Consider the following 144,179-nt stretch of genomic DNA (forward strand, 5'->3'; position numbering starts at 1 on the left):
ATCTTTTCTGCTGACCTAAGTTGTTCTACTTCATCTTTTTGGGTGTTCTGATGCTCTAAATTTGTTGAGAGTAATTTAAAGGAATTTGGAGCAGTTTGGGGAAAAGGTTGGGCAAGTTCCTGCCTTTTCTCCACCATCTTGGCTCCGACTCCCCGAATTCATGGTTTCAAGGGACATTTGATGTCACCTGCTCTGACTCCCTCATTTTACAATGGAGGATATTGGGCCCCAAAGAAATTAAGCGATTAGTCCAAAGTCACATGGGCAGAAAGAAGCAGCTCCAAGTTTGAACACAAATAGGTATTTTGCCTCTTCATCCAAAACCCTTCCCACCACATTAGTCTGGGGCTCAGTTGGTATTACCTGGATTAATGAATGAATGATTCTTCCCCTCTATTCCTTTCATGACTGTTTAGTAGAGAGTGTGATGGGGTGAAAAGCAACTTGAATTTAGCATCAGGATACCTGGGTTTGCATCTTGGCCCTTATCACTCACCGGCTTTGTGATGTTGCTTATGTATTTTTATTTCTGAACCTAATTTTCTCTCTATATGAAATGATGATAATAAAATGTGCATTCCCTCTTCTCCACTCTTCCTGTTCTCCAACCCAATTGAGATAATGAGTGGGTACATAGAATTCCCAATCCCTCTACTTTTGCCCGCCTGCATTTTTGATTTCCTTCACAGGCTAATTGTACACTATTTCAAAGTCCTATTCTTCTTGTGCAGCAAAATAACTATATGGACATGTATACATATATTGTATTTAACTTATACTTTAACATATTTTACCTGCCATTGGTCAACCTGCCACGTGGGGGAGGGGATGGGGGAAAGGAGGGAAAAAACTGGAACAAAAGGTTTTACAATTATCAATGCTGAATAATTACCCATGCATATATCTTGTAAATAAAAAGCTATAATAAAAAAAAAGGAAAAAAGAGATAATGACTGGGAAGTGCTTTGTGAATAAATGCCAGCTATTGTCTTAAGAGATTTTGATCAAATAGATTTTTCAATCATTCTTACCGAGTCTGGAATCACACAAAATAATACAGCACAATGCAATGCATTTCAAAGCATGAGAGCTAGGGGTCCTCAAACTTTTTAAATAGAGGGCCAGTGCACTGTCCCTCAGACTGTTGAAAGGCCCGACTATCGTAAAAAGAAAAAACTTTGTTTTGTGGGCCTTCAAATAAAGAAACTTCATAGCCCTGGGTGAGGGGGATAATCATCCTCAGCTGCTGCATCTGGCCCACAGGCCATAGTTTGAGGACCCCTGCAACAAACATTAATTAAGCACCTGTTGTTACAAACTTTGGAGCCAATGTCTGGCAGAGATGAACAATTAGACTTGGTCTCTGCCTTCACAGAGCTTACAGTCTAACAGGGGCTCCATACTCCATACTCCAACATAACTCCAACAAAGGGTGTTATGATTCACAATGATAATTATGGTAGAGAATTATAAGGTCAAAACTGTGTGAGATTTGAAAAAGAAAAATCCTCACTACTGAGGGAATCAGGGAAGATTTTTCAGAGAAAAGAGCATTTGAGTAGGACTTTAAAAAATGTTAGGATATAGCCTTTCCCAAACGAAAGGGTTATCTAGTTAAAACTTTTATCTGATATGTGAATTTATTTTCTCTGTGAAATTTCCCCTAGGAAGCCATGTGGCCTTTGCTTAAATACCTCCAGTCTGACAGGGAGTTTACTACATGTCAAGTTAGCTCATTCTATTGCTGGAAGTACTTCCTTATGTTGAGATGAAGTCTGACTTGCAATAAATTCTCTTTATTACTCACAATTTCATTTCCTACTTCATTTGAGTACCAACTATGTGCCCTGTGAGTGCACCAACTGTTCCAGAGCAAGGTACTGAGCTTAGAATCAGGATCTTCAATTCAGAAGCAGACATGGATATGACAGAAATCTTTCTATCGTGTAACTTTACAACCTAGTTGGAGAGGAGAGAGGAAGTCACTTCTTTTTGGAATACAGTTTTCTTCTCTGTAAAAATAAATAGACTGGGGCTACTGGCCAGTGAGTTTGACATTGGTTCTTGTAAAATTCTATAATGTATTATTAAAGGGTTGGTGAGTAAACAATCTGCAGAGAAAGCCATGATTACAAAAGGCCTGCCTGGCTTCATTGAGAGCAATTCATGCCAAGTGGATCTCATTTCCTTTTTTTCAACAGGGTCATTAGGTCAATCATTAGACTGATAATCAATCAGGGGATTCCTGCCATTAGAATGTAGAGCAAAGCATATGGCCAAATCTCTTAGGCTATTCTTCTCGGAGGTGGGGGAAGGCTGTGGAAGATGGATGCTAGAATAATGAGGTGGTCTGAGAACTAGTTAATGAGATGGGATTAAAGAGCAGTCATTACTGGGGCAATATCATTTGGGAAGGAGGTCTCTGATGGAGTGCCCCAGGGCTCTATGCTGGCCTAGTCTGTACTATTTATCATATTCTTGGATGAAGATATAGATGGCAGGGTTGTTAAATCGTGCATGATGTAATTTTGGGAGGGATAGATAGTATATTCAAGGATAATCAAGATCCAAAGAGATCTTGACACACTTGAGCATTGTGCTGAATTTGATAAAATGAAATTTAATGTAGACAAAGGCTTCAAAGAATCAACTTTATTGGTAGTCAGTAGATCAATAAACACTTACTAAGCACCTACTATGTGCCAGACATTGTGCTTATTGCTAGGAATAAGAGAGGCAAAAAAGAGTCCCTGATTTCAAGGAGCTCAGTCTGAGGGCAAAATCACCAAAAGGAAGGAGAGTGGAATGTTGAAAGGTCATATGCGGATAATTGTACAAACTGCTGAGAAAACTTAGGAAGATGTGTTGTTGTTGTTTGTCCTTTGTTCTCGAAAAGGACCGTGACATCAGGGAAGGAGATACATGACAGGCAAGTGAATTAGATTTAAGAGAGGGAGGGCTGTGCAAGGTCACCTGCCTCACTTTCCCTTCAAAGCCACTGGTCCAGTGGCCAGAGAGAGATCAGGATGACTGATTGGAGAGCCTGGTCTTTAAGTGAGGTTCTTTAATAGGTCTCAGTTTGACTGAGACAACATCCATTCAGTGACTTGAGCTTAGGTAAGAAGTGAGGCAGAGAATGGTCTCTTTTACCTAGTCAATACACACACACACACACACACACACACACACACACACACACACGCACACACACACAAACTCTCTCTCTCTCATAGATATACCCACATACACATCTATACATATATTCACATCTATCCCTCTTTCTGTCTCTCTCTCTCTCTCTCTCTGTCTCTGTCTCTCTCTGTCTCTCTGTCAGTCTGTCTCTCTCTTTGTCTCTCTGTCTCTCTGTCTCTCAGTCTCTCTCTCTGTCTGTTTCTCTCTTTGTTTCTGTCTCTGTCTCTGTCTCTCTCTCTCTTTCTGTCTGTCTCTGTCTCTTTGTCTGTCTTTCTCTCTCTCTCTCTCTCTGTGTCTCTGTGTCTCTCTGTCTGTCTGTCTCTCTCTTTGTCTCTTTCTTTCTCTCTGTCTCTCTGTCTGTCTGTCTCTGTCTCTCTGTCTGTCTGTCTCTGTCTCTCTGTCTGTCTCTCTCTTTCTCTCTCTCTCTGTGTGTCTCTCTGTCTCTCTGTCTGTCTCTCTCTCTCTTTGTTTCTCTCTCTGTCTCTGTCTCTCTGTCTCTCTCTCTTTCTGTCTGTCTCTGTCTGTCTGTCTGTCTGTCTCTCTCTTTGTCTCTTTCTCTCTCTCTGTCTCTGTCTCTCTCTTTGTTTCTCTCTCTGTCTCTGTCTCTCTGTCTCTCTCTCTTTCTCTCTCCAGTCTAACAGGTAACATTTAAGATATTTTGGGAGGTTTCATCAATCCAAAAAAAAATTACTTTCCTTTGGGCAGAGCATCTGCAGATAAGGATATAATATTCTATGTGGACAGAAGGAAAGGACATTCTTTTTCATGTAGTAGTTGGTTTAAATGCCCTCAAAGATGTCTTCCCATTCTTCTACAATTTTAATATCTGATCTTCCTTCTGGTTTGTGATCCTAGGATTCTATAATCTGTAGAATGGGTACAATTATAGTCTGTGTTTCTTATCTTGTCAGGTTGGTGTGACAAAATACTTTGCCAACTTTAATTCACTAAGACAATGGCCCCTATCATTAGTAGACATTTTGTAGGAAACCTCACATCCTGCCCCCAGTATGTAACTGAATCAGTTTTGAAATCTCTCCAGGGATGAATACCCCAGATTTTCCTTTGTGAACAACTGTGGCTCTTAGTCTCTCCTTAGAACATGTTAAATTTGGTTTTTTCTATTGAGCTGTTCATGAAGGTGTCCTGATGTGCCTTCAAAAACAGTAGGTTTATTCTTGAATGTCTATGATCTAAGAATTCTCTCTCTTCTAACCTTTTTTTGCCTTCCAACCTGGAATAATCTTCTCCTCTCTCTTCTGGGTAGTTTCTAATTTCTGGCCATGCATAGGGACCATTCCCCAGGTCAGGAATGTGCGTGTTAATTCTTCTCCATATGGATCTCTCATGATGATGATGGCTAAGAAATCAGGAAGGAAGAATACACCAGGGAATCATCATAGTCAGTATGTGTTGTTGTTTTTTCCAGGATTGCTAATATCTCCCCTCATATAGCATGTGGTGCTCACACATATATCTATGCATGTACAATACACATAATGCACATATCTGTTTTTTCTTAAATTTTTTGTTTTCAAAACATATGTATGGATGATTTTTCAGCATTCACTCTTGCAAAACCTTGTGTTCCAAATTTTCCTCTCTTTCCCCCCATCTGCCTCCCCTCGATGGCAAGTAATTCGATATATGTTAAATATGTTAAAATATATATTAAATCCAATATATTTATACAATTATCTTGCTGCACAAAAAAAGATCAAAAAGGGGAAAAATGAGGAAGAAAACAAAATGCAAGCAAACAACAACAAAAAGAGTAAAAATACTATGTTGTGATGCACACTCAGTTCCCACAATCCTCTCTCTGGATATAGAAAGCTCTCTCTCTCTATCACAAGAACATTGGAACTGACCTGAATCATCTCATTGTTGAAGAGATTCCACGTCCATCAGAATTGATCATATTGTTGTTAAAGCATATAATGATCTCCTGGTTCTGCTCATTTCACTCAGCATCAGTTCATGTAAGTCTCTCCAGGCCTCTCTGAAATCCTCCTGCTGGTCACTTCTTACAGAGCAATAATATTCCGTAACATTCATATACCATAACTTATTCAGCCATTCTCCAACTGATGGACATCCACTCCGTTTTCAGTTTCTTAATGCAGACATCTGTATATGTAATGAAAGAAGGGAAGGAGTCCATTTTCAATGATTGATGGTCCATAGTTAGTGGCCCTTACTTGTCACCTCAAGAAAAATCTCATCTGAATCTAAAGTTACTCAAGGTGGGGATGGCTAAGTAGTAAAAGCAATGGCTTTGGAATCAGAAGCTGTAGGTTAGAATCATGATCCTACCATTTTTTCGCTGTGTGACAAGGTAACTTGTCCAAGGTCACATGAATCCTATGGATCTCTGTTTCTCTCTCTATAAAATAGGTTAGCTGCCTCTAAGGAACCTTTCACTTTTAAATTTTTGATCCTGTGACTTGGGAGATGTCAATTCTCCTAGGAATTAGCTCTTCTGTAAAAATAGAGGATTGGATTTATTGACTTTTAAAATTGTAGCTCCAAATCCTATGAATCTGCAAATCTTTTAAAAAAAAACCAGTGCTCTTCCTGCACCCCCAGATTGAGTATTTTGGAGTTGTCTGTCCAAAGCTGGTGTCAGACTGAACCTTTCATTCCCTGGGAGCACCTTTAGAAAAACTCCAGTTACCCCTTTTGCTTTGCAACTTTCTCCTCTGGGGTTTCAGTTTATTGTAGGTTGACATAAGAAAATAAATGGGAATTTTGGAGGAATTTCATGGAGGCTGCAGAAGATGCGGAAGATCAGCAGACAAAGAAAAAGTTTAGAAGTTCAGAAATGCATAAAATATATGCATAGTATTGCATAATATCACATATTTTATCTTTTAGTACCATAATTCAGACTTCTCTATTATGAAGGAGGGGCCAAAATTTTTTATGTGAATTTTCCAGAATGTACTCCCAACCCCTATGATGTGGAAGGGATAATTATACAGTCATCCTTATCTGAGCAGACATTGCACCAAACCATTAGTGGCCTCCAAATAAAGAAATTAGTGCAATGGATAGGGAATGAAAAGGTCCAGATTCAAATCCTGACTTTGCTATTTCCTTGCTATTACCTTTGAGTAAGTACCATTTTATCTCTGAGCGTCAGTTTTTCCTCTTCTTTTAAATGTGGGAGGGAGGGAGTGGACTAGATGGCCTCTAGGTTCAGTTCTAAATCCTTGGGTCCTCTAGCTTTGGGTCAGTCCAAACGGAGAATGTTGGATTTAACCACAAAACAGCAGGGGACTAGCCCAGATGGTCTTGAAAGTCCCTCCCAGCTGTAAATTCTGTGACTAAGCTTTGTAATCTCAGAGAGAGATAGAGAATGCATCACCAGGGGAAAAAAGGAAGCAAACAGGGTGGGGGAGAGAGAATGAAGAAGGGGGTGGGAGAAAAAAGGAGACTGCCCTGTGAGTCTACAGCTGAATCCCGCATGAGGCTCAGAAAAGAAAGGAGAAAGATAACTGATGGGTAGTATTTTAAGGCATATTAACCCAATTACAAGTATATTTTTACAATCGCGGCTCCAACATTTATCACACGGCGTTTATTAGACCTCGGAGCTAGGTTATGTCAAATGAAACAGTACAGAACCAGAGCATTTCATTAAAGTGTTCCTGCTAGAGCCCAGTATTCAATCCTTCTGCTCTTAAAGCACATGATTTTATCAAAATCTTCGGAAATTGAAGCAATCACTAAAAGGTGTCGGGAAATTAAAATGTTCTGTCTCGGGGAAAGAGATACACTTCTTGTAACATATATCAGTGCCTTCTTCTCCTTTTTCCTTTTTTTTTTAAAGACACATTACTATGCAGGGAGAAGGCATTGATGCCCGCACGGTGGCGGGTTCCAGAACAACCCAGCCGCTGCCATTTTTCATGCTTAAAAATTGTCCTTTAAGGGATGGGGAGCTTAAGCTGCTCCTTCTCTCTGGTTTTCTTAATTTATTTATTTGGGCTTGGTATGTGGATATGATGGAAGGGTTGCTCGGATGGAAAGAGCTCCAAAGCCACCTAGATCTACATCGGGTGATAGGAATTGGGTCCCACAGTGGGTCAAATAATTAACCAACCCATTCATTCATTCATTGTTCATTCATTCATCCAAACATTTGTTGTGATGGAGTGGGAAGGTATTTGAATCGGAAGGCATGGGATTGTAGAATTTAGAGCTTGAAGGGACTCATGTAGTTCAACTACCTCCTTGACAAATGAAAGAAATTGAGGCTCAGAAAGGGGAAAAATTTGTTCAAGATCATGCAAGTAATATGGGGCAGAGCTGACTGTTTTTGGGGTCTAAGGACTCAGTTTAAATCCCAGTTCTTTACCTGACTTTCTGTGTGACCTTGGTTAAATCATATGACCTCTAAAAGTTGAATTTTCCTTTCCCTAAAATGATAAGGTTGGGCTAGATAACATGCAAGGTCCCTTTCAACTCTAATACCCTATGAAATACATAAGTGAGAAACCAGGTATCATGAAAAAACAAATCTCTGTACTGACCAGGAGCAGATTATTAAGTGCAATAAAGTTTATGCCCCTTTTTTGCCTCAGTTTACCCTTATGTAAAATTTGAGATTTGGACTCAAAGAGATTCAAGATTGCCTACAACTCTAGCACTCTTTGATGCTAGGTTTTAGAAACTGGGCAGAGACGAACCACTTTGAACCTCTCAGTGACTTTGTCCTTTTAAGTTGAAGAAAGAAAGAAAAGAGGCAGATCCATTCTCACCAAACTCATGCAGTGCATTTCAACCTGTGACTTATAATTCAAATAAAATAATGACAAGTGGAAGTTTCTAGGACATGGGCTATGCTATGGCTCTGACCTGTGAGGTACTTGCCGAGCACTCCCTGTATTTTAAACAGAGGTCAGTGAGCTCAGGGTAATTATCAAATTATTGATTTCCTGGGTTTTTACAATTGCTTTAGAGGGTTCATGGGGCCATTTTTCTTCCATATCTCCACTTGATTTTATCCCCTGATGGCCCTGAATAAAATCGTGCTGGATGAGAGGCCCTGTGCTCTTGAGTGCCTATAAAATCCAGAGCAACATTTTAGTAAATAAATAAATAGAAATTGTACCAAATGAATTATCTTCCGGGTCTCCTGTTACCCTAAATATTGATTAAGAAGGACTTCATGGGGTCAGCTGTTATCCTCTGACTCCTTTGGGCAAATAAGAGCCAAAGATGAATGACTCACCAAGTGAAAATTTTCGTTATTTCTTTTTTTTTAAGTTAAAGATGATCTTAGGATTTAAACCTAGAAGGGGCTTTGAGATCATGTCCTATAATGCTCTTGTTTAAGGAGTAGGGTCCTGAGACCAGACAATAAATACACAGAGGAAGCCAGCTACATTGTCAGTGTTTAAACTCAAGTTCTCAGATTTCTTAGGCAACCCTCCTTCTATCGCATCATCTTTGGATACTTCTTGGCCAGTATGGCTTTGGACAGCCTGTCCTTCTTTGTAAAATAGGTATAAAAATATATTCTCTGAGCAGGCACTGATCAACACTGGCAGGAGCAATTCCTGGCAAAGAACTATACTTTCACCTAAACTGGAAAAATCATAAATCTTGTCCTAGAAAAAAATTAAAACCCTCAAACTTTATATTACTTCTCATTTTTTTCACATTTTATTTTTATTCCAGACTTAGCCAGAACCAAATAGAATGGACATTTGCATATACATAGTAGATTAGGGAGGAAAAGGACTAATAATAGCTGCCATCTACATACTACAAGCCTGATACTGTGCTAAATGCTACATGATATTATCTCAGTTGTTCCTCACAGAACTCTAGAAGGTAGGGACTATTATTATCTCTATTTTGTAGATGAAGAAAACAGATTAAGTGACTTGTTCTAGGTCTACACAGCTAGAAAATGGTATATTCTGGCATACATACACACATATACATTTTTAGTGTTGTATATTATTTATGTTGTGTATATATATATATGTTTGCATATATATGTTTGTGTATTATATATATTTATATGTGTGTATATACATATACATGCATGCACATATCTCAACCTATAACTTTCAATACTTTTCTGTTTCTCTGGGCATTTTTTCTAGTCTTCCATCTCGTTCCTTTTCTCTAGGAAAAATTTAGAGTTATAAAAAAACCTCTTTTCCAGTCTTTTCCCTCTTGATCCCCTCCCTTCACTCCAGTTTCTTGCAGCACTGATCTCCTTGCTGTTCCTTAGACAAGAGACGTCATTTCATGATTCTATTTTCCTTGGCTATCCTTCAGATCTAGAATGCCTCCGGGCTTCCTTCAGGATTCAGCTCAAGTCCCACTTCTGAGAGATACATTTCCTGATCTTCCTTACTGTTAGTGCCTTCCTTCTGCAATTTACCCTGGATCTATTTTAATATGTACAGAGCTAGTCTCATTAGATTGTAGACTCCATGAAGGCAGGAATCATGTTCTTGCTCACCACAGTTTCTGAAACATAAAAATGCTGGCAGAATACTTGTTGGCCTCTTGCTGAGTTCTATGGAAAGAGGAATTGTTATGGTTATAAAAAGGGATTGTTTCTAATGGCTTCCTCTGTCTTCTGGAGTTATGTTGGTGTAGAACTGAGAAAGTTCAGTCCATATTCGGTCAAGTCAGTCACTTGTATGTTTCATGTGTATGTGCATGTGTGTTGATCTATCCAAACCAGTTGTTATAATTTCTGATAAGCCACTTAATGATCAATAATAATAATTGACAGAATAATAGTATTTACATGGAACTTTAAGGTTTATAAGGCATTTTGCATTTATTAACTTTTTTGATCCTCATGGCATTCCTATGAAGGAGGTGCTTTTGTTAGCACCATTTTACAGATAAGGAAACTGAGGCAGAAAGAAGTTAAGTGACTTGTCAAGTGTCTGAAACACCAGTCAAACTCATCTTTTCCTGATTCCAAGTCCCACACTATCCACGGTGCTACTTTGCTGCTTTATCAATTGAGAAATTATATGTAAAGTTCTTTGTAAACCTCAAAGAATTATATAAATATAAGCTATTATTATTATAGATTTGTAAAGTATCAAACCTGAAAGGGATCTTCATCATAGAAGAAAGCATGTCAGAGATAGGAGGGACCTTAGAACAAGGAATGTAGGACTGGGAGGAATTTAGAATGTAGAATACAGAATGCCTAAGCAGAGAGAGACTTTAGAATATGCACTATCAAGCCCAGAAAGAACTTTGCATATAGAATGCAGGACAATCCAGGTTGGGAGCAACTTGAGAGACACTTAGTCTCATCCTCTCTTTTTTAATGTTCTTCTTGTTCATTTATTTCAATTGTGCCCTTGTCTTTGTGATCCCATTTGGGGTTTTCTTAGCGGAAACCCTGGAGTATTTTGCCATTTCCTTCTCCAGTTTATTTTACAGATTATGAAACTGAGCCAACCAGGGTTAAGTGACTTGCCCTTCTGAATCCAAGTCTATCCACTATGCCACCTGGTTGCCCCAATTCTCTCATTTTACAAATGGGTAAAACTTGTTTACTCAAAGTCACAAAGGTCCAGGGGGAGACAGAAATCAGTGTCTTAACCCCATTCCTACATTTCTGTGTTCTTCTCATTAGATGACCCTATCTCAGTTAATTAAATTAATTTTCCCACCTTCAGTTGTTTGGGGGAGCTGTTATTTCTCAGTCCCATCAAAAATAATCTCTTATTAAGAAAAAGAGGGTTTTAATATGTGGAATTAGCCTGATTTAATGTCTCTAATTTTAAAAGACCTGCCCGTGGTTTACTTTAGCATCTCAGAGATGGCAGAAACCTCCAATGACCTCTCCAGTCTTTGCTTGAATAAAGGTCTCCAGATATAGGGAACTCCATCTAAGTTGCCTTATGAGGAGAAAATTTCCAGAGTTTTCTTACTCTATTATAGTACAGTGGATAGTGCAATGGTGTTGAAGTTAAAAGAACTGGGTTTGAATCTTACTTCTGACACTACCTATGTGCAGTAAGCATGAGTGTATAAAAGGTAAAATGAAGCAATTCTTGCCCTTAAATAGCAACTCCCATTTCTATGGTATGTTCAGATGTAGCCAGAAAATACAGCTCTGGGGCCCAGAGCTAGTAATATCCAGTTCAAACCCACCCTTAGACCCTTACTAGCTGTGTGACCCTAGGCAAGTCACCTAAGTATGTCTCTGTCTGCCTCAGTTTCTTCATCTGTAAAGTGAGGGTGAATAATATCACCCACCTTCCAAGGTGTTATTGTGAGGATAGAATGAGAAAAAAATTATAACTGTTTAGCACAGTATATGCTATCTGGCATGTAGTGGACACTATATCAATGTTAAGCTATTATTATTCAAACCCACTTTCAGATATTTAATGTGTGAATTTGGGTGAGTTACTCTGCTTCAATATCCTCATCTGTAAAATGGATAATAAGTAATGGTAGCTATATTTCAGGGTACTTGGGAGGATCAGATGAAAGTTTGTAAAGTACTTATCCCAATTTTGTTATATAGTAGGTGGTTAGTCTAAATTTGTATTTATTTTGTATCTCTTCAATGTATACTTATGCATGTACTTGTAATCTCCTTAATGGGAAGTCTTTGAGGGCAACTATTTCTTTTTTGTCTTAAACATCTTCAGGGCCTGGCATACAGCCAACAGTCAATAAACACTAATTGATTAATGCATTGATTTAGATTTACAAGGATTTTTCTCCTTAATCAATCCTGAGAGGTAAGTAGTACAAACATTATTATTATTATTTTAATTTTTAAAATTTTTCTTCTGAATTTAAGAAAAGAAGTAAGCATTTTTACATAGATACATTTCCCTCCCATCTCAGAATGGGAGGGAAGGGAAAAAAGGGGGAGGGGAAGGAAAGTTATATGATAATTTTATTATAAAGATTATTTCTCTTTTTTTAGAAGAGGAGACTGATCTTCAGAGAGGATCAGTGAAATCCACAGGATTCAAACTTAGGTCTTCCTCATTTATTTTACTGCTCTTGTAATTATATTACAAATACAGAGGGTATCCAAAGTGACCTTGGGCTAGTCATTTTCACATTAATTCCTTCATTCCTTTTAAATGGAGCTTCTGCCATAATTGAGCTACTGAAACCTCTTTCTCAAGGTTTACTAATGAACTAATCACTAAATTCAATGGACTTTTAAAAAAATTCTTCCAAATGATATTTGAGACCCTGTTGATTTCAATGTGTTTTCTTTAGTTCTTCCAATCCCTGAACTTCCCAATGGTATTTGAAACTCTGTTGACCACCTCCTCTACCTGAATTTTCTCTCCTTTTATAGTTTCAGAGATACCCACCATTCTCTCTAGTCCATATCCCACCATCTTGTCTATCTGTTCCTTCTCTGTCTCTGCCAGTGAGGTGAAATTCTGGAGGTGAAAGGATCCCTAGAGAACTGTCCTTGGTGCTCTTCTCTTCATCCTCCCCCTTGTTAATTGGATTCACTGAGTCCCAGTGACCACGGGAGCAAGAATTAGAGCTAGCTCATCAAGCCCAATCCTCTCATTTTTACAAATGGGGAAACTGAGATTCAGAGAGATGAACTTGCCTGGGGCCACATAGCTAGAAACTGTGAGGCAGGATCCAAATCCAGTTCTTTCTGTTTCCAGATCCAATATTCATCTTTCTCCTTTGGATGGAAAATAGCCTTAGACCTGACCTTGTTTTGAGATCCAGATCTGTATCTCCATTGACTTGGGGGGGGGATCCCTCCACCTTGATGCTTGCTATCAGCTTACCATTTTAATGTGATTTCATGGTCCCTTCCAATGCTGAATCTTATGATTCTATGAGATTAGTTTATTTCCCTTGAAATCTGCTCTTTTTTTTCTGACTTCCCTATTTCTATTCATTTGAAACCTTGGGGCTCTCTTTGACTATCCCAAGGATTTTTGAAATAATTAGTGCTTTTCTTAGAATAACCCTTCCTGAAAGAGGAGAGGAATTTGATTACTATTATTTCCTCAGAGGAAACTGAGGTCCAGAGAGGTGTTGACTTGCCCCAAACTCACAAGTTAGTTAATGACAGATTTTAGATTTGAACCCAGGCCTTCTGTTGTTAATTCTAGAATACAAATCAGGAAAGAACAATCATTATTAGCTATGTCTTTATTAGGTCACATTCATTTTGTCCGATCAGGTCAGGATATTTTAAATATCTACTGATTTTGAAAAACACTTAAGAGTCTTCCTTTCCCAATACCCTCCCCTTCCCTGCTCCTGCTTCCTCCCCAACCTGAAGCTTAGCACGACCATTCTTTGTTTCAATCATCTGCCATCACCAAAACACTCTTTTGTGAGCTGAGTGTTTCTAATTCCTATTAGTCGCTGGCGAGGGATCATTTCTGTATTCTTGTGCCTGGTGACAGAAGAGGGGCTATAGTCTGGCCCGGTCTCATTGATTTAATTACCACAGCCGGAATGAATGTAGTCCAACCTAGAACAGCTACTTAAAATGTAAATCAATTCAGTGATGCATAGAAACAGGGCACTGATAACGGCGAGAGGGGAAGAGGAGGAGGAGGGAGGAGAGAGAGAGAGAGAGAGAGAGAGAGAGAGAGAGAGAGAGAGAGAGAGAGAGAGAGAGAGACAGAGAGAGAGAGAGACAGAGAGAGACAGAGAGAGACAGAAAGAGACAGAGAGAGACACAGAGACAGAGACAGAGACAGGCAGACAGAGACAGAGACAGACACAGAGAGAAAGAGAGACAGAAAGACAGACACAGAGACAGAGACAGAGATAGACAGACAGAGACACAGAGAGAGAGAAGACACACAGCGAGAGACAAAGACAGAGACACAGAGACAGACACAGAGAAATGGAGAAAGATAGAGACAAAAAACAGAGACAGAGACAGACAAACAAACAGATGGAGAGGACAGAAAAAGACAGAGAGACACAGAGACAGACAGAGACACAGAGAGACACAGAGACAGACACACAGAGAGATGGAGAAAGACACACACAGAGAGACAGAGAGAATAGGGAGATTTAGAGAGACAAGACAGAAATGCAGAACAAGAGTGATGGACAGAAAGAGAGGGAGGAGAAAGATATAGACAGAGAAAAAGAGAGAGAGAGAGAGAAGATAGGTGAGAGAAACAGAGAGAGACAGAGATATGTAGAGAGAGACAGAGAGACAGAGTCAGAGAGAGACAGAGACAGAGACAGAGACACAGAGACAAAGACAGAAATGGACAGAGACAGAGAGAGACACAGAGAGAGAGACAAAGACAGAAACACAGAGACAGACACAGAGAAATGGAGATAGAGACAAAAAAACAGAGACAGAGACAAAGACAGACAAATAGATGGAGAGGACAGAAAGAGACAAAGAGACACAGAGACAGACAGAGACACAAAGAGAGACACAGAGACAGACACACAGAGAGATGGAGAAAGACACACACACACACACACAGAGAGAGAGAGAGAGAGAGAGAGAGAGAGAGAGAGAGAGAGAGAGAGAGAGAATAGAGAGATTTAGAGAGACAGAGACAGAAAGGCAGAACAAGAGTGATGGACAGAAAGAGAGGGAGGAGAAAGATACAGAGAAAAAGAGAGAGAGAGAAGATAGGGGAGAGAGACAGAGAGAGACAGAGATAGAGAGAGAAACAGAGAGAGACAGAGAGACAGACAGAGAGAGAGAAACAGACAGACAAACAGAGTCAGAGACAGAGAGAGAAGAGACATAGAGAGACACACAGAGAGAGACAAAGACAGAAACACAGAGACAGACACAGAGAAATGGAGAAAGATAGAGACAAAAAACAGAGACAGAGACAAAGACAGACAAACAGATGGAGAGGACAGAAAGAGACAAAGAGACACAGAGACAGACAGAGACACAAAAAGAGACACAGAGACAGGCACACAGAGAGAGAGACAGAGAGAATAGAGAGATTTAGAGAGACAGAGACAGAAAGGCAGAACAAGAGTGATGGACAGAAAGAGAGGGAGGAGAGAGACACAGGCAGAGAAAGAGAGAGAGAGAGAAAGAGAGAAAAAAAGAGAGAGAGAGAGAGAGAGAGAGAGAGAGAGAGAGAGAGAGAGAGAGAGATCTGAGGTTGGGAAAGGGGGGAAGGAGAGTGAAGTTTCATGTAATACCCATAACATTGCCTAGAAGAATGAGTCCCATAAGATTTTTTTAAGTGAAATCTTTCATAAAGGGTACTTGAACATATCCCTTCTTAAGCCACTTTTGTGGAAAGAATGGCCAAAGAACACCCACATCTTGGAAGGTGGAAGTCATTAGAAGTGGATTTTACGTAAGTTAATATGATTTAATTCAATGAGTTTTTATGAAGCATCCACTCTGTGCACCAGGGACTGTACATCCAAGTACTGTATATTTCCATGATGCTAAAATCTTTGCAAAGAGCTTTACATCTGTTATCTTATTTGATCTTCACAACAATTCTATAAGGCAGGTATTATTATCACATCCATTTTACAGATGATGAAATGAAAGCCAAGAAAGATTAAGAACTTGCTTAAGAGACATACAAGAAGTGTCTGAAGCTGATTTTGAAGTCAGATCTTCCTGTCTCGAAGTCTTCTGTCCTACTCACTTCACCATCTGTCACTACAAAGAAAAAATGAAATAGCCCCTGCTTTCAGGGAGTTTCATATTTTACCAGAAGATAACAACTTGCACACAGATTAATGAATATTTTGAGATAGATTGTGCTAATTAGGTAATTAGGTAAAGCAGATAAAAAGTGGAGCCTGAGCTGAGTTTAGAAGAAAGCTACAAGGCAGATTGCAGAAAAACCTGTAAAGACTTACAGAAACAGATGCAAAGTGAAGTAAGTAGAATCAGGAGAACATTATACATAGTAGCAGTATGATTATACACTGATCAACTGTGAATAAGTTGGCTATTCTGAGTGATACAATAATTCAGGACAAATCCAAATGACTCAAGATGGAAAAAGAACTGAGGGATTCTGAATGCAAATCAAAGTGTACTTTTTGCACTTTATTTTTTCTTCCTTTTTACTGTTTCTTCTTTAGCAACATGATCAAGATGGAAATAAGTTTTATATGACTGCACATCTATCACCTTTATCACATTGCTAACTGTCTTAGAGAGGAGAGTGGTAAAAAAGGAAGGGATAAAATTGAGAACTTAAAATAAAAAAAAATTAAATTTTATCTTTACATGTAATTGGAAAATTATTATGGGATACTATAGGAATACTGTGAGAATAGTAGTATAGTATCATTATCTTCATATTACAGATGTGGAAACTGTTTCCGAAATGAATTGATCTGTCTAGGGTCACACAACTTGTAAGCCTCAGAGTCATGTCTCCTAATTCCAACATGGTACAGTGTAAAGTATTTTGGATTTGTAGTCAGAGGACATGAGTTGAACCCTATCTCTATTGGGTACAACCCTGAGACCCTGTGCAACTTATTTAACTTCATCTGTAACATCAAATAATTGGATTAGTTGTCTTTTGTGGTCTCACTTATCTAGCTATAAATCTATGATTATATAACCCTATGATTTCTCATGGGCATGGTGAACTTAAAAAAGATTTGAGTTTTTCTCTACTTAATTAATTTTTTAAGTGAAAAAAAGTTTGTTAAATGAAATGAAAAATTTCAATGAATTTAAATATTAAATGAAAAATTCACTAAATCAAATAAGCAAAACTATTAATTAAGATTACAATTCACTATAGTTTATAAAGGTACTGCATAGTCAGAATAAGATTTCAAGAAGGTAAATATGGAGGGAAAGTGAGCTGCCTTTTCACTGAAGCTTCATTGTTACTGATTAATTCTTAATGTAAACCTGTCTTTCTTGACCTAATGTCAATAGAGTGCACTTTTCAATTCATCCTGAATCTATACTTTGATTTAAAAGACCTTGGCATAGTATTGTGGAAATTTGTGGATTTGCTACTCTCTTGCCAGAATGATTTGGGTATGTCTCTGTCTTCTTGGATTTCAGTTTTTTCATTTGGTTGGGCCAGTTCAGGGGTTTAAGTTTTTTGTGTCTTGGACCTATAGATATATGTATGTATATATATGTGTATATATAAATACATATGGAAATACATATTTATGGAAATATTTTTAAAAATTCCTGGAGCCTAGATCAAGGATCCATGGTTTTGATGATCTCCAAAGTCTCTTCAACTGCTAAATCCTAATGTCTCTTCAGTGCTTCTCAAGGACTAATAACTAGCAATTGGAGACCCTCGTTAGAGGGAGAGTCCACATTCTAGTTCTCTACCTATACTTTCCCCTGTTTCTCCTTCCAAAAATGGAAGGGGAGAAAAATCACAATTTCTCAGTCTGCCTTCTCTCCATCATGGTGTATCTCTATGCTTGCTTTTTTCCCAATTAGTAGAAGAATACTTTCCAAATTCTCTGCTCTCACCCAGGATTACTAATCTCATGGTGTCACTCATCTAGTTACAAATTCAAGTTCCATGCAAAACAATATAATGTAAAGGTGTAATAATGATGAAAACAATGATAGCAGATGTCGACATAATGTTTTAAGAATTTTCACTTTTCCATCAAACAATTAATCAATTTTTATTGTGTTTTTTTCAAATAGTCTTTTATTTGGTCCTCACAATGGGATAAGTTAAATACAACAACCAGTATTTTCCCCATTATATAGATAAAAAATTGAGGTTCAGAAATTTGTCTGGGGATGCAGAACTAGTTAGTCCCTTCGAGAAGTGAAATTCCAAACCAAATCTCTTTGAGTCCAAATCCAGTAAGTTCATTACCCCCATTCTTTCTCTTAAAAATACATTTAACATACCTTAAGCAGCATATTGCTTTATGAAGTCTTATACCGAGAAAATGAGTCATTTCAGGAAAGAGAAAGATAAGGAAAAAAAGAACAAAGGAAAGGAGGGAGGGGACAATAGACTAAATTGTTTTCATTGCCTAGTCATGATTACTGAAATTCTGCCATTAAAGGTTCATTTATGTAGTTAAGCATGGCCAAGTCTTTCGCTTAGAATACACCTGTTGATGGATTAAATAGCATTTATTAAGTTCTTACTATGTGTCAGGTATTGTGCTACATTCTGGGAATTCCTGACCTCAAGAAACTTATATTGTAATGGTCAAATAGGAGGAAAAATGAACCCTGGCATATCATAGTGAGAATCTATTTATCTGGTTCAATCTTATGTAAGAATAAATAAATAAATTGTATGTAAGACATTGTGTGGAGGAGAAGAATGCATCCTGTTCTTGGAAGGGGTGAGTGGAGAATTAGGAGCCTGAACTATAATCACTTCTGCTACTAACTAACCATGGGACATTGAACACATGATTTTTCTTTTCTAGGTCTCAGTTTCCTCATCTGTAAAATGAACTAGAAACTCTCTGAAGTCCTTTTAAGTCCTGACATTCTTTGCAGGATGTTCCAAACGTTTCAGAGCAGTTTTAAACTATTAAAGCTTATTTTAAGCTTTTCAGACTTAAAACAGCACTGACTTTTAGAATACTCTGAATTAATAATAATAGCAGATCATTGTTAGACAATAAAAATATAGTTAACATTTATATACCACCTTCTATGTGTCAGGCACTATGATAAGTGCCTTACAAATATTATCTCATTTAAGTCTCAAAATAACTCTTCAAGGTAAATGTCATTTATAATCTTCATTTTATAAATGAGGAAACTGAGGCAAATAGATTAAAAGACTCAGCCAGGGTCACACAGTTGGTGACTGGGTTTAGATTTAAAATTGGGTTTTCTTTATTCCAAACTCTCTCCCTCCCTTCATCTTTCCCTCCCTCTCTCTCTCCCTCCCTCCCTCCCTTCCTCCTGCTCCTCCTGCTCCTCCTCTTTCTCCTGCTCTTGCTCCTCCTGCTCTTCCTCATGCTCCTCCTCCTGCTCCTCCTCCTTCTCCTGCTCCTCCTTCTCTTCTTCCTCCTCCTCCTCCTCCTCCTCTTCCTCCTCCTTCTTCTCTGTCTCTCTCTGTCTCTCTCTGTCTCTCTGTCTCTGTCTCTTTCTGTCTTTCTCTGTCTCTCTCTCTCTCTGTCTGTCTCTCTCTTCCCCCCCCCCCCCATTTCTTTCTCTATAAGGCCCTTTCTAGTTCTGACTTTCTATTTTCTGTATTCGAAGGTCCTTTCTTACTCTGGTTCTATATTTTAGGATTCCTTCCAGCTCTAACAGTCTACTTCTCATAATAGAGTTTTGACCTTCTGTCGTATATTCTAAGGTCCTTTTCTCTCTGACAATCTATGAGTCTGCGTTTCAATTCCAAGTGACATTCTTCAGGTTTCAGGTTTCTTTTCTGCTTTAATATTTTTTGCTTCAAAGCTTCTAACTCTGTTATTTTATATTCTATGTGCTAAAGCTTCTTCTAATTCCAAAGTCCCTTCCAACTCTGACCTTTGTGTTAATATATATCCCTTCTAGATCTGGAAGTACATGTGCTGATGTTCCTTCAAATTCTGACTTTGTCTCTTCAGAAGCTCCTTCTACCTCTGATGTATCACTCTGGGAATCAGGAAGATGGGAGTGACTTTAACTATGAGCAAACTACTTCACCATTTTTACCATCCATGTTCTCAGCCCATAAATTGGAGGAAATAATGTCTATGTGACCAACTACAGAGCTAACAGGAGGCTCAAGTGAGATAATGGACATAAGGCATTTATGCTGATGTCCATAATGGTGCCTTTGTTGTTATTCACAGATTTAAAACTGGAAGAAACATCAGAGACTGTATAGCTTGATACCCTGCTTTTGGGAGGTAGCATGTCACGGTGGAAGGAGTACTGTGTTTGAATCCTTTTTATGGTACTTTCTACCTATATGGCCTTGGGTTGGTCACTTCACTTCCTGGGGCCTCAGTTTCCCCATCTGTTAAATGAGGAAGTTGATCTCATTGACTTTAAAACTCTATTCCAACTTTCCAGCTGTGACCCTTCATTTTTATCCCTCCCAGTGATAATCCCAAAAGATCTTGACTCGAATTTTGAACTGAAGCTAAGAAAATCATAATTAATTAGTACATAACATTTTGAGTTCATGAAATCTACTTGCTAGTTATAGCTAGATAGTAGTCCTTTTAAAAAAAATTTAGATAGTAGTTCTTATGAGAAAGAGATGATAGGTTTAATGGATAATAACTGCAGGATAAACCAACAATGTGATCTGGAAACCAAAACAAAACTTAATGTTATCTTAGATTACATTAAGATGTGATTTCCAGAACACAGGAAATGATATTGTCCCCTAATCAGAGTAATAATAATCATCAACATTTGTAGTATAGTACAATATCTCATCTTATAGACACTATATTTATCCATATTTTACAAATGAGGAAACTGAGGCAGGCAACGATTAAATGACTTGCCCAGAGCCACATGGCTAGAATGTGCCTGAGGTCAGGTCTATCTCACGCTCTATTCCAACTATTCACCTAACTATTCAGCCTTGGATGCTACATTTTTAGAAAGAATAAGCCAGGGAATATTCATTATAGGGAACTTGAACTTGTGGATGTTGAGGGAAGGAAATGATATGTTTAGTCTGTAGAAGAGAAGGGACATGATGGCTCTCTCATGGTATCACTGTCACAGGGAAGAGGGATTCACATTGTTCTACTTGGAATCAGGAGCATAGGACAAAGTTGAAAAGAATCAAAACTTAGGTCTGAAGTAGGAAAATCTTGGTAACAATTGGAGCTGTCCCAATGTGCAATGGGCTGCTTGGGGATAAAATAGATTGACTTTCTCCAAAAGTCATAAGCTTGGAGGGCTGGAAGAACAGCTTGTAGTATATCTAGTACAAGCCCTCATTTGACATATGAGGAAACAGACCTTGAAATTCTGTGACATAAATAGGGTCAAACCCCTTTTACAGATTGGCAATAAAGCCATAGATGCAGGTCTGCTGAAGTTAAGGGCCCTTCCTACTCTCCCCACTTAAACTTTTTATAAGTAAAGACCTTTTTGAGTCTTGAAGACTTAGGAATGATAGCATTTCAGTGAGGAACCAACAGGAAACATCATGGGATTAGGGTTTTAAGGTGACTTTACCCTGTCCAGATCCAAAGATATAATTTAGAAAAACAGATATTTAGAGCTGATCAGCTTAGAAATCATCTTGTCCAACGCCTTCATTTCCAGACCTGGGACTTGAACCTGGGTCTTCTGGCTTCTTTTCCATTATTCCCCTAGTACTCAAGTAGTGGATTTGAAACCAGAGGATGTGGATTTGAATCCTGTGTGACTGGGGTGCAAACCTGCTTCCCCTTTCTGGTTCTCAATTTCCTCCTCCAGCTTTAAATCCTTGAACTTGGGTAACTTTATTTGTACAAAGGTATTGAAGGCAGTTTGGATGGGAGCTCTTAGAATGAATATACTATGGAGTTGGCAGACTTGAGGTCCAGGATTGGACATTTACTAACTGTGTGGCCCTGAGCAAGCAGCTTGAGTCTCAGTGACTTAATCTGTAAAATGGGATTATTAATCTTCAACAGCAACAACAACAATGATTCCTCCTCAGCCCTTTCCAAGTCCTGTTCTCTCCAAGCTATTACTTTAGGGAAAGGAGTGAGTGGGTTATGTAGGGTTCAGGGGTGTTGCTGAGGATGCTGCCTGGCTCAAGGGACTCCCCAAGTTTTTCCATGTGATTCTAGCAGAAAGCTCATTTCCCCCAACAAGCTGGACATCCTGCATGTTGGCGTCAGAAAGCTTTGCCACATTGGGGTCAAGAGCTATCCTGCCCCGTCTTTTGTGTCCTCCATGTAATTGTTCTCTTCCCTTTTTCTCTTAAAAAGATCAGTAAAAACTGTTAATTTGATCAATACTTAATTTTTTCACCCAGAGCTCTTTTCTTCTGCTGAGCAGTGATAAGCAGTCAAAAGGCCAGTGGGACAAGTGAATTGTCAGAAATTTTTCCACACTCCCCAGGCCATTCCCCCACTTAGAGTGATGTAATTTATACCACAGCAGTCGCTCTCCAATTACCCTGTCTATTGCTGTCGACAGTATCTCACTATCTTTTAAATAGATCCAGCTCCTCTCGTCCAGCCCAGAAAACAGTACAAATGGTGCCATTCTTCATCCTGCAAGTTCTAAAGAGATAAGTTCCTTAAAGAGGGGACCATTTATCAGCTGATACAAGCCGGGTACTTACAAGCTGCCTTCTTTGTTTCGCTCTCTGGCAGGCCTTTCAGATTTCCAAAGCTATTGATCTCTCTGAAGATGGAGCTAAAGTATGAACATCACAGAGGGTGGGGTCTGGGGAATGGGCCTGGGGGTTGACCCTCCCCCTGCCCCTTAGGGGATCTCATCCAGTGGAAGGCAGAACTGAGAGACTTGAACCCAGCTCTTTGGAGAGCTGGGGGTTTACCTCTCTAGTTGTTTGAAAGCAATGGGCTTTCTGAGGCTGACGCGCCACCCCCACCCCACTCACACACCGCCCCCCTGCCACTGTACATGAGCAAGGCCATCGGAAAAGCTTAGAAATGATGGCCTGGGATGTAAATCTCTCTGGCGGGGCTGACACCCGATAGGTGATGGCGTTCCCTTGTACATGGGTTTAGAAATATATATCAAGGTACTCGACAGGAAAGGGTATGTGGGAACTTCTGCTGGCAGGATCTGGAACCGAGGCGGTGGAAACTTTCTGAGGAAAGTGAGAGCTTTATGAAAAGAGTATTGAAGACTTCGACTATCCCTGTTCACTTTCCTTATGACCTTGTTGTCCACTTGTCCTTGATCCTATTCAACAACAATCCTTGAGCTTTGTACCACTTTTAATCATTTTTCAGTCATGTTTCATACTCTGAGACTCCATTTAGAGTTTTCTTGGCAAACATATTGGAAGGGTTTGTCATTTCCTTCTCCAGCTCATTTATAAATAAGGAAACTGAGGCAAACAGAGCTAAGGGACTTTCCAAAGATAAATGTTTGAGGGTGGATTTGAATTCAGGTCTTTCTGACCGTAACCCAGCACTCTATCCACTTTGCCACCTAGCTGTCCCACTATGTCCAAAACAATGAGGGACTATGTAGTTAACCAGACTCATATAATTTAGAGTTGAAAAGAAGAGACATCAGAAATACTCATTTTACAGATGTGGAAATGGAGGCCTAGAGAAGTCAAGTGAATATTTCATTTCAGTCCCATAAGCATTTATACGACTTAGAAAAAGAGTCGGGACTACGATATTCTAAGATAAATCCCACATAGATCTTGTCCTCAAGGAGTTAATACTCTATTAGAGTGTTTTGACATGGACTCACATGAGTGTGATGGGGAGCAAAGGAGGGATCAGATAAGATGTCTGAAGAAAATTGAGTAAATATTTTTTCCCACTTTGGGGGTGGAGTAGGGCATAAGGCATCATGGATTTAGATCTTTAAGGGACATGAGAGGTCATCTAGTCCAAGAAAACTGAAAGTGACTTGCTTTTGGTCCCATATGGCAGAGCCAGGATTGGAAACCAGGTCCGCTCACTCCCAACCCAGCAGCCTTTTCACTGCCCTCCTGTTCTTCTGAATCCTTCACAGAGGAAATATTTCCTGGCCAGAGTCTAGAGGCACCATTAGTATTCCTCGATTGAGAAGATATGTGATGACATAAACTACTCTGAATTTGGTAATGCTTTTAAGTGAATTTGTATTTTATTAATCACAATATCTACATGCATTTGAAAAAGAGTAATATGTATCTATGTGAGACATATTTATTGAGCCTGCAGAAGTCATGTTTGCTTATTAATGGATTCATGTATAAGTCCAAGGTTCCCTTTTCATGACTTTGTGGCTCCCTGATAACTTAACAGGCTGGAAAACTCTAGTCCAAACTTTCCATTTTACTGATGCCGATGTCAGGATATAGAGATGGGAAGTATCTTGCTCCAGGTCACAAGCCAGTGGGTTTCTCTGTGTCTTTGTTCAGACTTCCCTCTGCTCATGACCAGAATAGACTTTTCCTCCCCTCTTCCCCATTTAACCACTATTGACAATCCTTCCTTTCTTTCCAAGTCAGATTCAGATGCCATGAAGTCTTCCCTGTTCTTTCCCAATCTGTTCCCCCAGCTAGGAGTGGCTATCCCACTGACTGCATCTCATTCCACCTTTTTTTTTAAAATAACTTTTTATTGATAGAACTCATGCCAGGGTAATTTTTTACAACATTATCCCTTGCATTCACTCATCTCAATCCACCTTGCCTAAGATGCTACAATTCTGTTGTTCATCCTCTTTTGAGTAGAAGTGTCAGAACCTAAATGCAAACTTGGTTCTTCTGGCTTTAAATCCAGTGGTTTTTCCACCATATAAGTGGAAAGCAGTGCAATTCAAGAGGAAGAGGCTGGAGCCAAAGGATCTGGATTCAAATCCCATTGCTGATGCTTACTACCTGTATGAACTTGAGAAAGTAATTTACTATCCCTGAGCCTCAGTTTCCTGCTCTGTAAAATGAAGGAATTGGACTAGATAACCTCAGAACTTTATGGAGTTTACAGTCTGGTTTGGGAATATGGCATGTATACATATATACAAAGAGCAAAGTGTACAAAATGATTGATAGGATGAAGAATGGTCAGATCCATCTAAAGGATGTGAATCAGGGGAGGATTCGTGGAAGGGGTAGTACCGTGGAAAGTGGCAAAAATTTCAACAGATACAGAGAGGAATAAGAGAAAAGGCAAAGTCCTCTGCAAAATGGCACCTCTTAATCAGGCTTACCTCCCTTATCTCCTTACTACTTACCCTGCCAGTACTAATGCTGTTGCTCTCAAGTATAAAAACAGACTAGAAGTTATAATATGAAGGAAAGAGTAATGATTTATTTCTCAGAAAATCTCAGTTTAAATCCTGCCTCTGACACTTAATATGTATGACCTTGCTCAAATCACCACCTCCTTCTGCCTTGGTTTCTTTATCTGCAAAATGAGAGATTTGGATTTGATGGCTTCAGAGATTCCTTCCAAGCTGTAGACCCTATATCTCTTTACTTTTGATGGGTAACTGGGAAGGCTTGAAATTGGTTTTAATACTTTCAATATTCTACTCAAGTCACAGGATGTTGGAGTCCTCAGAATTCAGTTTGATGATTTGATAGGTAGGAAAACAGCTTCAGAAAGGAGAAAGGACTTGATCATGATCACAGTAAGTCTCTAGAGTCTATGTTTCCTGATTCCCAGGTCAAGGACTGTTCTACTGCCCTCCATATTACTATTCAGAACTTAACTTCTGAGGGTTTCTGTGAAGATCAAATGAATGAACATGCAGGAAATTCCCCAAGTCTTAAAACTACACTAAAACTAACCTGAATGTGAATCACTTTGCAAACCTTTAATGCCAGTTTATTATTATAACAATATCATCATCATTCTAAAAGAAGGGAAACCCTTCCAGGCAGAACACTTTCTGTATACAAGGCCCCAGATGAAATGCTTTTAAGTTTAATTTGCAGTTAACATTTACTCCTTTCGTTTCTTAAGTCTAGACAATGAACAAAAAAAAAAATTAAACCCTGATTTGTAGATTTGCCAGTTTCTTGGGTGTTAACACATATGCTAAAAAATTTAACATTCAGTTTTCACAAACTGGTAAAAGCTGGCTCCAGCACGTCCCATAAAGTTTTCCGTCTCTTCAGCGCCCAGGTTTCTCTGAATATAACGTTCCTTCTACAATGTGACAACCAGTTATACATAAAATTTCAATCCTATTATATAAATAGGATTTCATAGGGAACTTTTAAACTACTTGAGAGCTAACTAACTTATTTTCCATAACTAAAGTGCTTATTAATTATGTATTTTTGTTTTGGCAATTGGTATAGGTCATTAGAAATCACTTATATTTATTTTTCCAGTTAATGCTCCTCCTATCATTAAATTTTTAAAAATAGAAATACACACAGAATAATGTGAAAAATAATTTAAAAAGAAATAATTTTAATATGATGAGTTATGATAAAAGCCATGATATTAATTTCCATTGACTTTAGACCAAAGAGTGCTCTCTTTTGTTGTGTTTTTAATTCAGTTTAACTCATATTTAATTCTAAGAATGTATCTTACCCCCAGGAAAAGGAAGAGTTATAGCTTTTAATACTATTTTATTTTCCAAATACATGTATAGATAGTTTTCAACATTCATTTTTGTAAAACTTTGTGTTCCAAATTTTTCTCCCTCTCTCCCTCCCCTATGTTTCCCCTTCCAAGACAGCAAGTAATCTGATACAGGTTAACTGTGCAGTTCTTTTAAACATATTTTCATATTTGTCATGTTATGCCAGAAAAATTAGATCAAAAGGGAAAAAAAACTACAAGAAAGAAAAAACCCAACTGACCAAACAACAGCAACAAAAAGATGAAACTATTATACTTTAATCCACAGTCAATCTCTAGTTCTCTTTCTGGTTACAGATGGCAATTTCTATCCCAATAGACTTGGGATTGGAATGGCCTTGAATCATCTTATTACTAAAAAGAGCCAAGTCCTTCACAGCTGATCATCATATATATAATCTTATTATTATTGTGTATAATGTTCTCTTGGTTCTGTTCACTTCACTCAGCATCAGTTCACGTAAGTCTTTCCAGGCTTTTCTGAAATCAATTTTCATCATTTCTTATATAACAATAATATTCCATTACATTCATATACCACAAAAAAGTTACAGCTATTGAAGAGTACATTGCAGTAACTATTAGAGATAACATAGCAGGTATTAGGGCAACTATTTCATGTTAAAAAATTTTTTTAAATGTAAAAAGCTATATATTGTAGTTAATTCATGCACTATTGTGTATATGTGTATCAATGTGGATTATATAGAGGATAGGGACAGGATCTTTGATTTTATCAATTTAGTGAACTCTTACTTGATGGAACGCCTCTTATCCTTAAAAATAATTAATTTGTTGAATCAAAAAGGTAACTAATTATGAATGCATCTACCCTTCCTCAGTAATCTTGTATTAAATTTGTACATATGTACTTGTTAGAATGTAACTTCTTAGGAGCAGGTATCTATTTTGCATTGTAGCCCAGTGTATAGAGTGCAGGACCTGGAGTTAAGAAAACTCCTCTTTCTGAATTCAAATCTGGCTTTTCACATTTAGTAGCTATATGACCCTGGGAAAGTCACTTAAACCTGTTTGCTTCAGTTTCCCCAACTATAAAATAAGCTGTAGAAGGAAATGGCAAGCACTCCGATATCTTTGCCAAGAAAACACCAAATGGGGGTTACAAAGAATCATCCATGACTGAAATATGGCTGAATAACAATATTAAACATTAGTAAGTAATTAATACATCTTTACTGATTGACTAATTCTATTGTTTAGCTATTCTTTCTGAAAAATAGTCTTGTGGATTATTCATAACTTGTACTGATCTCTGATCACTCACAGCCTCTAAATGTCCATCCTAGAAAGTTGGCTGAGCCAAGTGACAGTCGGCCTCTTTCACATTTGCTACCCTGGACCACGTGGGACCTGAAATTCTCTAACTTGATCTCATTCCGATGGTGTCAGTTCCAGATCCTTCACTCCAGGTCCTGGGAAATGGATGGGTGCTCCCTGTCGGGCTGGCCTGATTTCCAGTGATACACCTTGGGTCATCTGTTTAGTCTTAATTTTGTAAGCCTGCCTGAGATTATTAGGCAACATTTTTCCCCTTGTGGTGTTTGATGGTATCGGGGGGCTCAGAGCTCTGTTTGGCCATTTTATCTCGCTTAGCAAGTTGCATTAATACTTAGGCTCAATGGTCTAGCTGAATTTTAGCACACACACAAGAACAGCCACACTGAGCAAATAGAAATGATCTTTGCAACATCTCTGTTTAAAAATAGCATCCATTTATCATCCCAACTAGATGGCTCTGAATTTACTCCCCATGGCCTGGGGTATTGATTGTTGGAGTTAAATATCTGCTTTCATATTTAATGCCTTTTCTATTTAAACTACATTTTTTCTGATCATATTCTCAAAAAAGGAGGAGGCAGGTCTATCTGATTGCAAAGCTAACACTTCCCTTGAATCCAAATGGATTACGAGTCATCCCTTACTGATTGTCTTGTCAGTTCTAAGACTTCCGCTTCTATTTGGACATTGCCTATAATCATATGAATTCCAGCCCTAGCCACGCCCTCTCACCAAGTGGGATTCTCATTCATGTCCACTCAACATAACAGCAACTTTTCCATGTTCCCATTACACTAAATGTGCACCATCACTACTGGCACCATTACTATTAGTAGCAATGGCTTCCATCACATGTACTTACTTTAGTAAAATAATCATATATATATATGCATATATATGTAGATATATATGTGTGTGTATGTACATTTGTATATTTTACCAGATCTGTGATTTCCTTAGTTTGTAGCTAGTATCCATATAAAGCTTTAATGTTTCAAAAAAAGCTTTACTGATACTGATTGGATTCTCACAACAACCCTAGGAGGCAGGTGCTATTTTCATACCCATTTCATAGGTGAGGAAACCATGACAGATATTAAATGATCATCCAAGGTCACATAGCTAATAAGCATCTGAAGATGGATTTAAACTCAGATTTTCCTGACTTCAAGTCCAGTGTTTTATCCAATGTGCCACTTTGCTGCTTCCAGTTTAGGGAGTTCTTGGTGAAGAACTACCAATTCAGAGCAGTGTCTATTCTAAAATATGTTATAGAAAGTTCTCTAGGTACTGAGAAGTTAATATGCTTGTCCAAGGTCACAGCCAGTATCTGTAAGAGACAGAGCTTGAACAATAGAGGCAAAGCTTTGGAGGTAAATAAGACCTAAAGATCCAGTTCTTTAATTTTACAGATGAGGAAACTAAAATTCACAGAAATTTAGGGATTTTGCAATGTGTACCTGATGAGTGAGGCATAATTGGAACTTCGGTCTACCAATCTACCTAATGCACCAATTTTCCATATCTATTCTGTACTTTGCAATCTACAATCTACAAAATCTTTTCCAGTAAGGCAAGCAGAGCAGGTATTGTTATCTTCCATTTTGCTCAGAAGAAAGCTGAGGCTCCAGCAGGCTGGATTTCTCCAGGGTTCTGAAGTGTGTTTATCAGTGCCGGATCTTTCAAAATCTCTCCCATTTATTTACACACACCACTTTAGGGCTTACTATGTTCATCTATCACAACTTGATGAGATTGTTATCACCCCTATTTTGCATGTAAGGAAATGAAGGCTCAAGATAGGGCATGTGACTTTTCTAAGGTCACACAATTAATGGATAGCAGAGCTGGGTTTCAAACCCAGCCTTCTTGATTTGTATACTAGAGATATTTTTCTATACTGAAGGAACTTCTATAGATTGATTATAGCAGGGTCTTCAGAAAATACAGTGGTCCCCAATTTCCTTTAGAAACACAGGATCTTAGGATTTAGGGTTTAAATGGACTCAAGAGATTTTTATACTTTAATTGCAGGTAAGAAAAATGAAATTCAGAGAGGGAGAGGGAAGATGATTGACTCATGGTTGCACAGTAAGGAAGTAATGGAGCCATTTCCTCTAACTTTAAATTTAACAATTCAATGAATATTTCACAAGAAACTACTACATGAAGATGCTATGCTAGGAATCAGAGATTAAATGCACAAGTGAAACAATCTCTCCCCTAAAAAAAAGCAGTAATGAGAAATGAGACATGAGGTGGACTGTGCCAATCAGATCACATCACTGCCATTGTCTTAACTGTCACTATTCCTGAGACCCTGAGAGAAATACTTCTGGACTCTGAACCCAACAGTCCTTCTTCTCCCTCTTTCTTCTCCCACCAAGATGCACCTAACCATTCTTGTAGCCATCACTGAGGAAAGCAATCACTGTGGAGAAGGGGCCCATCTTCCCTCTCACAACTGACACCAAATGTTAACCAACTGCCACTCAATAAATGAATAATCCTGAGAGCCCTGGGAAACAAGATAAACAATCTTATTTCAATCTGAGCCCACATTGCTCCTATCCATGGAAGCCAGCAGCCAATCCCCACCCATTGATGACTAATAGTCATCAATGGGGCAGGCAAGCCAGCCTAGCTGAAATAACAAGGCTCCTTGTGAGAAAGATAGGAGGCAGCATGTACCAAGAAAATCAAACAATCACTGTTGTCTCAACTATCTCCTTCTGATGAATCTTGAACTCTAGAATGTCGGGAATGGCAGTACTTCCAACCAACTCCCACAGGTGGTCTAGGGAAGCAAGCAGAACCTATGAATATTCATCTTGGTAACTTCTTTTGCAGAAATGGCAGTCACTGCCAGAGAAGACCCAGAAAAGAAAGGCCATTTTACCCATATCCTTGGCACTGTCAAATGGTTCTGCATCAGGAACAGATGGGAGTTTATCAGCAGAAATGTCATTAAAGAAGAAGCATTACTATCTGTTTTGCTATTATATCCTACAGACCATCAGGACTTTCTATCTGACTTGAAGCTGAATGTATACATTCTAGATGTAGTCTCTACTTCTATTAAATAATGTGAATTAGTCTGTGAACAATGCAAAATAAAGGGAGCAGAACAATCCTCACAGTGACAGCATTATTGTAAAAAAAGTTGGTGAAAAGCTTAGTAACACTAATCAATCCACCACATTTCCAAAGGATTTATCATATAAAATGTTATCCCCATCCAGATAGAGAACTGATGGACTCAGAGACCCTTTTCCTTCCTTCCTTCCTTCCTTCCTTGCTTTCTTCCTTCCTTGCTTCCTTCCTTCCTTCTTTTTTCCTTCCTTCCTTCCTTCCTTCCTTCCTTCCTTCCTTCCTTCCTTCCTTCCTTCCTTCCTTCCTTCCTTCCTTCCTTCCTTCTTTGCTTTTTTTGGCTGTTTTTAAAAAACATAACTAAAGCAGAAATACATTTTGTGTGGCTGTATATGCATATGCATATATATACACACATAAATGCATACATACATATGTAACAGGTATTCTATTTCTTGCCTTCTCAATGGGTAGGGGGGAAAGGAGGAAGAGAAAGTGCAACTGAAAATGAAAATAAAGTGAAAATATATTTTAAAAAGTTGGTAGCAGAGAAGGACCCTTAAAAAAAAAGCATATTTGCACATTACCTTAGTGTAGACCCTCCAGAAAAAACTCCACTGGAGAAACCCAATTGCTGCCTTCTGATGCAGCAACTAAGATTCTGAGTATGAAGCATATGATAAAGCATCTAAGGAAGCTAACGAGATCTAGATCTGCATTAAGCAAGATATAAGGCAATGGTTCTGTCCATAGTGCTGATTAAACTCCAGCTGGGGCATGGTGTTATATTCTGGACATTGCATTTTAGGTGAGACATTGATAAGCTAGAATAATACCAGAACAGAAAAATTGTAATGGTGATGGGTCTACAGATTAGGTCCCATAAGAGTCATTGAATAAAATGATTTTTTTTTAACTGGGAGAAGACAGTCTCCATCATCAAGTATCTAAAAGGCTGCCACATAGAAAATTGAATCAACTTATTTCACTTGACCCCGGAGGGTAGAAGAGTAACAACAGCAGAAATTTCAGAAGAGAAGATTTTGATGGAATAGAAACAAATACTTCCTTACTGTTATAACTGTTTAACAATTGAAAAGGTTACCTGCCCCAGAAAACTGTAAATTCCTTTCCCCTGAGTAAGAGACTGAATGACCTTAAATTTCTATGCCATATAATCGTGCAGTCTTCCTGTGAACTTGTTTCAAATAGTATTTTGACAACTAAATTTCAACATAATTGATTTTCTTTGTTATCAGGTGTATTTTATTTTGTTCATTTAAAATATTATTCTGAGATGGGTTTCATCAGACTGCCAGAAGGCTCTATGATACAAAATTTAGCACCCCTTCTTTAGAGGAAATTCTCCTCAAGGTAGATATTCTGAAAGTCAGAAATAGTTGAGTTTAAGTCCTGCCTTGGGTGACTCACTTGACCTCTCAATGTCTCCTAGCAACTCTGAGACTATAAGTCGCAGATCAGGTGCCATATACAGAAGTCCTTCACTGTGAACTCCCTACACAATTCTAGTATGTAGCAATAGTAAGAAAGATTGAGCTTCTGTCGAGCCATCCTTGGAGCTGTTGTTCAAAATGAAGCTACTGTCTTAATGATTCTGCATGATCCTCCTATGACCCGGATCCCATGACCTTGAATGGAGTGATGAGATCCTGCTTCCATCCATTGAGGTGAGATGTTTATGAGTCTTCCTGGTCTTCCTTCTGGTGGATGCTATATGATACTTCTTTCCAATCAGAGGGGCTCTTCTGGCAGAATTTGCTGTCTAGGTGCTTCATTTCACAAACAGACCTTTGGTGTAATTCTCTGCCTGTAGCCAAAATATGGATAAGCTTTTTGAACTAAGCTGTGGAGATTGGTGGGGGCCATTATCTGGGTTTTGTTGATCTGAAAGCTCTACTAGAGAATTAGAAAGAGCACTGATTTGGAAAAGGTCCATGTGTGTATAATCACACAATTAAGGGTTGGGAGAAAGCTATCATTTTACAGAAGAAACAAAAACTCATGAAGATTTAAGGGAGTTGCCCAAAATCACACATGAAACAAATAGAAGAATTCAAATTCAAACTTTCTTACTCCTTAATTAAGTGTTCTATCTATTACAACACATAGCTTGCCTTCATTTCCATAGCAAGCACTGGTGTAGTTTTTTTGGGTCAGTGATTTATTTGATTATATGATTGCTTTGGTTATATTGCTTATGTGGTTATAGATGCCAAATTTGATTCAGTTCTAGAGGTGCCTTTGGATGACTTAATCATGAACTTCATCATTCAAGGTAATCTTGATAGAATCAAGAGGAAGTGTGTTGTAATGGATAGAGAGACAGCCTTGAAGCCAGGGAGTCTGGTTTAAATCCTTCTTCTGACATATGCTGGCTATGTGATCCTGGATAAGTCACTTATCCAGAAAGCACTCTAAGACTATATATGGAGGAGAAGGTGCTGAGCTGCATTGATAAAGGGAGTGTGCTCACCTGGGAGTTTTCTATAGCAATGAAACCATCCATAGTAGGATGTTTGAGCCAGAAGGGATTGTAAGATGTCAGAGCCCTAAGGGATCTAAGGACATAGTATTTCAGAGCTAAAAGACTTTTAAGAGATCATCTAGTCTAATCCTCTCATTTTAAGGAGGAAAATAGTCATTGTTATTACATATTACTCCCCCTTACACACTCTACACTCCCATCAAACTGACTTGTCATTTCCCCTATGTATAGTCTATTTCTTGCCTTCATGTTGCCGTACAAGCTTTCCCTGTGTTTGTGACATTCCCGTTCTCCACATTAACATCTTGGAACCCTTATCTCCCTTCAAAGTTCAACTCATTTGTAAATATATGCTTCTAACCCCTTTACTTTATTAAATAAATATAGCTTCTAAATATACTAGATGTCACTTTCTCTGAAAGTCTTGTATTTTGCACTTTCCCCCTGAATGCAAACTCCTTGAGGGCAGGAATGATACAATTTTGGGGTTTGTACATTGTGCCTCGCATGTAGTAAGCTTCTCATAAATGATTATTAAGCAAAAAGAATAGCTAATGGAGCCACCACATAAATCCAGGTGTTTTGGTTCACCATTTTTGCTTTACAATACTGTCTTCTAATAGATTGTTTAAGAAATTCTGCAAATTTCAGTGTGGGGAGATAGATGGCACTATTCTGCTTAACAAGCAGCAATTCTTTCTTCAGACTGTTGTTTCTTTTTGTGAAACTTTAAGGTGAGCAATGCTCCTGTGCTGGTGAGGAAAAGCTTTCAGTACTCCTGAAGTTTATCAAGTGTCTTTGGCTGGGGAGAAACAGAGGAAGGAAGATAATTTATAATAAAAAAGTTTGATTTGGACGGATTGTCAAAAAATCAGCAACTTCCTATACACAATATTCTATTTTATTTGCTTCAAGACATGCTAGAAAATAGGCTAACCAATACAGATTTCCTAGGAGACCCCAAACAGCCATTCTACTCTGTACAATCAGCTCTAGTTCCAAGGTGAGACCATATTCAGTACTTAAGACTAGGGATACATTCTCTGTAGTTATACAACCACTATATCAGAATGGTTTTCTTGTTGTTCAGGCATTGTTTCTGTGCAACTTTTTGTGACTTCATTTGGGGTTTTCTTAGCAAAGATACTGGAGTAGTTTGTTACTTCCTTCTCATGTCAGATATCCATGCATTTAATGTGATTACATGTTGTTGCAGTTCTATACATTTAACTGCAACCCTTCATCATCCACCACTCTTGGGACATCTCAAAATATGTGTTCTACTATGCCCACACAAAACTGTGCATACCCTTTGACCCAGCAGTGTGCCATTACCAGGTCATCAAGGAAATCATAAAGAAGGGAAAAGGACCCACATTTGCAAAAAATGTTTGTAAGCAGCTCTTTTTGTGGTGGCAAAGAATTGAAATTGAATAGATGCTCATCAATAAGGGAATGGATGAATGAATTATGGTATATGAAAGTAATGGGATATTATTATTCTATAAAAATGATGAATAAGCTGATTTTAGAAAGGAAAGATTTATATGAACTGATGCTGAGTGAAACAAGCAGAACCTAGGAATACATTGTACACAGTAACAGTAAGAATGTGCGATGATCAACTATGAAAGACTTGGTTCTTCTCAACAATTCAGTGATCCAAGGCAGGCCCAATAAACTTAGGAGAAAAAATGCCATATGCATCTAGAAAGAGAACTATGGAGATTGAATGTAAATCAATACTTGATATGCTCACTTTTTTCTTTTTTTTCTCTCTCATGGTTTTCCCCTTTTGTTCTGTTTTTTTCTCTCCTAACATGATTCATGAAGAAATGTGTATTAATTTAAAAAGTTAATATACATGTATAACTAACTAGAAAAAATAAAATTATTTAAAAAAGAATAAAAAATATATGTTACACACACATCTCTTTTTTTAAAAATATATTTTATTTTATATATAAATATAATTTATATTGACAGAATCCATGCCAGGGTAATTTTTTTTTTTTACAACATTATCCCCTGCACTCGCTTCTGTTATGATTTTTCCCCTCCCTCCCTCCACCCTCTCCCCCAGATGGCAAGCAGTCCTATATATGTTAGATATGTTGCAGTATATCCTAGATACAATATGGTTGCAGAACCGAACAGTTCTCTTGTTGCACAGGGAGTATTGGATTCAGAAGGTATAAATAACCCGGGAAGAAAAACAAAAATGCAAAGAGTTCACATTCATTTCCCAGTGTTCTTTCTTTGGGTGTAGCTGCTTCTGTCCATCATTTATCAACTGAAACTGAGTTAGGTCTCTTTGTCAAAGAAATCCACTTCCATCAGAATACATCCTCATACAATATTGTTGTTGAAGTGTATAATGATCTCCTGGTTCTGCTCTTTTCACTTAGAATCAGTTCATGTAAGTCTCGTCAGTCCTCTCTGTATTCATCCTTTTGGTCATTTCCTACAGAACAATAATATTCCATAACATTCATATACCACAATTTACCCAGCCATTCTCCAATTGATGGGCATCTATTCATTTTCCAGCTTCTAGCCACTACAAACAGGGCTGCCACAAGCATTTTGGCACATATAGGTCCCTTTCCCTTCTTTAGTATCTCCTTGGGGTATAAGCCCAGTAGTAACACTGCTGGATCAAAGGGTATGCACAGTTTGATAACTTTTTGGGCATAATTCCAGATTGCTCTCCAGAATGGTTGGATTCGTTCACAACTCCACCAACAGTGCATCAGTGTCCCAGTTTTCCCACATCCCCTCTAACATACATCATTATTTTTTCCTGTCATCTTAGCCAATCTGACAGGTGTACACACACATCTCAAATTCAACCATATCTAAAATACAATTTCTCTAATCTTTTTTTTCTCAAGTTTCCTCTATGTTAATGGTACTAGTATTTTCTTGGTCATTCAGCAACCTGAGTGTCATTCTTTATTTTTCACTTACATTTGCTCCAACTATCCAATTTGTTGCCAGGCTTTGTCATTTTTATCTTCACAAATAATTACCTTTTCTCTGTTTACACAGCTACCATCCAGATACAGTTTCTCATTACCTCATAATAGGATTATCACAATAGCCTTCAATTTGGTCTTTCTACCTCGTCTATCCCTATTCTGGTCTAACCTCCACTTAGTTGCCAAAATCAGTTTTCTTAAAGTACAGGTCTGACCACGTCATTCTCCATTCAATAAACTCCAGTGGCTTTCTGGAATTTTGCAGAATAAACTATAAATCCTCTCTTTGGTTTTTACAACTGTTAACCTCTACAACCTGACCCCTTTTTACCTTTCCAGTTTTCTTACTCTTTATTTCCCTATTACAATCCTCAAACAATATATTCTATCTCCCGATTCTATGCTTTATTGCTGCTTGTCTTCCATGTTCAGAATATTCTATCTTCTCCTCTCTGCCTTCTGGCTTTCATGACTTCCTTGAAATCTTATCTTTAAAAAAAGTTTTTTTTTTTTATTAAAGCTTTTTATTTTCAAAACATATGCATAGATAATTTTCAACATTCACATTTGCAAAACCTTGTGTTCCAAATTTTTTCCCCTCCTTTCTTCCCATCTGTGCTTCTAGAGGAAAGTAATCCATTATATGTTAAACGTGTAATTCTTCTATATATATTTTCGCAATAATCATCCTGCACAAGAAAAATCATATCAAAAAGTAAAAAAAAATGAGAAAGAAAATAAAATGCAAGCAGACAACAATAAAAAGAGTGAAAATATTATATTGTGATCCACATTCAGGCCCCAAAGTCCTCTCTCTGGATGCAGATGGCTCTCTCCATCACAATGAATCAACTCATTATTGAAAAGAGCCATGTTCATTAGAATTGATCATCGGATAATCTTGTTATTATTGTGTACAATGTTCTCTTGGTTCTATTTGCTTCACTTAGTATCAGTTCATGTAAGTCTCTCCAGGCCTCTCTGAAATTATCTTTCTGATCATTTCTTACCAAACAATAATATTCCATAACATTCATATACCACAACTTATTCAGCCATTCTCCAACTGATGGGCATCCACTCAGTTTCCAGTTCTTGCCACTATAAAAAGGTCTACCACCTTTTCCCTTCTTTAGTATCTCTTTGGGATATAAACCTAATAAAAACACTGCTGGATCAAAGGGTATACACATTTTGATGGTCCTTTGGGCATAGTTCCAAACTGCTCTTCAGAATGGTTAGATCCTGTCATAGTTCCACCAACAATGTATCAGTGTCACAGTTTTCCCACATACCCTCTAACATTTGTCATTATCTTTTCCTGTCATCTTAGCCAATCTAAGATGTGTGTAGTGGTACCTCAGAGTTGCCTTAATTTACATTTCTCTGATCTATAGTGATTTAGAGCACTTTTCTTTGACTAGAAATTGTTTCAATTTCTTCACCTGGAAATTGTTCATATCCTTTGACCATTTATCAACTGGAGAATGGCTTGAGAACTTTTATTTTTTGCAGGAGGCTTCTCTGGGTCCCTCTCCCCCCATCATAATGCCTTTCCTCTCAGATTGCCACTAATTTATTCTGTTTAGATTTTGTTTCTACATAGCTGTTTGCATGCTGTTTTTCCCATTAGAAGATCTCCTTGAGCACAGAGACTGTGTTTTACTTTTCTTTGTATCCCCATTGCTTGGTACTTTCCACATAGTAAACACTTAAATGCTTGTTGACTTGCTTAAAGCTTTGATAGCAGTCAATTGTAGGGATTCAAGAGGCACAATAGATCACAGAGAGATAATAGAGTTATAGAGTCACAATTTTTCTGGAAAGAACATTGAATTTTTAATTGGAGGACCTCGATGGCACCTTTCTTCTTCTGCTTGCTACTTTTTTGACCCTTAGCAAACCCCTTTGCACCCTTTGGACCTCAGTTGCCTATGGAGATAAGATGAGAGGAAAGGACTCCATCATCCCTCAGGATCTTCCATCTATGAATTCAAAGGTTCAACATTATAGAAGTGACAATCTCACACCACAGTAAGCCCTGGCAGATAAGAGCTTTTTTCCTTTTGCTGAGAATACAAAGGTTTCTTAGCTCCTTTTTGGCCTTTGCTTTATGAGTCTCTCTGATAGTTAGAAGATAAAGCTCCATGAAATGTCTGTGCCATGGAGGACATAGAAGAGTAAGGTGATTCACCCTTATTTGGGGAACTGACTGGGAGATGAACAAACCTAAGTCCTGTCCTTGAAGAGAGATTAGAAAAGAAACAATCTGTACCCAGAATGTTCATAATATTTTTTTCAGCAGGAACAGAGGAAGAAAGGAAACATGTATGAAAAGAGATAAGACAAAAACATATGTATCATTAATTCATCAAAACATACAAATCATTAATTCATCAACTGTGTGTTGGGCACTGTGCTAGGTACAAAGACAATAATGAAACAATATAAATTATATCAGCAAAGGATTTATGGGCAAACAGATATATAGGTAGGGAACATTAAACACATGTGCATTTATACATATGTGTAACATACATGTATACACACATACATGTTATACATACTGACACTTATTGCCTCAATTACCTAATTTCAACTTGAGAATGGGTGCAGAAATCTATTCAATATAGATTTTTTTTGAGAAAGACCTAGGTTTTCCTTTTATTTCTGAATAGAGGCCAGACAGAGAAATGCCTTCCTGATGGACTGGAAGCCAGGATCCCTGAGTTGAGTTCCAACTGTGTCACTGAATTTCTGAGTGACCTTGGGACAAATAATTTCTCCACTCTGGGCCTATACCCACAAGTGATTATTATCATCTAGGAGAGTGTTCTACAACCAGCAAGTGCTCGATAAAGATGAATTTGATGATGTAGATAAAACTCTTTATATAAACAAAGTGTTATAAAATTAAATTGCATTATAATTGTGAGTATAATTATCTCTAATTCACCATCAGCTTTACCTACTTAGGGCATGATTTAGCGACCATTTGCAGTGAATACACATTGGATATGGTACTGAGACTTTATGCTTATGCTAAAAAATATTACAGAAGCATTGACTGTCAGAGCAGGGGAGGATTTTAGAATATAAAATGTTCATACGTAGAACATAGAAAGTCGGATCTGGAAGAGAGCTCAGAATATCAGGTCTGATAGGGACTTTAGAATTATAGAGCTGGAAGAAGATTTAGAACATATCATACAGAAGATCTGATCTGAAAGGGATCTTAGAAAGAAGGCACAAGAAATTAAAAGAACCTATTATCTAGCCTTTTCATTTTATAGTGATGGAAACTGAAGCCCCTGAAGGTTATTTAATCCAATCTTGTCAATAATTATCAATAGAATAATAATGAATGATAATATTATTAAGAGAAAAAGAAGTTGATATCTCTAGTTTTATGCCAAGGCAATATTTCAACCTCCATTCCCCTTCCCCTTCCAGGTTAATGGTGATACCTACTAGTAATAACCAGTGTCTCAGTGGGAAAAATAACTCATCTGTGATTGGATACTCACTCCCTAGCCCCTTACTTAGCCCGTGTCCAGGCCACTGATCCCTCTGTGAGAGTTGGCACAGATTTCTGTCTCTAAAGTGAGTAGCAGAGAGCCAGCTTGAGTCAGAACTGCATCTTCAACTCCACTTGTCAAGTGCACATAAGCCTATGGTCTGTTGGGATGCAACTGTCTTATTAGAATTCTGGAAATAATTTTTCAGGTTCTTCTAGAGAACATTATTGACTGTCTACTCACCTGGGCACAGTGGCCAGCTCAACAGCTACTGGAGGATTTGCTCCTTATGCTTTGGGGTTTCATCTTATCCATATACAATTTTTTTCTCCCATGTGATCTTTGCTTCTCACATGCAATGGCTTCTGGCCACTTCCAATTTGCTATGGTATCTAAAAGGAAATATAAGACTCTCCCCTTTTCATAGCTTTTAACAAAATGGTTTAATAAAATTCTTCTGAATCTGAAGAAATCCTTCCCTTGAGCCCAACAGAAAGTTGAGCATTAATTCTAACTCTGATCTGCTGTGTGAGAAATCAGGACTGGGAAAAGCATCAAAAACCTAGGTTCAAGTCCTTTTCTGATGTTGACTGACTATTCTTGCCTTCATTTTCCAGTGCCCAAGCAGCTCTGAAATTCAGAATTGGCAGGATAGATATCATATCTCCTCACTGAGAACCCTTAATATTGATGAAATCACAAGCTCACTGAAAAGAAAACCAGGGCTTTTACTTAGTTTTTTCTTGGAGAACTGAAGTCACATAACTGATGTCAATCACTCTATAATCACTCTCTTGCTAAAATCTGTATGGATCCTTTCTATAGAGATGAAAAATGAAAAGGTTGATGTAGATGATAAAATCTTAGGATTCTATTTATTGGACCAGAAAACAAGCACAACATTTGGGGAGAATTATTTTTTCTTCTATTTCCCTCCAATTTTGGAGGCTTAAAAAGATTTTTTTTAAGTTTCTTTCCTCTGAATGTTCCCTTTCCTGTGATTCATCATTACTCTTCAAGGTCTTCAATAAATGTTATAGGCTGAGTCTACTTGAGTCGACAGCTTCTTTTGTGTCATTCATTTCCAGTCCTGTGTCTGACATAGACCTCTCTGGTCTGTGAGACCTGGAGGGCAGAGACTGAGTCTCCATTACCTTTGTATTCCTAGGGCTCAGTATCACAGAACATGGATTGTTAGCATTGGGAGAGACTTTTGAGAATATACCTAGTGGTAACATCCTAGATTTTGAGTTGTAGGAAATTTAGAGCAGGGACTCTCAATCTTTTTTTTGTGAGATGGGTGGCTAGGACAGACTGCTCAAGGCTTTTAGACCCATTCTCAGATTAATGTTTTAAAATGTTTAAAATAAAACACATAGGATTACAAAGGAAATTAATTCTATGGAAAAGATTTTTAAAATTAATTAAAAATTAATTTTTAAAAACCCACTCACATTCCAAATTAAGAACTCCTATTGGAATCTTCTAGTCCAACTTTCTTATTTATAGATGGGAACATAGGTTCGGAAAGCAGAAGGAAGTTTTCCATGATCCCATAATAATGGAGGCAGGGATACTTTGAAATTCAGTTTCCTGCCTCCCAGTTCTGTTCCACTTCTTCCTACACTCTACTGTTTGTCCTGGTACAGAGCCTTTCACTTATTAGGCACTTAATAACTGTTTGTTAAATTGATTGATTCAGTGCCTTTCTTTTTTAATATTTATTTTGATGTCAAGAGCAATGGACTAGCCATCAGCAGATAATGGTTTCAGTGATGATTCTGCTACTTAGTAGCTGTTTGTTCTTAGGTGTTATTTTTCCTTTTAGGAACTTTGTTTTTCCTTTTCTGTAAAATGGGTATAATGTCTCTTTTCTTCCTCACCTGGCTGAACTGTAGTGATGATCACATGTGATAATACATGTAATGTTTTCTATGAGTACATGTGAGGAAGAAGAAAGGCAAGATGCCATCAGACAGAATGAGGAGCAGCTGGATTCAAATCCAGCACTACCAATTACTATGTGCTTCAAGGAAAAAAATCATTTCCCTTTTCCACGTCCCCATTTTGTCATCTATAAAGTAGGGATAGTAAAATTTATTCTATATTTGTGAATGTTACAGGAGACAATGCACAAATGTTTTGTTCTCTTAGTTCTTATATTCTTTATTCTGTGTTCTAAAGTCCCTCCCAGCTCTGACATTCTGTGTTCTGTGGGCTAAGATTCATTTTTCCTCTGATATTCTGTGTTCTGAAGTCCCTCCCAACTCTGACATTCATTGTAGTCCAAGGGCTCCTACCTCTCACAGTCTTTGTTCCATGTTCTAAAGACCCTCCCAGCTCTGACATTTTGTATTTCTTCAAGGACCCTTTCAGCTTTCATATTCTATGATGTTGTAAAATTAATGTCCGTAGGTACAGGAGTAGGGAACAAACATCCCCTTGGAGCTAAAATTGTCAATTTTAAGGATACCTACTTAGCAAAAGTCCCCACGAGCCTGGCGGGTTTGGGCCAGAAAAGAAAGAAGTGAAAGTTAAGGCAGCTATACCCTGAGGGTTTGATTTTGGTGTGTGGATTGTATACAACTAATATAGTGTGGTAATATAGAAACACTCCTCAGGAAAATCCAGCACAGCGGCCGCCATTCACAGTATATCATCATCGGATGACAGCAGGAATGGTGGGAGTTCATTATAGGGACCATGAATTGTTGGAGGTAATTTAGATTACAATTTAAAGTTTAATTTAAAAATCTATCAACAAATGTGAAAGTACTCGGGGAACATTTTAAAATGCACTTTAATCTCACCAAGCACAAATAGCTTTTCAGGGCCCTAAACATCATCACCTGGAAAAACAGTAAAACTTTATTGCATCTTTAATTAAATTACAAACACAAAGGATAATTAACTTTTTTATTTTTATTTTATTCATGCCATTGTTTTTCTCCCAGAGTCAATATCTCCAAGTTACAGGAACAGGCTGTTATGAGGAAGTTTACAGCTGGCTCTGGCACATGACTGAATCTGGTGTCTGATGGGGATAGGGGAGGGGTGGAGAAGCAAGCTGGGCCGTGGGTGCTGAAGACACCTACATGGCTGGTGGAAGGAAGACTGGGATTAGGACCCAGCTTCAGTTCCCCACTTAGGGCTTGGATAGAGGTACGGGAAGAGGTAAGCTTGTTGTCTGTGAGTGGGTTGGGGAAGGGATGGGATGGGAGAGAGTAGAAATGGAAATGAGTTTCTCTTCCATCTTTTGCCCATATTCCTTTCAACCAGAAATATAAATTGCTTTTTTTCCCTTTCAAAGTCTATCTTTTCCACAGAGTCTCAAGTGACTAGATAAGGAGCTGTTGTATTTTTTCTCTTTGTATCTGAAACACTTGGGGGCAGTTCCTTGAATATAGTAGGTGATAATAATAGCAAAAATTTAAATAAAGTTTTTGAAGTGCAATACAAATCCGACCTTGACTTAATCCTCACAATAACCCAAAGAGGGAGGTGCCATTATCATTGTACCCATTTTCTAGATGATAAAACCAATAGCCAAGGTGGTCAAATATGACTTGCCCGATTTCATACAGGTAAGATGATGCTAGAGATGGGATTTAAATCTGTTTTCTGGCACCAAATTTCATTTTAGATACTGAGCCTTCTGAACCTCAGTTTCCCCATCTATAAAATGGGGATAATAACTGAATTTTTATCATGAGTGTGGTTGCTGGGAGAAGCAAATTAGATTACATATGGGAAGTGCTGGGCAATCTTTAAAGCTTCAGATAGATGTGAGCTATTATTAGCATCATTCTAATGAATCCACATAGAACAACCATTTGCTATTATTATTCTTTTTTATAGATAAGGAAAACCAGAAAGAGGTTAAGTGATGAAATATCTCAGTTTCCTTGCCTCATTTTCCCTGGTGGCAACCCTCCCTTCTTTGCCCCATTGGGACTGAGAGAATAGGCGCCTCTGGTCACTCTCATATTCTGAAGAGTCATAAAACTCCAGATGGCTTATCTCAAATGCCTGTTATCTTCTGCTTCAGACTCTTGTCTCAGGCTCGACCATCTTCTTGACCCCCAACCTGTCAGAATTTAAAAGTTATGGTCCTTCCTAGAATTTCTACTCATCCATGCTTTGCCCCACCCTTGCCTTTGTTTCCATGATAGCTGGAGCCCTATTTGGGCTCCAGAATTCCAGAATTTGGTCTCTGGAATTACTTGCTGATTGCTGGATGCTTTGAGACAACAGTCCAATCCAGCTGGCTGGCTATTCTCCACTATTAAAATATTAAAAACCCTAATCTCTGTCTTGCCTCAGTTTCTCCAGCATTACAATGACTTTTTCAAGATCACGTATCTTGTTACTTTTTGACACAAAATTTAACTCCAGGTCTTCCTGCCTCCAAGTGCATTCTGTCCATGGCGCAATTCAATTCAATTCAATAAAATGTGTAGAAAGCACTAATCCTGTGTGAAGAAACCTCTGTGATGGCCACAGGCAGATATAATAAAAGTCATATTTCTAGACAACTTCAAGATTTACAAAGCACTTTTCCACAATAATCCTTTAGGAGTGTGAATCTTAGTCTTTTTTTTTATAGCTCTTAGAGAAGACAAAGCTATAAGGGTCAGAGTTAGCATTTGACTCAAGATTTCCAGCCAGTTTTTCTGCATCACAGCATTAAAAATGAAATAAAGAGGCAGCTAAGTGGTACAGGAAGAGCTGAGTTCAAATCTGCCTTCAGACAGTGCTGCATGAGCCCAGGCAAGTCACTTAATCCTATTCATCAACGCTTCTCCCTAATATGAAATAAAACACAGTCCCTGACCTCAACAAATTTTAAATTTCTTAGAAAGACTTGGAATATACATAAATAACTTTGGTCAAAAATAACTAAGCTATTTCCCTAAGTATAGGGAAGAAATTCAATAGAGTAGTGTTAGAAGTCTGAGGAGCGAGGGATCAGAAAAAGCTTCATGGTAAAGGTACCTGAGTTGTTCCTTGAAGGAAGGAAAACATTGCAACCTGTGAAGCTGACTATAGGGTTTTGGAGCTGGTCGAATTCCTGACCATGCCTAATATCATATTATAAAATGAAGGAGTCTTAGAGATTATTTAAGAAATTACTATTCTGAGGTCCAGAAGATTAAGTGATTAACATTAGTTATAATGTAATATTATACATATTGCATATATATACAATATACAATAATATGGTCCAGGGAATAAGGACCAGAGTTAGGATTTGTGGAAAGAATCTAGTGCTCTTTTTCAGAGCCATAACTAGGATGGGCAGCTGGAGTTTTGTTCCAGGACACAAAAATTTATAAGGGATTTATTGATAGCACTAGTTGACAAAAATAATTAATCAAATAGAAAGTACTATATAGAGGAAGTTCCTCCCTTAGCATCTACCCATCAAGTGAGCTTCCCAATCCACATCTACCCACTTCAGAAATAGAGCATTGAAAAACGGATCTATCCATATGGATAAGATCAATAAAGATAGATAGAGATGGAGAGATAGAAGCATAGACATAGTGGGATGGATGGATGGATAGATAGATAGATGGATGGTGGACATATATAGGATAGATAATAGATATAGATCAATGTAGATTTATCTATATACCTATGGATATATTCATATATATATACAGTATAGATAGAAAGATACATTTAGACAGATGTATTTTTAATAGTATTTTATTTTTCCAAATACATGTAAAGATAGTTTCCAACATTCATTTTTGTAAAACTTTGTGTTCCAAATATTTCTCTCTCCCTCCTTTACCTTCTCCTTTCCCAAGACAGCAAGCAATCTGATATAAGTTATACATGTATGAAACTTTTAAATATATTTCCATATTTGTCATGTTGTGTAAGAAAAATCAGATCAGAAGGGAAAAATATGAGAAAGGAAAGCAAACAAACAAAACAAGATGAAAATACTATGCTTCATTCATATTCAGTCTCCATAGTTCTCTTGGAGATGGTGCTTTCTATCACAAGTTATAGATCAATTCTTATATCTATAGATACATCTACATAGGATAGACATAGACTAAAGATGGAGGGATCCATCTCTCTCTCTCTCTCTCTCTCTCTCTCTCTCTCTCTCTCTCTCTCTCTCTCTCTCTCTCTCTCTCTCTCTCTCTCTCTCCAGGATAGATACATGGATAGAAGAATAGATATGTGGATAGATTTGAATAGTTAGGTAGGTAGATAGGAGAGAAAAGAAACTTTGTTTTTTTTAACCTAATATTTTAAGGTCAATATGAAGAGTTATGGAGGAAGGCTGCCAGTTCATTGGATGGACTTCTTTGGAGAATTTGTACAAAGATATAAAGTCACAATTATACAGAGACATCTTGAATGGGTCATGTCTGGAGGGACTTTCTGCAATGGTGAAATGATATTGATATTGAAGTATTCAAGTAAGATTTCTAATGAACAATGAGAAGTAGCAAGGTATGGATGTTGACCTTAATGAGATGAAGAGAGATGAATCTTTCCCTTTTATTGTTGGTCAGTTGTGTCTCACTCTTTATGACGCCTTTTTGAGATTTCCTGGCAAAGATAGAGGACTGGTTTGCTATTTCCTTCTCCAGCTCATTTTATAGATGAGGAAACCAAGGCAAGCAGGGTTAAATGATTTGCTGAGGGTCACACAGCTAATAATGTCTAAGGCCAGGTCTTTCTGACTCCAGGCCTACTGTTCTATCTACTGATCCACCTCCCTCCCTTTATTAGTCTTCCTCTATTGGATACTAACCCCTTGAAGATAGGGATACTGCTGCTTTCTTTTTTTCTTCCTCTCCCTCGCTTTTTAAAGTCATTGTGCTGTTTACCATCTTTGTTTCCCCAATGCCTAACACAGGGTCAAGAGCATAATAAAGGCTCAGTATATTTTTGTTAAATTATAACTGAACCTGCCTGGTTTAGAAGCTCCTTGAAATTCTTTAAATTGCACCAGATCATAAGGTCATAAGATTCAGAGCCAGACTTTTGCCACCATGATATCTAAGCAGCACATTTGACAAAGGGGGAAACTGAGAGTCAGAGAGATTTTCTCCAGATCACATAGTAAATTTGGAACAGAGCCCAGATCTCCTGATACTCACATCAGTGCTTGGCCCAGTCTGGCATGTTTGCTAAAATTGGTTCAGGAAAGCTAGGAGCAATTCCTGTGCCCAGGAAAGAATCAGTCTGATTCTAGAGACAGTGCTCCTGCTTGCTCCCTCTAGAATGTCATGGCCAGGGTGGGGGGATGCCCCTTCCTTGCTTCCCCCCTGCCACCCATCTCCCCACCAAGAACAGGAACTGACTGGCATAGCATCATCCCAGAGGAGAAAATGGTACCCGCGGATGTTAAGCTTTAGTGCTGTGGCTGCTTAATTATTGGTTAATCTAGCAATTTAGCTTGCTTCATTTAATTCTAATTAGGAGAATTAATAGGCAGGGAATAAAGATTTAAATAGACTGGCACCAAACAAAACGCAGGCTTGAATTCAGCTGGGAACAAGGAGCGGGGATGTTTTCTCCCTGCTTTTCTCACTTATCTTCAGCCAGGCTGGGCATCTCTAGGAACTGGAGGATGTGGGGCCACTAGTAAGAGGTCTACTCCGTTGCCCCTGTTCCCTATCTGGAACTGGAAAGACACATTGTCAAGAGACTCTGCCAGAGATCTGGGATACTTTCTTTGAAAGACCATATGGTCTCATGGAAAGAATAATAGACTCAAAGCTCATAGAATTGTAGAAATAGAAAGCCAGAACTGAAAGGGACCTCAAAGATGATTTTGTTTATTCTCCTTTTTAAGGATGGGGAAACTGAGACTTAGAGAGGGGGAACAATTTGCTCAAGGTCATGTAGCAAGTAAATGTCAGACCTTAGACCTCCAATGCACTTCATGGTTGCTCACCATGTTGCCTCCAGAAGACTTGGGATTTAGTCTGAGCTCTGTCTCTTGAGAGGAAGGGTGTTCCATGGATGACTTCTGCCCAAGGGTCAGATGGCCTGTGTCTGATGGTATAATAGAGTCTATCCCTTATTTGTTATATGACCCCTTTCCCTGGGGCCTCAATTTTCTCATCTATGAAATGAATGAGTTGGATTAAGGACCTCACAGACTCTAGTTCCATCTCAATCAGTGATTCTGTGACTGTCAGCCCCAATCTTTACTGACTCTGAAGATGATGGGTGACTTTTTGAATCTGTTTTTTCATCTGTAAAATAGACATAATAATGCATACTTATACCTTCAACCTCAGAAGATTATTGTGGAGGAAATGCTTTATAAACCTTAAACTTCTATAGAAATGGAGATCCTTATATTGGCTGTGTGATGTTGTCAAGGTCATAATAGCTTTCTCAGCTTCAAGTTCCCCCTTTTTAAAGTGGGGATAATAATCCCTACCCATGACCTCATGAGATTGTGGGGATCAAATGGAATCCTGTCCACAACAGAGGGTCTCCCACTATAGAAAATGGAGGCTCACATCATCTAGGGCAAGAAGAGGGCACCTCAATTTTCAGAGGGGGCAAGAGCCAAGAAAGATGGCTGGTGAGTGACTTGGAAATCTGGGTCCTTTCTTCCTGCCCAAAGCTGTTGTTATTATAATTGCTCATTAATAACAAGCAGCTATAATTCTTGAGATGGTCAGAAACCACGTAAGGAAAAGAGATAAATTCCCCTCCTCCAAACTCCCAGTCAGTCCCTGTGCACCTGGGTCTCTTTCGGAGCCTCGAGTGGGATTCAGGGGTGCAAGAGGATGGCCAACCCCAGTAATTCCCTGCTGATGCCGCGGCCTGCTCTCCGAGAGAGGCAGGCGCCTCAGCGACGGCGCAGCGGGTGTCTGGTTTCCTTCCGCAGTCGGATGCCTTCTTTATTCCTCCTTTCTTAGGGAACCTTTCTGAGGATGAAGACATGCTGCTTTCCGCTTCACCAGCTGGCCGCCTTCCATCCTTGCCGCCCCCAAATGTTACAGCCTGATTTGCATGGCGTGTTTGTCTCTGCTAATCAAGCCCGGTTCCCTGACAAGCCCTAGGACATTGGACATGGCTGTTCCTCTAATTAAGGTGCTAATTGAATTAAATGGCTGCGGTAATGAGCAGATGAGCAGCATAAAACGTAAAGAGTCAGATAGGCCAATTAACAAAAGAGCTGAGCATAATTATAACATTTAAAATGCATGCAGCTCTGCACCAATATTGTTAATTGTTACAGGGGAATTTATGATCATTGGCTCAACAACAGGCACGCAGCCTAACCTGAGCCCGAGCTGGTAATTAAAAAAATGATATTCCGCACAAATGCAGAGATGGCGTAATTAACGCTTGATTTACATACGGCATGTTTGGAGCTTTGGGACTTGGTCGGGAGTAGGGCAAGCCCAGAGGAGAGCAGCTTTGGCAGGTGGGTCTGGGACAGACGTCTCCCAAGGACAGGAGGTATCCGGATGCAAGGCTGTGGGGTCCACCGAGGCGGGTCTGGTGAGAAGGGTCCTGCAGAATGGAAGCCTCACTTGGCGGGGTGGAATGGAGAAACGTAAACCGTTTGAAACACAGAATGTTGGGATTGGAAGAGGTCTTAGAGCTCAGACTGTCAGAGCTGGACTGGGCTTTAGAACTTAATGTGTAGAAAATTAGAGCCAGGAGGGATCTTAGGGCACAGAATATAAGACACAAGAACTAGATGGAACCTGAGAATCCATGACATAACATTTCAGATCTTGGAGGGATTTTAGGAAATAGAACCCAGAATATTAACACTAGAGGGCATGCAACCTAGACTATCCGAGCAGAATGAGATCTCAGAATGTAGAATGCCAGATTTGAAAACAAATGAATAATCATCTTATCTATACATGACCTCACTTGGAGTAGGGACACTGAGGGAGAGGTTTCCTTAAGGTCACATGGTGGGAGTTGGGAGGACTTGAGTTCAAATCTCAGGTCTCAGACACTTAACACTTCTTGGCTCTGTGACCCTGGGCAAGTCATTTAACCCCAATTGCCTCAACAACAACAACAAAAAGTCACGTGGGGATGCAAGACTAAAACTTTAGGTGCATTTGCTGGATCCCTCTCCAGTACAGACTGCATGAGAGAGGGCAGCATCTGGTTAAATGCTCTCTCTGCTGTTAAAGATTTCCTTGGATTTTGTCCTTATTTGCTTACTTCTCAACATTGTGACTTCACATTCCGAATTTGTCCCACGGGTATCACCTTTTGGGCCTTTGTTTCTCATTTGTGACTGGGAAGAGAACCACTGTTCTCATTTTACAGATGGAAAAACCGAGATCCAGAGAAAGGGAAGGATTTGTCAAAGGTCACACAAGAACCACCCAGAACGTATTCTCTGCTCACCCCTGGGAAGATGCAGGGCAAAATGACATGGATTTAGAGTTGTCATCATATATTTGAAAATCTGCCTAAGGGAAGAGAGATAACAATGACTATACTCTCTGACTTTGTCTTGTTAATACCATTCTCTTCTCCCAATTTGTTTTTGTATTATCCATATTGGGGAATATCTTTTATTCCCCTTAGGAGAATAGAAACTTTTTGATGATAAGAGTCTTTTAGCTTTTGTGTTTGTATTCCTAGTTCCCAGAGCAAATGCTTTCCCCATAATAAACACTTGGGACATGTTTATTGAATTGAATTGTCTTCTTAAGTTCCCATTTACTTCAATAGACTTTTTAAAAAGGGTGTGTTCTTTACCATGGTTGTCTTCTTCTGGAATAGAGAAATGATGATGAATGATGAACAACTAGCTCTATGAAAAAAAGAAATGTATACAAAGATGTGCTCTTTTAAGGTTAATCTGCATCATTAATGCTTCCTCCATCACTTTCTTGAAGCTAGATGAAACAATAAATCAACAAACCAATAAATCAAGCCCAGATTTGTAGTATTTGCCAGTTTCACAGAACAGTTAACAATTGGCTCTCTGGAGCCACTTTGAGCTTGCTGTAGAAAGATGGCTCAGAGCTAGAAAGTGTACAATGCTATCTTCAGCTAAGAGTTCAATAAAATATTTTTTGTTTATTTGGATATTCTGATCTATTATTTCAGTGTTGTGTGGGCTGCAAAATACAAGCCTTTGGCATTTTCCCAATCTCTGAGACTCTTGTCATTATGGATTTCCATGAGTCTTCAATAAAAGACATACATTTAAACAACAACACCACCACCACCACAACACTTCTGGGTCCTTTTTAGCTTATTATCTCTAGGTATGTGGTAAGGTTAAGAAGATGAGTGGAAGTCAGAGAGCTACTGGGAAGATAGTAATTATCTTTAAGCTGTCTGAAGTGGTTAGCTATCTACCAAGCTATAACAGAGTATCGGTATTTTTTTCCTTTATTTTTCTCTCCAGGATACATTTAAAAATAACCCTAAGAGACTGGTTGAGCAGGAAGATCGTAAGACTAGAACTTGGAATCAAGAAATCTAAGTCTGAATCTTGTTTCTGACACTTTGGGTAAATCACCTAACTTTTATGAACCTCAAGATGACAATAATCTTTGCATTACTAAACTCATAGAATTGCTATGAAGCAATTATTTGTAATTAAAAAGTGATATGGAAATTTATCATCAATATTTTTCTTCTTAAGTCCAACTCCAATCTTAGAAATTTTACCATTTATTTATAAGAAAAGATTTATATGAAAAGTACACTGATAATAACAGAAAACAAACTAGAGCAATTGGCGGTAGAGAGTTATGTTATTACTTCTGTAAAAGGGACAGTGAACTAGATGCATCTTCAGAAAAGCAGGCAACGGTCATGAATTATCCCCTCTGATATTGCTGATTGAAGTTCCAGAGTAACTTTCCAAGTCATTATAGGAGTTGAAAGGAATGTATTCATCCCAACCTAAAGAACAAGTGTTCCTTGGATATTTCTGAGATGGAGTGAAGTTGTCAGAAAGAAGAACTTTGACCTGAGCAGTTCTTTACAATGCTGACTGGATACAGCTTAGAACCTGATAATAAAAAGAGCTAAAACAGTTCCTAGGTATGAGCAATAACATTCTCTTTGAGGAATGTAAGAGTTTCTACTTCACAGGGTTATTGTGAAGATCAAATGAGACAACATATACAAAATGGTTTATAAATCTTAAAATACTATATAAGTGCTAGCTTTTAGCTATTAGAGGACTGGTTGGGCAAAATGGAAGTTTATATAGGGAAGAAATAAAAGCTGTATTTGAAGACTTAATGTAGTAAAAAGTACCCCACAATCTAGGACCATTTTTCAGTGTGACATAGTTGAATGAAGAATGCATTGGGAGTCAGGAAATCTAGAGTTCAAGTCTTCATGCTACCTCTCACTAGCCACATGATCATGGAGAAATAACTTCCCTTTCTCAGTGTTCTTCTCTATAAAATGCTGGGGCTGCACAAGGTATCTTCTGAAGTCTGTTCCAACTTTAGCATCCTGTGTGCTATATTCCTCCAGCATTAGTATTCCAAGTTAGTTTTCCAAAGTTCTTCTCAATTTTGATATTCTATAGTATATATTACCTTTCCATGTATCTTGTGACTTGTCACACTCAGAGACAACCCGAGGTTACTAATGGATACTATCTGATTTCCCACCAATTTGGGGTGTTAGACATATGTGTTGTGGCAAATGTGGTCCAACAGTTGCTGTGTTTCTTTCCTGGAAAGTAAAAAAAAATTACTGATATCTTTTGCTTTTATATCACCTCCATTTCCCAATATATCATCCCCTCTTCTACTCAGAGAGCCATAACAAAGAATAAAAAAGAGATAATAATAATAATAATAATAATAATTGTGATCATAGCCCCTATTATGTGCCAGGTACTATGTTATGCTTTTTAAAAAAATAAATATCAATTTCTTCCATTAATTTCATCCCCACAACAATTCTAAGAGGTAGGTGCTATTTTTCTTTCTTTTTATAATCAAGAAAACTGAGACCAACAGGTTGCTTGAGTCATAGAGCTAGTAAATGTCAAAGGCCACTTTTGAATTCAGGTCTTTCTGACTCCAGACTCAATGTTCTGTCCTCTATAGCATTCCCTAGCAGCCTCCTAAAAAAGACAGTTCAGTAAAATAATACATAAAAAAGGATGGCATTATCTACAGTTTCCACATCCACAGTGTTAAAATAAGGATAGTGATACTTTTATAAGAATGAAATTAAATTATAATAATTCCAAAAAAGTCCAAGTGGAGGGCAATTTTTTTATTTAGAAAAATTAGATAATTTTGCACAAAAGAGAAAAGAAATTGTGGAGATTCAGAAAAGCAGCACAATTTTGTCATTGTTGTATTAGACTTAATATGCCCTTTAAGAAATGCATATACTAAAATTGGGGGCAGCTAGGTGGTGCCATGGAGAGTGCCAAGCCTTAAATCAGGATGATGCATCTGGGTGGGGTAGGGATGGGGGGAGGAGAGGAATTAAAAAAAATGTATGAAACTTTTTTTTTGTATATTTGAAAGGAGTAGCAAGTTATATAATAGATCTGCAGTTTCAGGTGCAATATTCTGTTTTCCTATTCCACTTTGTTATGGATATGCTTGTTTTATTTCTCAAATTATAATAAAAAAGTTTTTAAAAAGGAAGGCATTTTTCTGAGTTAAAATCTAGTCTCAGACACTTATTAGCTGTGTAATCCTGGGCAAATCACTTAATCTCATTTATCTCAATCTCCTCATTTATAAAAAACAAGCCAGAGAAGGAAATGGCAAACCACTTCAGTATCTTTGCCAACAAGACCTCAAATGGGGGTCACAGAGAATTGAATATGACTGAAATGATTAAACAACTGCAAACCCACATTTTACATGACAAAAGTGTAGTTTTTAATATGGCCTTCTTTTTACTTCTTTGAATACTGAAGTGTTCATATTTCTTGACATTAAATACATTAAAAAGAAAGTTTTAAATAGATCACAATAACAGTTCCTGTATCATTAAAATTGTAAGACTGACGAAGAGCTTTCCTCACCACAATTCTGTGATATTAGTAGTGCAAATGCAATAATCCCCACATTGTTGTTGAGTCTTTTTTTTTCCCAACCATATCTGACTCCTCATAATCCCATTTGGGGTTTTGTTGTCAAAGATCCTGGAGTATATTGCCATTTCCTTTTCCAGATCATTTTACTGATAAAGAAACTGAGGCAAAGAGGGTGAAGTGACTTGTCCAGGGTCATACAGATAGTAAGTGTCTGAGGCCAGATTTGAACTCAGGAAGATGAGTATTCTTGACTCCAGGTATATTACATTACAACTACACAATTACATTACAAATTCTTCTCCATATTACAGAGAAAAAAAAGATAAATGAGAAGGGAAAGAGTTTTCCCATAATCACAAATAGTAAGTAGAGGGCCCACAAGCACTTAGCACAGGGATTTATGCACAGTAAGGACCCAATCTATGTTAGTTAATTGATTCATTGATTAATTTTGGTCTGAATCATCTGGATAATGGCAACAGTATCTTTTGGCTGCCTTCCATTTAAGGCCAAGTTGCCAGGAACTAATTCGGAACAAAGTAAAAGGCTTGGAGTACTTTTGTTTGAACAGGTACCATAATGAATGATTAGTCAATTTATAAACATTTGTTAGATACCTACTAAGTGCCAGGCAATGTGTTAAGCCCTGGGGATACAAAGAAAGGCAAAACATAGTCCTGTCTTTCAAGGAGCTCACAATACAATGGCAGAGACAGTATTCAGACAAATATTTACACATAAGGTAACACAAGATAAATAGGAATATATCAAAAAAAGCCTTCTTGGAAAAGGTGGGATTTTTTTTTTTGCTGGGATACAGAAGCTGTGAATACAGAGCCAGGAGGCTCAGGATTGAGTTTTTGTTCTTTTATATATCAGCATATTCTTCACCTTCTCTGAGACTCAGTTTCTACATTTACATTGTGAAAACCCTGGCTTAGTAATCTTCACCTCTAAAGTATTTGTACCTATGGGTTGACTTATGCTAGAAATCTTGGTCAGTTCTTTTTCTTACATAATATCAGAGATGGAGGGCATCTCAGAGACTATCTTGTCTTGCCAGTTCAGGGGAGGGTTTTTCCCAAGGTCCCACAAGTACTGAATAGCTGTCCTTTAAAACCACAGTGGCAGTTTGGAAAGGTCTGGATCATGAGGTGCACCAGATTTGGAAGGACTGTTATTACCACTGTGGAAGCCACTGGCCCTGGGCCATAGGGGAAGGAAGGCAATAGCCCTGATAAAGGCACCGACTTTCTCTTACTCTGAGACAGCTTATGGGCAGCAAATAAAATTAGGGACAATTCACATGTCTTAATAAAAAAGTCAGATGAAGTTACTTTTATATTATATTATATATTATATTTTATTATATGATATATTTTATAATACTATGCTGTTATATATTATATTATACATTGTAGTATATTATTACATATTATATTATATATTATAGTCCTAGGTAACTTTCCATGTATATCTATGCTTGTGCTGCTTCCATCTTGTGTCTATCCATGTGCAATTCTTGAGTTCCAGATTGTGCCAGTCTCAGCTGTCTGAGACCTTAGGCAGGGAGAACCTCATGTAAGAAAAAGATCTGACCAAGACTTCTAGCAAAACTCAACCTTCAGAGGGTCTGGCATTGATGACAGGGTCAGTGACAACTGCACCTCGATACCAGCTTCAAATCTGTTTCAACTTCTCTTGGGGTGGGATGAAGGGGGCCGAGTCAGAGGTCACGGGGTACCGACAAGAGGTGTAGAGACGACCACTGGCTTTGCTGACTGCTGATTGACGGCCAGCGGTCACAGCTTGGACACCAGTATATCTCTCTACATCCCACCTTTCCCTGGGACTACAATTATGACATTTCGCTGGAACTCTGTATTTCACGTCTCCTTTAAAAAAACAAAAAACAAAAACCAGGGCCAGTTGTGGGGTGGGAATCGGGGTGGGTGGGTGACGGGCTGCCATTCCTCCCGATCTGGTGGAGACGGAGCCCAGAGCCGCCAGCCCCCTCGCCTCCGCCGGCTCGGCTGCCGCCTCCAGCTAACGACTTCTCCGGGCAGATTTACCATAACGCACTCGGCACAGAAACTATGGCTCATTTACAAATGTAATTTCAATTGAGGATAGTTCTCCAATCTCCTTTCATTTGAGTTCCAATTGAACTCCTTCTCGCGTGCTGATGGCGTGATTAGACATCGTGAGCTCTCTAACAGATTAGTCAAGTGCAGAGCAAGTAAATTGGGAGGGATGTTTTATCAGGACACGTCACAATATTTGAAAGCAGCTGGGGGATGCTCGGAGCTGTTCCCTCAAATTACCGGGATGGAATAATTTAGACCCTTTGATTCTCACAGATTAGTGCGTCCACCGATCATGCTGTCAAAATCAAAGTGAGCACTTCATTCCGCCTTTATTCATGCCAGATCTGTTTTGCTTTCGTAATGAGCAGATATTACCCCGCACAAAGAGGATAAAGACGTTCCCGGTGATAGATAGGCACGAGATTAAATAGGATCTTTATGACTTCTGCAGCCATCAGTTTTGACTGTGCGATAAGACGAGTCGAGCCCGGCACTCATTTGCTCTTTATTGGAGCCAATATTAGCATGAGCTCACCAGTGCACAGTTTGATAAAAACCCATTTAAGGTGGAATCACTTTCGCAAGCCCAGGAAGCTACAAGAACTAAGCCTGGCTACAAGATGGAGCCAGGCGGGCAAGCGGCACCCGGTGTTCCGAGCCCGCCCAGATTCGGCACTGCTTGGACTTAGGCCCCCTCTCCCCCGGGGTGTTTTAGCTCTCGCCGCAAAGATTGTGTAAATAACCGTTATCGCGATAATAAGAAGGAGGCGGATAATCCACGTGCGTGGAGCATTTGCTGAACACTACCAGTTTACATTTCTGCAGAATTTAGGATCGTGGATTTAGAGCTAGAAAGGACCTTACAGGTCACTGTGTCCGTCCGCCATTTGGCGAAGGAGGAAACCGACACAGCGAGAGGCATAGGTAGCAAGTGTCTGAGGCTGGAGGCGAGCCCAGCTTCCAAGGCCATCATTCTACTCACTACAGGACCGCGCTGACGGATTAAGCTGGCAAAAGTCCTTCTCATCTCAGACTTTCAAGGATTGTGGGGGCAAAACCTCTTGTTACCTAGGCAGCTAAGTGAGTAAATGGATAAACCTGGAGTTAGGGACACCCGAGTACAAATCCCACCTCAAACACTTACTAGCTGTGGGATTTTTGTGTCTGTCTCGGTTTCCTCAACTGTAAAATGGGGGATTATAATAGCCTTTAGGATCAAATGAGATAATACTTGCAAAGCACCTAGTAGAGTATCGGGTGCTTAATAAATACATATTCACCTCTCCTCCCTCACCTACAGATGTGCAAACAAGCTCAAAAAAGAGAGAGAAGGTGAGCAGAAGGAACGTGTTCTTGTTTATGTTTGGGGTGAGTCAGAAGACTGTCTTTGAAGGTCGCTTTCAACTTAGAGGTCTGTGGTTGACTCCAGGTCACAAGGTAATTATTAAAACAAGGATTGGAACCCAGATCTTTGGACTTCAAGTCCTTTGCTCTTTCCCCTATGTATTAAAACCATCATCTCATTGGATTTTTATTTATGTATTTTTCCAGTGGATTTTTATAATGCCCTCAGGAAGTTGGTGGTTGTAAGAATCATTATCCTCATTTTGCAGGTGATGGGACTGATGCTCACAAAGATCAAGTGGTTTCCCAAGGTCACCTAATAATTGGACCTTGAATCCAAGTCTTGATCCCCAGACCAGCCTCCATTTCTCCAACCCACACTTATGCCACAGCTGATACCCAGCATCAACAGAAACCCCACTGATCCCAGAAATCAGAAGAGCATTAGTGATTGCATTATTGTAAAGGTAATCTAACTCCTGGCACAACTGAGATATGCTGGGAGGAGGCCTCCCGTAGTGGTGAGGTTTCACCTCTTTCATTGTCTTTCAAAATCTTTTCTCACTTTCCCACTTGCAGCTGCATCCTCTCTTTGACCGCAGTTTCCACTAATGTACTTTGGCAAGCAAGAATATTAGCCAATTTAGAAATCAAGTGTTGCCAATCTGTTTCCTGTGAGAGAATGGGTTTTCTAGTGTGCTTGGCAGTCATTAACCTAGGGAGGAGTCCCTGGTTGGGCATAGCCTATGCTGGTATATTGCAAAGAGCACAGGGCTAGGAGATGGGTGACCTGAATTCTAGACCCTGGTATCCCAATATGATTCCTCTGTGGACTTGGTCGAATCTCTCTCTCTCTCTCTCTCTCTCTCTCTCTCTCTCTCTCTCTCTCTCTCATCAGGGCACGGATCTAAATCTGTGATTCCTAACCAGGTCCTTCAAGAGGTTAGGAGGTAGATTTCAGGAGAGTCATGAACTTGAATGGGTGAGCGGGAAATTATATCTTTATTTCAATAGGATTGGTTTCCTTTGCAATCTGATGTATTTTGTTTTATGCATTTAAAATGATTCTTCTGAACAGGAGTCCACAGACTGCCAAAGGGATCCATGGAACAAAGAAAAGGTTAAGCTTTGTCTTTGTAATCTCAATGTTTGACGGTCCCCCTCAGCTCTGATTTTCTATGTTCGAAGGGCCTTTTTAACTCTAAGTGTCTTTGATATAGGAGGTGCTTAATAAAAGTGTGCTTCATTGAAGTGGAAATTAAGGTACTTTCCAATTCTGATCGTTTATCACTCTTGGGACTACATGGGTTCAGTCTGGCGACACCTGTGGGAGGTGTGAGAAGTGCCAGGTGAGGCAATGTGAGGTTTGGAGGATCTGAGCATTTCCTTTCAGAAAGAAAGAGTAAAAAGCCCCAACCCTTTGAAGAAAATCATGAAAAATTTAAAAATGTTAAAAACTATTAATGGCAATGATCCAGGTTCAGTATGGGTTCTTAAGTTCTTTGTATCATGGACCCCTTCTGGTGAAGTGGACCCCTTCTCAGAACAATGCTTTTAAATGAATACAATCCGATTGCAAAAAAAAAAAAATTACGTTGAAATACAGCTATCAGTTCTTTTAAAAAATTTTCACTGACTCCAGGTTATTGTCAAGCCCTGACACAAAAGACTATATTAAAAGCTGACCTTAAGCCTAGAAATCTCTGACTGGGTGCCACAAAATGAGTTCTGGTCCTTGTCCAGGTCTGGACCCTGAACCTGACTACTAACCTGATCTTCTCTTCTCTGAAATGTGTGCCCTTGCCACAAGGATCCAGAGGGAGAGATCGTGAATGTCTCAGTGCATACTTATCCCCACTGCACAGCTCAAAGGGCACCTCTCTCTGACCGTGTGCCAGGAATATTATCTTTGTACCCAAAGGCTGGTTGCATAGCCAGCTTGTTCTGTATTCTCCTTCCCTCTACTCCCCCCACCCATTATCCTTAATAGAAACCCATAAATATTCCTACTTGCTAATTTAAAAAGGGAACGGGGCTGTTTATGAGCATCCAAAGAGTGACATTTATGAGACTGAAGGTAAGTGATTATTGACACCAGACAATGGGATGGGAAGTATTTGAAGGGTAGCAAAGCGCCATTGGACACGGACTTCTCGGAAATGATAAGAAAGAAAGTGTTGCCTTTTCTAATGCTAATTCTGTACCTGAACCATATACTATTAGCAGCCAGGAACATTTTCCTCTTCTTTTCATCTTAAATGTCAGGGCCTTGCAAAAGGGTTCTTGAAAAGAAACACGTCTTCCCTTTGCTGGTGATAGGCGCATTCCTCACGGTGAGGAAAATGAGGAGCAGGGAAGTTTATTTGGTCTATACAGGCATTGTCAAAGCATTACAGCATTAGGCAGAGAAGAATGTATATTTAAAAGGAGTGAGCTCTCACACAAAGGAGTAATAACTTTGTTCTACCATCCTTATTGATCGGCCATGATGCTTTGGGTAGCCGTCTTTCCCACTCTGTGCCTCATTTCTCCCCCTGCCCCATTCTCTCCCTATATCCATCATATCTTCTGTTTAACCTTAAGATAACTTACAGACTCCTTTGCAAAGGAACAAATGTTGATCTAAGCCTCTTCCTTTAAGGATTTTTAGAATCACAGGGCTTGAAAGGTGGGATGGAGAGGGACTTAAAAAAAGAAGTCATCTAGTCCAGTCCCTTCTCTCAGTTCATGATCATACAGAAATTACAAACAGATGAGCATTCATTGTATTTTCAAAGCTTTTTACTTGAGAAGAATTTGGTTTCTTACAAAGTATACTCCTTTTTCAAGAAAGAAATCAGAAATCTTTCCCTTCCTTCAAGAATCAAATCAGGTATCATTATCTGCAGGAGACCTTTTTCAGTTACCTTCCCTCCCTTCCCCCAGCTGCTAATGCCTTCCTGTCTCAGACGACCTTCTGTCTGTGCTGTATATGTCTTATAGTGAACTCCATCATTTTTGCCAAGAAAACCCCAGAAAGGATGACAGTGAGTTAAACATGACTGAAAGTGACTTAACCACAAAACCATTTACATGCTGTCTCTCATTTTGGGGGAGTAAAGTATTTATGACTTTTTTTATATCCCAAGTTATTTGTACAGTGCCTGGCCCAAGAGTAGGCACTAATTAATGTTTGCTGATTGACTATCTTCATGGGACCTTTGATCCTTTCACCTAGAAGGGGTTTTCCCCTCCACTCTCTGACTAAGCTCCTTTAATTTGAGTTTTCCTAGGCATGTGAAAAATTTTAAACTTACATGTTAGAGGTTCAAAAAATATTTGCTGGAAAAAAAGATCACATCAAAGACCAGGTATTTGGATATGGGAAATCTCAGAGGTCTTAATGAGATCATCTGAGTAAATAAAAGTATTTTTCATACTTAATGATACCTCTTCTAGTTATGGATTGTCTTCAGGGAAAGCCTGCATAAAAATAATTCAGCTCCTTAAATCATGCCTCTTTCAGCAGAATCCAAGGGGTTGCCAGAATTCTTTGTTTTCCTTCTGGACCCGAGAAGTAATTCAAATCAGTGGGAGGTCTAGAAAGATGTACTACTTGGTAGTTAGGTTTGGCAAACATGATTCTGTGGTGAAAACAGCTTTGGGCATGGTCAAGTCTCGGACTGAGTTCTTATTTTTGTCCCTCCTTGCTTTGGGCAAGCTTTTCTCCTCCTAGACACTCCATTTCCTTATCTGCAAAATTATGAACTAAGGGGGCAAGTAGGTAGTGCAGTGGAGAGATCTTTGGACCCGGAATCAAAAAGACCTGAGATCAAATCCAATCTCAGACACTTGTCCTGTGATCTGAGTAAATCACTTAATCCTGCTTGCCTCAGTTTCTTTATCTGTAAAATGAGAAGGAAATGGCAAACCATTCCAGAATCTTTGTCAAGAAAATCTCAAATAAAGTCCCAGAGATCAGACATGATTGAAATGACTATACAATAGCAACAACAAAAAGTTCACTTATCCATTGTGAATTTCTTGAGATCAGGATCTGCCATTTAAAAATCTTTTTATCCCTACTGTCACGCACAAACTCCTGAAGAAAATAGACGCTTATTGTTTGTTCTCATTGAATTGTTGATACTGAGAAATTGTCTTTTGTAGAGCTAAAGACTCAAGTTTTTCCTTAGATCTAGATGTTTTCCATTTGAGCCAAATGAAATAATAGACAAAGTATCTATTATAAAGAACATTCACTGGACTTGGAATAAGGATTGGGTTTGAGTCATGGCTTTTCCAGTTGCTTTCCATAGAATCATGGACAAGTCACTTTATTTCAGTTTCCTCATTTGTAAAATAGAGATAATAAATTTTTATTCCCTACTTGACAGAATTGTTGTAAGGAAACTCCACTGTTAGCCTTAAAATGCTATAAAATACAAGTTATTACTGAATTGGATAAACTAAATGATCATTCATTTATGTGTAGTTCTGAACTCTTACTCTCTTGCTTTCTCTATAGCCTGTCACATGCCCCTATCCCTACCTCACCTCCTGCTTGTCCCAGCATTCTCTGAGTTAATGAAAGTGCAGAAGAGAAGTGTGGGAGGATGATGGGGAATGGAAATCAAGAATTGGACATTCTTATGTCTTCTTGGGCCTGCTTTATGGAGTCTCTCAGCCCTCGGGACAGGGATCATGATTTCCCGCTATGACTTCCCAACCCCAAGGACAATACCAGAGTTCAGCAAATCATAAATAATATCCGAAGTGTGGCTGTTATCGCAGTCTAAAGGATGCAAATTTACATTCACCCAGGCCTGGTTCCTAGCAAGGGATCCAGGAAGGGGGTCATTTTGTTGGACAAAATCCATTTTTTTCTAGGACAAAATCATATGCTAATAATAGTCAATGAACCTAAATGGAAAAAATGACTAGTGAGATTTTGGAAATAAAGGAAGTAAGATGGGGTGGGAGAAACTAAGAGTGAAAGAGAGTTACAAACATGATTCTAGGTGAAAAGAGGTTAAAATATTGGAGTAACTTCTCTCAAAAGAATAACAAAGTTTGAAAGTGATTTCAGAATTTTTCCAAATATGAGGCTATTAATTAATTATGCCATAAAACATTTATTTCACATAATATGTGCTCCCAATTTGTCCTAGATCCTAAGGAGATATAAAGATGAGCAATTACAGAATCCCAGCTTTTCAGAAGGGCTATAGTGCAACTTTCCTCTCTAGGCAAAAGTTGCTGCCTTCCAGGAAAGGAGTTATCTAGCCTCACTGACCTTCAATGATGGGGAAGTTACTACTTTCTATTGTTAGCCCCAATTATTAAAGTTCTTTTTTTATAGTGAGTCAAAACCTGCTTTCATGTAACTTTTCCCAATTCTCTCATTGTTGTTGTTGTTTGTCTTTCATTCTCAAAGATGACCATGACACCAGAGGGATTATGCCATGACATGTAGATGAATTGGATTTAAGTGAGGGAAGGCTGTGCAAGATCATCATCTCTTCTGGAGCCATCTGAGTCCATTGGTAAAATAGAGAGTAGGACAACTGTCCTGGATACAACGAGAGACCTTAGCCTTTTTAAACTAAGGTCTTTTAACAGATCTCAGTTTGAATGAGGCAATGCCATTTCAGTGATTAAGCTAGAACAGCAATGATAATAAAACACCTTCTATGTGTCAGACACTGTGCTAAGTGCTTTACAATATTTTCTCTTTTTTGTCTTCATATTAACTTTGGGAGATAGGCGCTATTATTATCAATCACTAATAATACAGTTGAGGAAACGGAGATAAAGGTTAAATGACTTGTCCATGTCACACAGCTCATAAATATCTTAAGTCAAATTTGAGCTCAGTTCCTCCTAACTCCAGGCCCAGTGCTCTATCCATTGTCACCTCTTTGTTCCATCAGATATGTGCTGGATAAGACAGAAATCAGTAGGATTTTCACCTCTTTTTATCTAAGATCTATGCAGCCTAAGCCAGCACAAGCTTTTCCACTATATCCCACCACTCACATCTGCTGAACTCCCAGTTCATTAAAACCATAGATCTTTTTCATAGAAAGTACCAGTTAGTCATGTCTCCTCCAACCTATTTTTACATGGTTGATTTTTTTGAGCCAAGATGCAGGAAATTTACATTTGTCTCCATTAAATATTATCTTGTTAGATTCGATCCACTTTTCTAGAGTACTGAGATCCCAATTTTCTCATTCAAAATATTTGCCATCCCTCTCAATTTCATGTCAGTTACATATTTGATAATAATGACATATAGTATTCCTGCCCTACAAGATCTCAAAGACTAGTTAGAAAGATCAAAATGACATACAAAAAAAGATAAATAGAAGAATTGATTTGATGTCATAAATGCCAAGTAAGAAATACAATAAGGGTTATAGGAACTCAGGGGAAGGGAGATAAAATGTATGTACTGTGATGGTCAGGAAAGACTTTCCAGTAGAGGAAGGGACTGAACTAGATCTTGAAGAATAGATAGGAGTTAGATAAGTGGAACTTAGAAGGGAGGGATTGATAAAAGATCAGTAAAATATCAGAAAAAGGAATGCTGATGGCATTATTGGGAAGACATGAGAAGGCTTATCTTGCTGGAGCAAAATCCAGCAATCTTGGTTACTTTGGTTATTGAAACATCAGGAAAGGAAGTTGGAGAGGCAAGTTAGGGTTAGGCTAGATAGTCTAGATAGACCTAGTATCTGGTAAAAATCCTGGATTTGGACTCAGAAGACCTGGGTCAAAATCTTTTTTTTTTTAATTTAAATTTTATTTTATTTAATAATAACTTTGTATTGACAGAATCCATGCCAGGGTAATTTTTTACAACATTATCCCTCGCACTTGCTTATGTTTCGTTTTTTTCCCCTCTCTCCCTCCCCCCCCCCCAAGATGGCAAGCAGTCCTATATATGTTAGATATGTTGCAGTATATCCTAGATACAATTGGGTCAAAATCTTGACTCACATTTGCTACCTGTGTGAACTGGGCCAAACACTTCTCCTGTACCAGCCTCAGTTTCTAGTTTGGAAAGATAATGAGGGGATTCAAATAGATAGCATCTAAGATCCCCTCTGGTTCTGATATAATCTCAGTTTTCTCATCTGAAAATGGTTGCCCTTTTTACTTTACAAGAAATATTTTGTAAACATTAAAACCCTGTAGAAATGAGTTGTTGGTGTTGTCATTTCTCTGTGCTATCTGGCTTATACCATGCTACCTTCCTCAATGAAGTTAGTCCCCTCACTCTCAGGTAGACTTGAGAGACTTCATGTCAGGAAAGAAAATTAATAAAACATATTCAGTGCATACTGTTTGCAAGCTGATGCACATAAAAAAGTTCTTAAGAAGCTCATGTTCTAATAGGAGAAACAATAAAAACAGAAAATTTCATTTGGAAGTCAGCTGGAAAGGCTCTGTGGTCTTTAGGATACAACTACAAAACAGATGGTAATGTATTTTCTTTGATGTAATTTTTCATGAATAAAATCATGAAATTTTCTGATATTGAACTATCAGTGCCAAATACTTTGATGGTGAAAACTTGATTTTTTCAAGATTTTAGTAGTTTTGGCTATTAAGAAGGTGGAGCATGTAGCATCTGCTGAGGAAGTGTCCAGATTCATTCTTACAAGAATTGTTTCCTTAGACTATGATTAAAAGGACAGATTGCAATAGGGGCCAGGGTGTGTGTGTGTGTGTGTGTGTGTGTGTGTGTGTATTTATTGTTGTTCCTGAGGGCTCTTAAGTTTACCTATCATCAAAAGCAGATCCACATTTTTGTTGGTGGTGGCAGTTATGGCAACCCCTTTCTCTACAAGAGTTGCTCCCCTTAGCAACACTTCAAAGGCCAGAATAGAAGTGAATGAAATAGTATATGATGTGTTGCTATTACCAGGTTCTTGGTTTTAGAATCCTAGGCTGCCTCCAAAAGTTCCTGAGGAGAGATAGTCAAGGTAATGGAAGTGGTTTGATAACAAGACTTAACATTTCTGTCATATTTTAAAGTGACAAAACTCCTTTATTCCAAGAGCCCTTAAAACAGAGTAAGGCAAGTATTATTTCCATTATACAATCAGCAAAATTAGATTCAGATACTTGTCCAAGGTCACACAACTAACAAATATTAGATCCAGGATTTAAATACAGATTGTGTGACTTCAAGTCTAGGACTATTTCTATTCTATCTGCCTCTCAAAAATAAAAAAAAAATACACTGATAAATAGGTTGCAGAAGTTGATGTCAATAAAGGAGTTGTGTTTATAAAAAAGGGATTTCCTCAAATAAATGAAAATTTAATGATGGAATTTTATTTTATTTATTTTTTAAAATTATTATAGGTTTTTATTTACAAGATATATACATGGTTAATTTTTCAGCATTGACAATTGCAAAGCCTTTTGTTCCAATTTTTCCCCTCCTTCTCCCCACCCCCTCCCCCAGATGGCAGGTTGACCTATACATGTTAAATATGTTAAAGTATATATTAAATACAATATAAATATACATGTCCATACAGTTATTTTGCTGTACAAAAAGAATCAGACTTTGAAATAGTGTACAATTAACCCGTGAAGGAAATAAAAAATGCAGGTGGACAAAAATAGAGGGATTGGGAATTCTATGTAGTAGTTCATACTCATTTCCCAGAGTTCTTTCGCTGGGTGTAGCTGGTTCAATTCATTACTGGTCTATTGGAACTGATTTGGTTCATCATATTGTTGAAGATGGCCATATCCATCAGAATTGATCTAATGATGGAATTTTAGACACAAAGAGAAGCTTATGGAAGAAATATTTTGGGATTGGAGATGTGGGATCAAATAATACCTTAGGGGCAACAAAACATTCTACTTAATCCTAAAATTAGCTCTGATCCCAAGCATGATTATTAAATATTGGACATGATCTGGGCTATTAAGTAAGTGTTTGGTTTTTGAAGAGGGGCCCTGTATTGGAGTCTATTATTTCAGAGCCCCTGACCCAATCAGTCTGTGTCCAGGGTCAGAGGCCCACAGAAACAAATGTATCAGGGCAATGTCTATGACCATGACACTCCCATCATAATGAACAATGCATGGAAACTTGAATTTTGGTGTCAGAATCAATCAGGAGACTGGTTTGTCTAAAAGTGTCATCCTAGAACAGGACAGTGTACCTAGGGTAAGGAAGGGAATTGATCAGCACCATGGATAGCAACACTGAAGCACCTATGGGAAGCCTGTCCAGCAGAGGGCTCTCAATCTGTGGCCGAGTCCCCTGAGAGGTTTTAAGATGTATAACAATTTCTATTACTATGGGGTTTTAAAGCTTACATAGCATTTTTCTCCCCATAACCTTAGTAAGGACAATATTATTCTCCCCATTTTACAGACTCATCCAAGATTATACCCTTAGCTAACAGTAAAATCAAGCTCCAAGCCAGGTCTTCTAACTTGAAACAATTAGATTCATAACATCACTGTGTTCAGAATTAAAAGGAATCTAAGACATCATGTAGCCACCTAGCTCATTTTTCAGAGAATTAAAATGAGTCTTAGAAAGGAGAAAGGACTTGATGAATTAATACTCCAACGCAAGTCTCCAGGCTCCCCATCAGCACTCTTTACAATGAATCATGTTGTCCGTTCACTGAATGCATAGTAGAACAATTTCTTACTTCATTCTTGAATGTAATATTTTCTTCTTCATTGTCTTCACCACCACCACCACCTCTTCTATTTGCATCAAACTTCATTATATCCAAAGCATATTCAAACCCATGGCTTCCTTGAATTTTCTATGAAATATACAAGGCAACAATTATTCCCCCCCCCCTTTTTTTTTTTTACAGATGAAGAGTACTACTTATTTCTACTGCCTCTTTCCATCTTTCCCTTTTGATGGAGGTTTTTGTGTCTTCACTGTTTTTTCTGTCCTCATGCCAGTGAAGCGATAAACACTTGTTCAATGTTTTATGCATGTCAAAGCAATTCACATTTGTTAGCTTACATGATTCTCCTAACAGCCCTGGAGCATAAGACATGGAATGTATTATTATCCCCATTTGACAGAAAAAGAAACTAAGTTCCAAAGGAGAGAAATAACTTGTTAAAGTCATACAATGAAGCTAGAATTTGAAACCAGGTTTCTGATTACAAATCCCTTCCTCTTTCCATTGTATTATGGAACTATACTATTTTTGCAGCTGATACTATATATCATGTGACAAAGGAGGAAACTGAAAGATGCAGACCTGTGGATAAAAAGAAGCTGGTGAAAATGAAGCTATATCTTGGGAAATCCAAGAAATAGGCTGTCTCCTGTCCAAGTATACAAATTAATCTCTAGCTTAATGGAAAGAATTGGTTACTTTAATCATTAATAGTTACTAGGCAATAAGTGGTTTTCTAGAGGGGAGTGTATGACTGGTAGATTTAGTCTAAATGGTTAGACCTGAGAGAATGTGAAGACTAAGAGTGGTGCAAGGGAAGTGTGGCACAGTAGAAAAAGTCAGATGAGTAGAGAAGATTTGAATTCTCTCTGTATTACTTATTAGAATTGTGACATTGAGTAAGTATCCCCTCTTTTCTGGACCTCTGATTTCTCCTCATTCAGATGACAAGATTAGATTAGCTGGTCTGTAAGGCTCAGCTCTGACATTCTAAGGGTCTATGATTCTTGTAGATGCTACTCATCGAGGCTTGGAGCCAGCCTTCTCATCTTTCTCCGTACAGCACCCTTTTACTTCTCAGCAAAACTGTCCACAGGAGGAATAATGGTTGAAATTGCCACTAAAGACTTCAATAAGGCTGTGCAATCAATCTGTATTTGGCAAATTTGGGTTCTATAATTTCCAGAAAATCAGCCCCTTGCTGAAAGCTCTCTGACAGCTCTTAAATGCAGTGTGTCTTCAAGCAAACTTGCCTTGGCATCTTGAAATCAGAGCCTCAAGCAGGAAGGAACCATGAGGGTTTGTTGCCCAAGGAAGGTAAAGAGGATTTGTGGCAGACTCTTCTGTTTTCAATTCCAATAGGGGATGGCTGAAAGGATTCAAAGAGAAGGCAATGAAATGTATAGGCCACTAAAAAATTAAAGAAATATGCTTAGTGTTAGTGCTGCTCCAGGCAGCTTCAAACAGTCACCAATGGAAAGAGGAGACTGATGGACTATTATGCAGCAGGACTTGTTATTATCACAAAAATGTATGCCCCAAATTTTAGCCATGGATTTGGGGGATCACTTGATTTGATGTGTGGCTTGGTTCATTTATAGAAAAAGAAGGCTTGTGAAAGAGTGGTATCACTACTTTTCAATTTGGAAGGATTGCCATAGAGAAGAGGGATTACATTTGTCCTACTCGGTCCAAAAGGGCAACTCTGAGAATACTGGGTGCAGGGGTGGGGTGGGGAGAAGTGTATGAATGATTTTGGCTCAAGATAAGGAAGGCCTTTTTCACAAAGAAAGTAGATGAACAATGGAATCACCAGGTTGGTGGATGGGAAGGGAGCATTGCATAAAAGCTGAAAAGGATCTTAAAGATCAGCTAGTCCAATGGCTTCATTTTATAGAAGCCCAGAATTTGAAAGAGTCATCCAAGGTTGCATGGCATGTAATGGAGCTAGGATTCTCACTTAGGTCTAGTGACTCCAAATCTAGCACACTTTCCATTCCATCATGCTATTGGATAATAGGGAGCCCTTCCCAAATGGAAATGACCAAAAGGTCATTCAATGATCACCCTACAAGAATAAAATAGAGAATATTCTTGCCTCAGGTAATAGGTTAAATTAGACAAGAGGATTTTAAACTAGGGTTCATGAACATCCACCAAAGGAATCCATAGTTAGATTTCATGAGGTTTATCAACTTGGATAATACAAATTGTATCTTTATTTTCACTAGCCTTTTACTGAAATCTGGCACTTCTTTTGATTATTAATTTAAAAATAAACAACACATATTATTCTGGAGACTTAATAGGCTTTACCAGACTACCAAAGGGGTCCATAGTACAAAAAAGTGAAGAATGTGTTGATTAGGCAATCTTAAAGATCCCTCTTAGTTCTTAGATGTTGTGACTCCAAGGTTTTAGGAGGAAAGATGTTGTCATAGGAACTAGATGACCTGGATTAAATTCCCAGCCTTGCTTCTTACTCCCAGAATGTATTTAGGTAAATCTTTTTCCCTCTCTGGATGTCAATTCCTTTCTCTATAAAAAGAAGGGGTCAGGATGGATGAACTCCAAAGGTCTCTTATAGTCAAATCCTATTATTCCAAAGGCTCAAAAATTCTATGCTTCTAAGATTCATTAATGCTAAGATTCTACAATTTGGATTTAATGAATGTGAAGTCAATGGAAAAGCAAATGTGAAGTTGGGTATAGACATCTCAGAACAAGCTTTACCTATGAATTGGACAACACAGACACAGGCAATCCTCATGTCCTTAGAAATGTTTTGCTAAAGCTTCCACCTTAAGGAGTAAAAAGCCAATTGCAGACTGCAGCCGGAAGCCCTTACAATCCTTGTGACAAATACTAATGTATAAATCAGCCGCCCAGGCCCAGCCTGGCCCACTGCTGCAACCGCTCTTTGCTGAAATGTCACCTGTTCCTATCTAACGATTTGCATAATGCAAAGCTTCTCACTCGTAAAATACAGATTAAGAGGGGAAGCAGAGAGTCATTCTGGAACCAGGGAGCCATTTCAAAAGGGAGGGGAAAAAGAAAGAGAGAGAGAGAACACACAGTCTTAACTCTTAACCCTGTCACTGCTGAGGAATCACTTCTCAGATTTTCTCAAGAGAGTGATTTGTTTATAATAACAATAATGCTTATTATTATAATTACTGTTATTATACCTTCCTATGTATGGGATCAGTGCTCTATAGTTTAAAAAGGCCTTTCTTGTTCATTGTCTCACTGCATCTTCCTAATAATCTCAGAAGGTGGGCAGGACAAAAATTATCTCCACCCTACAAGGGCCTTCCAGAAGGGAGGTGACTTGTAGTTAATAGTGTGCTGTATTTCAAACTGGAAAAGGACCGTAAAGAACATTTAGTTCAATTCTTACATTTTTAGAAGGTTCATAGAGGAGGATGACTTATCCAAGGTCACACAGCAAATAAGTGTTAGTAGTCTGGCCTCAATCCAAGTCTCCTGACTTAAATTGGAGCTTTTCCCAAATCCTCAGGTTACCCCTTTATTTTCATGAATGCCTAGGTGTTCTTCACCTAGAACAGGCTATTTGGGACTGAGGAGAGTTCCATGATACAGCTTTATAAACCTTTTTAGCAAGGAAGAAAGGGAAATCAAGTCTTTATTCAATGGCTTTCCAGTTTGGATTCATGTGAGACTTTTCCTCTTTCAGCAAGTGTCAGGGCATTTTTCTTTGTAGCTGACATTTACATAATACACTAATTTATAAATTGTTTTACTTATGTTGTATCTCATGAGTCTCACAACAAAATAAGCATAACATAATGCTGTACCTGGAGTTCAAAAGAGACCTGACTTTAAATCTTAACTTTGGGTGTGTCCCATCAACTTTCTGAGCTTCAGTACCTTGGACAACTCCCTGAGGCTAAAATAGAGCTGCATGGGCGGAGGGATTTTTTAAATTGAGAGTGTTTTATATCCATAAAATTACAGAAAAAAGAAAAATCCTTGCAGTGAAAATCGAAGGCTATTGTGTCAGTTGGCTAGCCAATCAACAAATATTTATTAAATCCCTACTATGTGTCAGGCATGATGCTAAGTGCTGATGATACAAAGAAAAGCTTGTGCTATCAAATAGCCCACAGTCTAATGGGGGAATAAATGTATATCAAGAATCCTTGGAATACTTTGTAAATTTCAGTCACTTTTGCTTACTACTATTGTTGTCATTAGCAGCTTATATGATCAACTTCTCTATTATCCTATGATGATAAAATGTAGAACTGAACCTAGAATATCAAAGTGGGTGGTTTAATATACAAGTGAAAGGAACATTAGTTCAATTCCATCATTTTACAAATGAGGAAATTTTGGTCACAAGATAGGTATGTGACTTATCATAGAATTTCAGAACAGAAAGGGATCTTAGCAATCATTCACCAAACAACTCATTTTGCACACGAGAAAACTGAGTCATAGAGAGGTTAAGTGACTGCCAAAGTCACATAGCTAGTAAATGACAAAAGTAAGATTCAAATCCTTACATCCAAGGTTATATCCATTTCATTTCATGGGTGTGCTCTAAGTTCTTAGTATGGCTTATACTCTGGCCAGTTATCTTCATTCATTCAGAATTCCTAGTTATGACCCTGGAGACAATGTGTAGACTTTGCTTTTGAGGAGCTGTTCAGCTTTGGAGAACTAATAGTCCTAGGCAGTTGAGTAGCATATTCTAGGTTGCTGGACCTGGAATCAGAAAGACTTGGATTTGAATCTTACTTCTGATAATTCCTAGCTGTGTAAATACGAGTAAGTCACAAGTGGATAGAACACCAGCCCTTAAGTTAGGAAGCCTCAGATTCTTATTAGCTGTATAACCTTGGACAAGTTACTTAACCCCTCAAAACAAACAAACAATTTATTAAGGTTAAAAGCATGGACTTAAGTACTTATAAGATATAAAAGAAAAGACAGACCATGGTTATTCAGGATGGTCTAGGAAAAGTTTTCCAGAAGAAACAGGACTGGGGCTGTGCCTGGAAGGAAAGATAGGAAGAGACAATGCAGGGTGAAGGATACTCATTCACTCAGTCCACAAGCATTAAATTCCAACCATGTGACAAGAGCTGGGCCTGCAAAGACAAAAGGGAAATAATCCTTGCTTTCAAAGAAATTAGATCCAATCACAAGAAACAACAACAACAACAACAACACACACACACATATATACACATAATACAAATATATACAAAGTAATGCATGTGTGTGTGTGTGTGTGTGTGTGTGTGTGTGTATGAGCATATGGGATTGGTGGTAGTCTCTTGCAAGTGGTACATGAGCTGATCTGTAGTGGAAATAAGGGATTTAAGAAGATAATGGTGAAAAGCTATGTATTCAGAGCAAACCTAAAAGGTCACATAAATGCTATTTATCATCATTATTATTAATATCATTAATGACAGCCAGTATAAAGTATAGTTTTACATGAGAAATGAGAGGTTCACTTAAGCAGGATTGTAGGAAGTGGAAAATATAAATAACTAGAAGGAATACATGTCCACAGATAGAGAGATGGATAGACTATAAAGGTAGGCAATAGAATTCTTATCTTCCAACCTCCATATCTTGCAGATGAGGAAACTGAGGTGCAGAGAAGTTAAATAACTTCCCACAATCAACAAGGAAAAGAATAGAGATGGTACTAAGAAGAACAAATCACAAGAGCCCCTTGGGACCAGCAAAAAACAGTCAATGTAGCCATGCCATTTGAATCTCAATTGGCCTCTAACTCATTCAACGTAATTCTAGTTAAGTTATGTCAACAATTCAATAAGCATTTATTTAATAGCCACTAGATATAAGATCCTGTGCTCAGCATTGGAAATATAAGGATGAAAATGGCATCTATCTTACCCCATTGTCTACTAGGATGGTAATAAAATATAAACATTCCATATTATATAATACTACAGTATTCCAAAATGTGGAATATGAGAGGAGAGAAGGAAAGGTTCAGTCAAAATACTCTAGAATAATTTGAAAAAGAAGAAAAACTTTTAGTGAAGGGGATTGGGGAAAGCTTCCAAGTACAGGTGGTACCTGATCTGGGTCTTGAAATGAAGAATTTCAACAGGCAAAGAGCTAGAAGAATAGGAGGAAGTATTCTATGAGAGTTCATGGAGGTGAGAGGATAGAAGGAAAATGGAGAGTTTATATATGGCCAGAATTTAAAATGTATAAAGTTGAGCAATGTTCTGAAGTAAGTATGGAAAAGTAGCCTGTAACCAGATTGTGGAAAACCTTGAATGCCAAGCTTAAGGGTTTGTATTTTTTCTCATAGACAAAGGGGAACATTGAAGTGGGGCAGTGGGGAACATTTTTGATTATGAGAATCATGGTTAGATTAGTGAAGTAAAGAAAGTCATTTGGCAGCCTTTTCAGAATGGATCAGAGAGAAGAGAGGTTGGAAGCTGTGGAATCAATCAATTACCTATTAATGATAGTTCAGGTTAAAGGTGATGAAGACCTTAATTAGAGTAGTAGCGGTGGGAGACAAAAGGAGCAGAAGCATCAGAGAAATGATATAAAGGTAGACTTGACAGGATTTTGTGTTTGATTGGATAGGAGAGAGGAGAGAAAAGAAAGAGCCAAATAAGTAAGATTTTAAGTCTAGATTTCTAAAAGGATGGTGTTTCCATCAACAACAGAACATATGGAAGTGAGGTGAAAGGGCAGGTTTGGGGAAGCTAGGGATAAGGTGATGAGCTCATTTGTAGATATGTTGATTTTGAGATTTTGGTGGGACATCCAGGTAAAGATGAAAATGTGGAATTGAAGCTTATAAAAAGATCAAGTTGAATATATGGATTTGGGAATAATTTATGTTGAGGTAATAACTGGATTATGGAACTGAAATGTTGAATCTTAAACAAAAAGAACAGGTTAGATAAAAACAAAAGTAGAATAATTCTATGTGTCAAGAATTCCACAAGCCAGAGTTTAGGGGAAAGAAGTATGGTCTATGTGAAGACCAATTAAGAATAAAAGAATAGAATTAATATTGTGAAAGGTGTGGAGTATTCTCCAGCCAGAAGAAGGAAATGGATGATAAGTGAGTTCCCAAAGAGCATCTCATGTCCACATATCAGGTGACAGAGCTCTGTGATTTCTTTTTTCTTTTTAATTTAAATTTTATTTTATTTAATAATAACTTTGTATTGACAGAATCTATGCCAGGGTAATTTTTTACAACATTATCCCTTGCACTAGCTTATGTTTCAATTTTTCCCCTCCCTCCCTCCACCCCCCCCCACAAGATGGCAAGCAGTCCTATATATGTTAAATATGTTGCAGTATATCCTAGATACAATACATATTTGCAGAACCGAACAGTTCTCCTGTTGCACAGGGAGAATTGGATTCAGAAGGTAAAAATAACTCGGGAAGAAAATCAAAAATGCAAATAGTTCACATTCGTTTCCCAGTGTTCCTTCTTTGGGTGTAGCTGTTTCTGTCCATCATTTATCCATTGAAACTCAGTTAGGTCTCTTTGTCATAGAGATCAACTTCCATCAGAATACATCCTCATACAGTATCGTTGTCGAAGTGTATAATGATCTCCTGGTTCTGCTCATCTCACTTAGCATCAGTCCATGTAGGTCTCTCCAAGCCTCTCTGTATTCATCCTGCTGGTCATTCCTTACAGGAGCTCTGCGATTTCTGACCTGAAAGAACAGCTATAGAGAATTCGAAATACATTACCAAGGACACAGCTATCACTGACCTGTGTACATTTTTATATATACTGTTGTCTCTCCTATTTGAATGTAGTTCACTATGAGTAAAATTTTTTCATTCTTTGTATTTACATCTCTGGCAGCTAGCATAGTGCCTGACCCATAGCAGGTACTTAATAAATACTTGTTAATTGATTAACCCAGAATCATTAATACTAAGACCCTTTTGTGTTTTTTATATCCATGAACCAAGGCAGTCCAGAGGATGACAACTTATCAGACTTTCCCAAAGACACAAACATCATGGGTAAACACAAACACAGATAAACAAGAAAACCCACATAACCAGATTTTCCAGAATTGCACTGTTCTGTTTTGGAAAAGGTCTTCTCTGTGAAAACCAAGCAATTTTGCATCTGCAAAGTAAGGACCAATATAGAGAACACTAGTATGTATACCTGGCAACTCTCTGTTGTTATATTCTACCTAAAGGCAACTTCAGCATGGGAGAAAGGCTTCTTCCTTCTCTCAGATTTTTGGCAGCATCTGTTTCTTTCCTGTCCCATCTGCCCTGCTTTGCTGAGTGTGCTAACAGTAAGCTTTCTCTTAGACCATGTTCATAACTGATCATAGAAAAAGCAGCGTGGAACAGGTAAGACAATGTTTATCTAAATTCATGGAATCCAAAGGAAAAGAGGTGTATTCCTCACCCTATCTCAGTCCCCATTTCTCTACTCTTGTGTTTTCAGAAAGTTATATTCTAAAAGTGTAGGTTGAGGAGATAGATCCAAGGAGCAGGATAGTAAACACTCATTACACTTACGTTTGAGGAATCCAAGTTTGAGTTTTTTGCAGAGGAGCATTTCCCATTGGTCTAATGGGAGCATTGCCCCCCCCCCCCCATTAGACCAATGGGAAATGTTCCTCTTTGCCAAAAAGATAGATTACTCTTTTAAAAAATTATTAAAATGTATTTTTATTTTGTTAAATATTTCCCAATTACATTTAAATTTAACATTCATTTTAAAAAGTTCTAAATTCCCTCTCTCCCTCCCACCTTTTTTCTATTCCTTAAGAAAACAAGAAAAATGACAAATTATATATTATATAGTGATCAACAGCACTCTTGAGCTCTGGCTTTTAGGATTAACCATGTCCCTCCAGATTTTCATAAGAAACTTGAGCTACAGATAGTTCACAACTTCCATGAGTGTTTTGCCACATGCCTTCTGGTGGGTAGCTTTATGCCTGGATTGTTATTTTAGGAGAGAAGAATCTTAGCAGCTCTGAGGAGAGAGCTGACAGAAAGTGTGGAGCTCTATCCAGAAGTTATTCATCCAAACCTCCACCTGCTGGACCTTGAAACATCCTAAATAGATCCTTACCATAGAAGTAATAATAATGATGCTTATGTTCTGTGGGAGGCCACTGCTATTATCAAACAGAATGGGCCCCATAATGATCTGAGCAGCACATCTTCACTGGCACTGACCTCACTTTCAACACCGTGGAATTGTTTTAATGGCCATTATGCTGCTTGGTATTTGCTCTAAGGTCAGAACCTTATTCTCATCAAGCCAGTTTGTAAATGGGATACATTTTCCCTCTTTTCAGGGCAATCCAGGCATTTGCTCCCTTCATCTACTAGCTGGATGGAAAGGAGATGAGAGGACCTTTTGAGAGATGAAACATTTATATCCCTCACCTGACCTCAGGTATGGTGGTAATATGGACAATATGACCCACATTGAAAATTAAAATATACAATGCTTTTTGGCTCTAAATGGATTATTTTTTTCTTAGGCTGTATTTGCAAGGAATATAAGGAATCTAAAGAAAGCCTCACTGACATTTTTTTTTCAGAGAAAAACCACCTTAGCACAGTTAACTTGAAGCAAGGTTTCATCAGTAATAATTTCAAATTTGTCTAGCTGCGACTAAGCTACAGATAGAAGATATAAATTAATACTCACCCTCTGAGGGATTTCTTAATGATCTAGGAGCACAGATACTCCATCCTAAATAGAAAAGCTGCAAAGAAGTCAGGGTAATGATGCAATGGGGAAAAACCTCCCCAATTTTCAAAATCTATCCAGCTTTATAAATATGGTGGACACCAACTGAATAAACTATCCCAATAAAAGCAAAGAATAGTGGCCAAACCAAATCACCAGCTTGAATATTTTTGAAGTGTTAGCCCATGAATCTCCCATCATAGTAGTGGGATTACTTTAACTCATTTTTCTATATCTGAGTCTCCTCAGTAATTTAATGATTTTCTTCTGGTGAAGATTTTATTTATAACCTTTTAATTCAATTGAATAAATATTTATTGCTTTGGGCAAGTCCTTCTGGTGGGCATTGGGAATAGGAGGATGAAAAATAAAATGGTCCCTGTTCTCAAGGAGGTTACATTGTAATGGGACTGGAACTGGATTGGGGAGAAAGGTGTGACATGGACACAAATGAGTTCACTACCAAGTAAAAGCATGATAAAAGAAGAAGAAAGATTACTTTCAACATTGCATGAGTGGAATTAGGTGAGGAATTGGGTGAGGGAATTGGAGAAGGTGCTATCTGAGCTCAGCCTTGAGATTCCTTTCTTAAAATAAGTGATAGCTTGTGCCAATGTATAAAATCGTGAAAATATAGATGAGATCAGGAAAGAACTAATGAACCAGTCTGATTCAAACACAAAGATCATTTAGATAAGTGAACTGAAATAAGACTGTAAACATTGTTTAGAACTGGACTGCTGAAAGTCTTAAATACCATGGTAAGAAGTTTGTATTATATCTTTTAAGCAATAGGGAACCATTGAAAGTTGTTGAGCACCATCATTAATCCTGTTCATTAGAAAGATGATTGTGGAAGCATAGATAGGAAACAGAGACCACAAAGAATAGTATTAGAATTTCCAGGTGAGAAGTGATGAGGATTTGAATAAGGAATATAGTGGGAATGAAGAAGGGATGGATGTAAGAGTAACTTGGAGGGAAAGCTGATAGAATTCCTCAGATACCCTTATAGATATATCAGGGACATGTGATGGCCATGCATTCTTGATGTGAAGGAAATCTCCTTCCACTACTCTGCACTGCTTCTTGGTTAGGTGAAGAGGGAAGCAGGGGCAGAGGAAAGTTGATAATAATTCTTCAATTTATTAAATGCCTAATGTATAATAGACTATTTGCTCAGCTCTGGGAATGCAAAGACAGAATGAAAAATTCACTCTTTTGGGAGGCTGTGTGAATAGAAACAGAACTGACTCTGAAGTCAGAGAGTATGGATTCAAATCACTGGCGCCCAGTTGAAAATGTTCCTTGTGTGTATTTCTATCTCAGAAATCAGCAAATGCTACAAATCAGGTCTTGATTGTTTGTTGATTGTCTAGACTTAAGAAAGAGATGGGGAAATGCTAATAATGCAGATTAAACTTAAAAGTTTATGTTTTTTCCCACAGAGCTGGTTATTAAATATTTACCAGTATACTTCCAGCATTCAAATTCTTCACCTGAAACTTACTAACTTGTATGATCTTGCACAAATCACTTAACTTTTGTAACCTTCATTTTCCTCATCCTTAATATAAGGGAATTGGATCAGATGACCTCTGAATTTTCTTCTTTTTTTCCCTTTGAATTCTGGTGCTTAGTACACTGCTTGGCATTCAGTAGGTGCTTAATAAAAGCTTAATAACTGGCTCCCTGACTTATAGCTCTAGATTTGTTATTTTTAGGGAGTTTCCATTATGTGAAATAATGTATATAAATATAATTAAGTAATATGCATACAGATGATTTTTACATGTACATAATGGCCTCATTATTAATAGTCTTGGGGTCTTCTGTGCAATGCTATGGTCAAAAATCATCATTTGTCAACTCCTAGATGACACAGCCTATGTTCTATCTTTCAATCCCCTGCTCCTAGCCTTGGGTCTCACTTATGAGGTGTTTGATAAATAGCTCTAGAATAAGAGGATGATTTGATGAAAAAGCAAAATGAAGTAAAACCCTAACTTTATAGTCAGAGAGTCCAGAACTGCTATATAAATACTTACATTCCCTTGGCCAAGAGCATTAATCTTCATGGGCCTCTTTTTCTTCACTCTAAAATAAAGGGATTGGACTGGAGGACCTCTAAGGTCCTTCCAACACTACACTATAATTTTATGTTCTTAATTCTCTTCTAGGGCTCATAGTGTGTGATCTAAGTTCTAATCTCTTCTGACTCTGATAGTCTATGTTCTAGGATCTCTTCCCAGCTTTATCATCCCATATCCTCAGTTTTCTTCCAGGTCTATATTCTATAGTTTATGTTCCAATCTGTTCTATCTTTGACAGTATCATTCCATATTCTCAGTTCTCTTCTAGTTCTGATATTCTGTGATCTAAGTGCCAATCTCTTCAATGTTCTACAGAACAGTCTATGTTCTAAGGTCTCTTCCCAGTTCTATTATCCCATATTCTCAGTTCTCTTCCAGGTCTAATATTCTATAACTTAAGCTCCAATCTCTTCTAGCTCTGACAGTCAATGTTCTGAGGTCCCTCTCAGCTCTATCATTTCATATTCTCAGCTCTCTTCCAGGTTTGATATTCTATAATCTAAGCTCCAATCTCTTCTGGTTCCAAAAGTTTATGTCCTGTGTCCCAAGTAGAACATTCTTTTTTAAGGTTCCTCCAAGGTAGAACATTTCATATGCTAAAGTTACTTCCAGTTCTGACATTCTATGTTCTAAGGTCCTCCTAGTTCTATTATTTATTCTAAGTATCCTTTCAATTCAAACTCAAGGAACAAACTGTACCGTCTGTCTCCTGGGGGTCTGACCTTGACCCTGGACACGGGCCTACAAGGAAAGTGGACATCCCAGGGAAGGGAAGCAGAGTGGACTCCAGTCTAACCACAGGAAGGAGCTTAACAGGTCTCACACATGACTGGCTCTCACTGAACGGGCAGTGACACCTGACTGGGAACTTGGAGAGGGAGTGGGCGGCTTATTAAAGCTCTCGGACCCGTGTGCACTCCACGGCTGCACGCAAGGATTGCTGTGTGCCCCGCGATAACTCGCAGCTGCTGATAAAGTCCCTTGGTAATGGCTTTTTGCTAATGAGAAAAGTGCCGCTGATTATGACAAATAGCCCTGGACCAACAGGCTAAGCAGCTACACGGTCTCCCAATTGTCAGTCCGAGGAATTTGTGCATTTCATTATTTCTCTCCTGACTGCCCCGGCCCCTTCTATCCTTAACGTATTCCCCGAGCCGCATGTCACAATTTTAATAACACTTCTTTATCTCAATTTTTCCCCCCTCTCTCCCTGGGATCGGGAAACAAAAGCTGTAGAAATTATACTTGACCTGCTTCAGCTCTCCAGGCCCCAGGAAGCCCGCGCCCATTGTTCAGGGATTCAAATGATGTAAAGAGCCACACAGAGAATGGGCGTCCTCAAGCAGACTTTGTCCATGTCCTTATCCACTCCTTCTCCTCTCTCCCCACCTCAGGTCCCCACTAAACCCAGTGATTTAAAGTGCACACAAATATGGCCTTGTGTGTGCTCAGACAGGTTGAGTGGGCCTGAAGATCCAGGAAGGAAACATGGACAGATAGAAACACATGATCTGACTCAAATCCCTGGAGAAAATCACAAATATCTCAGAAAAGGTATTTCCAGAGAGGGAAAAATAGTGAGACAGGAATGATAGAGGGACACAATTCCCTGAGATCATGGACTGCTCAATTATTTTTATTTATATTCCCAGTGCTTGGTAATAAGAACTAAACTTTAAGGTTTGCAAAGTTCTTTATGTCTATGACACTATGATCATTAAACAATTCAGTGAAGTTAAGTGTGATTACTATGCCAAGTGCTTTATCCTCATTTTACAGACAAGTCAACTGAGGCTGTTAAATGGCTTTCCCAGAAGTGTATGAGGAAAAATTTGAATCCACATCTGCTTGACTCCAGATAGAGTCTATCAGTCTATTCTAGTGTTTATTGAATTTGCTGTTTGATTGCTTGGTCCTAATTAAAAATGTTATATCACTTCAAAGTCTGTTAAGTACTTTTCTCACTATGTCCCTTTTTGGGCTCCCACTTGGCTGCTTGAATGGATCCATTGGAAGAGATCTTGTTGGTGTAGAAATTACCCACCAGTGTGCATTACAACTTTTCCAGGAATTCTTAATTCTTCATTGTTCCTTTTCTATAAACATTTGATAATGGATCCACTCAACTCAATAGAAGCTTTCTTGTGTTTTTTTTCTTTTTTGATATTTCATGGATACCAGAGCAATATCCCACTGTTATATTGCTACATAATTAGTCCAATTATATTCCCATGTCTGTTGGCACCATATTTGAGATTATGCTATACTAGAGATGGTACAATTATCCCTTTCACATTGCGACTCTCTTCACAATTTCAATATATCACAGGTTGGCATAAGAAATTAAATGGGAATATTTTAAGAATTTTACAGAATCCACAGATGACACCTAAAGCCAAGCAGATGATACAGAGCTTATAATAAAATAATTAACCCAAATTTTACAATAAGGCAATATAAACATTCTGTAAAGAAAAATTTTAGATTTCTTCCCTGGTACAAATGGAGGGCCAAAAAATTTTATGTGAATTTTCCAGAGCAAGAAGTCACTGTGTCTCTAACCCTGAGGCATAGAAGGGAAAGTTGTAGCTGTAGATGTTGGATAGTAAGGTTTTTTCTGTCACTATAAAAAAGAAACAATTCAGATAAAAAATGAAATGCAAAAGCGCAACTCCCCTGGCACAAGCTCTCATGACTAGAAACCGGAGGATGAAGACCCTGATTTCTGGCACAAACACCAGCCTTCATTCTTAGATTGCGTGACTAAAAGCAACATGTTATAGTTCCACAAGGCCCCGTCTAGATGAAACTCTGTCAAGGATGCTGTGTTCAGTTCCAGGTGTCACATACTAGGAGGGGCATTTGAGAAGGGGATCTCATCAGAGCAGGGCAAACAAGATAAGAAAAGGAATCGAGAGCCTGTAATCTTGAGAGGATTGGATGAAGAACATGGGAATGATTAACTTGTAGCACAGAAGGCACAAGAGCTTCTTTCAAGTAGTTGAAGGGCTCTTGAAGGGAAAAGAATTTTAAATTGTTTGGCTTGGCCTTAGGGGCAAAACTAGGAATAGTAGCTGTAAGTTGAAGAGAGGCAGAGCATGATTCAATCTCAAGAAAAAACTTCTTATCATATAAAGAGCATGGCAGTATTCCAGTACCAAAATTTGTTTAGCTATTCTTGTTGTTTGTCCTTCTTCTCGAAGAAGACCATGACATCAGGGAGGTGATGTCATGACATTTAAGTGAATTGGATTTAAGTGAGGGAGGGTTGTGCAAGGGCACCTGCCTCACCTTCCCCTCCACAGCCATCTTCCAGTAGCAAGATATAGATCAAAATAACTAGAGATGGCCCTGGATGAAATGAGAGATATTAGATAGTTCCCAGTTATTGGACATCTACTTTGTGTCCAGTTCTTTGCTGCAAAAATACTGTCATTTTTTGTCTTTGTGGAGATTTTTATTTTGCCACTAATCTCTTTGATCTATAAATTTTGCAGTGGAATATTTGCATCAAAGAATGAGAACATTTGGATCATTTTCTAGGCATAATTAGCAACTCCACTGACAATGCATTAGTGTACCCATCTTTGCAAAACACCTCCAACACTAATTTCATATTTTGTGATCTTTGACAATTTTGGAATAGTGAAGCAAAACTTTAAAGTTGTTTTGATGTGTGTTTCTCTTATTATTTTTTATTTGGAGCATTCATTTATATGATTGACTAGTTGTAAAGCTTTTTAAGAAGCATTGTCTTCTGATATGGTATCTTCATTCTATCTTCTTCTATGCCCTAAGACTTAAGATTTTCCTTCAGGAACAGGGTCTAACACTTCTTTAATGAGAAAGAATATAAAGGCTTAGAATTAGGGGCAAGTAGTCATAGTTAAGGACTACATTTCTAGTGGGTGCTCATGATGTATGACCAAGTTTCACTGTTTCTATTGTTCCCAAAGGCTCCTAAGTCTGTTTGACTCATTTCTACTTATTGTGAATTTCACTAAGTTTATAAAAATATAGAATATCTGAGCTGAAAGGGACCTTAAAACATAGAACCTAAAGTGTTAGTGTTAGAAAGAATTTTAGGTGTGTGAATGGACAAATTATGGCATTTGGAGTTATTAATGTAGTATTTTACCAGATGGATACATTAATTCATTGTCGGTGGAGCTGCTAATTACACCAAGAGAATGATCAAAATGTTCTTATTCTTTGATGCAAAGATTCTACTGCAAAACTTATAGAACAAAGAGGTCAATGGCAAAAATAAAGTCTCCATAAACACAAAAAAGACAGTATTTTTTGGTAACAAAGAATTGGAAACAAAGTAGATGTCCAATAACTGGAATGATGAAAAATACTATTTCAAAGAAACCCAGAAATATTTGCATGAATTGATGCAGAGTAAAGTAAGAAGAACCAGGGAAAAGGAAGGAAAACCATAGATCTAATTTAGTTTTGCCTTTGGGAAAGTTTTTTTGTTGTTTTTAAACTAGTAAGTCCCCCTAAAAGTTTCCTCAGTTTACCTTATCTTTCAGCCAAGGGAAAGCCTGACATGTTGGAGGATTAGATCCCGTATCCTGGATATCAATACCCACACACTGTAAAGTACTATTGTACAAAAAGAAGGTAACACACAGATAAACAGAAATCAAATTGATTGATTTCATCTATCTGGAAAAAAATATTCAAACTACTTAATAAGAAGATAGAAATATAACTTTATAAGAGAGAATTAACTTTGAAAACAGGGTCTGTTCTAATCACTCAGTGAGTAATACCAGAGAAGAGAGAATGGCAATTTATAGTTAAACTATAACTGGAAGCCTAGCAGCCACCATGAAGGTGGAAGAAGTGCAGCTTCTCTTCATAGAGAGAACACTTCTTTGCCTTAGCTGAAACCCCAAAGACTTCTGTGCCTTACCAAATAACTCCTCCATCTCTTGTCTGTGTTCCAGCCGCCATTATCACTCTTTGCTCACTCAATGAGTAAGTCAGCATTGCTTCCTTGGAACCAATCCTTCTGGTTACTGTTGCAATATTACTCTAAAAAGTCCCAAACCTGGATGAAGTCAGCTCCATCATTCATACTCCTGAGAGCAAGCCTGGCTCAGAGTTCCAGATAGTTTCAATCTTACTCAGGATGAGAAGTAAACATTGTTTCTCCAGAACAAATTACCCAGAAACCTGTATCACTAGATTCCTTATTTCTCTTTGCCTATAATGGTTCATCTGAAAAACCAATTATGTAGCCAATGCATCAGCCAAATCTGATATTATGTGCAGTATATTAAGCCCATAGGAAAAAAAGAGGAGGTCTATATTATTTTCTTTAGATTCAAAGTTGATCTTTATAATTATACAGTATTCAGTTTTTATTCCTTTGCTGTTCTTTCTATTTATATCATGTTTTTTCCTGGTTCTGCTTACTTCACATAGCATCAGTTCATATAAATCTTCCCATGACCATCTGTATTTTTTACATTTTTATAATTTGATCATGTTCATGTGACAATTTGTTTAACCATTCTCCATCCAATGGGCGTCTATTTTTTTGACAAGCACTTATTTAGCACTTACTATGTGCTACGTCCTAAAGTTCTTAAACTACAAATTCCTAGGTAGAGAATGTTAATGTTATTAGTCCCATTTTATATCAGAGAAAACTGAGGCTTAAAAAGGAGAAAGGACACAACCAAGTCCATATAGCTAGCAAGAAAACCTAGTCTTGTGACTTCCAACCTGATTCATTCTAATACATCATGTATTCTGCACTAATGATAGATTACCAATTCTTTACCATTTCCTTTAAGAATTGTGTGATTTGGCAGACATGGGACAAATTATTCACAGGATTTCATTATCTTTTCTTCCTTTCCCTTTCCCCCACCCATTGCATTTTACATGGGGAAGGCCCCTAAATGCCACAGGAATAATAAATGCTGTATTTTCCCAAAGAAAGCATCTTTGTAAGCTCTGATTAGGGGTAACACATGAGTCAACAAGCTCAACCACTCTCTCGGTCATACTCTCTTGCCCTTACTATTGACATTAACAGCTAAATGATTTTGAGAACAATAGAATATTTCCCATTAGAATCAATGCCAAGAAATTTATGTTCAACCTTTTCAAAAACTTAAGTTCAATCAATTTTCTTGTTTAACATGGTTATACCTGTAAAGGATTCAAATTGATTAAACTTAACATTCAAAAATTCAATTACTTAGCACCTGCTCATGAGCAAGTAGCAATGAGAGAAGCCCTCAAATGGGAGTCAAGTATCTTAGGTTCAAACCACAGCTCTGGCACTTATTAATCCTGTGAGCTTGAGCGAGACATTTCTTTTTTTTTTGAACCTTAATTTCCGAATTTGTAAAACAGAGATATTTGCACTGGCTGCTTCTAAGGATTGCTATGAAATAAAGGTGTTGTTATTTATCTAATACTTGAAAAGATCCATGATAGTCTTGAATCAAGGATTTTTCTGTTGACATGCATCACAAACCTTCCTTGGGGGTTATCAATACATTGATAATACTTCATGAGTTTCTCTGGGTAAAAAATTCATCACCTTGAGCTTAACACCCTAATGATGGTCTTCTCAAGATTGCAAAAACTACAAAAATGTGAATTATCATTCTTGTTACTGTGACTTCATAGGCCATTGAAAAGTTTATGGGGGGAGGAGGAAGGATGCTTCCAACTGTGGCTTTGTATCCCTAGTGACTGGCACATAGTAAGTACTTAATAAATGGTTTTTTTTTTTGAGTCACTGACATACATGACTGGAAGATGAGGAAGACCAATCATGCAGCAAGCCCAAGGGATATATAAGAACAAATAACCAGACCTCATAGCCATGAAATAGTAAAAACACAAGGAGGAAGTTCTCTAAGAATTGAGTAGATATTCTATATGGAAGATTTATGGAAAGACAAGAAATAGAATCACATAGGATAAAGAGAGAGGGAAGGGTTGAGACTTGTACTGTTGCAGAGAGAATGCAGATGAAAAACATCATAAATCCACTGGATAATTATGGTGTTATTATTATTAGAACTGGTTCAAGCCCAGGTCTGACTCAGCCATTAGCTGGCTCTGTGAATTTGGACAAGTTGCTTCTCTCCTTACAGCCTTTTTTTCCCTTAATAGAAAAAGGCATTAGTCTAAAGGATCCTAAAGCTTCCTTCTACAAATTCTGTGGACAGTTCTGAAATTCTATGATCTCAATTCTTTGTATAAATAAAATATAGCAATAAAATCCTAATTTATGACATAAATGTAAATGTAAATGTAAAATGTAGTTAACTTTACCTATTTAGATAATGGTGCTAACTAGGTATGATCAAATTTGACCCATTCAGATAGAAAAGAAATATCTACTTTGAATTTTTGTCTCTCAAAACATTTAATATTTAATAGAAGCAAAAGAGATAAAATTTAGATATGGAAAGAAACTTAAACATCACAGGATCATAGTTTCAGCCCTGATAGAAAACTGAAAGTTATTCTAATCCATCCCCACCCCCTTTTACATATTTTTATAAGGTCACAGTTAGTAAGTGACAGATCTAGGATTCAAAACCAGGTCTTTGAATCTAGATTCTGTGCCTTTTCCACTGTTGTCATTATTCAGTTGTGCCCAACTCTTTGTGATCCCATGCACCATAGCACTCTAAGACAATCCATGGAATTTTCTTGGCAAAGATATTGGAGTTGTTTGCTATTTCCTTCTCTGGCTCATTTTACAGATGAGGAAACTAAGATAAATAGGATTAAGTGACTTGCCCATGGAAACACAACTAGTAACTATCTGAAGATAGATTTGAACTCAGGTCCTCTGGACTTCAGGCCCCAAACTCTATGTATCAAGCCATTTATCTACTCTTTCCACTTCCCCAACATAAATCTGCTTCTCTGCAACTTTTCCCCATGTGCCCCTTGTTCTGTCCTCAGGATTCCTTTTCCACAGACATGACAGCTCTCAGGATTAACCCTAATTTTCCTGGCTACTTCCTTTACATACACACACACACACACACACACACACACAGACATACACAAATACACACATAATGACAAGACTATAGAATAGAAGGTCAGGAAATGAAGATTTAGGATATACTCTTAATCCTGATTATTCAGACTCTCAGTGGCAAGTAATTTAATTTTTCATCATGTACAAGTATTTCTTCAGCACTTTTTACTCTGGGGGTTAAGAAACAAAACAAGACTATGTCTCACTGCTTATTTGGAAAAAGGGATGAGACTTGTGCTATCCACTTCACAAGGCTTTTGTGAGGTAAATGCATTATAAATAACATAGTAGTTTACAAAAGTTAACTATTATTTTGATGTTTGTTGAATGAATCAGTGAATATTTCAAATTGTGAAAGGAAACTCCTCTGCCCAAACATCTCTTTTTCTCATTTTTGTCTGTACTTAGAATCCTATCACCAAAGTTTAATCTCAGTTACTCTAATACCTCTGTTTTTAGGACAATCTGAGAATAAGTTTGGGTGGGAAGAAGGGGAGCTAAAAAGGTTTGAAAGGCTGCTTGACCATTGGTACAACAAAGTAACTCCAAGGGATTCAGAAAGGAGATGTTGGGAGCCTTGAGGACAAACAAATTTGGCAATCATGGAGGTTAAAAAATGGTCACATAGTGTTATCTCAATTGTGTCTTTGGGGAAAATGCAAATAATAAGATGCCAGGGTTTTTAGAAAATTGACAATAATCCTTTCATTTTATAAGGGAAGCTAAAGATTCAGAGAAGGAAGAGGTTTCACCAAGATCCTATAATAAATTAATGGCACACCAGGACAAGATGGGTCTCCTGGCTTCAAACTTACTGTTGCTTATCCACTTTTATGAGTCTTTAGCTATATATTTTTCATCCCATATTAAGTCTTGCCTCATTGTCCTGGTCTCCATTTGGTCACCTATTGGTTTTAAGATGCTAATAACAAGTGACATTTTTTTGTAACAAGCTAAGTGTTGTGAGGTAATCTCATTAAATTCTTACATGTGTAATCTCATTAAACTCATGCAACAACTTTGAGAATTTATAGGTATTTCTGTCCCCATTTTACAGCTGAGAAAACTGATCCCAGTGTCACACAGCTAGCAAGTATCAAAGTCAGGATTGGAAGCAAGGTCTTTCCTGAGGCCAAATTTAGCTCTCTTTTCATTTCATGATGTCCCTATAGTACGAAAGCCTTAAAATCCTTAAAAAAAACTAGTCAAAGACTCAGCTGGATAAGATGAACATTCTGAGAAAGATTTGCACTGAGTAAAATCATAAAGTCAAAATGAAATGATTATTTGGTTATTCACTGTTTCATCTCATTGATGCTGTCACTTTACTTTTCATTGGAGCAGGTAATCAGAGCTGGCTAATCAGCCTTACAAATAAGTCAAGAGAATTCATCAGACTATGGAAAAGTTATAACCATTTGCTCTCCCCCACAGAAGCTTCATGGCTGGAAATGGGATCTTTTTCCTTCCTCATGAGGCTACTGTGGAGAAAGCGCTTTGTAGACCTAAAAGCTCTATGGAAATTTACATTGTTGTCATTAATAATAATACCAAACTCAGGAGACTGGTATAAATTTAGGATACTGCCAGAGCTCTTAAACATACTCTTATTTAATCTTTAATATATATTAAAATTTTAAAATTTATTTAAATTTTATTTAATGTATGTTTAATTTGTTTAATATAAAGCTATCCTATTGAAGATGGTCATAAGATCCTGGATATAATAACAGAAGGTTCTTCTAAGATGGGACTATCTAGCATATCCCTCTCATTTTACAGATGAGGAAACTGAGGATCAGAGATATTAAATGACACTCATGGTCACATAGGTAGTAAGCATTATTGATGAAATATGAATCCAAGTCCTCTGACTCCTAAGCCAGGACCTCCAGGACTTCTCTTCCACATTGTCTCCTTTTAAAGGCTCTCCCAAGAAGTCCTAGACTTTATATCCTACACAGGGATTCAGGAGGCTGGATCACTATCTGCTGCTGGCTGCCAAGTATGGGGTTGGATCACAAAGATTTTCTCTTTTTCTTTCCTGAGGAAAATGGAACTTATATGTATCATCTACCATCTATGGCAACTACTGTGATGCAAGCTTCCTTATTTCCATATTTCTGTCTAGCCATGACTACTTTGTGGTCAAATGTGTGTGTATATGTGTTTGTGTTTGTGTTTGTGTTTTTTTTTTGTGTGTGTGCACATGCATAGCCATACACATGATTGTGTAATTGAGAGAAAAATACTGGGGAAAATAGGAGAAAAGAAAAACTTAGGAGCGAGGAATAGAAAAGAAAGTGGAAAAGGAGATAAGGAGAGATATGGGTAAGAGAGGAAGGGAAGAGATAAAGCAGAAAGAGTGAAAAAGAGAGGTAGAGATTGGGAAAGAAGAAAGAGAAAGTTGGAGTGGAATAGAAGAAGGAAAAGAAAAGATAGAGGTGAGATTATGGGGTAGACAGAAAAAAGGATAAAGAGGAAAGAAAACCAGAGAGAAAAAAGAGATGATGGTAAAGATAGTTATAGAGAGGGAGGAAAAAAGAAAGATAGTCAAGAGAAATGAAAAGAGAAAGAGGACAGGTACAAATGAAAAAAGAAGAGAGAGGCAAAAGAAAGGGAAAAGGGGGAGAAGTAGGGGAAAATGAGGGAAAGGAGAGAAAGAGGAACAGAGAGACAGGGAGAGAGGGGGGGTTTAAGAAACTCGTAATGGGATTCTCCATGTGGAACCCTCTTATCTAATAGGTGGGAGAATGTAATCCATTATTACTAATTACCATGCCGTTGCAGCTGCCCAGGCCCATGGCTCTTGGGGGGCCAGGTAGGGGCCAGATCCTTCTCTTCATTGTTCTTCCTTTCCTTCCTCCCCCTCTCCCCTCCTCCTGTTCCCTCCCAAGGAGACACCCAGGCCTCCGGCCACTCTGAGAGAAGGGCCCGGGGTCTCCCTATCGTCCTGCAGCAGGAGCTAAACAATATTAGCCAATCATTTTTGATAGATGAAGCCAGGAAATTAGTTCCAGAGTTTAACTGATAACTGAAACCACACAGTTACATTCCATTATGGCAGGCTTAATTGATGAGCTCATTAAACCCATTATTAGAGAAATTGATTTCAAATAGGCACTTAAAACCAGCTGGCAAAGGAAGAAGGTGAGGAGATACCGTACAATGCGAAGGGACTAACCCAAATACATAATGAGGCAAGTAATTTTATAGGTTTGTTTAATGAAAACCTCAAGAGCATATTAGTTGCCATGTGGATTTTAAACACTCATTTTATGTACTAATAAAGCTCTTGACGATCACATCCATTAATGAAAGCTCTGAATGCCGCCCGATCTTTAATGCAGCCCTGCTACTAATTAATTAATTAACCCCAGCTGAAGCAATCAATTAGTTAGTCATGCGGAATCGACACTCTAAAGGTCTATGTAGACTTGGCGGGTGGCAAAGAGAGCAGCAAAGATGGGAAGGCCCAGTACCAATTACTGTTCTGATCAATACTTCAATACCACAAGGACCCATGGTTTAATCTAGGCAGACCCACCCTTCATCTTTGGGACTCACAGTCCCTCCATGTCTTAGTAAATAGTTTTCATGTTTATACTCTAGTGACTATCTCTTTGATAGAAAGCTTCTTTCACTTATAAGTCTGGTCTTTGGTTGTGGGACATACATTCTGTTGCTGTGAACATCTTTGAAGTCATTCTGTCTCAACAGGACATGATAGTGTTTGGACTCTGCTTTTGAAAACCCAGGGTCACCTCTTCTGGACTGAAGGAAAAGGGAGAGAGAGAGAGAGAGAGAGAGAGAGAGAGAGAGAGAGAGAGAGAGAGAAATAGAGAGATCATAGCATTTTATTGATTTCTTTCTTTTCTACTGCACACACCAGAATGGTCCACAAGACTGTTCCCCAAGTTGTCCAGAATAATTAGTTTTCCAAGTCCTGTGATATCTCCACATTGCCAATAGTGCATTTTGTTACCTCTCATCCTGATAGAGTATGCCCATATTTCTCCCAGAAAAGCAAGTATAGTTACCTTACATGGGACTGTGATACACATCCATCATTTGGAAGACATTGTAGCTAAACAGCAAACAGAACGAATAAACCAACGTACAAAAGAGTCCTCCTTCCCCTCCCCACCTCCAGGGAAAATTATAGCTCTGCTACAAAAATCCCAATCATTTGAGAAAATTCAGAAGGAAATTTTACTTTGTATGATATATCCCTCAGCAAAGCTTTATGGGGCCTAGGACTCAAAGGACTAGGATCAAAATATTTGAAGTCACATGAAAGGGTTTGGGGAAATTTTTCTACTTTTTTCTACTTTATTTCCCTTTACTCACTCCTTTAATCACCCACACTGTCCTATTGGTTGTTCCCCACACACATTACTTCACTTATTCTTTCCATGTCTTCTATGATGTTTTCTCCAAACCTGGTTTTCCCAAAGATGCTAACAACTTTCTAAGCTCCTTGAGGAGCAGAAAAGATTCCTGTCTTTTCTTCTCAGAATTTAGCATAGTGACTGGAACATGGTGAATATCTAACAGATATTTGTTGATTGATTGATTGATTCTATGTGTTGTAAATCTGTGAACCAGGTCAGCAATCCATTTCCATGGGATTCAAAGAAAAATGTAATCTGTGAGAGTTTTATTATGTATTAGGCACACTATGCTTTAGAGATACAAAGAAAGGACAAAAAAATTGGTCTCTGCTTACAAGGAGCTCACAGACTAATGGAGGAGATGACATGTCAACAATTATATACAAGCAAGATATATACAGAATAAATTGGAGATAATCAACAAAGGGAAAATATTAGCACTTACTCCAGCACACATTACTTGAAGAGGATTCATGATACCATTTATCCTACTTCAGTCAAGATGAAATTTAATAGGTAAGAATGTAAAGTCCTACATTTGGGTTAAAAAATTTCCCAATCTTCAGTTGACTGTGATCTGATTTAACGGCAGTACAATAGAAAAATATCCAAGGGTTTTTTGTTGAATACAAGCTATCCAATATAAATCAACAATTATACCTTGAAAATTCTTTCCACGAGTCTATGAAACAATGGATTTCACTGGTAGTAAGCAACAAGTACCACTTTTGAAGTTTAATACTGGGATTTCCAAATTCCTCAGGTTTGATGACTTGTTCAACTAGCTAACGGAACCTTAGGCTGCATTATTAGAAAAACCATGTCCAAAGGAGAGAAATGACAGTCCAGTCTACTCTGTCCCTGGTCAGACCACATCTAGAGTATTGTATTCAATTTGGGTAGGCATATTTTAGAAATGACATTGACAAGCTGGAGATCTCTCAAAAGGGTTGCAACCAGAATGGTGAAGGTAGTTGTGAGAGTCCAATTAAGACTAGCCAACAGATGACAAAGAACTGCAAACTAAGGAAGTATCTATGAGGGGAACAGCTAAACAAATTCTGGTATATAAATATAATGAAAGGTTAGTGTGATGTAAAAAATGAGGAAGGGGACACTTTCAGAGAAACCTGGGGAAAATTGTATGAACTGATGTAGAGTGAAGTGATCAAAACCAAGAGGACTATTTATGTAATAACAATATTTTAATGACAATAAACTTGAACAGTTTAAGACCTCTAATGAATGCAATTACCCACCACAATTTGAGAGAACTAATGCTGAAACATACCACACATCTTATGACAGAGAGATCTATCTATAAAATGAGACTTTTTATATAGCCAATGTAGAGATTTGTTTTGCTATGTTATAAGAGTTATTTTTTCTTTTTTCAATAGGGGGGAAGGGACAGAAAATAGATTTGCATTCATTAAAACAGAAATAAAATTAAAGAATTTGTACTGTATCTAGTTGGCAGGGTTTTGTGACTCCCTTTGGCATTTTGCAATAGCTACATACAATACAGAGGTGATCCAGGGTTGGGTATTAGCAGGATGTGAATGACTTAAGAACATGGGGATGAGGATTGAAAGATAGAGGGCAATTTATAGTTGAATTGATTAATTACACTGTCAAGTTGGTGAAGGAAGGCCAGAGCAGGGATGATAGACTTTGAAAACAAGGAGGGATAGAAGGACTGGAGACTATAGTGAAGATGAAGAAATGGTTTTAGAAGTAGTTTTAGAAGTGGTAGAAGGAGAGAAGGAAGACTTAGAACTATGATGAAAGATAAAGATTGCTGGATTCAAAATCATGGAAGTGGAACAGTTATAAGTGATGGTGAAAATTAAAATCAATCTTCTGCATGACTGAAGTGAAATGAAATTTTAGGTCGCAGGAATAGAACAGGTTGATGTCTTGGGAAGCCAGGATGCTTGAAGGAGCATCAATGTGCATATTAAGTCCCCAGTATGAGGGCAGGCATTAGGCTGAAAAGAAATACTGTGATGTAGTAAGCAAAGAGGAAGAGTAATCTGTACTCCACAAAGATCTCATCTTAAGGTAGAGAAAAGATGCTCTGAGCCTTCAAGAAGGAGAGCTTCCTGAACAATGGTGGTAGAGAGAGGATCTGCCTGTGGAAGTGAGGAGCAGGAATATATCAGAGAGAAGAGAGAAAAAGCAACCAGAACTGGGAAACACAGCTGGAGATAACGCATCCTCTCATAAGAATCAGCCTCTGGGAGCATGAGGAAATAGCAAAGTTGTAGAAAAAGAACTCTAGGATGAAGGAGAGTTTGTGGATGGCAGAGTGGGGCTTCTAATTAGTTGTATGACTTTAGGTAAGTCATTTTCTTTCTTTCTTTCTCCTCTGTAAGAGTAAAGAGTACAAAGGACTCTCCTCATGTGTTCTACAAAGTCTTTATGAGTTGCTATGGCTAAATATATTCATGAATTCAACCTGCAGACTGAATCTCTCAGTACCCATGAGGCTAGTCAGTGCCTAGATGACAGATATGTGTGTGTATGTATTAATAAACAAATATATATTCACATGTTCATATATATGTACATATACACATTTCTATCATTATGTATAGTTTTTATATATGCTAGATACATATGTATAAACCCAAATATATATGTATATGTCATACACACACACACACATATATATTTCATCCCTGAGCCTGGACTTAAAACTTTCCAAAATTATAAAGTCTGGAGGTTAATTTTGCTATCAGAACTTTAAAAAATATTTTATTTTTCCTAATTAACTGTAAATTCAATTGAAAACTTTTTAAAAATTGAATTTCAAATTCTCTCCTTCCCTTCTTTCTCTCCTCTTTCCTTGGGACAGCAAACAATTTGATATAGATTATACATGTGCAATCATGCAGAACACATTTCAAATTAGTTATTCTAATTCTAAATATTCTAATTCTAAAGTTCTAGACTAAAAGAAAAAATACACACACTAAAAAAGGAAAATAGTATGCTTTAGTTTGCATTCAGACGCTATTAGTTCTTTCTCTGGATGTAGACAACATTTTTTATCACAAGTCCTTTAGAATTGTCTTACATCATTGTATTGCTGAGAATAACTAAGTCATTCCTAGTTGATCATCATCATGTGGTTACTGTATACAGTGTACTCCTGGTTCTGCTCACTTCACTTTGCATCACTTGATGTAACCTGGACTTACACAAATAGCACAAATAGCATTCCACTTCAATCATATACCACAACTTAGAACTTTCTTTTTTTAATTTAATTTTTAAAATGTAATTAATTTTAAAATTTGATTTAAATTTTTCAGTTAACAAGCATTTATTTTCTCTTCTTCCTACCACCCTTCCTTCATATTGAAAAAGAAAGAAAATCTTGCAAATATGCACAATCAAGCAAAACAAATTTGATCATGTCCAAAATTTTTCAAAATTATTTATTTTTACCATCTTAATGTTGTAATACACATTGTTCTCCTGGTTCTGCTCTATTTCATCTGCCCATACAAATCTTCCCAGATTTTCCTTTTTATCATTTCTTATGGTACAATAGCATACCATTTCTGTACCATAATTTGTTTATCCATTTGCCAATTGGTGGATAACTCCTCACTTTTCACTTCTCTCCCACTACCAAAAGAAATTGCAGAACTTTTAAGAGCTGATTATGACATACACACCCTTGGAAGGCATCAGAAGAGTGTCCTAGCAGAAAACATATGACAAATTAGAACATTTGCTCTAGCTCCAACTTCATGTCAGTTCTTCAGCACTAAAAGGTTGAAACACGGAGCCCATCCAGACAAACGGACATGTGCTATCATAAAAATACACATTATAGACAAGGATGTTCTCTCCATCAACTCAGAGAGCAATTTTCTGCTGTGAAGTTACTTTCCCTCAGCTCCTATATCAAGAGTATATTTTAAATGTATCAAGATTTAGTCGACATATTCTAAATATATCGAGAATTTTTAAAAACCTATTTATACATATGTCGTCTTCTCTATCATTATGTAAGCTCTTTGAGGAAGGTAACTGTTTTTTGCTTTTTCTTTATATATCCAGAATTTAGCCCATAGAAATAGTTTAATAAGTATCTTTATTAATGATTGATTAATTACTTCTTTATCAGCCCTCTGTTAATGACCCTTTTTGAAATTGGTTAACTGGACTTTAAGTGATGTATGCCTAGTCCAGTACTATATACATATATATATATATATATATATATATATATATATATATATATTATATATATATATTACACATATATAAAGAGACAGAAAGAGACAGACAGACAGAGGACAGAGAGACAGAGAATGAAAGATCTTAAGGTGTAGGAACTGTTTTCTTGTTATTTTTGAATTTCCAGAGGCAACTAAGTAGCCTTCTATGTAGGCAAGTAAGGAACACAATAGATAAAGTGCTAAGTCTGGAATAAAGAAATTCTGAGTTCAAATCTATCCCCGGACACTAGTTACAATACCTGGCAAAGTCACTTAACTTCTCATTTTGTCAGTTTCTTCAGATATAAAATCAGGATAATAATAGCATCTACCTCTCAGAATTATTGTGAGGATCAAATGAGATAATTGTAAAGTGCTTAACAAAAGGCCTGGCATATAGGAGGTGCTTAATAAATGCTTGTTCCCTTTTCCTTCTTCTCTCCTTTTCCACCATTGCCAAACACATCATTATCTCCATTATCATCATAAACTAGTATTTATATAACACTTTTAGGTTTGCAAAGCCCTTTACATATGTAATCTCATTTGATCTCTCCAACAGCTCTATAAAGGAGGCATTATTATCCCATTGTACAGATGGAAGAGTCTCTCCCAGAGTAAAAACAGTTATAGAGTACTTGAGGAAGATTTGAACTCAAGCTTTCCTAGCCTTAAGTCAGGTACTCTATCCTTTGTGTATTTTATTTGCTGACTTATAGGTATTTAATACCTCTCTATAGTTATTTAATGCTTGATCTATATCTTGCCACTGGACTCCAGAAGAGAGTGAAGCAGACGACTTTGCCATGCCTCATTTAAATCCAGTTCACTTGCAAGTTATGACATTGTCTTCCCTCTATCCTGGTCCTCTTCAAGAAGGAAGAACCAACAACTTATGAGTAGTTGTAATTGCCCCAGTGGGGGGGGGGTCTCGATTGGCCAGTTCCAATTGTGCAATCCAGCTTCTTCGCTCCTAATTTTGATTATTAAAACTTCAAAAGATATCTTGGGGTTTGCAGCCTATATTTCTTTTTAAGGACCATCCCTTAAACTCAAATCACTCAGGCTCCCATTGCTTGGCTAGCAATAGGTCCCAGCTCAAGTCCCACTTGGTCATTGTTTGGGCTCTGATGACTCAGAATGAGTATAAATAGCAATTATTTTCATTTTGGCCAGAAACCCTGGGGGTCGTCTCCTCCTAGATTAATTTTTTTTGACTAGGCAAAAGATGTCATTTTTTGCCTCCTTTCCTCCTACCCAGCCTTAATTAATGAATGAGTGGTTGTGTTAGACAAGCTAAAACTTGTTAAAGACATGAGCTTAAAAAGGCCAAGTTCTCCCACTGCATTGAAGGCCATCTCCAGTCATCCTGAGCTACATCTCGCCACTGGACCCAGATAGCTCAGGAGAAGAGGAAGATGTATATAACTTTGCACAGATAGGTTCACTTAAATTTACTTACAAGTCATGATATCACCTTCTCAATGGAATGGTCCTTTTCAAGAATGAAAGGCAAACATCAACAGTAGGTATCTACTACTACTACTACTACTAATAATAATGCTTGAACTGCAACTAGTCTCATCCTTAAACTTTTTCCAACCTTATAGCATCTGCTAAGCTCTGGCAGTAACTTTGGAGAGCCCAGGGTCATCTCCACAGCTTGATGAGATATCAGAAGGTTTTAGGTAAGGAAAACAATTCCCTGAAATGCTAATTATTTATATTGAACATTATAGTTTATAGAGACTAATTAACAAACAACATAATGTGCCACCTTTTAAAACATTGGCTGCAGTTAATAACTGTAGCTTGTTGTTTTCAACCAAAGCATAAAATCTCTTTCCAGTCTTCAGTTCTATTGAGCCATTCCATAGTAGTTTTTTTGTGTCATGTTCCCATTTGGGGAGTGGTGATCCCCAAATGATGAGGTCCTGGGTAACTAGGTGGAATTGGCAAAGAAAGCCTGAAATACAATAAGCTCATAATATTCCCTGAGACAAGCAGGAAAGGGCACTGATGGAGATCAGCTTACCCCACAATCCCACCCTTGTGAGGGTCTTGGGAAACCCCACTTTACTATATCTAAGCAGAAATATGTCAACCCCCCAAAGTTAATTTTCTCTTATAAATCTGCCCAATGCCTATAGCATCTTTACAGAATCCCTATTGGGATTAGCCTGCCATGGTGGCATCTTTCTTCTCCCTCCTTCCCATATGTCTTATGGTGTATTTCCTTATTATATCCAACTAATCTTTTTGGGGTGCTAAACTCGTCTATGGATTTAGTCTGCCAGTCAATGGTTTGTTCCTTCCTCATGGAGTCTGCCCTTTCTCCTGGTTAATTGTCTTTTCTGATGTTAATTGTTAAAACTTCTTTTCTTGCTAACTATATGCTCTCCCAAATCTATTTCATATTTTACCACTCCTGTGTCTATTTTACCTCTTCATTTTGGTCAAAACCATCTTCTCATAAATAATGAGAAATTATTTTTTTGGTGATCTTTTGGTGATGAGAAAGCCAGTGTGAATTCTTCAATATGCCTTGTGCATTTGAACTAGGAATTTTGTATTTCACTAAGATTTGAATGCAGGTTCTCCTGACTTCAGAGCCAATGCTTTGTACACTTTGCCATTTAGCTGCCCTAATAATGTTTTTAAATACTTAAAATAAAATACATAGGATCACAAAGGAAACAAATTATGTTGAAATATAATTATCAAAGTATTTTAAAACATGAGCCCTGGATTAATAACACTTTATAGTCTTTAGCCTCTGATGGCCCAGAGATAACTCAAAAAGTATAATGAGAAAGAATAAATGAAGAATATACTGGACCTCTTTGCACTTGGATTGTACCTTAGAGTAAGACACTTGGGTTCAAGTCTGTGCATTACCACTAACTCAAGGCAAATTACTTTGAGGAAATAACAGGACTGTCATGGTAAAGAAGGGTTAGATTTTGTTTAGCTACATGTCACTTCACGAGGAGCAATAGGAAGAAATTCTGGGGATAATTAGGCGTTTCTTCTCAGGTTAAATGAGGAAAATAATACTTGTTCTGATTTCCTTCCAGGAATGTCAAAATGATCAAATGAGGCAATAACCGAGGTGAAAGGCTGAGCAAAGCATTAAGTGTTAGGAAATTTGTGGGCTGAATATTAAGAATGTAGAAAACTAAGAAACATTTATATGAATGGATGTAAAATGAAATAAGCAGAAGGACATAATGATTACAATTGTTAATTACAATTACAATGCTAACAGAACAAAAACAAGAACCAGAATGCTATTACTAGTGTAACTAAACTTGTCCCCAAAGAGGAGATGAGAAAATGCACTTCATTCCTTCGTTGCAGAAATGGGAACTATGGTTGTGAAATGTTGACTATACTACCGGTCTCCAAAAAAGATTAGCTAAAAGTTTGTTGCTGACCCATTTTTTTATTTTCTTGCATTTAAAATGAATATGAGAGTAGCTCTCTCAGTAGAAGAGTTAGGAAGGGATATATTTGGAAATGAAGGTAAAGGATAAACAAAAGATACCAGTAAAAATTAAAAGAAAGGAATGAGTTGCCTCATGGATTGTGAGCCTCATCTCTTCATCCGTGGAAATCTACAAGATGAGGATTTGATAAAGGGAATTCCAACTGAGTCACAGTCAAAATGAGATGCTTTCTGAGATTTGTTCCAGCTCTGACATTTTGTGGTTCTAGGCTGATATGATCATCTTGATCCATTCTGGTGTCCTAGTATTTTTCTGCTCTCCTGAATTCAAAAACCATTGTCATGATCTGCTTCCATCTCTTTATGGCCAGCTTAATTGCAAGGAGGACCATTAAAAATATTCATTTGTGAAATACTATGAACTCTTTGCTAAGTAAGGTTCCTCTCCAATTGTAGTTTTGCAAACACTTGCTGGCATGCAGCCACTTAAGACCCACTTGGAGACCAATTTCTATAACATTTCTGCTCATATAAGATTTGGCTCTCATATTAATGGACTATGGGATCAACCCAGGTTCCAAGAAGTGACACTGAAATTCTTAGTAAAGCTGACTATTTTCATCACTGCCCTCCGCATTCATCTGATGGTATACAAAAATCTTAGCTTCCAATTGTCTCCCGGCTGCTGAAAGACAACTCTGAGACAAATGACTGAAAAGATATTTACAATTTGGCCCATTCGCTTTCCAATTAAAGCCCATGCATTCGTTAATATGCACAGCCAGGAATCTCTCGGCCAAGATAATGTGCTGATAGTTCCATAAAACCCGTCTATGAACAAATAATTTTGCACGAATTTGCAAACAGCACTGGTTTTTAAAATAACCATCATTTTTCTCAGAGCTTTGGTGCCGATTATGCATTTTCCTCCCTGATTATTTAATGAAGGACTAATTTACCTATTGTTCCTCTGCATTAGGGCTGGCAAACATGATGGTTCAATTTAGTCTAAAATCCATCCTGGCCCCATTAATTCCTATTTACCAAATGTTTATAAATTGTCTTTCTTCAGTTCTGGGCATTGCAGTTTAGGAAGGACGTTTGACAAGCTGGAGCATGTCCAGGATGGGGAGGGAACTAGAGACTAGACTATTCAAGAATAGAGGATAATAGGGAAGAAAATAGGATGTTTAGGCTGTAGAAAAAGAAACCTTGGAGAACTTGACCTCTGTCTGGAAGTATCTGAAGGATAGTCATGTAGACGTATTGAATACTTCTGCCTTTATTCTAATATATGATGATTTGTTTCTACTTTTTTTTCCCAAAGTATTTTGTTTTTTTTCCTACTTACATTCCAAAATTTTTTTAGCATTTATTTTTATAAGATTTTGAGTTTCAATTTTTTCTCCTTCTCTTCTTCCCCTCCCCTCCCCCAAAAATTGTAAGCAGTTTGATATAGTTCATATGTATGCTATCATGTAAAACATTTCCATAATCACAGCTATGAAAGAAAAAATAGATCAAAAGGAAAAAGATGAGAAAGGATAAGTAATAAAAATATGCTTTGATCTGTAGTCAGAGCCCACCAGCTCTTTATCTGGTTATAGATGGCATTTTCCTTTATGTGTCCTTTTTTCCTTTCTTAGCTCATTAGAGTACTGAGAAGAACCGAGTCATTCATAGTTGATCGTCACATAATATTGCTGATATTGTGTATAATGTTTTCCTGTTTCTGCTCATTTCACTTTGCATCAGCTCATACAAGTCTTTCCAGGTTTTTCTGAAATCTGCTTATCTTTTTTTTTTTTTTTTGTTATACAATACCATTCCATTACAGTCATATATCACAGCTTGTTCAGCTATTCCCCAATTGATGAGAGTTCCCTCAATTTCTAATTCTCTGCCATGATGAAAAGGCTACTACGAACATTTTTATACATGTAAGTCTTTCCCCCTTTTTAATGATCTCTTTGGGATATAGACCTAGCAATGATATTGCTGGATCAAATGGTATACATAATTTGGTGGCCCTTTGTACATAGTTGTAAATTGCTCTCCAGAATGATTGGGTCAGTTCACAACTCCACCAACAATGCATTAGCATTCTAATTTTCCTATATCCCTGCCAACATTTATTCTTTTTTTTTTTTTTGCCATATTAGCCAATCTGATAGGTATGAGATGATATCTTAGAGTTCTTTTAATTTGCATTTCTCTAATCAAAAGTGGCTTAGAATATTTATTCATATGCCTATAGATAGACTTGATTTCTTCATCTGAAAACTGCCTTCATATCCTTTGATCATTTATCATTAGGAATAGCTTCTAATGTTATAAATTTGAATCCATTTTCTATAAATTTGAGAAATAAGGTCTTTATCAGAGACATTTGCTGTACAGATTGTTTCCCAGACTTCTGCTTTTCTTCTAATCTTAATTGCATTGTTTTTGTTTGTGCAAAATCTTTTTTTATTTAATATGATCAAAATCATCTATTTTATATTTCATAATGCTATCTTTTGTTTGCTTATGAATCTCTAACTCACTAAACTTTTTAAAAAAGTTGAATGTTATATCACTTGATGCATGTATGTTTAATATTGACATTACTTCATTGTCTATTGTACTTTTTAGCAAGAAGTGGTTTCCTTCTTTATCTCTTAATTAAATCTATTTTTGCTTCTGCTTTGTCTGAAATCAGGATTGCTACCCCTGCTTTTTTTTATTATTAAATTTAAGCTGAAATAAAAGAGTCTATTCCAACCCCTTAATTTTATTCTGTGTGTGTTTCTGCTTCAAATGTGTTTCTTATAAACAACATATTGTATGATTCTGCTTTTTAATCCACTCCACTATCTATTTCTGTCATATGAAAGTTCATCCCATCCACATTCATAGTTATAATTACTAATTGTATTTCTGTCCATTCTATTTTTCCTCTTTCTCTTTTCACTCTTTCCTTCCTGTATGTTGTTTAACTTCTGTCTACCACTTCCCCATTGACTTCTATGTTTTTTTGGTTCAATTTTTGTTCTTATGAAAGCTTGAAATCCTTTTATTGTATGATCATTTCCCCCCTTGAAATAGTATGCTTAACTTTGGTAAGTAGGTGATTCTTGGTTGTAGTCCTACTTCTTTTGCCTTCCAGAATATCATGTTCCATGACTTTCAGTCCTTTAATATTGCATCTGCTAAATCCTATGTAATCCTGATTGTGGCTCCCTGAAATTTGAATTGATTCTTCCTGCCTACTTGCAATATTTTTTCCTTGACTTGATAGTTTTGTACTATCAGTTCTATATTATTAAATCTGTAGTTTGGTTATAATGTCTTTGGAGTTTTTATTTTGGAATCTTATTCCTTAGGCTGTCAGTGAATTATTTTAATCTGTTTTCCCTTCTGGTTCCAGGATGTCGGTTTTCCTTGATAAATTTTTTGAAAGATGCTGTCAAGGTCCTCTTTTTGATTATGGCTTTCAGGTAGTCCAATGATTGTGCCATTGTCTCTCCTGGATCTTTTTTTTTTTTTCAGGTCAGCTGTTTTTTCACTGAGGTATTTTACATTTTTTCTTATTTTTTATTCTTTTGAATTTATTTGATTACATCTTGATGTCTCATAGAATCACTAGCTTCCAATTGCCCAATTCTAACTTTTAAGGAATTGTTTCTTCATTGTTTTTGTATCTCCTTTTTAATTGAGACAATTCTACTTTTCAAACAGTCTTTCTTTTCCCAAGCTTTTGACTCTTTTCCTCCCATAATTCTCTTGTATCACTCTCATTTCTTTTTCCAATTTTTCTCCTATCTCTATTATATAATTTTAAAGCTCCTTTTTGAGTTCTTCTATAAGTTCTTTCTGGGTTTGATAACACTTTTCATTTTTCTTTGGAGTTTTGCCCATAGGTATTTTGATATTATTGTTCTCTTCTGAGTTTGTGTCTTGATTTTCCCTGTCAGTTTAATAACTTACTATCATCAGATTCTTCATTGTTGTTGTTTGCTCATCTCTTTTTGGCCTTTTCATGTCTTTTAAATTTGAGCTCTTCTCCTAGGGTAGAAGGAACATTGTTTCAGGTTTCCTGTGTGACAGGATGGAAACACTGGATTATGCTGCACTGATGTTGTCCTGAGATATGTGGAGGACCCTCATATCTGGTGCTGTTCTGAGGGTATGGTGTTTGGTGTTGAGCTCGAGTCCTAGTGCTAGTGTCAGATGTGTGCTGAGGCCACAAATGTTTGCTGCATTTACCCAGGGCTACACTGAAGCATATGGTGATCTGGCCCCAGAGGCTGCCTGTTGGCCCAGATTAAGTGAAGCACATGGCAATTCTTGGAGCTGGAGTCTTCCCATTCTCCTGGTTGTGGTGTCAGAGGTGTATGTGTGTGTGTGTGTGTGTGTGTGTGTGTGTGTATGTGTGTGTGTTTATGGTATTTGTACTTCCCTGCTCCACTCCATTGGAATTCAGCATCTTCTGTTGGTTTATGAGATGGAGCTTGATGTTGGATTGCTGGGATGCTTCCTATCCTGGAGGCATTCTCCTTTTATATGACTGATACTAACCTTTCTTGCCGTTTCTCGAGTTAAAAGATTTTTTCACACCATCTTTCTTTTTGATTCTGTTATTTTAGGATTTGTTTTGGAACTCTAATTTGTGATTGTTTGAAAGTGAATATAAGAAATTTATTGTGATTTACTGCTTACTTCATCATCTTGGTTCTCAGAAGTCTCTTGTAGTTTCCTTGTCCAAACTTTTTTTTTTTTAACAATAGTTTGTTATTTTAAAAATACAAACAAAGATAGTTTTCGACATTCATCCTTGCAAAACCTTTTGCTCCAATTTTTTTTCTCCCTCCCTTCCCCTTAGCCTCTCCTCTAGATAGCAAATAATCTAATATATATAAAACAGGTGCAATTCTTCTATACATATTTCCACATTTATCTTGCTGCACAAGAAAAATTAGATTAAAAAGGGAAAAAAATTAGAATGAAAATAAAATGCAAGCAAACAACAACAAAAGAGTGAAAATACTATCTAGTGATCCACAGTCAGATCCCACAGTCCTTTCTCTGGGTGCAGATGGCTTTTTCCTTCACAAATCTATTGGAATCATCTCATTGTTGAAAAGAGTCACGTCCATCAGAGATGATTATCATATAATCTTGTTGTTATATATAACGTTCTCTTGGTTCTACATACTTCATTTGGCATTAATTCATATAAATCTCCCCAGGCCTTTCTGAAATCATCCTGCTAATTGTTTCTTATAGGACAATAATGTTGTACATAACTTACATACACATACATATATAACATACATACATAAACCATAACTTATCCAGCCATTGATGGAAATCCACTCAGTTTCTAGTTCCTTGCTACTACAAACATTTTTATATGTGGGGTCATTTTCCCTTTTTATGATCTCTTTAGGATACAGACCCAGTAGAGACACTGCTGGACCAAAGACTATGCACAGTTTGATAGCCCTTTGGGCATAGTTCCTAATTGCTCTCCAGAATGTTGGATCAGTTCACAATTCCTTAATAATGTATCAGTGTTCCAGTTTTCCTACATCCCCTCCAACATTTATCATTATCTTTTTCTGTCATCTTAGGCAATCTGAGAGGTATGTAGTGGTACCTCAGAGTTGAGTTAATTTGCATTTCTCTAATCAATACTGATTTAGTAATTTAGAACTTTTTTTTCATATGATTAGAAAGGGCTTTAATTTCTCCATCTGAAAATTGTCCATTCGCATACTTTGACCAATTGATCAATTGGAGAATGGCTTGTATTCTTATAAATTTGACTCAATTTGTATATTTCAGAAATGAGGCTTTTATTAGAACCCTTCATTCAAAATTTTTCCTAGTCTTGCTAAACTCTTAAGGGGACAAGGGTCCAACTTCTGCTTAATGCATTTTAAAATATAACCAGACTACACTGAATATTTACTAAGTATAATAATTTAAGAATGAGGATTGTTTCCTTTCTGTCTTTTTATCCCCAGAACCAGTAGGTAGAACTGATAAATGCTTAATAAATATTGAATTGAATTGAAAACTTTAGAGGACATTCATCCAACCTGTACCTGCAGAAGAATGATTTCTCCAATTTCATTGATGAGCAGTTATCTAAGTATTGAGCTTGTCCTTAAAAACCTCCAGGGAAGAAGGGTCCATTGGTTCCCCTAGGCAGCCTTCTCCATTATTGTACATCTCTAACAGTTGGGAAGATTTTTCATTAGTAACAAGATGAAATCTGTCTCTCTGTAATTTCTACCTATTGTTCCTAGTTCTTCCCTCTGGGTTCAAACTGAACAAGTTCTATCTTCCAAATAAGCCTCTCAAACTCTTGAAGACCATAGCTATATCTTCTGCTCTCCCTCTAACTATCCTCACCAAGGCTTTTCCTCTCCAAGCTAATCATTCCTGGTTCTTTCAGTTGATGTCCACCAAGTCTAGTTTTCAGAATTCTTGACCTCCCAGTTTGCTCTACTCTAGGTTGTTTGTGTCTTTCTTTAAACGTATTGCACAGAATTGGACACAATATTCCAGCTGAACACGATATTCAGTCAAAGCAGAAGATGATGGGACCATCACTTTCCCTACCTTGTTAATACTACACTACACTTAATGAAACTTATGATGTTAGGGTGGGAAGTAGAGGTACCTAGAGGCATAAGAAGTGATCCTCAAAGGGGGATTGAATCCCACCTCTTTCAATTCAAAACTATACCTTAAAACTCACTGAACTATGCATATTCTTTGATCTAGTCACATGATTACTGGATATATATTTCAAAGAGATAAACAAACAAGGAAAGGCTCCACGTCAAAAAATGTTTATAGAAGCGCTTTCTTTAAATGGCAAAAAACCCTAGAAATTAAAAAGATGCTCATTGATTGGGAAATGTCTGAATGTAGTATGACATGTAAATGTAATGGAATCTTAGTGTGCTATAAGAAATGATTAAGGGAACAATTTCAGGGAAATTTGTTGAAATGATTCAGAGTGAAGTGAATAGAACTAAGAGGAAAATTTATAAAATGACAACAAATTTAAAAAGAAAAGCAACTTTATAAGTCATCATGACTAATCAATATATTGACTAATCATGATTACAGAGGATCAAAGATGAAGCATACTACTCACCTGCTTATGGAAAGGTGATGGACTCAGGGAGCAGAATGAGACATATTTTGGGATATAGCCAATGTGGGAATTTTTTTTACTTCACTGTATGTATGTATTTGTTATGAGGATTCCCCCCCCAATTTTAAGTGTTCAGTGGGAGAGGGGAGAGAAAATAAATTTATTTAGAAAAAAAACAAAATTAAATTTAGAATAAAATCATATTGGTTGCATTGCTTTTGACAGGATAGATCTCTAGCAGATGTCATTAGTGTTGAGCTCCCATGTTTTGAGTGCTGTCAATACCTGATGTAACAAGGATCCCGCAATACATTTTATGATATTTGCTCTAAAATAGGACACCTAAATCTAGTCACAATATTCTGGCTTTGATCTGAATAATGCAGAGGACAATGAGACTATTACCTTCCCTGTTCTGTTCATTGAGCCCCCTTATATCAGGCATTGGTTCAACAGAGGCTGGCTAGTACCAAGCTGAGTACTGAACATAACTGGAAGTTAGCCCGATAAAGGAGGGAGTGCTAGGCTCAGCCTCCACCTTCCTTCCCTTATTCTATAATCTATCAGAGAAAGAAAACGAAATCCTGATGGGTCTGACAGGATGGCTAAGATAAGAGTAGAACTTCCATTTCCTCATTTTTTGGTGCTTATTTCAAAGTCAGCAGTGCCACAGAGAGGGAACAGGCTTTTCTGCTTGCCCTATTTCTGAAAAGATCCCTTTCTGTTCCTTCTCCTTAATTAAACCTGATTAAACCTTTACACTGGGATTCTAAATTTCTGAATCCATGTGATGCTCTCGTAGCTTATAGGAAATGAAACATGAACTGGAAAACAGAAGATCTGATGATGAGTCTCGCTTTTGCCCTTTCTTTCTGCTTGTCCTTGGCTTAGGTCATCCCATATATCTCAACTTCAGTTTATATTTCTTTAAAACGGGGATCTTAATTTTCCATTGGTCCAGGAAAAACAGTGATTAGGAAGCCAGAAATTAGAGTCCTGCTTCTGCCCCTTATTACTTTGAACAGGATGAATCAGGACTTCCCTCTTGGAACTTCAATTTCTTCAACAATCACAGATACTTATATTCCCTACCTTTCAGGGTTGTAGTGAGGACAACCTTTTGTAAAGTATAAAACATGAGGAAAATGGGAGCTGTCATTATTAGTATTTGTCACTGGTATTAATCACTTCCAAATTTCTAAATGTTCCTATCTGCTTGAGGAGCTGTTCTTGGACTCTTGCAGCCTAAAAGTAAGCTCATGGGTAATGATGCTCCCTACTGGTCAGAACTAGCAATTCTGTATTGTGGGCCTTGGTGTGACTTTGCAGGTATTTTCAAGCACAAAATACAAACTGTCAAAACTGGGTGGGATTTTAGAACATAGCATATACAGAACTGGGTGGGACCTTAGAACATAAATACAATATACAGGGTTAGAGCTAGATCTTTAAACATAGAGTGTCAGAGCTGAAAAGAAATTTACTAAAGGACATAGAATAACAATTAGAATGAGTCTCATAACATAAAACACTCTCAAAGGAAGCTTAGAACACAGAAGGTTAGAGCCGTAAGATATTTTAAAAACAGAATGTCAGAGCTGAAAAGGACTTTAGCACATAGAAAGTAATCACTGACAGGAATCTTAAGTCTATAGGGACCTTAAAATATAAAATATCAAGTCTGAGTTTGAAGTGGAATCTTAGAACAGAAAACATAGAAGTCTGGGTAGAAAGAATCTTAGGATATCTATCTCCCCATTTTACAGATGAGAAAACTGAGATCCAGAGAAGGAAAGCAAATTGGTTAAAGACACATGAAAGGTTGGTTTAGAATTTGATTTCTAACTTTTGATTCTTTCCACTAAGCCACACTGCCTTCCCCACTCTGGACCAGGAGAGATGAGGAGGCGAGGAAGATGGGCTAGTTAAAAATATTTATGGGCTTGTAGATTCTTTCTACTCATCTTCAAGGCTGTCTTAATCTTGTGATGGACGAGGTATATTATGCTATCAATTGTGGACCTGACCCATCACTAACCGTCTAGCAGGCAAAACTCTCTCTTGGGAGGGGAACTTGCCCATGTGTAATTGTAATGGGATTATCATTATGGGAGCCCTTTAAAACAGTCCAAGTATAAACTCTTCAAAATCAGTGGTTATAATAGAAACATTTACATTCACTCATAACTCTACAATGCAATGCGCCGTCGTAATCCCATTCTGTTTTATGCCCCTGGCGTATTAAATAATATATCTCATATCTCTTTGGTTTCCCTCCCCCCCAGCCCTGTGTGTTTTTCTCAGGTCGCTGTACATACTTTGCATCCTTTCAATGACAAACACAGGGCAAGGAGCTCTAATAAATTATTCCTTCAATGAATCAGTTTTTTTTCCTTGAGCCTACATCTTAGCGATATGGAAGAGTTAATCATTCCCTTTTAGAGCCCCCACCTCCGCCTGCTAAAAAGCTGGATTTTTGTCTTCTATTGGGGCTGCTTTTAATCCATAGGAAGTCAATTTTCCACTCATATATTAGTTTATTTTATATTTTCAAATGGATTCTACTATACATTGATTTCCTGTTGTGTGTATTGTGTCCTGAGCTAGGATTATACGTTTAGTAGAAGTGGATATTCCTGGCATAGAAAGGTGACTCCGGCTCCATAGGGCCCTTATCTTCAAAAGGGAGAGTCCAATTTTATTGAAACAGCTAAAATCCCACTTAATTGAATTTTTTTTTTCTAAGATGTACAAGCTTAGAGACTTTGGGTTTCCAATTCAACTGCAGCTCCGTGGTGTTTAAATTTCCAAACCCATAAAGACCTTTATGAAAAAGACCTTACAAATATTGTATTTCTGATATGGTGAATTACTGGAGAAGCCCAGGCTAAGAACCAGCAAAATATCAATACTTTGTAGAACATCTTTTGATCGCGCCGGCTTTTCATGGCCTGTTTAACACATTCCTAGGGAAAAAGGCATCTGTTAGAACCTCCACTCAACAATGTCAGGGACTGAAAGAGCTGCCCGTTCCCAGAGAATACAATTGGGCTGGTTCACCGGGATGGAAAGCAGGCACAAGGAGGGGGCCAGGACCCTTTGGGGACATCTCTGCCACTCTTGTTATTTTGGTTTGGGCTTCAGGTTGGGGGGTTGGGGTGGAGTGTGGATGTGGAAGGAAGAATCCTAATGCTCTGTGAATTCATAGGATTTAAAGCTTGAAAGGACCTTAGGAATGATGGACTTCAGTGGTATACAAGTAGATATTTAACATCCAGCTCTAAAAAACAAAGCATATTCAATAAACTTTTATGTTTAATCTGCAGTATTAACATTTTCTTCATCATATTATTATGACTAAACAACCAACAAAGCAATAAATTGAACCCCAATTTATAGAATTTGCTGATTTTTGAGATGTAAATGCTCACACTGAAAATTTAACCATTAGCACTCATAACCTGATTTATAGAATTTGTTGATTTCTGAAGTGTAAATGCTCATACTGAAAATTTAACCATTGGCACTCATAACCTGATTTATAGAATTTGCTGATTTTTAAGGTGTAAATGCTCATACTGAAAATTTAACCATTGGCACTCATAAGCCTGTTTGAGCTGGCTCCAGCATATATATCCTTGATCTGATCCAATCTCATTTTAAAGTGGGGAAACTTAGGCACAAAGAGGTAAAAATAACTTAGCCAAAGGTATTCCGATAATAAGAAGTCTAAATAGGATTCAGATCCAATTCTTTTTAACCTTAATCCAGTTCCTTTCTCTACACAAGATAGACTTTTCTCTTTTTAGGTGAAGTAGCACCTCTAGCATTGCTACAGAGGCATAGGACAAGATTTTGGGTGTGAAGATACGTGTTCAAATCCTGAATGACTTTGGTCTCCTTTGAGTTTCAGTTTCCTTATTTGTAAAGTTTGGATGTTGGAATATATGGTTTCTATTTTTCTAAGTTTAAAATCATTTGGCTCCTTACTCTTCTGTGGTTGGAATTAATAAGGACTTGACCTCCTGGAAGTAGGCAGGATTACTTCTTTTCAAGAATGTCATTGAACCAGAAGAACTCTGCTAGTCAGTATTAGACTCTTGATCATTCTTGGTATTTTCATTTCTGGATTATCTCAGAGAGCCATCTGGTTGAGTAGCAATTGAAGTAATCCAAAATCTGTGATTCTGTACTCTATCTGCTATCAGGTATAGGTTGTGTCCTACTATAGTTCAACTGCCTCCAAGGGGCCTTCAAATCATTACAGCAAGCATCTGTTAAATACTAACCATGTATTAGGGTCATGTACCAGATGCTGGGAAGACAAAAGGGAGACCTGATCTGTTTTCTAGAGTCTCTTAGAGTCAATATACTTCTCAAGATCACCTCAAATAGAACCTCATGAGGATGATAGGCAGGATCCAAAAAGATCTTGACAGGCTAAAAGCAGAACTGTGAAACACACAAGCTCAAACTATATTAAAATATAATTGTGCAATAGTTATCAAAATAAATAAAAATACAATAACATATAGATAATGTTACTAAGGCAAGATGAGATCCCTACATGGTTTAGTGGTCAAGATTTCTTGTTTGAGTTTGATGCCCCTGGTCTAAAGAATTAGGATAATTCTAATAAGATGAAATTTGATAAGGATAAACTCAGAATAAGAAAACCAACTTCACAAGTATATTCTGAGGAAGATATTATTATATAAAACAGTCTGTCTAAGAAGATTTGGGAGTCTTAATAGACTTCAAGTTTGACATTAGTTTAGCAGGGTGATATGGCCTCTGTAGAAACAGCCTCTAGGGAAAAAGAAAATAATTTTTGGAGGAGTGCATATGAGGAGGCAGTCAGTAGAAATCATATTTTTAATGTATTATTTTTCCAAATACTTGTAAACCATTTTAATATTTGTTTTTCAAAATATTGAGTTTAATATTCTCTCCCTCCCTCCCTTCCTTCCCCCTTCATTGAGAAGACAAGCAACTTGATAGCAATTATACATATTCGGTCATGCAAAACCTATTTCCGTATTAGTCACATTGTGAAAGAAAACACAGGTCTAAAGAACCCCCCAAAAAATAAAGTTTAAAAAAAGTATGTTTCAATCTATGTTTCAAATCTACTACTTCTTTTTCTGGAGGTAGGATAGCAGTTTTCATCACAAATCCTTTGGAATTGTTTTAGAAGTTTATATTGCTGAGAATAACTAAGACATTCACAGTTAATCATTATACAACATTACTGTTATTGTGCATGATGTTTTCCTGGTTCTGTTTACTTCACTCTGCAGCAGTTCATGTAAGCTTTTCCATTTTTCTGAGAGCATCCTGCTCATCATTTCTTATAGAATGATAGTATTTCATCACAATCATATACCATAATTTGTTTAGCCATTCCTCAACTGATGGGCAGGCTTTCCAATTCTTTTGCTATCATAAAAAGAGTCGCTATTTATTTTATGTATGTGAGTGCGTATATACATATGCATATATACACCCACATATATACATATGTGTTTATATACATATACATATATTTCATTTTATTTTGAATTTTTTGTGATATAGTTTTAGTAGTAGTATAGGTGAATTAACAGTTATATACAGTTTGAAAGCTCGTTGGGGATAGTTCCAAATTGTTATCCACAATGATGAAATAGGTTCACAACTCCAGCAAGAACACATGGATATCTCAATTTTCCCACATCTCCTCCCATTTTTGTTTCCTATTATATTAACCAAATTGATAAGAGTGAGGTGGTACCTCAGAGTTGTTTTAATTTGTATTTCTCTACTCATTGGTGATTTAGACCATTTTTTTTCATATAACTATAGGTAGGTTTTTTTTTTTTTTGTCTTCAAGCTAACTGTTCATATCCTTTGACCATTTGTCAATTGAGAAATAGCTTTTATGGTTATAAATTTGACTTGGTTCTTTTTCTATATATATGAGAAAGGAAGCATTTATCAGAGAAACTTGCTGTAAATGCTTCCTTCTTCCCCTGCCAGTTTTCTGCTTTCTTTCTAATTTTGACTAAATTGATTAGATTTGTGCAAACCTTTTTAATTTAGTGCAATGAAAATTATCAATTTTACATTTCATAATGTTCTCTCTTTTTTGGTCAATAATTCTTTCCTTATCCATAGTTCTGACAGGTTAACTATTACATGTTCTAATTTTCTTATGGTCTTGCCCTTTATGTCTAAATCATGAATTCATCTTGACCTCATTTTGTATATTATTTAAGATGTTGGTTTATACCTGGTTTCTGCCAAACCATTTTCTAGTTTTCCCAGCAGCTTTTGTGAAATGGTGAATTCTTGTCCCAAAAGCTTGGTTTTACCAAATTGTTTTGCTGATTAACACTTTGTAATACAGTTTAAAATTAGATATGGCTATACCTTCCTTTACATTTTTAAAAACATTGATTCCCTTGATATTCTTGATCTTTTGTTCCTCCAGATGAATTGTGGTATTATTTTTTCTAACTTTGGTAGTTTGATTGGTGTGACATCAAAAAATAAATTAATTTAGGTAGAATTGTCATTTTTATATTGCCTCAACCTAAATACAAGCAATTAGTATTGTTCCAATTGTTCATATCAGATCTTGTGTAAAAAGCAGGCTTTCTAATCTTCCCAGAATTCCTTGCTTCTTTAAAGAAGCAAATAAAATGTCACCCCCTATAGGAATACTTTCCTTAATTGTTAATGTCCTTTCTTCCCATGTAGCTTAATATATGTATTTTATATTTAGTTATCAGTGTAAATGTTTTTTTTCCCACCAATGAAAGCAATTCTAGGATACTCAACAAGAAGTAATTAACAAGTGCTAATTTCATGAACAGAAATCTTGTGGAAAATCTCATGACAAAATAAGTTTTGGAAGACACATACCAAATGTTTACTGCCACATTAGTTATTAGTAAACAAATGTTTTTCTATGGAGGAAGGTAAACATTTCATGAGTTCCTGGTCACTTTATCCACTGTTCTGTCACATGAAAAGAGGAAAGGTTGATTTGCGACAGAACATTTACCAGTTTTATTATACTAACTGGAAAGTTGTTGGTAAGTCACTTAGTTTACTCATCTGTGAAATAAGGATATTGAACTGGATGATTCTTAAAGTCACTTTCTGTTCTAGACTATCCTAGAGTCTTAGACAAAAGCTCCAAAGACATTTCCTAGACTTGGGGATGATCTACTTTAGAAATAAGATATCAAGCCCTCTAAAAAAGTCTTTTCCATCTACCTGAATCCTTTAAGGTCTCTGAGATCTCTTTGTGATACTTACAGTTGAGATGTATCTACTGCTCATTCTATCTTTTACACATTTCCTACTCTGATAAAGAAAAGGTAATTTTATGGCTGAAGAAAAACAGTTTACATTGGATTCAATTAATATCTATAGTTGAAAGAAATCACTTGAATTATGATTCATGTTATACTTGTTATAATTGTGTTTGTATTTATAAAATCCTCCAGGTATATGGTGGGGCAAAAAAGATTTGGCAATTGGCAAGATGTGGAGCATGAGGGAGGGTAAAGAGTTAGATGACTCCAGGATTATGAAATTGTATATCTGGAAAGATGATAGTATGCTTGACAGAAATGTAAGAGTTTGGAAGATGGGTGCTTATGAGGTAAAAGACAAAAGTATAAAATACCATTTTGACAATTGAATTTGAGATGCATACAAGATATCTCATTGGAAATACCCAACAGGCAGTTGTTGATGAGGGATAGAAGCCCTGGAGAGACTTTTGAAGTAGATGCACAGATCTAGGAATTAACTGCATAAAAATAATAATTGGGGCCCAAGGGAGCTAAAGAGACAAATGAAAGGGAGGGGTCTAAGAAAGTTGACAAGAGAACCCAGGGAATAGAACTCTGGGGTATATCCACAATGGGGAGGGCAGGACAGTGATTTTAATCTAATAAAAAGTACTGAAAAGAAACAGCTAGATATGTAGGAGATTGAATTGGATGATTCTTAAAGTCTTAAATGAAAAAGAGAAAAAGAGTGTTATCTAGGAGACGATGGTCAACGATACGAAATGTTTCAAAGAGGTCAAGAAGGATAAGAATGGGGGGAAAAACCATGACATTGGGCAATTGAGAACTCATCTGTAACTTTAGAAAGAGAGATTTCAGTTAAACAATGAGATCAGACACCAGACTGCAAGAGACTGGGAAGTGAGAGGAAGAAGATAAAGTAAAGCCAGTAACTTCAGACAATTGTTTTAGGAGTTTGACCATGAACAGGAAGACAAATATAGAGGACAATGGGTAGGTAAGAGTCAAGTGAAGATTTTTAAATTTATGAGGGAGAACTGGGTTATTTGCCAGAGGCATGGAAGAAATCAGTATAGAGGAAGAGACTTAAGTTAAGAGGAGGACATGGCTTGGGGGGAATATAATTGTGGAAAGAATTTGCTATAACATTTGGAAAGAGAGAGGATCAAGGTTACAAATAGAAGTTTGCAAAGAGAAGGGCCACCTCTTCATCAGAGACTAGAGCAGAAGAGAGAATGAGCAGGGAGATGTGAAGAAGTTTTGAAATATAAATTAGGGAAGAAGAAGCAAGTAATATTTATTTTCTCAGTTGTAATTAATGAGCTCCTCTGTGGAAAGAGATAGGAAGTGGCTGTGGGGAAGCTCAAGGAAAGCAAAGAAATGTTGGCTCAGTCAATTAGGGAAAGTGGTGCAGTAGTAGAGTACTGGGCTTAGAATCAGGAAGAGACATCTGGCCTTAAATACTAGCTATGTGATCCTGTGCAAATCTCAGAATCTTGTTTGCCTCAGTTTATTTATCTGTAAAATGAGCTGAAGAAGAAAATGGCAAAACACTCCAGTATTTTGGCCAAGAAAACTCCCAAGAAAAAAAGAGTCAGATGAGACTGAAAAACACCTGAACAACAACAAATAAGGATTAATTTTTGGCAGTGGGAGCTTAGTTGAGATAAGATAACATAAATCTGTAGCAGGCCAGTCAATTTAGTTGATTTCTTTCAGCTCTGTTGAGCAGAATGAGATTGGGAGCAAAGAAGACATCTAAGGGGGAATCATTCAAGGTTCAGAATTTTACAAGATATGAGCAGTAAAATAATTAGGGGCAGAGTGATTGAAGAATAGATGACAATTTAAAGTTGAATTGGATACTTTTAAGTATGAGACTGGGAAGGGAAGAGAATAAGATGATGACCTAAAAGAATATTGAACAATGTGGAGATTGGAGTTTATAAAAATGAAAACTATGTTTAGAAGGTGTAGCAAAAGGTGGGATGACAGGAGGTTAATGACTAGTAGAGGAATTTCAGGCTTTGATCATGGAAATAGAACATTAGTTTCCCTGTTTTCCTTTAGATTTCAATTCAAATTCAACTTCTGCAAGAGACCTTACTTTATTCAGATTATCTTAATCTGCTCCATACTTTCTTCTGTGTACCTTGTTATTTACCATTTATCTTCTCCATTAAAATCTATTCTTGATTATAACATATTCTTCTTTAAGTCATGGATTTTGTATTTTTTCTTTTGCCTTTATATTCTCAATGCTTGACATGGTTCTGGATATATAATAAACACTTAATAAATGTTTGTCAACTGACTGATTAATGGTAAAATTAAGGGTATGATGGTATAATGAAAACATAGATAATAAGAACTAAGGAGGTTGATGAGCTAGTAGGTCAGCATGTTTGAGGGCACATCAACATGTATGTTAAATTATAAGGACCAAATTTAAGGCAGAAAGAAGGTGGCCTGTGATCCAGGTACTAAGGAAGGAAAATGGGCTGGTAGAGATTAGGAGGGAGAATATCCTGCGCCTAGTTGATACCTGCAGCAAGAATCTGGATAGATTGACATATAAAGTTAGAGTGAATCTACAAATGCTCCAGATTGCATTATATTCATGAATCAAATGAGAATAGCAATTTTCATAACGAAACCTAATTTGGGGAAAATTCCCTATTGATATCAATGATTAGGTCCTCACTGTATCCACCAGACTTGTTTTTGAAGGACTGCTGGTTGTTTCCAAAACTCAAATTTAGTGGAAGGGTGAAGATCTTTTCCTACTGAGGCTCTTCAAAAGGAGTATGCTATTGGCTCTGAATGGTGTTCCCAAATAGGAATGCAGATATGTGCATGGGGAAAGTTTTGTTGTGGTTAGAGAAGGGATGAGTACAGTGAGACTTTGGTAGAGACAGAAAACACACTGGTAGATATATGAGATCCAATTTCTTTGTTAGAAAAACATCTCTTCCTTTTGTAGGAATCTACAATAATCTGTAATTCTCTCTGTACCCCAAATTATAGCAAAGTATAAACCTTTCCAACACCATAACCTTTTATCTTCTAAGGGCAGCTCTTTCCTGGCTGATTTTTCTTTTCTGGTCCATCCTGAGAGGATCATCATAGGACAGTAGAAAGCTTACTAGTTTGAGACACATCATTACTTGTGTGACTTTGGACAAGTCATACATTTCTCAGACATGGTCTTCTTTGAAAATAAGGGGGCTAGATCAGATTTTGAAAGTCCCTACCATCCCCAAATGGGATAGACATGTGGGGCATTCGGAGAGAGCCAATTGGCCCTGTTTCCCAAAGTTCCCTAGGAACAGAGAGCCTGCAAAGCCTGTATCCCTGACTCCACATCATCCTTGAGCCCAAGACACACCCACTGACTCTCTCCTCCACAGCAGGCAGGATATTTAATTTCTTTGTGTCTCAATTTAATCATCTGTGAAATCAGCATACTAATGCTGCCGAGTGCACAGTCCCTCTCTGAAGGCCTTCAGACCTTTTAATTGCCTTTCTTACACTCAGGCAGCCCCACTCAGGTGGGTTTGGGGCCTGAGTGAGCATCTCATTTTCTCGTGGAAGGAAATGAGGCTCAGGGAGCTGAAGCTGCTGACCCAAGGTCATGATGCAAGGAGAAGGGAAAGCTTCACTGATTCATTATGTGACCTTGGTGGGAAGGACACAGGCCTGGGCACTTAGGCCTCAGAGAATTATCCTTATTCCCTGGATTCAGCTCTGCCATGTCCCATCTGTGATGGCTCCCTCACCTTCCCTCTGCCTGTGGTACTATTTCTTGGTAGCCGTATTTAGAAACAACTCTCTGTTTTTCCTTCTTTCCCTGTCTTCTAATGGACCAGATTATTCAAGTGAACTTGGAAGCACTTATTCAGAAAAGCAACTATACAGAATTGGAAATGTACTCAGGTTATGAAACATAAACAACAAGAAAACTCCTGGGAAGCATCAAGGTATGGTGTAAAGAGCACCAACTATGATGTCAGAGGAGCCTGGGTTCATATCCTGCTGCTAACATTCATCTACATGTTTTTGAAGAAGATAACAATTTCCTTAGCCTCAGCCTTCTTATCTGTAAAATGGGAGATAATGGAGTTGGATTAGATGACCTATTAAATTCCTTCCAGCCTTGGATCTATGTGGCTAGACCTAAGATTCTCCTGAAAATTTCCCCCTTTTCATTAGCACTGGACAAATCTTGTTAATGAAGCTGGGTCCATGAGCCACTAAGAGGTCTGAGGACAGATTTCAAAGGGAGGCACTCTGTGAACTTGCATGAAAAAAATAATGCCTTTATTTTCCCTAAAATCTAACTCAACTTTAGGATTTTTTCTGATTATTTAAAATCTTCATCTGGGAAGAGGTCCATAGACTTTACCAGAGCACCGAAGAGATCCATGACTCACAAAAGCTTACATGTTAACTCCTAAAGCAACTCATCTAAGGAAACAGGAATCCTGAACTTGAGCTCTCCAGGCCAAGTCTGTGTTATCTTGATTCAGTCTATATGGGCCCAAGGCTCCTTCGCAAAGATGATGGCCTCTTCACTCTCAGGAGAGCCTCCAAACAGCTTTAAGACTCATTCACTTGGGTCTGTTAGACTCAGCTCATTTGTCTGTCTTATTCTCCCCAGCTCAGGCTCAATCAGAAAACTTTTTGATGATCAAGCTAGCCAGTGAATAACTCACCTCCATTCTTCATAATATCATGTATTCCATCATTATCTCTTCTCCCTCTGTTGAGATTAGCTAAAAGGATTATAATTCACATTTATAAAGCACTTTAAAGTTTGCTGAAGGCTTTATCCTTATTAATTCAAGGTAGATGCTATTATTATGAGATTGTGCCCATTTTGCTTAAGAAACTGAGGTTCCAATAGATTGAATGACTTGGTCATGTAAGGTTCAAACCCAAGTCCTCCTGAAGCCACATTCAGCACTCTATCTGTGGTGCCTCATAATCGTACAAAGTATTGCTGTGTCCTCAGACATCCGAATAATATCATTAATCAAGCAACTTAATCAACAAGCATCTATTTTTTTGTTGTCATTAAAAAAAGCTTTTTATTTTATCAAATACATGCAAAGATAGTTTTCAACATCCACCTTTGCAAAAGCTTGTGTCCCAACTTTTTCTTCCTTCTTACTCCCCTCAACATGCATTTATTAAGTAGCTATGATATTCCACACACATGGTAGCTGTAAATAAGTGGTTCTATATAACCAGTATGGAATTTTGAGAGAGTAAAGGGAACTTCATATGTTAGAGAAGAAAGAAAAGAAGTGGTAAGGGTGGAAGTGAAGTATGGCAAGTGGACAACAGACCCTTCATTGATCTCTTGGTCATTTCAGGAGAAAATAAGGAAAGTATTCAGATTATTCATAGATTTATCATGGTGAATGCATGGGAGATTACAGACAAGAGTCACACAGCCTGGGCACATATGGATTGGTTACCCTCTTCATCATTGAAGGAAATATCCAAGTAAATCAATGAGATCACAGACTTATTTGGGAGTTTGGGTGATACAAAGTGAATTACCCTAGTGTTCACAAAAGATGATACTTTTTCCCTTATGCTTCAGGTCATGGATCCTAAATGTGAAGCTGTAAGTGACCTTAGAAGTGACTAATAATTTCCTAACCATCAGATTGGCCACCATAAAATTAATGGGTCCTTTACAGGGTCCAACTTCCACACTTGCACATAGAGGCAATGTGGCATAGGAGCTAGAGGATTATATATGAAAGAACATTTGATAGACCTTAAAAGGCTCTGTGCTTGGGAGCTATTATTATTACAGATAAAGAAACTGATGAGTGAAGAAGTTAAATGACTTACTATGGCCACATAGGAAATGACAGAGATTTGGGGGTGCAATGGGTAGAGTGCCAAAGTCAGGAAGACCTGAGTTCAAATCTAGACTAGAGAGATATGAGTGTTGGACTGTGCTCTTATTTTAGGAAGAAAGAATGATGGAGCACAAATAGTCCAGACTTAAGAGTCCAAAGTCCTGGATTGCATTATCTGTTCTGCTGCTTATTGGTTTGCTTGGGCAAACCATAGATCCTCAGAAATGGAAGGGACCACGGACAGTTCCTTCTCATTCAAGTTTTATTTCATAGAACTTATCCCAGGGAAAGCAGTCATTCAGCTTGTAACTAATTTCAGTGATGTCAATCTGCAGTAGACCCAAATCCATGCTGGGCACCTATTGACTCAGGAAACCATGAGCTAACATTATCCATATTGCATTGTATTTTTATTTATTTTGCTAGACCTTCTACAATTATATTTTAATTTTGTTCTGCTGCTGGCGCAGAGTCATGAGCTTGACACCTTTGGGTTAGATGGTCTGTAAATTTACTTTCAGCTCTGGGTCCATGAATCTTATCAAATTTATTATAGACATTATATTCTATGGGTCTATGACTGTCCAGTCAGGTTTATTATGGATGTATGATCTAGTGGGAAAATCCCTAGATAGAGAGGAAAGAGACCTGAGTTTTAAAGGATCATAGGATTATTGATTTGAAGGGACCTCAGAGTCCATCTTGTCCAGACCCCTTGCATTTGACAGATGAAGAAACTGAGGCTAAAGAATCCTTACTTGAGCAACTGATGTTGAGCAAATAATGTGAGTTCTCTGGGCTTCTTTCCCTCCATTCTTTTTTAACTGTGGGAGGCAATAGTGGTGTTTAAAAATAGATAATAACTTAGGTTCCTTTCAATTCTTAACAAAGTGACTTTAAAATATATACAGTATCTCAAAGGACATACTCAGCCTGGACATTCAGCGCCTTCCTGACTACCTTGCCCATTGTGTAGTAAGTCCACCCGGGGATGGCTAGCCACCATGGCAGTCCTTGGCTCTTTTCCTCTGAGTTGGGGATGGAGATCCAGTTCTCTAGGCGAATGCTTCCCCCTTTAATGAAAGCCCGCCCAGCTGCACTGGGGAATGTGATTTAAGTGCAGTAGAGACAGCTATGATTCAACAACTCAGTTCTGCTCCAGCACTGACCGTTATCTGAGGCCTCTTCATGCACAGTTGCACAAACGACACTTTAATGGCTGCCCGTAAAGGCTCGTTATTTTGTATCTCTATCCAGCGAAAATACCTAATGGTGATAAGGCAAGGAGGAAACAAAGCAATTGTTCAGATCTCTGGGCCTGCTGGAGGTACTTAGCACCTGCCCAGAGCCCCCCATTAATTATGTCTTCAGCCCACTGGAGCCCTCCAAAATGATTCTGAAAATCAGCAGCTACACTAAGAGGCTGTGTTAACAGGGGACTCCGGAGCACAAACTGCACATCAGCCCAAAGTGACAGTTCCTTCTCCCCGAGGGAGAGTGTCTAAACGGGTTAGAGATCCACCCTCTTGTTCCTCCGGAGCCCCAGGACTGGACACCCATAACTGGGAGGAAAAGAGATGGAGAGAAGGAGAGGGAAGGATAAAGGGGAGCCCAAACAATTACTTGGTAACATGTCAGAGGACCAGAGAAAACCATAGATTGGAACGATTGCTGAAGACCATCTGAAGCATTTTTATCATTTCACAGATGAAGATACTGAAGTCAAAGAAGGGAGAGGATCATAGAGACAGTTACAGATTTAGAGTTGGAAGGGGCTTTCGAGTTGGGTTACACTTTGTCCAAGGGTCACATGGGCAAAAAGTGGCAAAGTTCACACTTGAACTTAGAATTTTAAGCTGAAGTCCAGGAAGGCTGTACATAAGTTAGATCCTTCTTTAGATGCAAGCGCTATCCAATCATACCCAATCTGGAAGCAAAGGGAACCTTAAGGATCATTGAGTTCAAGCCTCTTATTTTATGCAGACTGGAAACTGAGTTCTAGGTAGGTTAATTGATATCATCTGAGACCACCCAAGAACAAAAATTAAAACAGGATTTGAACCCATTAATCTCAAGACTAGCATTCTTTCTATTGTCTCTATTAAAGTTATGTTCCCAAAGTACCCTTAGGTTTATAAGATATTATCCCCTTAGCTTCTGTATGACTTTGATGCTTTGCTTTCAAATCTTTCTATTGATTCACATTAATCCACTGTGCATTCAAATAACCAGTCTTTGAGGGAATCAGTTATTCACCAATTTTCTGAGTTAACAAAATTAGAGCTAATAATTCCTGTTTTACCTTTTTCATAGAAGTTCTATAGACTCCTCCCCCCCCCCCCATTAAAAAGGGACTTAGATAACTGCAAAGGCTTTGCCAATGTGAGAACACTAAGTATTACATTCATTGTGTGTTTCCTTGTATTTGCTATACATGAGATGGATCATTCTTTCTTTCTTTGGGAATGTTGTTTTTAATAACAATAATACCATGGCTTTAAGATTTACAAAACCTTTTCTGACCAGCAACTCTGTGAGATAGACAATAAAAGTCACATTTTGCAGATTGATACTTAGAGGGAACCTATGATAGACAGCTCTAGTCACATGAGTAAGGGCATGGAACAATGGGAAGGGTAGAAAGTTTGTTGTTTAATCATTTCAGTTGTGCTTGACTCTTTGTAACCTCATTTGGGGGTTTCCAGGCAAAGACACTGAAGAGTTTTGACATTTCCTTCTCTGGCTCAATTTACTGATGAAGAAACTGAGGCAAACAGAGTTAAATGACTTCCTCTGAAGTCACACAGCTCATAAGTGTCTGGGGCCATATTTCAACTCTTAAAGATGAATTTTCTTGACTCCTGGCTGGGCACTCTATCCATTGTATCATGCAGATGTTCCAGGTGTTAGCTGTTATTTCTTAACTATGTATCCATGGGCAAGCTATTCCCTTCTAGATCTCAGTTTCCTTCTCTATAAAATGAGGGATTCGTGGTATCCTAGAGCTGAATAATGAGCAACTAGCTCTAACCCTAATATCTCATAGACAAGGAAACTAAGGCACAGAGCATAACTTGCTGGAGATAATCCCAAAGGTAGCATAGAGCCATGATCCAAATCCAGTCTTCTCATTCCAAAGCCATCTGTCAGGGGCTTTCCAGATCTGATAGTCTATGTTTTTAAAATAAATTCCACAAACCTGAGCGTCACATTTAGAAGACTCTTTGTCCTATATGATACTAAGGATCAGAGTTGGGTTGTGGTGCTGGAAGGTGCCGTGTCAACAATGTATGTCACTTGTCCAGATTTTTGGGTTTTAAGCAATTGGCTGGAATCATTCACATTCTGTAGGGGCAGACCTCAGAGAAAGGAAGGAGACTTCAAGTGTCTACAATTAGAAGTAAAAGGTCATATTCATTGAAAATGTTAAAAGTCTAGAGACAGGTCATCCAATCAGAAATCCCCCCAGAATCCCACCGTGCAGTGAGTGCTCTCTCTTGACAGGGAGATCACACCAAATTTATGAGGTTCTTCTTATGGGCACAGCCCAGAGAGGCTATACATCAAAGCCTTCCCTCGTCCTCTCTGGTGCTGGGCTCTGCAGCAAATACTTTCTTTTAAGGTTAATGTGCCTCTATTACCGACCTCCTGTCACACTCTCTCTTCTTGTCTCTCTGAAAAATCCTCTACGGAGGCTCCCACAGGCCATGGCTGGTGTTGGGGTCAGAGGTGAACTCCATCGGAAAGTTGGACCTCAATCTCTTCTGTCATTTTTGTGGCATGGGCCTGGTGGGGTGGGAGGAATGGTTGGGGGGAATGAAGAGGAGAGGAAATTATTTCTGTTCCTTCCATTCTTTCTCAAAGACACTTCGTGCCTCACTGATCACTCACTTCAGGGCAGCTGGTTCTTGAACACTGAGCTTTCTGTTTTGGAAAGGGTTTGGGGATTTAAAAATTCATTTAAAACTCTTTTAAAACACACACAATTTAGAATCTGATTATATTCCATCTAGCACACGATTACATTCATAGCCTTGTAGAATATTGGAACTGTGTTGGTCTGCCACCTCTGGAACTCAACTGCTTTCCCATGTGACAAAGGCTAGCGGCAGCTGGGAGCAGCCCACAACTGAAACTTTCACAAAAGATTGAGGAGAGAGGACAGGGAAAGGTGGGGAGCTTATTGAACTTAAAAAAAAGCACTAGGTATGTTCAAGAGGATGTTTGCATATTTCTTATGCTAAAGGAACCAAATGGAGGGAAATGCTATCTATATGAATTCAGATCCTTTGGGGGTTTTGTCTTTGTACCTCCAGTACCATGTGGAAAGACTGATACCTATTTAGAGCCAAAGGGACCTTAGTGGACATTTAATTCAATTCCCCATTTCACAGATGAGGAAACTGAGGCTTTTAGTAAGAGCTTAAATGACCAATTTGACTTAGATTAGATTTATTGGGCTTTTTGCCCAACGTAAAACTAAACTCTTGCTTTTTTGTTTTCTAGATCTTAATGTTCCTGAATTGCTGATCTTAATTTCTGCACATCTGGTCTCTACCCTCAACCTGCTTTTTTATTAAAGTTTTTAATTTTCAAACATATGCAAGGATAATTTTTTTTCCAACATTGACCCTTGAAAAATCTTGTGTTCCAATTTTCCCCTCCTTTCCTCCTCTCCCTCCCCTAGATGGCATATAATCCAATATATGTTAAACATAGTAAAAAGATATGCTAAATCCTATATATATATATATATGATTATCTTTCTGCACAAGAAAAATCAGATAAAAATGAGAAAGAATATAAAATTCAAACAAACAACAACTCAAAGAGTGAAATGCTATGTTGTAATCCACCCTCAGTTCCCATAGTCCTCTCGGGTGAGATGGATCTCATCATCAAAAGATCATTGGAACAGGTCTGAATTATCTCATTACCTTAACTTGCTTTCTACTACAATGACAACTAATAGATGCTTCTTTCTCAGCTCACTTTCCATTTGCTTCTGGTTCCTCAGGAGTAGAACAATTCATATTACTGGGATTCACCCAGTGCTAATTATCTTATCAACCCTGAACCTGTAGCTATAGTCCTGCCCCTGGTCTCATTTACAAAATCGAAAGATTCACATGTGTAATAGCCCTGGTGCAGAGGTCTATTGAGATCACACTTTTAATGAGTAGCCAGAACAGGGCATTTGAACCCAGATGCTCTGGCTTCAAATCTAGTGTTCTTTCTTTTGAATTACACTAATCTGCTGATCTCTGTATACTCAAGTAATCAGTACACTCTAGGGGAGGGGCTGGAAGGTAATAAAATGTATACTGTTGAGTAGATTCAAAATCAATTAGATTTTTCTTATTTCCCTTTGTGTCAAGCTAAGTACTTAGGAAAGAGCTATTATTACTTCCCATCTAGATGGGACTGGGGTATGGTAAGAATAAACTTCATTTTGCAAGGTGAGTATGTTTCTGAAAAAGCTAAATAGGACAAGTTTTGAGCTAAAATGGGAACCAAAGCAAAAACATAATCATTTGCCATCTCTAAATTGAACCTTATTATTATCATTATCATTATTATTTTATTGGACCATGAACTGAAACAATATATTATTTTCAAAGAAATAGTTCAAACCAGAACTGACCTCCATGTTTTCTGAAAGTATTGAATTGGAAGTAACCCAAAACAGTACAATATTCTCCAAACTAAATCTAAGCAGATATTTCATTTTCTTTAAATTTCTGGCCTAAATCATATTTTTATAAATTGAACCCTATTTTAAAGGTGTTAGGATAGAGCTTAATATCTTTTTAAAAAAAAAACCAAAGACTCCTCTTGTAAAGTGAATAGCTGTTGCCTCTACAAAGATGTCACCCATATACATGTTGACAGTATAGCAGAGTATCTGATAAAGGTGCCCACAAGATACCTTTGTTTAACATTCCTTTGATTTCAGTATCAAGAGTCAGCATGACATAGTGGTAGAGAACTGGATTTAGAAACTAGGAAGGCCTGTGTTCAGTCATATCTCTGACATGCACTGACTGAGTAGTCATGAGAAGGTCATCCAATGCTCTGGGCAATGCTCTGAATTTAGAGATGATCAAATTATAATTTATGAAGAAAGTGCCAATATGTGTTGGCAAAGGGAACTCCCTCCCCCCAGGGGCATTCATTATACCAATGAAATTTTAGTCCTAGTGTCTATTCTTACCCATATCAAATAAGGCATTTAACAGGGAAATTATATGACTAATAAAAGTCATTAGTGCTGTGGAGAATCTCTTGTACAGAATCTGCATGGAAGAGGGATTCTCCACAGAAGGAGTTCTTCAGATGCTACTATTTGTAGATGATAGTATGCTAATCACCCCAAATACTAAAACAATACAGAAATCTCCTCAATGAAATTCATGGCTTTTTAAAAAGATATTAGCCTGGCTATTCACACAGGAGAAACCAGATGGATGAAGAATACATGTTGTCTAGACAATTTCATACAATTGTAGCAGCCCAGTGAGTGAGTCTATATTGAACAAATATTGCAGATGGATAATGAGGTGAGACCAGAATAGTGCAAGAAAAATGAAAGTCCTTATTTCACGTGGGAAATAGCACAGAGTTTTCAATGATCATAAGTTTCTGCCTCTTGCAAAGGGCCCTCTTTTGCATTTTCTCTCTCATGCTACCTGGCTATAAAGCCTGAAGCATATTGAGGTTAGAAAACCTAAAATAATGAGGGAAATATACATGGTAGATATAAATAAGTATACAACATATCACCCATGACAAGTTGTATAAAAGGAATGCCATAAAGGACACCAGATACACGTATGGCTGGAGAAAAAAAGTGACCTCTGGAATTGTAAGAATGAAGAACAACAAGAGATGGACAGCTAATTGCCTTAGAATCTCCAAGAGCTAGAACAATGTGTGGTAGGTAGTAGGATTTAATAAATGTTTATCAATGTTTGAATTATTGATTCCTAAAATATTCACAGAACTATAAGAAAGGCTTTGCTATATCGAGTGGAATATCTGTGAAGGATTTGTAAGCAGATGTGGACAAGAAATACACAAGATAAAAAAAAAAGGAATCAAGCATTTCTGACCAGTATTGATGGTAGAAGGGCTCATATGAATCTGTTGAATCTATTTGAGCGTCAAAGCAGTCAAGATTATAAACTCCCTGAGGGCAAGGAACATATTTTGTTGCATAGTCCAGAGACTAGCATAGTGTCTTGCATATAACCAATGTGAAACAAATATATAAAATTGAATTTTCATATATTGGGATTATTTAAAGGGAAGTTTCCTTGTGGTATATTACTTATATCAGGGCAAGACTAGATAACCCAGGGAATTTTATAAATGGAGCCCTGACAAAGTTCCAGTCACATTGTTGCTCCCCTTAAGGAATCTGACCTGGTACATGTGAATCTGTGTTCACTGATGTCAGTGATAAGGGTCTTCCAGGGACTCCTCAGCAGGAATCACGAGGGAACTTGTAGAGACGCCTGACCCTCATGACATGCTCACTGATGATCTCATTCCCAACTTGAAAGGACACCTCAGCCTTCTTATATATTTTTAAACCAAGACTTGGGGGTTCAAAGTGGAGATGGTAAAACAAGGTTTCTCTTTCTTTTCTAGTTCAATCAGAACATCAATGTGGGCTGAGATAGCTTCTCTATCCAAACCAGAGCAGATAAACATAGTTCATCTGTCATTCGTGGCTCATGCAGTGGAGTCCTGAAGGCTCTTGGCGTGTTCCTGCTTGTGTTGAGCCTTGCCCGGGAAGCTGTGGCACAGAGCGATACAGGAGATATCTGTTTCCCTCCTATTACCAACTGAGCCGGCAGCTATCATTGTCAATCTCCCTGTCTGTGTTCCTGTTATCACATTGGAAGGAAATGCACAGATTGGCCCATGCTAATGTGCTTATTCCAAGCACACTGCATTAGACAGCTGTGGAAGTTGCATAGAAACAAGAGAGATGGGATGGACGGATCTGGGGCTGTTGGATTTTCTCAGCTTATCACTCTCTCTGTAAGGATCATGAACCTGGTATGTTTTTGTCTTTTCCCTCTCTGACCTGCCACATCTCCATTTGTGCCAGAAATCTGAAGGGAGGAGGCAGGTGTCTATGATCTTATAACTAGGTCCTGGGAATGGTTAGGGGTTCTGATAGTACAAATTAATGGGATAAATGTAAAGACTCACCTCAACGAGAGCCTTTTTTAACAGCTCATTATGTAATGAAAATGAGCAAAGCTTAAATTTTAAAAGGTCCAACTATGATTGAAAGACTCTAAATATAGGTATGTTTGTCTATTGTCCAAGGATCTGTTAAAATATGAGAAGTTTGGCTGAGGACTGAAATATTTTTTCAGGGGCAACAACTCATGAAGAGTATCAACCAAAGCATGGAGCATATGTGATGAATGTTAGGAAAGAGAAGACCCAATAGACTAAATTATGGATCCTAACTATGCTCAAAAAGTTATCAAACTGTGCATACCCTTTGATCCAGCAGTTTTAGTACTGGGCTTATATCCCAAAGAGATCTTAAAGGAGGGAAAGGGACCCACACATACAAAAATGTTTGTGGCAGCCCTTTTTATAGTGGCCAGAAACTGGAAACTGAGTGGATTCCCATCCATTGGAGAATGGCTGAATAAGTTATGGTATATGAATGCTATGGAATATTATTGTTCTGTAAGTTTCTTACAGATCAGCAGGATGATTTCAGAAAGGCTTGGAGAGACTTACACGAACTGATGCTGAGTGAAATGAGCAGGACCAGGAGATCATTATACACTTCAACAATAATACTATATGATGATCAATTCTGATGGACGTGGCTCTTTTCAACAATGAGATGATTCATACTAGTTCCAATAATCCTGTGATGAAGAGCGCCATCTACACCCAGAGAGATGACTGTGGGAACTGAGTATGAGTCACAACATAGCATTCTCATTCTTTATGTTGTTTACTTGTATTTTGTTTTCTTTCTCAGATTTTTTCCTTATTTGATCTGATTTTTCTTGTGCAGCAAGATGATTGTATAAATATGTATACATATATTGGATTTAACATATATATATTTTTTAACATATTTAACATATTTTGGATTACCCGCCATCTAATGGTGGGGATGGGGGAAGGAGGGGAATATTTGGAACACAAGATTTTGCAAGGGTCAGTGTTGAAAAATTACCCATGTATATGTTTTGTGAATAAAAAGCTTTAATAAAAAATAAAGTATGAATTCTAATAAAGTGCCATACTTGCTGTGTCTAAAATTAATGCCAATCTACTTTTTCCAGATTGATTGCATATTATTTCTACACACACACACACACACACACACACACACACCTGACCAATTTACTGTCACCTGCATATGACTTTTCATTTCCCATCATCATACATGTGTATAGGCTGTTTATTGCCCACTTCTTGAAATGCATCTCATTCTCACTTTTACTTATAGAATCTTTGGCCCTTTCAAGGTTCTACATTTCTACAAGGTCAACATTTCTACAAGAAGGCTTCCCTCTTCTTGGCCACATATAAGTGGTCCACATGAAATTACTCTATATTTAGCCTAGTTGTGTCTGTATATAATATAGAAATAAATATGTGTATATATGTATATTCACATACACATATGTTAATGCATAATTTATATGTATTTGTGTGTATATATGTGTGCGTATATTTCTGCGTGTATATGTGCATGCGTATTATATACACACAAGTGTATAAACATGTGTTCATGTGTGTGTTTATATACCTGTTCCTCAGTTAGTCCACAAGCATTTATTGTGCATTACTATGTGCCAGACATTGTGCTAAAAACTAGGTATACAAATTCAGGCAATTAAGATAAATAGTCCCTGCCTTCAGTGAATTTACAGTCTAATAAAAGGAGCTGAAAAATGCTGGTGGGGGTGAGGAAGAAGATACCTACCTACAAGGGGGTATAATGGCAAAGTCCTAAGTCAGAAGCAGAACTGGGAGAATAATGAAAGGTGGTTGGCTTAGGTCCTTCCCAAAGTAAATTCCCAAGGACAAGAATTACAGTACCTAGTAGATTGTTCACTAAATAGAAACGAATAAATGCTTGTTGAATTAAATTGTTTTTATTAAGTATCTCCAATATGCCAAGCACTGTGCTAGGTACTGGGAGTTCAAAAGCAAAAACAAAATCATTCCTGCCTCAAGGACTTTACAAGTTGGGGAGACACAAGTACATTTATTTCTATTCATAATAAATACTGTGAAAATAAGTACAAATACACACAAAATGGTTAAGTATGAGATAGTTGAGAGTGAGAGCACTTGCAGCTGAGGGGTCAGGAAAGGCTTCACGTAAATGATGTTGCTTGAATTGTTTCTTCTACATGAAGGGACCTAGTACTTAGCACAGTTTTGACACCTAATAGGTACTAAATTGATTGCTCCTGAAGGAAGAGAGAGTCTATGAGATAGAAGTGCAATCCCAAACAAATGCTTGGAGATGGGAAATAAAATGTCACTTGTGAGGAAGAAAGAGAAAGTCAGTTTGATTAGATTGAAGACTACAGGATGGAAAATAAAGGCTGAGCTATGAATCTGTATTGAAAGAAAGAAAGAAAGTAAGTAAGTAAGAAAGAAAGAAAGAAAGAAAGAAAGAAAGAAAGAAAGAAAGAAGGAAAGAAAGAAAAAAAAAGAAAGGAAGGAAGGAAGGAAGGAAGAAAAAAAGGAAGGAGAAAGGGAGGGAAGAGGGATGGATGGATAGATAAGTAGATAGACAAATGGATAGAGATAGATAGATAGATAGACAGACAGACAGACAAACAGATAAGTTGTAGAAGTCTTTAAAGAAGGTGTTTCACAGTGCCAAATGCAATTGATAGATTGGGAAGGATAAGGACTGAGAAAGGATTCATCAGATTTGGCAATTAAGAGATAACTGCATATTTCTTACAAAGGGTTTTTCCTCCAATGGGAAGAATTGAGAGTAACAGTAAAAAAGTGTTTGCTTATTAAAACATAAAAAGCATGATTGTTAATTTTGAGAGAACAGTTTTAATTGAGCCCTGGAGTCAGAGACAGATTGGTTGCAAAGGAAGTGAGAGGAAATGAAACTAAGGTAGTGAATGTAAATAGCTTTATTTTACAGATTGGGCCAAAAAAAAGAGAAGAAAGATGTAGTATAAAAGATTAAAGGGATACTAAGATTTAGTGAAAGTTTTTAAAAAGGGGGAAGATGTGTGTATGTATGAAAGTAATATGGAAGCAACCAGCAGATAGGGAATGATTAAAGACTGGTGGTGAGGGGAGGGTTAATGATTATGGATGCAATTGTTGGAGAATATGAAGGGTCATAGGATTGAAGACACATGTAAAGGTGTTGGTCTTTTAAGTCTTTACTCCAAATAGAAAACCTATTAAGGAGGCATAAATGCAATAGTGACAGCCCAACTGAAGTGACAAGTGAAGTAGTAATATGAATTTATTGACTATATCCACTCAGTATAGTTGTGATTTCCTATAATTCCATTCGGCAGCATGTTAGTAGGAGCAGAAAAAATCAAATGGGCTGAGATTTGGCAAGGAATGAGCTATGACTGGACAAGGAAACAAGAGATTTGAGAGTTAAGAAAATTATAGAATTGAACTGGCTACCTAAGGAGTCATGGTTTGAGAGGGATATGAGTAAAGTGGCCTGAGAAAGTCCTGGAGGGACAGAGGAATTAGAGTCTAGGATAAGGGTAAAGAAGAGGGATGAGTCACAAAGGAGAGAGAATGCTAAGGTATGGCTAACTAGAAGAATGCTAGGTTTTTTGATTATGAAAAGTTAAACAGTTGTGGGTCATGGTGAGATGCAATATGTGTATTACTGAAGTGGAATCAATTCCTTCATCCATATTGAAAATAGTTTTTATAATTCAATTAATCAGTGAAGCTAAGACACAATCTAATCAACAATTCATCTATGGGCATGTGTCTCTCACAATTTGGCTTTGATGTAATGTTTCCCATCATTGGAGATCTCTAAGAAGAAGCCAATTGATCCCTTGTTGGGGGAGATTTAGGTCTAAGTTAGACCAGATATCCTTTGAGTTCCCTTCTCTGATTCTTTAAGATGAGACAATGACCATTTATTCTTGTTCACTTGTGTCTGACTCTTGGCAAAGATATTGGAATGGTTTGACATTTCCTTCTTCAATGATTAAGGTAAACAGAGGTTAAGTGACCCAGATTCACACAGTTAAGAGTCTAAATTCAGATTTGAATTCAGGTCCTCTTGATTCCAGACCCAGTTGTTTATCCACTGAGTCACCTAGCCACCCTTATAAGGGCTTTTATAAATCCTGGCACAAAACAAGTGCCTGATAAATGCTTATTGACTTGTTCACTTTTTATGGTCCCTAAAGCACTAGGGAGATATTGGCTATTATTGAAAGTCAGCAACAGGAAGTTCTAGCTTAGAGATATGGCTATTGAGTGGAGAGAGCAGTGAATCTTCAAATCCCATTTCATCACTTACTAGCTGTGTGACTTTGTGCATTTAGTATCTCCTGAGTCTCAGTTTCCAAATCTATAAAAATGAGAAGTTCATACTGGGTGACCCTTCCAGCTCTGTCTGTAACTTTACGGATTAATGCTTATTTTCTCTATCTATATAAGTGCTAGCTTCGTATTCTTCCTTCATCCATTCTTGTAAGAGGAAGTATCACACACCTTAATATTTTTTCTCTATGTATGTGTGCCTAATGCCATGGAAAAAACCCTAGAAGGGAATCAGGAAACCTGGATCTGAAATCCAGTTCCTCTTCCCATGTGTGTCTGTGTGTACATATGGATATGTATATATAAGTGTGAGTATATGTGAATGTGTGGATATATATACAGACACACATACACACACACACACTCTATGTGTGTGTATATATGTGTGTGTTTCTATATATTTTATAGCAGTGGTTCTCAAACTTTTATTTTCAGTATCTTTATCCTGAATTATTGAGGATCTCTCCAAAGCGTTTTTGTTTATCTGGATTATGTTTATAGACATTTACCATATTGGAAATAAAAACTAAAAGGGTTTTAGAGATCCCCAGAATTCTCTAGACCATACTTTGAGAACCACTGCTTTATAGAGAGAGAGCCAGGTTGTAAAGAACTTTAAATACCAAAGATAAGATATATATATTTACACATACTAATCATCTATCATCATTTATCCATCTATCCATCCATCTATCTATCTATCTATCTCTTCTCTTCACATACTCTCTGGTCCAAATTTTCTGATTTACTATTCCTCATCCATGGCTACCCATTTCCTGGTTCCCTGCCTTTGCAGTGGCTGTTCCTACTTTCTGGGACCACTTTCTCTCTCTCCTTCCTTTCCCCTTACCTCTTAGAATCCATAGTTTCTTTCAGACTCAGCTCAAACCACCCTTCTCCATGACATCTGTCCAGATTTCCCTCCAACTGCTGATAACTTCCGTCCAAATCACCTTGTATCTATTTTGCATTTACTTATAGAAGCACATGTTGCTCTCCCCAATAAGCCGTTAGATCCTCGAGGGCAGGAACTGTTTTGTCTAGCACAGCACCGGCCTTTAAGAAGTACCTCATCAATGCTTATTGACTGACTGATTAAAATGAAGAGAAAATCCTTGCACACTCTGCTTTGCAGGATTGTTGAAGAGATTTTGCAAGCCTTACAGAGCATTGTAAATAAGTGTGAGTTATGATTATTAGAAAGAAAGGAATAATAACTCTTTGAGCTCTTCATTAGCTCAAGAGAGAAAATGGATGGACCAGAGTGTGGAGCCTTCCAGATTCAGCTTAGGGGAAATATTCATTCAGGCTCCATCTTGTCAGTGATGCCTGCAAAGTCCCTTTCCCAGCTATGTGTGTTGACATGGAGGAACTCAGAGCTGATTTTTATCAACCTTCCCTCTTTCTTCCACAGGTAACCTCGCACTAGGTGACATGCAATTCATAATCTGGGAGAGGAACAGGGGTTTGAAGGTGGGGCTTGGAAATGAAATGTCAAGTTGAAAACTTGCATTTCTACAAAATGCCAGGTTGGGTCCCAGATTCGAGTAAATTCTATGAAAAATTTAAAAGCATCTACTGTGTGTAGTCCTCTTCAGGGTCAGTTATATATAGTAATTTGATCTGACATTGTTCCTGTCCCTGTAGAGCTAAATCTAGGAGGGGGATAATTTTTATTCAGTTATTTTTCAGTCATGTTTGATTCTTCTTGATCCCATTTAGGGTTTTCTCACCTAAGACACTGGAGCAGTTTGCCATTTACTTCTCTGGCATAAACTGAGGCAAACAGGGTTAAGTGACTTGCCTATGGTCACACAGCTAGTAAGTGTCTGAGACTTAATTTGAACTCAGATTTTCCTGACCCCAGGCCTGGAACTCTATCCACTGTGCCACCTAGCTGCCCCCTAATATTCATTATATTATCTTTCCTCTCCCCAAATTCCACCTAAGGATACTATAGAACCCCTTCATCTTCCTGAATTCAATTTTGCTTTCTGACATATGTTAGCTATGTGACTCTGGGCAAGTTATTAACCCTATTTACCTCATCTGGAAAATGAGCTAAAGAAGAAAATGGCAAACTATTCCAATATCTTCCAAGAAAAGAGTGAGGAGAGGAAAAGGGGAAAGTACATAATTTTTAAGTGATGGGTACATTTAAAAGGCAAAAATGACTGGATGATCCAGAAAAGCTCCTTAGAGTAAGTGGCATTTTAAAAGATGAATGAAATTTCTTATATTAAAATGGGAAGTAGAAAGGTAGAACATTCCAGGAACAAGGTACATAGAAAGTCCAGGGCACATTTTGCAGTAAAAAAGCCATCTAGTTTGAAGAACTCCCTCTTACACATTGCTCCCCCTTACTCCTAATAATCCAGCTGAGTTACCTTTTTGTTGTCTTTTGTACATGATATGTCACCTCAGACAAATCATTTAATATCTCTGGATATTATAAAATAAAGGGAATTGAATGAAATGACCTCTAAGGTCAATTCTAGATCTAAATCTGTGATCGCATGTCCTTCCATCTTTATGCCTTTGCATCAGCTGTTATTCATGCCTAGAATGCCTCTCCCCTTCTATGGCTTGGAACTCCTTGTATCTTTCAAGCCCCAGTGCAAGTACTTCCATCTATATGATACTTTCCCTAGTCCCCCAGCTATTTGTGTTCACCCCTTCTAGGTTGTCAGCTTATATTGCTTTATATACCTTTTCTATGTGAATGAATGAATGAATGAAGGAAACATTTATTAAGTGCTTACTATGTGTAAAACATTGCATTAAGTGTTAGAGATACACATAAAAAGTATGATGTACTAGCCTTGAAGTCAGGAGGACCTGAGTTCAAATCTGGTCTCAGACACTTAACACTTCCTAGCTATATGACCTGGGCAAGTCACTTAACCCCAATTTGTCTCAGAAAAAAAAGTATGACCATCCCTTCTCTCCACAGGAGACACAATACATATAGAAAGTTTCAGTTGCAAGTCAGATGGAAAGGATCCTTAGGATTCAGTTTCAAAGCAGATGGCAACATCTTTTTAAATGTTACTTCCACTGATAAAATTGTATCAGTTTCTGAAGTTGAAGCACTCGACATGGGTAGAAGTCTTGCTATTCTAAAGGATGGTGGAGATGGTTTTGACGGGTTTGGCTCATACCCTTTCCTGACTCCTCCTCAGAGTGCCTTGCTCTTTCAGAAAGGCTGGCTTGCCTGTCCTGCGAGTTGTAGGTGGTTGGCAGTTGGTAGGGATGACTGGTCCCTTCTTCACAAGAGCTACTTCCCCAGATGAAGGTTGTAAGGACTAGAAAGGAGGAGCTGCTACTCCTCTGAGAACCTCTGTGTGTGGTGGGTGGCAGTTACTCAGCACTTGTTATGGGTAGAGATAAGAAAGCTGGACCTCTTCTCCACAATGACTTCAAACACCATACTCCTAGCACATAATATGGATTCAGTAAATGTTTCCTTGTTTGATTGTGTAGAAGGGATTTTATAAGTCTGGAATGGTGCCAAATTACAGGGAACCTAAGCCAGGTTTAGGAGCTGGAGGTTAATGAAACTTTCCCCCTGCTTACATAACTGTAAAAACCTTTTTTATTTAGGATAATCATATACCTGATCTTTAACAGTTCAATACAGGCTTCATAAATATTTACAGAACTGAATTTTCAACTAACCTTAGAAACTCATTGCTTGCGCTAAGGAGGACCATGGTTACATGACTTTAGAATGGCCCATTTGGCTAATGAAGCCACTTTTCCTAGTGGGAGAAATATCTAATGCAGCAGTTTCTCAAAGCAGGGTCCACAGACCATTGAGGCTCCTAAGACTTTTTTTTAGTGGGTCATCAAAGTAAAAACTTTTTTCATAATAATACTCATACTTATTATGTGCTTACTAAAATACTCCTTTTTTCAAAGTACCTATCTGTTGTGAGTCCAGATGTTCTTCATAAAAAACCAAAATTACACATCACAATGATTTAATATAGCAATAGATCCTCTTGTATAATATTGTGTCTAAGGTGAATACATTATTGTCCATGAGAAGAATCTAGCTATTTTGTATTAAGCTAGATATTAAAGAGATTTGCAAAAATATATTTTAAAAATGCCACTTCTTACTGTTTTGAGGAAAATGTAGGGTTTTTTCCATAAAAATATGTTATTTGGGTCAACTTATTTATATTAAATGTTATTATTATTATGTTAAATTATTATTAAATAAATAAGCAAATTAATTAAAATATTATGTTAAATGTTAAATGAATTAAGAAAAATATTTTTAAATTATCAGTTTTAATTTTTAACATGGTAAATTAAATTTCAATAGATGTAACCCTTATGAACAACAGCTTATTGGGATTCTCAGTAATTTTTAAAAATTTAAAAGGATTCTCAGACCCCAAATCTTGAAAAATTCTGGATCCAGGGAACCAATCTTTGTTGGTGTTTACAACATTCCACTTTTCTTTGGCAGAGTCAGAAAAAGTTCCACCAACTTTTCTTTCTAATTTCAAGTTCTTGGGTATTAGATGAAGTCATTACAAGTTTGCCTGAAAAAGATCCAGAGATTTTATAAACTACAAATTCAATACATGACACATGTTGATTCATTGTATGAGTCAACATATGGAAGCACAAAAAGAAAAAGTGGGCAAGGTCTTGAGTCATCTTAGGAAAGGAAGAGATTTCAGGAATAAGGAAGTGATGACTCTATTGCACTTTGGTATGAACAGACTAATTCTGTTCCAGTTCTATGCAACATAGTTTTGGAAGGGCACTAATAAACTGGAAAATCTCCACAGGAAGTTAAACAGAATGATGAAGGACCAAATTAATTCCATACAATGATCACTTAAAGGAACTAGAGTTGTTTATCTTAGGTGGAGCATGAAAGGTTTCTTCAGCTCTTTGGAAAGGCTATTCTGTGCAAGGGGAATTAAATCTTTTGTCTGTTATTGGAGGGTAAAATTACAACCAATGAGTGGGAGTTGGAAAATAGCAAATTTAGACTGTCAGGAAAAATCATTGTAACAATTGGAGCTGCCCCAAAGTGAAATGAATGGGCTGCCTTGAGAGGTGGTAGGTTCCTCCATGGAGACTGCTGATATCTCTTCCAACTCTTGATTCCAATTTTTGTTCCCTTGTTCCTTATCTGTTACCTATGCCAAGGTCCTTGCCCACTCTCTGATTCTCTAATACTGCCAGAAAAGTTCCATGACAAGAGTTGGGACCTAAACTCAACCTCAAAGATGAGTAAAAGTTGGGTTTGAGGAATGGACACCATCATAACAACTTTTCATTGATAGTCCTAAAACCCCCAGAGGTCATGGAATATACTTGATTGAAAGCCCAACCTGGGCTCAAAATCTAATGCTAAAATTTGCCAATTATATGACTCTAGATAAGCTTCTTCATTTCTATGCTTCTCAGTTTGTTCATTTGTCAAATAGGAGCACGACTTTCTTGCCCTACTTTTGGGATTTTGATGAGAAAAGTGCCCTTCAGACTCTAAGACAATAGAAATGTACATTGCTGAATTCTTGCTCCCTCATGGGTGCCACGAAGCTCGAGTTTGGGCTTACCTATAAACAAAAAAAGAAAAAAAAAAGCAATTCCACCAAGTTCTCTTCTTTTGTTTGGATATTTCCTCTCAACTCCTTGGCATTAAGACCAACCACATACCTCAATGTTCCATCTTCTTGCTGAGACCTGAAGAGTAGACACACTCTGCCAGCCAATTCCCTGCGCCATTTTAATCGCAGAATGTAATTCCTCAGCAGTGGAGAAGCGAAAGTGAGCAGTCTATGAATTATTACAAACCCACTCAATCTCAGCTCGCCATGCAGCAGCGCCCCTGAACTGTAAAAGCTTTTTTTCTTGTGTTTAAGTTACCGTGGAAGATGAAATAGTCACACAGACGCACTGGCCACTCCAAACTGTTATTGCTAGCTGTGTATCTTCTATAAATACTTTTCTGATTTATAACCTCTCTCAACTTTATAAATGAAAAAACCAGGGATGCCTCCAAGAGCAACTTTTTTGACAAGTGTAATATCGGTCCATATATAGTCACACATGTGAATGTTAAGCTTGATTTTCTGAAAGGGAAGCATCTTGTGCCCTTGGCTGTATGGTGTGTGGAAAGGGAACAAAATGTAACTTGCTGTGTGACCTTGGGCAACTCCTTTCCATTTCCTATATTTTAAGTTTCCCTATATGTCTTAATTGATATATTGGGCATGAGGATTTCTAAAGTCTCTTTCAACTCTGACTTTTTGTGTCCCAAGATTGCCCCTGGTTCTGAAATTTTGGGAATTTAAGATTCCCTTTTTTATCAAAAGATCATGATGTCACAGTTTTACAAGTAGGAGGATCTTGCAGATCATTTAGCCCAATGCCTTCATTTTTCAGAGTTGAGTGGGCTTGTCACCTGTGTAGTAAATAAGAGGAGTGGGATTCAAACTGAGATCCTCTGCCTCCAATACAATAGCTCTTCAATTTATTTTATCTTATTATTTTTTTCAGCTCTCCAATTAAGAAATGGAATAGCAGTGCACTATCCTGAGAGTTCTTGTCTCTTATATGAATTGCCTTTAAGACCAATGACCACAATGAGTTGGGATTCCTGTGAAGACTTGCTTAAAAGTGTTGCCTTGTGAAAAAGTTCTATGATTAAAAATGACTGTCTTAGTCTCCTATAGACTTTTTTGTGTGAACTATCTTCCTACTGACAACAGATTCACACATCTCAGCAGTTTTATATGTAGATGATTTGGTATTTCAGTGTGTGGTCAATAATAAACACCATAAAGGTAGGAATCATATATTTGTTTTTTTTTAATATCATTCCTCTCAGTGCTTTGCACACAGCAGTGTTTTGCACATAGAAAGTATTTAATATGTGGTTGTTAAATAAATATTTTTCTTATTTTGAAATGGACCTAAGGGACTCTGAAAAGAAAAAAAAAGCTATGGCTCTGTCTACACAGGATACATGAGATAGAAGATTGAGGCAATCAATTATTCAGATAATTCAGACAAAATACCCACTTTAGCCTCAATTATCTGGATGGTTCAGGCAAAAGCATTGGGGGAGACCTAAATTATCTGGATAATTGCCTCAATTCCCTACTTCATTGTGCCTGAATGATTTTAATAATTGCCTGAATCACCTACTTCTTTTTGCCTATGTGGAAATAGCTTTCATTTCTTTTTTTCTCTCAAAGAAAGAAACAAGGTCGATATTTTTTGCACTGTGTAGAAGGTCATTTGAAAACCTTCCAGGCCTGATACGCTATATATCAGTATCATCTAAGTACAAGTAACCCTGACTTTCCAATTATTGTATTTATGATATTTGATTTTCTTTGAGGCTTCCTGTTAAAGACTACACATTAACCACCGTACCCTGCTCTGCTCCTCCTCCACTTTCTCTCTTTCAGACCAAAGAATCCTAGTATAATAGAATGATTATAAATCTTAAAATCCTAAAATAATACAATATAGAATCCTAAGGTGAGAGAATCACTGAATTATTGAATTTTGGAATCAAAATCTTAGAATTATAGTCCTTAAATCAGAGAATCTTAGAAATCTGAAATTACAGAATCACCAAATTAAGTTAAGAATAAGAATCTTAGAATGACAGTAGCATTAACTTAGAGAATTTTAGATTCTCAAAACCCCAGATGTGTTTTATAGAGAATATTTATTTTAATACAAAATCAACAGAACTTTGAAATAACATAGTCATTGAATTATGCAGTCTTAGAAGCAAAGGTTCTTGGAATAATAGATTGAGTTATAATATCTTAAAATTTTAAAATTATAGTTTTCCATCTTAAAATTATAGAATGTTATTCATAGTCTCCTTGAATTATAGGCTCTTAGGGTCTCAGAATCATTGAATTATAGAATCTTTCATTTGTAGATTTATGGAAACTGAGTCAAGGAACATCAGAACCAGAAAGAACCTTAGCAACCATCTATTTCAGTCCCTCATTTAATGGGAGAAGAAATGGAATACAAAGAGATGATGATTCTGATCCCTGTGATTGGTAAATAAAAATCCCCAAGATCAAACCTTCCCTGCATTCCTCTTGGACCTCCACTTTCCATTTCATAGAATCAAATATTAAAACTGGAAGAGACTTCTGAGAAGGAATTCAAATCTTTACACTGGAACTTGTTTGGGGTTAAAAAACAAAGTATTGGGAACGTAATACTTGGCGTTGGTTTTGCTCTGTGGATTTTTGAATCATCAGGAGAATATGAGTTTCTTGATGAAAAGTACTATTTTGTGTTATGAACCAGAAAATAATGGCCTATCAGACTCTGGAAAGTGGGTGAAGGCATCTCTCTTTAATCTCCCTGTGTAAGTATTCCAGACACTGTAATTTCCAATAACAATAATGGAATAAATACCTCATTAACCCCTTTAAAACCTCCAGTACCATGACACTCCTCAAATGAACTGCCAGGATAGCTGACATCTTTCAGGGAGACAGTCGGCCAGAACCTTCATCTTCAACTGTCTTCTTAGGCAGGTAACAGGATCTGTTCCCATGCTCATCAGCCTAAAGATAGCCTCCTCCCATTCTCCAACTTGTTCAGTTTGGTTTAGTTTGTAGGCTAATGATGGACTCTTAAGATTCATGGGATTTTTGGAGTAAGAAAGACCTTTGAGAACATCTACTACCAACTATTTTAGTTTACAAGACAGAAAACTGAGGTCCAGAGAGGCCTTCTAAGGCCATATAGCTAGTAAGAGGCCTAAATACTAGACCCAAATACTAGTGACCCAAATACTAGAATTCAGGTTTTTTGAAATCAATTCTAGAGCTCTTCCACCTATACTTAGCAAGATCCTAGATAGTTTACTCTGAAGTACACACCTAGCTATGAGCCTACCCCTTAGTTAACCACAATCTCTCCCAGATGCCTCTAGGATCAAATATAAAATCCTATGGTTTTAAAGTCCTTTATAACCTGGCCCCTTCCTATCTTTTCAGTCTTCTTACATCTTACACTAGGGTTGGGGAACCTCTGGCCTTCACATGAAATCATTTGATAAGGCACCTGCAGGCAATGATGAGCTGAAAGCTACATACATCAGTTTCCCACTGTTTGAGTTCTATAAGTTGATAATTTTGTATGGCTCGAGAATGATGTTATAAACATCCAAATATCCCTTGGCAGAGAAAAAAGGTTCTTCATCCCTGCCTTAGACCATCCACCCTTCACATACTCTTCCATCCAGTTTCTCCTTATTGTTCTTCACAGAAAATACTCCCAACTCTAAATGTTTTCACTGATGGTTCCCCATACTTAGAATTCTCTCCCTCCTCATTGCAACCTCCTACTTTCCCTGTCTGCCTTTAAATATTACCTAAAGTCCTACCTTCTGCATGAAGCTTTTCCAAATACTTTTCTTTTTTTGTTGAGGCAATTGAGGTTAAGTGATTTGCCCAGAGTCACAGCTAGGAAGTGTTAAATGTCTGAGAGCAGATTTGAACTCAGGTCCTCATAACTTCAGAGCTGGTGCTCTATCCACTGCACCACCTAGTTGCCCCTCCAAATACTTTTTAATTCTAGTGTCTTGCTTCTGAGCCTACCCACAATTTATCCTTGATATGTCTTGCATATACATAGTTGTTTGCATGTTGTCTTCCCCATTAGTCTATGAGCAACTTGAGAAATCATTTTTTTCCCTTTATTATTATGCACAGTGCTCAATAATGTACCTGGCCCAAATTGGCACTTAATAAATGCTAGCTGACACATATTCCATGCAAGGTACTGTAGATACAAAGATAAAATCAGGCAGAGTACCCAAGAAAAGACAGGTATACAAAAACCATGACAGAAATTCAACTGTTACAAAGGACAAAAATGCTATGATAGATATAAAGGAGCAGCAATCACTTTCAGCTGGAAGAGCTCAGGGGAGACTTCTTAGAGAAGGTACAAAGGATAGAATACTGGATGTGGAGTCAGGAAAATCTGGATTCAAATCCTGCCCCAGACATTTACTATTTCTATTACCCTAGCCACATTACTTCATTTTTCTCAGCTTTTATTTCCTTATAAAAATAACAGCATCTATTCTACAAGGTTAGTTGTGAGAATCTAATGAGGTTACATATATATGTATGTATATATATATATGTTTATGTATATATGTCATATGTAAAGTAATATGAATGACTGAAAACCTTAAAAGTATCAACATTAGTTGCTGTTTGTTATTATTATTATTATTATTAATTATTATTATCATCATTATGGAAGAGAAAGTTTCTATGAGGTATAAAATTAGAGGGAACAGGGAGAAGGAGACTGTTCCAGACCTGAGAGACAAAACAGAGAAGGAATAACACAAGATGAAAATCAGAGGCTTGACTAGAACACATTGCATGAAGGACAATTGAGTAGAAATAGAGTGTTAGAATGAGGACATTATGAAGGGCTTTAAATATCAAGTCAAAGACTTTATCTTTTACTTGGCAAAGAGTCATGGACTTTTTTTTTTTGAACAGAAGTGACCTGGTCTCAATGTTGTCAAATTATCCATGCATATGTTTTGAAAATAAAGAGCTTTATTATTTTTTTTAAAAAAGAAATGACTCTGTCTGAGTAAAATCCAAGGTGGATCACTGAGGCAGTGAGTGCAAAGGATGAACAGGAGAGAGCAGACCAAAAGACCAGTTAGGAAGCTATTACAATTGTCCAGGGAAGACAGGGAAGGATCTGAGCTATGACAGTGGTAGTGGTCATGTGAAAAAGAGGACTGCTATGAAAATTATTTTAAAGATGGAATCAGCATGACTTGGCAAATGATTGGATGGCAAGGTTAGGGTGAGGGAAGGGCAAGAGCTTAAGTGCCTGGTGCCTGGAAGGATGGCAGAATTATCAATGGAAATCCAAAAATCAGAAATCTAGGAATAACTATCAAATGAAAAGACTTCCAAGATCATAAATTGTTTGACCTTTGAAATCGGCTTTAGCAAGGAAAAATGAGATAGAACTTAGAAAATTTTACAAGCAACCAGGAGTTTAGACAGAGTTTTCCTGGCAAAGAACTTTAATATTTATGCATTTTTGATCCATATGACTATTGATATTGCACTATTTTAGCCATAAATTCAGGCTTTGACAGGCTAATACCCACTGCTCTGCTGAACGCCCTGGATATTTATTGAATGGGAAGTAAAAGTGTAATATCTCGTTCCAACAGAATATTCACATAACAATAAAAAGTATAGATTTGGCTTTAGGGAACTATTCATAGGGCTTGAATGCAGCCCTGAGAGAGAGATAGTTGGTGGGGGTGGGAGGGATGAGGGTGAATATCAGGATTTAATTAGGAAGCATTGTAGATGGAATATTGCCTAAGTATAGTGTCAGAAGCTGGACGTTCAAAAAATCAACTCTCTCCTACAAGGACAGCCCAAATGCCACCACTTCCATGAAATCCTTCTATGTCTCTTCCCAATTAGAAATATTTCCTCTTCCTCTGACTTTACACTGTACTCTGTGTTCTGTGGGTATTCCCCTCCCCAATCTTTCTCATATTCATTTTGTACTCTCTTTTTGCTTGTTATGTGACTGACTGAGAGTAAAATCTCTATGGGTCTCTGTTTTCTCATTCTTAAAATGAAAGTTGGAATGTTTGAGTCAGGATGTAATAATAATGGACATTTGTATAATTTTAAGTTTGCAGGACATTTTACATATATTATCTGAATTCCACAATAACCTCATGAGATAGTACCATTTGTACTTATTATCACTATTTTGCAGATAAGGAAACTGAGGCTAAGAGAGGTTAAGTAATTTGCTCATAGTGACAAAGAGTAGTAAGTATCAGAGGTGGAATCTGAATCCAAAACTTTTTGATTCAAGGTCCAGCCCTACATTCACTAGGCTATGTTGCCTCTCATAACAAAAATGGGGAACCCATATATTACAGATAGTGAAAAAATGGAAGCAGAGTTAGTACCCATAAATGGGAAAATGACTGAACTAATTGTGATATGTAGATGTAACAGATTATTATATTTTAAGAATTCAGAGATACTTGAGAGGACTGATCTGAACTGATGTAGAACAAATAGAGTAGAACCAATAAGAAAATATATAAAGTATCTGTAATCATATGAAATCCATGTAGAAGTATTACAGATTCCAGACTAATTAATTTGCAATCTTTGTCCTGGAAGAATGAAAAGTATAGAGTATAATCCAGGTATGATAGAATATCCAGGTATAATTAGCCCATAATTTTTGCATGCTTATATTTCCTCCTCTCATTAGAGATGTGCGTGACTTCAGTACAATATGATGCATACACTTACAAGCAAGTTTGCTTTGTTGATTAGTTTTACTTTTAATTTTCTGTTCCAAAGATAGATAAAGGGTTTAAGTAAGTACTTATTATGTCCCAGGCAGACAAAAAAGGAAAT

Source organism: Antechinus flavipes, chromosome 6 (genome assembly GCF_016432865.1).
Source record: "Antechinus flavipes isolate AdamAnt ecotype Samford, QLD, Australia chromosome 6, AdamAnt_v2, whole genome shotgun sequence".
NCBI lineage: Eukaryota > Metazoa > Chordata > Mammalia > Dasyuromorphia > Dasyuridae > Antechinus > Antechinus flavipes.